The sequence below is a fragment of the Phyllobates terribilis genome, unplaced genomic scaffold (genome assembly GCF_046119375.1).
Source record: "Phyllobates terribilis strain yellow unplaced genomic scaffold, ASM4611937v1 Scaffold_9__5_contigs__length_417890890, whole genome shotgun sequence".
Classification (NCBI taxonomy): Eukaryota; Metazoa; Chordata; class Amphibia; order Anura; family Dendrobatidae; genus Phyllobates; species Phyllobates terribilis.
In genome coordinates, this window is record NW_027362769.1 from 299527612 (window position 1) to 299640550 (window position 112939).

Below are 112939 nucleotides of genomic sequence, written 5' to 3' on the forward strand. Positions count from 1 at the left end.
CCGTCGGAGTTGCACAGACCTGCTTGACCTTACTTGGATTGAAGTGAGGGTTTGGCTTCTGGCTATAGAAGTCCAGAAGCCTCCGGTTTTTCCAGCCGAGGCTTGAAGCTGCACGACTGGGCAAGGGGCCAGTCCCCTTCTTGTGGCCTAGATCCTCCTGACACTTGGCAGGTTCGGGGTGTACGGGTGCCGCCTGCACTCGCCGTACTCCCTTAGGATCCTTTCTACAGAACGGAGCTTACTCCCTGCTCCCCTCCTGGGCCTCTGTCCTAGGCCCTTGTAATAGAGCAGAGCTCCTACTGAGACTCTGCTCCTGGACTGTTCTCCAACTACTCGTCCACCACCCTAAGATGGCTTCCCTATTTTATACTCCTACCAAAGTGCTCCCATGAACTACTTCCTCCACCCACACCCACTACTGGTTCCCCCTAACTTTGGGTTCCCCCCACCCCAGCCAGGGTCAGGGCTCAGCAGAAAACTACATTGCGTCTTGCCCCTCCTGCTGGCCAGGGGTAGTGTAGGGTTGGATGCAGGTGTTGGGGCTCCGTGCAGCACTCCCTCCTTACCTGAGCGAAGGGAGACCCCACACCTCTGGTTGAGGTGCAGTACCCCTGTGGCGACCGAACCCTCAGGGGCGCCACACAGACATACTGATAAGGAATATAGATTGTGAGCCCCCATGGGGACAGTGCCAGTATTGTCTGAATTGTAAAGCACTGCAGAATGTGTTGGCGCTAACTAAATAAAAAGATTTTTATTATACAGTACAGACCAAAAGTTTGGACACACCTCATTTAAACATTTTTCTGTATTTTCATGACTATGAAAATTGTACATTCACACTGAAGGCATCAAAACTATGAACATGTGGAATTATATACTTAACAAAAAAGTGTGAAACAACTGAAAATATGTCTTATATTCTAGGTTCTTCAAAGTAGCCACCTTTTTCTTTGATGACTGCTTTGCACACTCTTGGCATTCTCTTGACGAGCTTCAAGAGGTAGTCACCGGAAATGGTCTTCCAACAATCTTGAAGGAGTTCCCAGAGATGCTTAGCACTTGTTGGCCCTTTTGCCTTCACTCTGCGGTCCAGCTCACCCCAAACCATCTCGATTGGGTTCAGGTCTGGTGACTGTGGAGGCCAGGTCATCTGGCGTAGCACCCCATCACTCTCCTTCTTGGTCAAATAGCCCTTACACAGCCTGGAGATGTGTTTGGGGTCATTGTCCTGTTGAAAAATAAATGCTGGTCCAACTAAACGCAAACCGGATGGAATAGCATACCGCTGCAAGATGCTGTGGTAGCCATGCTGGTTCAGTATGCCTTCAATTTTGAATAAATCCCCAACAGTGTCACCAGCAAAGCACCCCCACACCATTGCACCTCCTCCTCCATGCTTCATGGTTGGAACCAGGCATGTAGAGTCAATCCGTTCACCTTTTCTGCGTCGCACAAAGACACGGTGGTTGGAACCAAAGATCTCAAATTTGGACTCATCAGACCAAAGCACAGATTTCCACTGGTCTAATGTCCATTCCTTGTGTTCTTTAGCCAAAACAAGTCTCTTCTGCATGTTGCCTGTCCTTAGCAGTGGTTTCCTAGCAGCTATTTTACCATGAAGGCCTGCTGCACAAAGTCTCCTCTTAACAGTTGTTGAAGAGATGTGTCTGCTGCTAGAACTCTGTGTGGCATTGACCTGGTCTCTAATCTGAGCTGCTGTTAACCTGCGATTTCTTAGGCTGGTGACTCGGATAAACTTATCCTCAGAAGCAGAGGTGACTCTTGGTCTTCCTTTCCTGGGGCGGTCCTTATGTGAGCCAGTTTCTTTGTAGCGCTTGATGGTTTTTGCAACTGCACTTTTCCCAATTTTTCGGACTGACTGACCTTCATTTCTTAAAGTAATGATGGCCACTCGCTTTTCTTTACTTAGCTGCTTTTTTCTTGCCATAATACAAATTCTAACAGTCTATTCAGTAGGACTATCAGCTGTGTATCCACCTGACTTCTGCACAACACAACTGATGGTCCCAACCCCATTTATAAGGAAAGAAATCCCACTTAGTAAACCTGACAGGGCACATCTGTGAAGTGAAAACCATTTCCGGTGGTATAGTGGGGGGACCTGATCTGGGAGCAGCGCCCGGGGGCACTCGGCCTTGCGACCAGGCCGGGGGTCTTGTGGCTGCGCTAGGTGGCAGTCCCATCCGGGACAGGGGCGCAGGCTTGGCGATGGCGCCCGGGTCATCCAGGCCTTGCAACCGGGCCGATGATGCTTCCTGCTTTACGGCGCCCGGGGTCAAGGGGCGTGGCGCCGGGCGGGGCCGCGGCGCTCGCCGCTTGAGGCCTAGCTGGGAGCAGTAGCGGCGCGGCAACAGGTGCGTTGAGTGGGGCTTCTGGTGCTGCGACGGGAGGCTGGGGCAGGCCTGCGGGTGCTGGGCTTGGGGTGGTGACGTCCCCTTCACTTGCCTCAGTCCTCGTGGCTCCCTCCGCGGCGTCGCCTCCGGTCCTCTCTCCTCTTGCGCCGTCCTCAGAGGCAGGCAAACCCCGGGGTGCGGCTGAGGCCTGTCGCTGGTGGGTCTCGGCCTGCCGGGCCAGTTCCTCTCTCCACTCGGTGAGTGCACTCCGCTGCGCCCGGACCATCCTCCGCTCCAGGTCCTCCAGTGCAGCTTGCGCAAGCTCCGGGTCTCTGGGGAGCTGCGCTAGGACTTCTGCTAGGCTGCAGAGCGGTTCGGCCTGCAGCAGGCTTCGGGCCAGGAGGCTGGTGCTGCTCAGGGCGTCCATTCCCGGGTGCGGTCTGTCTGGACTGATCCAGACCACCCCCTGCCCCGCAGTTTTCTTTCCTATCCGCCCCCATGGGGGGTGGTCCTGGGGCATTTTGCTGACAATCACTCTCAGGGGCAGCCCCCCCATGTTGACGGACATTTCCACAGCAGTGCTCATCGTTGTTGGGGGCGGCCTTCCTCTTTGGCGCCATTCTGGGACCCGGCCCACGATGGGAGGCGGCCTCCTGTGGTCTTTTGGCGTGCACATTATGGCGCTCGTTCTTCTGGGGCGGGCGCCATCTTTAGTACCGTGAAACAGTCTCTTTTCAGGCGCGCAGTACCCGTGGTTAGCGGGCACGAAATCCTGCCGACTACGCCAAAGCTGACTCGCCCTCTGGGCCGTGGGGCACGCGGAACCGGGCAATAGGGAGATGCTGGGAGTAGTAGTGGCGGCCCGGTCCCGCGGCTCAGGGTGGTCAGACCAATGGTAGTCTGCTACTGTACTTTAGATAATGTCCGACTACGCCACCCGTGGATTGCGGTTATTAGGAACCGCCGCTGCATGCAGACCGCTGGGGCTGATGAGGTGTGCACCTATGGTAGTGTGACTCCCCACGGGAAGAGTGCGGCCCCAGGGCAGTATAGTGGATGGTGGGAGTGATGGTAGTGCTGGAGGCGCGAAGGAGCACACAGACAACAAGTTACAGTCCAGGGTCTTTACTCACAGTTCGTTTGTTCCGGGTCACTTCTGTCAGCAGTGACCGCCCGAGCCGTGCTGCGTCCACCAGGTGAGGGGCTCGGTCAACTCCCAGGCAGCTCAGGAGCATGGCACAGGACCCCCTTTAATCCTTTCTCTGGCCTGCCTCACCAGTGACCCACTTTTGTCCAGCTGCCGCGGACTTGTGCGGTTAAACGTGGGCCCCGTCCTCCGCTGTCCTATATGGTGCCTTCCTAGCAGGTTTGATGAGGTGTCGCACCAATAGATGATCACGACGACCGGTCTTTGGCTGAGGGTTGTTTCTCCTCCACCAACTTGGGATCCGGTACCCTTAATCTGCCTGACCCTGCACCCTGGATTCTCGTGGGTTCTTAGGATCACTTCCACCTTCTTGTTCCTGAGCCCTTCTGTTTCTCTGTCTCTCCTTCTCTTTCTTTCCTGTTCTGTTCCTTTCTGTTCCTTTCTCTTGGAGCTGAGATGAGCCAGAATCTCAGCTCCCCTTCACCTCCTCCTCGGCCTCTCACTAGGCCCTCCTGGAGTAGAGCTCCTACAGAGCCTCTACTCCCTGTCTTCTCCTCTGGCTGAACTGACCCAGAACTAAGATGGTGCCCACCTTTTATACCTCCCTCTGACCATGGGCCCAGGTGACCAGCAACCCATGGGCTCCTGCCTACGCTCAGGAACCAACCCCTATCTGCTCCTACAGCACTGGGTGTTCCACCCCCCTCCCCACTCCAGGCAGGGACATAGTTGGTCGTGCCTGCACTTCTGTCTAGTGGGAGCACCGTTGAGCTGTCCCTCGGAAATGGGGTGTGTGTGCTGTATGCAGCTAACTGAGCCCTGGTCCATACTCCATCCTTACCTGGGAGTGGACTATCACACCTCTGGTCTGAGGTGCAATACCCCTGTAGCGGCCGAACCCTCGGGGCGCTACATATACACATATATCTATCTAAGGGCTTTGTCACCATAAAAGGATGGGGGCCAGGACACATTTCTTGCACTTGGGCCCCAAGCTGTCAGTGTTCGCCCCTACTTTTTTCAACCTATGTAACTATGTAGAATGTACATGAGGAAAATGCTTGAAATGCAATTCCCTTTAATATTATTAACTATGTAGAATTTCCATGAGGAAAATGCTTGAAATGCAATTCCCTATAATATTATTTTACAAGAAATTTCATCTTAATTTTTTTCTTTGCTAATTATGAACCCAATCTCTGGATCTAAAAAGTGCAAAACACTCCTGAAAAATGTTTACGTTTAATCTGTTATCTGTATTTCTTATGGTGCCTAAGGGAAGCCATAATGATAATGCTCCTGCTTGGTAACAAGTGCAGTTATTTGCCTCTATAATGAAAGCAAATTACCAATGATGAAAGGGTTAATACTTGGACCCTGCATCAGTAATAGAACCTGTAGTAACCATGACAACTGTTATGAGGTCATAAACAAGTGTCATACAGAAGATTCCATAAAAGAAGTGCGCACTGTCATGATCAGTGCCATTACTGATGCACCTGAGGACCTTGAGCTTGACCACCCCACGTAATCTGCCGACCTTAGTGTAATTTGGAGGTTCTAGCAGGGAAAGGGGTTGTCTGCTTTAGACACCCCATGGCATGGGAAGGTAACAGAGGGGGGTCTCCAGACCAGGATCCCCTTCTGTTACCCTCATCATAGTGCAGCTCTCCTTTGGGAGGATGGATCTATTACTTTAATTGGTGATAAATTGGGAGGGGGGAGGAGATATTTATCCCATTAGGGGTTATCCATATCTAACTGTAACTGAGTGTCCAATTTCTTGTGAGGCGGACCTGGATCTGTAAGGCAGAAATGGTTCATCCACCTGGGCAATCAGATCAGCTAAATTTGTTCTATCAATCAATGTGGTGACAGATATCAAAGCCAGTTCTCTCCCACATCCGGCTTATCACATTTATAGTCTGTATTTGTTATGTTGTTATCTATAAATCTGGTAAAATGTACAAATTGTAAAATTCTGCAGTTACATCTATTATATATTGGCACAAACTCTCTAAGCCCAAGGGAGGGGCAGCCCTCCAGCCATGGTTCCCTAGAGGTTTCCTCCACAGGGGGTTTTCCTCTCCTGAGTGCTGGGGGGTTACTCTTCGTGAGTCGGTGGTTGTACAAAAATAAACCAAAAAAGTCCACATATTTGTTATCATCACGTCCACGGCCTATAAAAAGGTAACACTAGTTAACGCCTTCAGTGAACACTGTAAAAAAAAAATCTATTCTTTTTCATCTTACCGTCAAACAAAGAGTGGACTAAAACGTGATCACAAAGTCGAATGGAAATAAAAATGGTATAGCTGAAAACAACTTGTCCCGCAAAAAATAAACTGGAATACAGCTCCATCAACGGAGAAATAAAAGTTACAGCTCTCGGAATATAGCGATGCAAAAAAAAAAACCTTTTTCTATAAAATAATTTTTATTGTGTAAAAGCTGCAAAACATAAAAAAATTATATAAATGTTGTATTGCTGTAAATTGTACTGACCCGAAGAATAAAACGGTTATCACTTTTACGACACAGTGAACGTCATAAAAAAAAACAATTCCTAAATTGCTGTTTTTGTTCATTCTGCTTCCCAATAGAAAGCGATCAAAAAGTGTCACTTTCCCAAAAATAGTGTCAATAAAACTTCGCTTGACTCGGTCGGCAGAAATATAGAAAAATTATAGCCCTCAAAATCTGGCGATGCTATAACTTGTTTTTGCAAAAAAAAGCGTTTTTAGTGTGTGACAGCTGCCAAACATAAAAAAACGATATAAATCTAGTATCGCTGTAATCGCACCAAGCCGAAGAACAAATCCATCTAAACACTTATACCGCATGAGGAACGGCGTCAAAATAGATAAAAACAATTCGTGACCTGCTGTTTATTGGTTTATTCTGCCTCCCAAAGATCGCAGTATGGCTCGGCTCACTTTGAGACTGGTTTCACACATCCACAAATCTCCGATACTGGAAAGAACGGTACTGGAGATGTCCATGTCCCATGTGTCCAGTGTCACATGTGTGGCAACCGTTTGCCGCTCGTGTGCCGCATCAGGGTCACACTGACAGGCGCCTGGGAATCAGAGCTGCAGTTCAGTAGCTGTCCTGTCAGTCACTGAGTGCAGCTCCAGAGCCGCTCATTCTCCCCAGCTCCTCTGCAGCAGCGGTCGCATGGATTACAGTGGGAGACACCAAGGAGAAGTTAGTACATGGATTTTATTATTTTATTCTTATTTTTACACAGGTGGACACCGGGAGAAGACTACTACTACCCTCATCATTGTCCTTGCTGGTGCTAATCGCAACGCCGGCAGGGAACCATGATGAGGGCAGTGTTCAGCACCGGAGCTTGGGAACAGCACTAACTGTACACTGATTTCCAGGCACCGGTACCTGTCACACGGATGACACACGGATGTCATCTGCGTGGTACGTTTTGTGGACCGTGTATCCGCAAAATAACGGACTTGTTTCCGTGTACAGCACATGGACACACGGTCTGTGAAAACACACTGAGGTGTGCACAGACCCATTCATTTGAATGGGTCTGCGTATGTTAGTGTCTCCGGTATGAATGGAAACTGTCACCGCTCGTACCGGAGATACTTACGTGTGAAAGAGCCCTTATCCTGCGCTCTATGCTGAGCGCTTACACCGGGGTTTCCGTGCATATCTCTTAAGTACCTGATTCAGACGGAACCTCTGGTAGAATATTCCCTGTAATGAGGCAGATGGAGACACTGTGGATGCCGTCTGGCCTATGATCCGGTGGTGTCCATATTGTTAAGAATTAAAGTGAAGTCGGACACAGATTTGTACACCTTTGAAAAGTACACTGCTGAACAGAGGCAAGACTAAGTCCAGAGTAACTCTGCTGCCTCATTATAGTTTGCATTTGCATCACGTGATTTGGAGATTTAGATGGAAACTCTGATGTTAGTGCTCAGCGTAGAGCACGGGATAAATTTGATCCAACATATTATGAAAAAAGGTTCCAAATAAAAGCTTCAACTCCATCCACAAAAAGCCCTAATTCAGGTTCATCATCTGTCAATGAAAATATAGGGGCTTCCATGTTACTGGTAGCGCACAGGCTCTGGAAAAGTGCTATGGCTCCTTGCCCTCCAAAAGAAAGCCATCAAATTTGGCGCTCCCAAACCTAAATGTTCTTCTCCCTACTGAGACCCAGTGTGCCTAAACCACATTTAGTGTCCACATGTTTGGCATTTCTGTAGCAATGAGAGCCTATATAATTTATGGGGTCCATGTCTCCAGAAGCACGAGCAATGTATGTGCACTACAATGTATGGGCACTGCAACATACTAGTCACTGCAATGGAAAATTTGCAATTTTCACTCAGCGACATTCATTGCTGCTATATTCTGAAAAACTTCCATAGAGCCAAAATCATCACTGTACCTGTAGATAAATTCCCAAAGGGGTGCAATTTCTAAAATGGGGTCACTTGAGAAGGGATTCTGCTCTTTTGGCACTTAGGGTCTCTGTATATGGAATCTGAAAACTATTCTATGATAATTTGTTCTCCAAGAGTCAAATAGCGCTCCTTCAATACCGAGTCTCACCGTGTGGCTGAGCAGAACTGTACAGCCGCATATGGGGTATTTCCACGTTCAGCAGAAATTGATTGACAAATTTTGGTGCCATTTTTACCTATTTCCCCATCTGAAAATGTAAAATCTGGGGATAAAACTAAATTTTTGTGGTAAAAATGTAATAATTCTTTGTTCACCACCCAATGGTAAAAAATTCTGTGATACATCTGTCTTGTCAATATGATCTCTGCACCCCTAGATGAATTAATTGATAGATGTAGTTTGTACAATGAAGTCACTTATGGAGGGGTTCTGCTGTTCAGGCACCACAGGGGCTCTGCCAATGTGACACTGCACCCTCAAACCAATCCAGCAAAATGTGCACTATAATATGGCGCTTCATCCCTTCTGAGTTTTTCACTGTGCCTCAAAAGTATTTTTTGACCACATATGGTTTATTGGAGTACTCAGGAGAAAATTGCGTAACAAATTTACGGTCCTTTTTCTCCTATTATCCCTTATGAAAATTGAAAACTTGGGACCAAAGCAACATTTTAGTGGAAAATTTTTTTTTTTTCCAATGACTCAGCCAAATGTTATACAATTCTGTGAATCATCTGAGGGTTAAAATTCTCACTACACCCCTAGATGAATTCTACAAGTGTAGTTTTCAAAATGAGGTCACTTTGGGTTTTTTTCTGTTTTGGCAAGTTTGGGGCTCTTCAAATGTGACATGGCATCTGCAATCTATTCCAACCAAAATTGTGCTCCAGAATACAATTGGTGCTCCATCCTTTCTGAGCCCTACCGTATACCCAAACAGTAGTTTTCCACCACATATCGGGTATGAACGTACTTAGGAGAAATTGCACAATAGATTTTGGGGTTCATTTTCTCCTGTTACCCATGTGAAAAGGAAAAATTTTAGGCTAAAGCAACAATATTGTGGGAAAAATGTGTTTTTTATTTTTCACAGCTAAACGTTATAAAATTCTGTGAAGCACCTACGGGTTCAAGGTGCTCACCACACCTCTAGATAAGTTTCTCGAAGGGTGATGTTTCCAAAATGGGGTCACTTATGGGGGGTTTCCACTGTTCAGGCACATCAGAGGGGCTTTGCAAACGCAAAATGGCATCCATTATCTTTTCCAGACAATTTTGTGCTACAAAAGTCAAATGGTGCTCCTTCCCTTCCAACTCCTGCTATGCATACAAACAGTAGTTTTCCACCATATATGGGGTATTTGTGTACCCAGGAGAAATTGCAAAATAAATTGTACAGTCCATTTTCTCCTGTTACCCTTGTGAAAATGAAAAATTTGAGGCTAAAGCAACATTTTTGTAAAAAAAAATGTAATTTTTAATTTTAACATTTTAATGTTATAAAAGATCCTAGTTACTTACCGGTAACGGGATTTTACAGAGCCCATGACAGCACCACCTGAGAGAAGGTATCCGCCCACCAAGGACAGGAACCTACTGAATAAAAAGGCGGTACCTCTCTTCCGCATCAGTTTTTGTTTCAGAGCATGAGAGGGCCTCCGAAAACAGGTTAATACATAACCGCCACCTCAACATTTGTAATAAACACCTTAAAAAGTGCACACCATAGTGATAAAGGGGAGAGAATTAATAGGGTGCGGTCATGGGCTCTGTAAAATCCCGTTACCGGTAAGTAACTAGGATCTTTTCCCCTTCTCCCATGACAGCACCACCTGAGAGATTTATAGAGATCAGACACCAGAGGGAGGGATCACCGCTTGCAACACCTTCCTACCAAAGGACAGATCAGTAGAAGAGGAAAGGTCAAGACGGTAATGTTTGTAAAATGTAGCGGGGGATGACCAAGTTGCCGCCTTACATATGATGTCGATGGGCACATCCGTCTTCTCAGCCCAGGAAGCAGCTACCGATCTGGTGGAGTGGGCCTTCAGGTTCTCTGGAACCGGCAGATTGCTAGAAGAGTAGGCTAAGGTAATAGTATCCATGACCCATCTAGCTATGGTCCCTCTTGTAACCTTAAGTCCTTTCCTAGCCCCCTGAAAGGATATAAATAAGGCGTCACTCTTCCTCCAGGCTTTTGTCACCTCCAAATACTGGACTAACACCCTCCTAACATCTAAGGTGTGAAGCTTATGTTCCTCAGAATCCCTAGGATTAGGATAGAAGGAAGGGAGAGTGATTACTTGCGTCCTATGGAATTTGGAGGCTACCTTCGGAAGATAGGCTGGGTCTGGTCTTAAGATTACTCTATCCGTACATACTTGAGAGAATGGATGGTTAACAGATAGTGCGTGTAAGTCACTGACTCTACGAGCTGATGTCAGGGCTACCAGTAGGGCAGTCTTTAAAGTTAGAATTTTTTCTGAAACTTCCTCTAAGGGCTCGAAGGGAGGTTTGGTTAGTGCCTCCAGAACCAAATTAAGGTCCCAAGGAGGCATCCTTGGAGTAGGAATAGGCCTGGACCTATCACAAGCTTTAATAAATCTAATGATCCACCTATTCGCCGCCAAGTCACAATTATATAATGCCCCCAGAGCTGATACCTGTACCTTAAGAGTACTGGTGGCTAGTCCCATGCTTAACCCCTTCTGGAGGAATTCTAGTATGGCCTCAATAGGAATCCTCCCTTTGGTGGACTGACCCGAGGTAGACAGGAACTTAGCCCAGGTTCTACCATAGATCCTAGTTGTTACCAGCTTTCTACTTGCCAGTAGGGTAGTAACCAGATCCGGAGAAAACCCCCTTTGTGTCAATAGCGACCTTTCAAAATTCAGGCCCAATCTTTGGGGATGACAGACTGGGCCCTGCCTGAGGAGATCCGGGATGTTCGGAAGAACCCATGGATCTGCTTGGGACATTCTCTTCATCCAAGTGAACCATGGTCTCTTGGGCCAGAACGGGGCAATCAATATAACCCTCGCCCTTTCCTCTCGGATCTTCCTCAGGATAGTAGGGATCAGTATTAAAGGGGGAAAGGCATAGGCTAGAGTAAATTCCCAAGGAATCTGCAGCGCGTCCACCGCAAATGCCCCCTCGTTTGGATTCAGGGAGCAAAAGATTTCGGTCTTTCGATTGTGTCTGTTTGCAAACAGATCTATTTGGGGCTGTCCCCATCGGCCCACAATCTGCTGAAATATGGCTGGATTCAATTCCCACTCTCCTTGTTTTAAGATGTGACGACTCAGGAAATCGGCCTTTACGTTCTCTTCTCCTTTTATATGCAGCGCCGAGAGCGTGAGCAGCTGACTCTCGGCAAACCTGAAGATCTGATCCGCTACTAACATCAGAGGGAGAGACCTGGTACCCCCCTGATGATTGATGTAGGCGACTGACGATCTGTTGTCTGACATTATCCGGATGTGATGACCCCGAAGAACAGAACTGAACTTTATTAGAGCGTTTTTGGCTGCCAACAGCTCCTTCATGTTGGAAGAGAGACTTGTGTCGCTGTCCGACCAGAGGCCTTGTACAGAACGATCTCTTAAGTGAGCTCCCCAGCCTTCTGCACTTGCGTCCGTTGTAATTGTATCCGACACCTGGAAGGTCCAAGGAGCCCCCAAAGATAGATTGACTGGAGATCTCCACCAGTCCAGGGAGTTGATTACAACCTCTGGAAGAGATATTTTCCTATTCAGGCAACCTTTGAGCCGCCTGTCCGCTGCAAGGATCTCCTGTTGAAGACATCTGGAATGGTACTGGGCCCACTGAACCGCCGGGATGCAAGATGTCATTGTACCCAACAGAGACATTGCATTCCTCAGGGTCATGGTCGGATTGCTGATAACCAGAGATATTAGGGATCCGATCTTCAGCTTCTTTTCCTCTGGTAGAAGACAGATTTGGTTTTCTGAGTCCAGAATGAGACCCAGGAAAGACTGGACCCGCTTTGGTTCCAGCCTTGACTTCTCTAAATTTAACAGCCAACCCAGGCGTTTTAGACTGGCCATGACGTCCGCCAGGGCTAGAGCACAGAGTTGTCTTGATCTGCCCACTACTAAGAAGTCGTCCAGATAAGGGATGACCAGAATATCTCTTTACCTCAAATGTGCTGTGACCTCCAGGATAATTTTTGTGAAGACTCTCCGCGCCATGGAAATGCCAAAGGGAAGAGCTGCGAACTGAAAATGCCTTACGTGCTTGCCGAACTGTACAGCCACCCTCAGAAACTGTTGATGATCTGCCAAGATCGGGACGTGGTAGTAGGCGTCCTTCAGATCGAGGACGCACATATAACAGTCCGGAAATAGCATCCTTATGGCCGACTTTATTGTTTCCATTTTGAACGGCCTGTAGATTAAATGGTTGTTCAGCTTCTTCAAGTTGGCAATGGTCCTGAAGGAGCCGTCCGGCTTCTTTATTAGGAAGAGAGTTGAATAGAATCCTCTTCCTTGCTCGGGTGCAGGTGTTTCCACCAGAACCCCCTTCACGAGCAGAGAGAGAACTTCCTGCTGTAAGGCTATCTGCTCCGCTAGACTCTCTCATTAACCGGGAATGTGCTCTTGTAAAACAGGACTCTACCGATTCCTCTGATTCTAAGGAAACTAGCTTCTGCTTCTTCTTCCTGCGTGAGGTTAAGCTTTTTAAAGAATCCCTGACTTCTGTCTGGATCAGATTCTTTAATTCCATAGAAAACCTGGGGGACTTTTCTGCTATGGTTTTCTGAATACAGTCCGCACACAGGTTTTTGACGTAGGAGGTGGGAAGACTGATTTTACATAAAGCACACTCCTTGTTTTTACTCTTAGCACTACACTTCTTCGCCTCTTGACCCAAGAATTGAGAGAATAAGGAGAAAAAGAGAGGAAAACAGAGAAGAGCACATTACTCAAGGTGAGACTTTCACGAAGATCACTCACCACACTGCCGTTCAGACTAGGGTACCGGAGGCGGTGGTTGCCGTTCACATGAGGGCTCCCATCTGGCGGAGGTGGACTGACGATGTCTTTTCTGACCGGTTCTGCCGGAACTCGTACGCCCTCCACTGCTGTGGCTTTGGTGATGGGAAGATTCTCGATGTTCCAGTTGCTTAAGTTGCTTGCGCTGCTTTGGCGACTGTGGCTGCTGCTGTACCTCCTGCGGTGGTGACAGCTGCTGCCCAGGTGACTGCGGCTCCTCATTCATTATGGCAGGGATGCAGACACCGCTATCTTGATTGCTCCCCATCCTTAAAAAGCAGTAGGGCTCCACCTCCTTTAGGCTCCTCCCCTTCCGGCAGCGTGCTCATTCTCTTTCCTTAATTATTCCTTTTTTAAAACTTGGCCAGCTGGCGCGCTACACCGCAGATCCTCCTCCTTCTGCGCGTGCGCAGCCCAGCGGCACCCGGCGTGCCTGCAGCGGGATGTCGGCCTCCCACCCGCGCATGCGCAGACCTGGCTTCCGGCGCACTCCGTGATAGGGCGCATCACCACCCCGCGCGTGCGCAGCCCGGACTTCCGGCGCGCTCCGTCACAGGGTACGACGCGACCCCCACGTGCGCAGACCCGGAAGACCTGCCGGCCGGCGCGCTCAGTCTAGTCCATTGTGAGGCGCAGACCCAGCCGCAGGACCCAGCGCACGCGGGGAGGACTCCGGAAGGCAGTCCCCCTCCCACACGCAGACAAGGGCAGCAGCCAGATGGGCTGAGAACAGGGGCCATCTGCTGCTTCCATGGCCTCCAGGCCACACCGACCCCGCAATCCACGGTCCAGGTATGTGAGGTACCACCTGGCGAGGCTCCCATCAAGGACAGGAACCAAAACACTGATGCGGAAGAGAGGTACCGCCTTTTTATTCAGTAGGTTCCTGTCCTTGGTGGGCGGATACCCTCTCTCAGGTGGTGCTGTCATGGGAGAAGAGGAAAATTCTATGAAACACTTGTGGGTTCAATATGCTGTGCACATCCCTAGGTGAATTCCTTGAGGGATTTATATTGCAAAATGGGGACACTTGTCAGGGGGTTCCTGCTGTTTTGGCATTTCAGGGACACTTTAAAGGTGATATGGTATCTACAAACTATTCTAGACAAAATTGAGCTCCAAAATGAAGATGGAGCCTTTACCCTTCCTAGCCATGCCGTGTGACCTAATAGTAGTTTCTGACCACATATGGGATATTGTCATACTTAGGAGATATTGCACAACAAATTGTGGAATCAATTTTTTCCTGTCAATCTTTTGAAAATGTAAAATTTGAGGCTAAAACAACATTTTTGAGGTAAATACTAATTTTACATTTTTTGCTTCCAATTTGTGTTAATTCCTGTGAGTCACCTAAAGAGTTAAACTTTCTAAATGGGATTTTAAATACCTCGATGGGGGCAGTTTTTATAATGTGGTCACTTTTGGGCATTTTCTGACATAAAGGCCCCTAAAAGTACCTTCAAAATGAGAAGCGGTCCCTAATAAAATAAACTTTGTAAAAAATGTTGGAAAATTGAAAAATCTGTGCTAATATTTTAACACTTTTACATTTCTGACATAAAAATATGTTTAAAAAATGATGCTGATGTATAATAGACATGTGGCAAATTGAGTGGAATGACTGTTTTAAGGACATAAAAATTCTAAGTTCAGAAATTGCGAATTTTTCTACATTTTTGTCAAATTCTTGATATTTTCACAAATAAACACAAATTATATATTGTACGGCCAAATTGGTTCAGAGATTAAAACAAAAGTTGTAAAATATTTTCGCAACTACAAGTAGGGAACAATTCTGCAACATTTCAAACAGTTTAATGCCAGAATCCTGGCAAAAAAATAGTTTGATAAATTGGGTCTATATGTGCAAAATAATATTGTTGGAGTGCTTTTTTAAGTTGATCATACACCTGCCATTCCTCCAGACCCCCCACACATGCATGCTTTGCTCAGATAAGTGTATATTGGTTTCCAGTGGGGAGAAGGGAGTAAGCCGCTGAAAGACAACTCGTAGGCGCCTTAACTCCTGTAAAAACAAAAGGGTGGGGCATAAAAAATATTTTTGTGAAAGCTTTTATTCATGAAAAATATACACGGTTGTTGACCTACATTACAGTATATACAGATTCACACATGTAAAAATTGTTTGAACACTTAAATCATTAACTGGAATCAATCTGTGGTTTAGTGCGGTATTTCTGCCACGGATGCTGGGTTTCTTCAGCATTCATCCATTCCAGCCAGCGGTTGTAGTAGCCACGGAAGCCGTCTATCTTCTCTAAGAACACATTCTTTTTAAGGTACTAGAATGGAAACAACCAAAGATAACCAACAATCATCAATGGATACTGGATTGGTTGCAAAGCAGCTATGACCTGTCAATCAGTGTATCAGTGGAGGAGGCACCATGGCTTTCATTATGGATCCTGGCAGTCTACATACAGCAAATCACACCAGATCAAGATGGAGCATAAAAGATGGAGACGCATTAACACGGGGGAAAAAGCTCCCCTGAGGGTTCTGCAATCTGCGATTAGACCTCACAATCATATTTAATAAGAACAGAGACCTTTTTAAGAACACACTGTAAAATAAGAACAAAAACTGTAGAGATGTGTAATAATATGCAATATAATAACTTGCTCAGAAAAAAACCACCTTTGTGCCATGGGCCTCTCTTTTCTCTGCACAATATGAAATTTAAAGGGGTTGTCCGCTGGATGAAAATTCTTTTCAAAGGGCTCACACTGGTATAAAAGAATGAAACATTCAATGCTTCCACCCATGTACCATCAATGCTCAGCTCCCATTTCAACACTTACCTAGTACCCCCTGGTATCCTGTTGTAACAAACTCACAATGGCAGAAAATGGCTGCAGCAGTAATCTGCCCCTGGCATTGATTTGGCATCTGTGCATTTCGTGCCATTTGAGTCGGGACCGGACCTGGGAGCAGAAACCAGAAGGAACTGGGTAGGAGTCAGAATGGGAGCTGCAGCGGATTGCTGAGTATCATTATCTTTTTAAGTCTTGTTTTTGCGGATGTCTTGTAGTTTTGAATTAATTCAATTTACTATACATTTTATTAAAAAGTGGGGAAATACAGAGCCTTGTATTCATACCATGTGCCCTTTTCCATATTTTTTTCATGTTACACCCACCGATTTAAACATATTTTATTGGAATTTTATGTGATATACCAACACAAAGTAGCAAATATTTGTCAAGGCTAAAGGAAATGATACACGGTTTTCTAATTATTTTAAAAATATACATCTGAAAATTGTGACATAAACTTGTATTCAGCCCCCTGTAGTCTGATGCCACTAAATAAAATATTCAGTGACCAATTTCCTCCAGAAGTCACATAATTAGTAAACTGAGTCCCTCTGTGTGTAATGTATTCTCAGAATAGCTACAACTGTTCTGTGAAGACCTCTGTGTGTTTGAGAAAATTAGGGATAAAACAGATTCATGAAAACCAAGGACACACCAGACAGGTCAGGGACAGAGTTGTGAAGAAGAATAAACCAGGGTTAGGTAATAAAAAATCATCTCATGGAGCCCTGTTCAATCCATCATTCAAAAATGGAAGGAGTTTGGCACAACTGCAAATGTACCAAGATATGGCCGTCCAGTGAAAGTGACAACCCAAGCAAGGAGAGCACTACTTAAGGAAGCAGTCAAGAGGTCCATGGTCACTCTGAAGGAGCTGCAGGGATCCACAGCTCAGGTGTGCGATTCTGTCAACAGGACAACTATTAGTCATACACTCCACAAATCTGGCCTTTATGGAAGACTGGCAAGAAGAAAGCCATTTCTGAAAGCATGGCATAAGAAGTCACGTCTGCAGTTTACAAAAAGCCATGTAGGAGACACAGCTAGCACGTGGAAAAAAGTGTTCTGTTCAGATGAGACCAAAGTAGAAGTTTTTGGGCTAAATAGAAAACGTTATGTGTGGTGGAAACCTAACACTACACATCATCCTGAAAAAAACATCCCCACCGTCAAATATGGTGGTGACAACATCAAACTGTGGGGATGCTTTTCTTCAGCAGAGACAAGGAAGCTGGTCAGAGTTGATGGGAAGATGGAGGGAAATCCTGGAGGAAAACCTGTTAGAGGCTGCAAAAGACTTGAGACTGGGGTGTAGGTTCACTTTCCAGCAGAACAACAACCCTAAACATACTGCCAGAGCTACAGTGGAATGGTCTAGATTAGAGGTCCCCAACCTTTCTGACCTTGAGAGCCATATTCAGCTATGAAAGAGGGTTGCGAGCCACATCCAGCTCCTGCCCCACTCACAGTAGTGACACCCAGAACCCCTATTACCAATATAATGACAACCAAAGCTTTTCCACTGAAATCACACCAGGGCAATATGCCAAGCTCCAGAGTTTCCTATCTTACCCACATTCAGATCTGCTCTTCTGCACAAGGGATACACACAGAAGTCACCATCTAGAGATCTACTCTCAATACCTGGTGCTAATGCACTAAGCTGGCAGACAGCCACGAGCCACACATCACGGGCCCGCGAGCTACATGTGGCTCTCAAGCTACAGGATGAGGACCCCTGGTCTAAATAAAAGCATATACATGTGTGTGAATGGCCCAGTCACAGACCAGACCTAAATCTCTTTGAGAATCTGTAGCAAGACTTGAAAATTGCTGCTCACAGACGCCTCCATCCAATCTCACTGAGCTAGAGCGAGTGTGCAAGAAAGAATGGGCAAAAATTTCAGCCACTATTATTATTATTTATTGATATAGTGCCATTGATCCCATGGTGCTGTACATTAGAAGGGGTTACATACAAAATACAGATAGCACTTACAGTAAACAAACTAACAATGATAGACTGGCACAGAGGGAAGAGGATGCTGCCCTTGCAGGCTTACATTCTACAGGAATGGGGAAAGACAGTAGGTTGGGGGGTTGCAGTAGCTCTGGCGTTGTTCAGGTGGCAGCAAGCAAGGTCATGGCAGGCTGTAAGCTTGTTTGAAGAGATGAGTTTTCAGGTTCCGTCTGAAGGATCCACATGTGGAGGCTAATCAGACATGTTGGGACACAGATTTCCCTAGGACGGGGGATATTCGGGATAAATCTTGGAGGCGATTGAGTGAGGAACGAATAAGTGTGGAGGAGAGAAGGAGGTCTTGGGAGGACCGGAGTTTAAGTAAGGGAATATATATCGGGAGATTAGTTCAGAGATGTATGGAAGAGAAAGGTTATGGATAGCTTTGAAGGTCAGTGTTAGTAGTTTGAACTGGATATGCTGGGCAATTGGGAGCCAGTGAAGGGGCTTGCAAAGGAGGGTAGCAGAGGAGTAGCGAGGCGAGAGATGAACGAGTTGCGCAGCAGAGTTGAGGATGGACTGGAGGGGTGCGAGAGTGTTAGCAGGTAGGTCACAGTGGAGGATGTTGCAGTAGTCGAAGCGGGAGATGATGAGGGCATGCACAAGCAGTTTAGTAGATTGAGGGTTGAGGAAAGAACAGATTCTGGAAATATTTTTGAGCTGGAGGTGATAGGAGGTTGCAAGAGCCTGGATTTGGGGTTTGAAGGACAAGGCAGAGTCAAGGTTTACTCCGAGGCAGCGGATTGCCGTTACAGGGGAAAGTGTGATGTCATTTATTGTGATAGAAAGATCAGGTGGGGAAGATATGCGAGATGGGAGAAAGATGATGAGTTCAGTTTTGTCCACAATGAGCTTGAGGAAGCGAGAGGAGAAGAAGGAAGATAAGGCTGATAGTTATGCTGGAATTCTGGACAGCAGATAGGTGACATCTGGGCCAGAGAGGTAGATCTGGGTGTCATCAGCGTACAGATGGTACTGGAAGCCATGGGATTTTATGAGCTGTCCCAGGCCAAGGGTATAGATTGAGAAGAGTAGGGGTCCTAGAACAGAACCTTGAGGGACTCCAACAGAGAGGTGGCGGGATGAAGAGGTAGTGTGGGAGTGGGAGACGCTAAATGTGCGGTTGGAAAGGTATGAGGAGATCCAGGATAGGGCAAGGTCTTTGACTCCAAAGGAAGAGAGGATCTGCAGTAGGAGCAGGGGTCAACTGTGTCGAAGGCAGAGGACAGGTCAAGAAGAAGGAGTACAGTGAATTGTCTGTTAGCTTTGTCTGAAAGTAAGTCATTAGTAACTTTGGTAAGGGCAGTTTTGGTTGAATGGTGGGGACGGAAACCAGATTGTTGGTTATCGAAGAGAGAGATAGATGAGAAGTGAGAGGAAAGTTCGGCGTGAACGTGTTGCTCAAGGAGTTTGGAGGCAAATGGGAGCAGCGATATGGGGCGGTAGCTGGACAAGGCGGTTGGGTTGAGGGATGGCTTTTTGAGGATGGGAGTGATTGTGGCATGTTTGAAGGCAGAGGGGAAGGTACCAGAAGTTAGTGATAGGTTGAAAAGATGGGTTAGGGATGGGATGAGTGTGGGGGTGAGGTTGGGGGGATGGGATGGGGTCGAGTGCACAAGTGGTGAGGTGTGATTTGGAAAGGAGATGAGTGAGGTCTCCTTCCGTGATGTTGGAAAGGGAGGTTATGGGGGAAGGGCAATGGTCTGGGAAACAAAGGGGTTGTGGTGGTCGGACAGTAAAGATTTGCCGTGTTTGGTCAATCTTGTTTTTGAAGTGTGTGGCAAACTCCTCAGCAGAGATGACGGAGGTCGGAGGGGGCAGTGATGGGCAGAGAGAGTTAAAAGTGTTGAATAACTGTTTGGGGTTGTAGGATAAGGAAGATATGAGGATTGTGAAGTAGGCCTGCTTAACAGAGGCGAGGGTTGATTTGAATGCGAGTGTTGTTGTTTGAATGCAGTGAAGTCATCTTGCGAATGTGTTTTCTTCCAACGCCGTTCCGCAACCATGGACGCTTGCCGAAGCGGTTTAGTGAAGGTGTTGTGCCAGGGTTGCCTATTGACTCGTCTCGCTCTGCCATGCACAAGAGGGGCGACCGAGTCAATAGCTGATGCGAGAGTGGCATTGTAGAAAGCAGTGGTGCTGTCAGTGTTGTGGAGTAAAGATATGGATGTCGGTGGTAGAACAGAGTCAGAGAGTGTGTGAGTGTCTAGATATGCAAGGTTTCTGAGGGGGTGTGCTAGTTGCTGGACATGTGTGACAGGTGAGGACATGGATGAGAAAGTGAGTAGACGGTGGTCAGATAGGGGTAGGGGGGAGGTTGTGAGGTTAGATAGGGAGCAGAGTTAGGTGAAGAAGATGAGGTCTAGTGTGTGTCCGTCTGTGTGGGTGGCTGAGGAGGACCACTGAGTAAGTCCAAAGGATGAAGTAAGCGACAGGAATTTGGATGCTGTTGACTGGCGAGTGTCAGTGGGGATGTTGAAATCGCCCATGATGATTGTGCAATGTCAGCAGAGAGAAAGTAAAGAAGCCAGGTGGAGAATTGGTCAATAAAGGCAGTGACCGGGCCTGGAGGTCGGTATATGACAGCTACTAGGAAGGAGAGTAGATGCGGACAGAGTGGACTTCAAAAGAAGGGAGAGGAAGGGAGGGTAGAGGTTGGATAGGGCTAAAGGTGCAGTTGGTAGAAAAGAGAAGACCCACTCCTCCACCATGTCTGTTACCAGGGCGAGGATGGTGGGTGAAGTGGAGGCCACCGTAACACAGCGCAGCAGGGGAGGCAGTGTCGGAGGGTGTCAACCATGTCTCTGTGATGCCCAGGAAAAAGAGATGACAAGAGGTACAGAGGTCGTGGACAAAATGGAGCTTGTTGCAGACATAGCGGGTGTTCCAGAGTGCTCCAGAGAGAGGGAGCAGGGTGGGTGGGCATCAGGGGCACGGGTTTTACGTAGGAGAGGTTGCGGTAGTTTGCAGTTGGTTGGAAGAGATAGGAGGGGGTATTGGTGGGAGGTGTGAGATGTTTGGGTCCAGGATTGGGAGATATGTCGCCAGCAGTGAGGAGAAGCAGAGAGATGGAGAGCAGGTGGGAGAAGGAGAGTGTTCGGCTTGTTTTATGTTTTGGTAGGATAGATCTGAGTTTGAGGAGCAGGTCTGCAGATGAGGTCAGGTGGGGAGGTAAGAGGGAAGGAGAGATGATTATTTGGTTAGAGGGTGCTGGGGTTTGAGGACAGCGAAGGAGAGTAAGGTTTAGTGGTGCCAAGACAGTAAAGGCGTATGTAAGCATAATGAAGGTTTAAGTGTGAATGAGAAAGAGAAACTAAGCACAATTAGTAGATGGTCACTCGTACCTTCTGGTCACTTCTGGCCCATTTCTGGCATATTTCTGATAAAAACCCTTAAGAGCTAGATGTGCAAAGCTGGTAGAGGCAGACCCCAATAGACTTGCAGCAGTAATTGCTGCAAAAGGTGGTCCTACAAAGTATTGACTCAGGGGGGCTGAATACAAATGCACATCACTATATTCAGATTTATATTTTTAAAAGTAATTCTAAAACCATGTATCAATTCCTTTACATTTCACAAATACTTCCTACTTAGTGTTGGTAAATCACATAAAATCCCAATAAAATACTTTAAGTTCATGGGTGTAACATGAAATAATGTAGGAAGGTTGACGGAAAGGTTCAGTGGAAAGGCGCTGTAAATGTTGTGGGGTGAAACAGATGAAAAAAAAGAACACACACAATTTGCCATTAATGCTTTGGTTTTGTTGTTACGGCATTCACAGTGCAGTAGCAATGATATGTTAACTCCTTTCATGTCAGTACTAGCAGGTTTCATTAACTCTTTCTGTGAGCATGCTCGTGTGCTCGCCGAGTATTTTGGTGTGCTTAGCATTTCTTTTAATGTCGCTGCGCCTGCAAGTGTCACGGCTGTTAGACAGCTGTGATACATGCAGAGATTGCCTGTTTGACAGGCAATCTCTGCATTTGTCACAGCTGTGGGATAAATAACGTGATATTTTAACATTATTTAGTCACTCTTGGGGCCTTGAACATGTAACTGATCCATTCAGTGTGTGCGCAGGTGTCGAAATAAAGTCATCAGTTTCGGACAGCCCCTTTATTCCTCCATCCTGTTATATATTTTTTGTTATATACAAATTGCTAGTCATTTTAAAGGGAATCATAAAATGAAGATAATCCAGCTCAACGAACCGTGAATAGGCTCTTTTTCACACAAAGTGCGTAACAGAGGACAAGGTCAGCATTACAGCTAGAAGGAAAGCGACGTCAGCATTACAGCTAGAAGGAATGTGACGTCAACGCGTTTCAGGTGACAGATCACCCTTAGTCATGACTTATCTGCAGACATCGGGCTAATCTCCAGGTTAATAGCGTTAGGAAGGTGACTGGCTGCCATCCCGAGAATGAGCACAAGGGAGAAAATTAACTTTATTCCTCCTGTGAGCCGCCAGCTTTCAGTCATGCAGGTGTGCCCTTTGTCACCAATCTGTACACAGTAAGCAATGGTTGTAACCACGCCCCAGCCCTTTGACTGACAGCTAGCTCTACAGTGCATCAGTGCAGAGCCACCTGTCAGCCGAAGTTCCAGGGCGTGCTTACTGCCACTGCTCACATTGTATGGAGTGGTGAATAAAGGCACGCCCTGCATGACTGAAAGCCGGCGGCTCACGGGAGGAATAAAGTTCATTTACTCCCATTTGCTGCACATTCAGTATAGTGGCCAGGCACTTTCTAATGGTATTACCCTGCAGATTAACCCTACATCAGCAGGTTAATAGCGTTATCCAATGTGACAGGTTCCCTTTAACTTAAAGGATCATGTTCACAACAGGAAAAGTCTTCAAACGCTTGTTTCTAATCTATTACTAGTTATTGGCCTTCTTAGTTGATGGCGTACGGTGTGGAGTATTTTTACCAAATACAAGCTTCCATTTTGATAAAAAACAACACATTTTTACCTACATGGAGGCGAATTCACTCCTCTTCACCAGCCTCCATTATTGGTTTTATCAGATCGTATACTCACTTTGTCAAAGTTTGGTGGGTACTGTGCGGCAAACTCCAGCTGACGGACCACCACTTCATTAGGAGCCACGTTTCTGTTCCTCATGTCCCGCAGAATATTGGTCAAGTAGACGTAATCTAACCTCTTTATGGCCGCATTAATCAATGTGCTGTATACATTGATATTTGGATGGAATCCACAAATCTGTAAAACAAGTTACCGATCAGATATGCAAAAAGATCCTTGTCACTTGTTTTCTATAAAAAGACATTATTTTCTAGACTTTATCAAGTAGGAGTAAAAAAAAAGACACTAAATAAACTATGTAAACTAGCAATGTCATTACCGCCATGTCTTCCAGGAGCTGTAAACCATCTTTTTCTTTAAGGCATGCCCTAGCGAGATTGCAAAAGGTATGGATGTTTGGTGCAATGCCTCTCTGTGCCATCATAGGCAACAGCTCCTGTAAAGAAACCATTCAGACTATCAGTTTTTACACTGTACGTGTGGCATGAAGTGTGGAAGAATCTGCATTAAGTTTCAGAATGTGTCAGCCAACCAGATGCCACGTTTCATTTTACCAGGGCAATAAAAGAAGAGCTCTGATTGGTTGTTATGGGTATCACTGTCCGTTTCGACAAAAAGTTTGTTTCTGCATGAGGCCCGAAGCATTTTCAGAAAAAGGGAAATGCTAAAATCTGTATTAAATAGTATTCACACATAAAATATTGCTGCGTCCAACTGAATGTTGCATTTTGGCGGCAGCGCACAAAATGCCTTCATATAGGCTCAGTGCACAATTCCCTGCCGAAGCGCAAATTCACACAAGCACAATGCTTTGTGTTCAGGGGAAAAAAAGGCCATTTTTGATCCAAACAGCGTCCATTTGTCATCCATAACTAAAAAAAAAACTAATAGAAGGCCAGACACACTTTCCTATGTAATCTATGCAGTGCATCCGTTAAAACATACCTGCCACACGGATTGTGTCTGATTTTTGTGCAGCCTTTGAAATCTATGGTTATATCTCATTTAAAAAACGGATGGATGAGATAAGCGCCTGTAGCCATTATTTCCCCACAGTCTGGTGGTCAATCCATTCATGTGGAATATTACACTGGTGACATGGACATCACACAGACCAAAAACACTAATGGAGGAAATCTTTCTTGATGGTGCGGCCAGAAAAAAGCAAAAGGCCTCATTCACACATCATGTTGCACGTGGAGGTTTATCCCTTTTTTTCATGGATACAACACATACCCAATATAATCTATGGTGCTATTCACATGTCCGTCTGTCTGTCTTTTTCCGATATCACAGATGAAAAGAGCCAATACAAGTCTATGGGTCTGTGCAAAAACATTCAGCACACGGATGGCAAAGAATAGGAGAAGCTCTGTAATTCAAGGATTTATTTATCCATCCGTCAAAGATTGATGGGAAAAACGGACACACAGACCGAACACTGATGACACACGGAACAAACACTGGTGACACCAGTGCCATTCTTTCCATGTACGTGGTTAAATATGGACATGTAAATGAGAAAATTTGTCATACTTTAGACTCTTTTGCTGGCTTGCCTTGCATCACTTTTTTGCCCCCCCAATTTTCAAGCAACTTAGTGCATGCTGTTGTATTTAAAGCCATGCCCCTTCTGTCAAAGCCATGCCCCTTCTGTCAAAGCAATGCCCCTTCTGTCAAAGCAATGCCCCTTCTTCAAAGCCATGTCCCTTCTTTCAAAGTCATGCCCCTTCTTTCAAAGCAATGCCCCTTCTTTCAAAGCCATACCCCTTCTTTCAAAGCCATGCCCATTCTTTCAAAGCAATGCCCCTTCTTTCAAAGCCATGCCCCTTCTTTCAAAGCCATGCCCCTTCTTTCAAAGCCATGCCCCTTCCTCAAAGCAATGCCCCTTCTTTCAAAGCCATGCTTAGAAACAATTAGGCAGATATCTAAAAGTGTAGTTTCTATATGAATCGGTTGGAACCATTTGTTTTGGATCGTTATTAAGCATCATTCACCTACTGTACCTCAGCCTCTCTTTACTGTCAGATATCGTGGATCTTCTCACAAGCCGTGTTAATTATTTTATGATGGCTTTTTAACATTTAAATGATAAAATAAAAAACATTCCCTTACCAAAGCCGACTGCAGGTTCAGAGTTTTACTCCTCTTCAACACCAAAGTGTTAAAAAAGGTGAGATCTGGCTGTACTCCGTAGGCGTCCATAGTGGCCAGGACGGCAGATTCTGACCCCACTTCTGCTCTCATGACTTCCGCTAGGAGGGTGAAGGTCTTTATTGTAGGACAGACGTGGTCTTCTTTCATCTTCTGAAGAACGCCCCCTAAGTCGCCAATCAGTGCCAATCGGTCAGATGGGGTATTGACATTTTCAAGTGACACAATTTTTCCCGTATTTACAGACAGGTCCAGGAGGTTTGGCACATTACTGGCATCAAAAGAGGGCACGCTGGGAAAATGGTCAGCCGTACTCACCACGGCCAGTGCCTGTGAGCCTGCCGTGTCCCCAGCTGTGCCATAGTTGCCACTTGGAATTGAGGAATCCCCCAGGAGCACGGGCTGCCCCACCTCTTCAGGACTATCCTTTCTTTTCTTCACTTGCTGGCTTTTCCTGTCTTGCTTCTCTTTGCCTGCACTTAAAGTCAGGGCTGCCAGTTCCTTAGAGTGCGTGAGTAAATGTAGAGCGTCAGCTGTGTCTCCAATCCCACAGTCTCGGGTGGCACGAAGAAGCAGGTTATAGGTGATTACATCCGGCTTCACCCCCATGTGCCGCATCTGCCTCCAGACCTGAAGCACAAGATGGCGTACACAGTCATTATCCACATTAGATTCACGCAAATATGTACACCCCATCACAGAGAAAGCAGTAACTGGACACGGACTAGCTGGCATGTAATGGCAGTACCCTATTATAATGATGCTCCCATATGTCAGAGGGTCACATTGGTAAAGCCGGTGCCCTCCAGGATGAAAAGCTTTGTGGAGGGCTTGGGCCATCTACTTATATCATTTCCAAATGTGTGTTCACATAATAAATAGGCAACTTCTACTAGTAAATTCTGTGCTATTTTCTGTATCTGTGAAGCCTTGCCCACTGGTTTTACCATTGTCTCCGAACAGATCGCCTACCCGTGTAATAAGACCCTGATGCCAGCGCGCCTGCCCGTGTAATAAGACCCTGATGCCAGCGCGCCTGCCCGTGTAATAAGACCCCGATGCCAGTGCGCCTACCCATGTAATAAGACCCCGATGCCAGCGCACCTACCCATGTAATAAGACCCCGATGCAAGCGCGCCTACCCGTGTAATAAGACCCCGATGCAAGCGCGCCTACCCGTGTAATAAGACCCCGATGCCAGTGCGCCTACCAATGCAATAAGACCCCGATGCCAGCGCGGGTATCCCGACTGGCCATTACAGGTTGCAGATGGAAGTGCCTTTGGGGGGGGGGGGATATGCCAACCAAAGACAGCGAAAATCATGCAAAACGTCAAAAAATAACTTATCAGCATGCTGCCTACTGTAACAGTCCACCTAAAGTGGCCGACCGCTGTATTCCCTTTGTTACTAAAAATCTGGCACAAAATCCTTATCTACTAGCCAGTTTAATCACTAGCCAGTCTAATCACTAGCCTTGCGCCAAATTTCTAACAGAAATCTCCTATCAGCATCGCAAGAAAGGAATCAGCAGGCGATCTCTTAGACCAGTCTGAACTAGGACTAAGTAAAGGAGCTAATACAATATAAAGAGGGGAAACTGTTACCAAAGCCTTGTTATTCCGCTCACAGTAACGTCTGAGCCAGCGTCGCTGACACCTCTGCAGGCTGATTTATGCTTTTAGAAAAGTCACATGAGTATCACTACACATGAGACTTCTGCAGCCGGACACGAGTCCTGCCCCGGCTTCTGCCCTCCGCCACGCGTCATCTACAAATATGACAGGCGGGTGGGAGACGCCACATCTCTACTTAGATAAATGTCCGCTTTATCTCCTGTGCATTGGCACAAGGACGGGTATGTGCCTGCGGGCCGTCAGCATCTTCCCTGAGGAGAGCGGCTATATCAAATATGTGTATTTTTTTTGTTTTATTTTTAAAATTGTAAAATGCTGCAGAATATGTTGGCGCTATAAAAATAAAAATTATTATTATAATGGGGCAAAAGAGGGGTGATTTGAACTTTTAAGGACCTTTTTTTTTTTCTTCCATATTTTTAAAAACTTTTTATCTCACTTTTTACTGACTTCAATAGTCTTATTAGGAGACTTGAAGCGGCGATCGTCTGATCACTTGTGCTGTATATACACTGCTATCTATAGCAGAAATCCCGATCTTCTATGAACACTGGCCCATAGGAGGGTCATAATGACATGTATGGGAGGTCATCAGCAGACCCCCAGCTGTCATAAAAAACCCATCGGCGCCCCACAATCATGTGACAGAGGCGTTGATGGACAGGATGTATGACGCGCTTCCAGCCGACGTGCGTTAAATCCGGCTGTCAGTGATTGACAGCTGGATTTAACGGGTTAATAGCAGCAGGCGGTGCAACAATACATCAGCAGCTATTAAAGGCACATGATGGTTGATTAAATCAGTCATCATGTGCAGGGAATTATGTGGGCTCAGTGTGCGAGTCCACATCAAAGGCAGGGACACGACCTTTGACGTAAATATACGTCAAAGATCGTGAAGCGGTAAAGCAAAGCACAGGTTGCTGCCTCTTCTCTAATATTCAAAGACTGGCTAAAAATACTCCTGAAAAATACTATGAGGAGGATTATTACTCTTCTGTAAAAAATGTAGAGCGACCTCTGCAATGCGGTATACATTTCTTTACAATGGGTCCCAATAGTGGATGGATGCCTCATCATCCATCCTGACAGTGGCCACAAGAACCACACACCTTCTATGTGTATGCGCCCAACAAAGGCCACAAACGTAATGTGCACCTAGCCCAACAGAGTCATCAGAGTATCCAAGAGTCCCACCCTCAGCGAGCATGCCCCATCGTCACTTCAGCAGAAATACTGCAGCAAGAAATATGTGTATTAGTAAAATGAACAGTTGCTCCATGATTCCTCAATGTTTTTGCGTATCTCATCATGTCCGAAGTGTGAGACATAATTCACAGGTAAGTGTGCACTGTTCGGATATACGATGTAGGATGTGTGCAGCAAGCCATACCTGCAGAGCTTGTAGGAAGCCCAGCTCTTCATCCTTTATGCATCCCATAAACAGGACGTTGAATGTTTCAGGGCCAACGACACGGAATTTTTGTGCAATTTCCTATAAACCCAAGAAGACCATATTAGCTTGTTATTATCCAGCTCGCGACATCACTGCTTGAGTATTGCAAGAGAAATCTAACCAAAATCTTAGGAACAGCGTCACTTTGCCGTTCCCAGAACAGCTGGGTGGCCAGTGAAAAAAACAGTGAAGGGGGCGCAGTGCTACACCAGTGCCCAGGATCAGTGGGGTCCCTGTGCCCCCCTAACAGGTGACATACTAACTAGCTGAAAATTTACACCCCAGCACCATCTTCCTATCTCTTAAACTGACAGTGGATGTGTTGGTAGCAGATAGTACAAAGCTGTCCACCTTTCTCAGATTTAGTAAGTGACCCCCTGGTCCCCACAGAAGAACTGAACTCTGGTGGTGCCTCCTGATGGCTGCTAAGTCCCTGGCCAGACATGGCGCACTGGTGATTCCCCGTGGAATGATTACAATGATGCTGTTCCCTCCCGGTTAATATAAGATGCCCCTATCGTAGAAGGACTCCATTGTGGGTGACCAGGACTGTGAACTTGACTTACCTTAAACAGCTCACAGCTCCCCTGCAGTCCTGAGTTCAGCGTGCAGACCTTCAGCAAGCTCCGGTAAGTGATGGGATTAAGCGCAATGTTCTTGTCCATCAATTCTTTCCGCAGCTTCAGTGCGTGCTGCAGACCCGAGTCTTTCCATGGCGACTCCGCGCAGGCGTTGAACAGGGCAGTATATGTGGCATCTGTGGGAACCAGACCTCGCTTTTTCATCTAAATGACGTAACAAGAAATGAGTCTGTACTGTAAAAACTGTATATAATAATAGCAATAATAATGTAAGTACATAATATACAGGGCATTATCAGATAATGTACAGGTACTTTACTGCATTACGTACACTGATGGACAGCGTACACAATGAATGTTATATTGAGGGCATAACAGTCATGTCAGATGGCTACTGCTATGTGTATATTCTATTCTGGCCCCTGTGTGTCCTGCAATTGTCACCAGTTCTCCCCTCTGCAGGCTCTAGCGCTAAGCTTCAGTTATCTCTCAGCTAGTGGGTAGAGAATGCTGCACTGACTGCTCACGTACACATCGCACACAGGCGGGAGGGATTCCCGCTTTCCATTTAGCACATGTTCAGAAGCAGTGGCAGTGATATGGTTGTGTAGAAGTGCTCAGCACTGAAGTGAGATAAACTCCTTACTAGAATAAGCTGCAGCACGATCTGCCCGTGTCTCCCTCTGATTGTCCTATCACTGTGTTCCTGCTCCAGCCTAACCTGATTTCATTAATCAATAGTGCAAGTAAAGATAAGACACTTTGTAATATACATTATCAGATAAACCTGCTTCTTTTGTCACTTAAAAGACATTTTTTGCTCTCCTGCACTAATCATTCACTCTCAATATCTGCTAAATCTGTGGGAGAAGGGAAGGGAACCTGTCACGTGATCAACCTGTAGATATGGGGTTACTCTGCAGGTTAATAGCATTCTGAACCTGCCCGGTGCCGGCATTTAGACTCCCTCTGCCAGGAGGAAATGAACTTTATTGCACCTGGTAGCGTTTGGGTATCAGTCATGGGGGCGGCACTGGTTCAGTCACCGCTCTGTGTATAGAGAGTGACGGCTGTAACCGTGCCCCCAGCCCTGATTGACAGCCGGCCCTAATGCTGAGCTGCCGTCAGTCACTACAGGGGTCGCAGTTACAGGCGCCACTTTCTATACACAGAGTGTAACGGGTCTGGGAGGCGGAACCTCTGAGCTACTATACAAGGGGGCGGTCCTTGTAAGGGAGCGGGTGGCGACCAGGCAGGCAGTCACAGCAGGTGACCGGGACAGTCTCTGGAAGAACGGGCAGGAGATCACGACAAGTGACTGGGGCAGTCTCTGGGTGAACGGGCAGATGGTCACGGCAAGTGACCGGGACAGTCTCTGGAAGAACGGGCAGGAGATCACGGCAAGTGACTGGGGCAGTCTCTGGGTGAACGGGCAGATGGTCACGGCAAGTGACCGGGACAGTCTCTGGAAGAACGGGCAGATGGTCACGGCAAGTGACCGGGGCAGTCTCTGGGTAAAGGGTTGGTACGACCTGTGGCGGCTGATGGTAGACTTGAGCTCCCAGGTGAGCAGGCGAGAGTCTCTGGATAAACGGGTGGTCACAGCATGTGACGGCGGAGCCTCCAGGAAGACCAACAGACAGGCGGCAGATGAGCGCTCCCAGATGAGCAGGCGAGAGTCTCTGGATAAGCGGGTGGTCACAGCACGTGACGGCAGAGCCTCCAGGTAGGCTAACGGACAGGCAGCAGATGAGCGCTCCCAGGTGAGCGGACAGGAGTCACTGGACAGGCAGGTGGTCACAGCACGTGACGGCGTAGCCTCCAGGTAGGCTAGCAGACAGGTAGCAGATGTGCGCTCCCAGGTGAGCGGGCAAGCTGGTCCATAGACAGACTGACAGGAGTTGGAAGGCAGACCGTCGGACCTCAGGCAAGCAGGCAGGTAGCTGAAGTGCGCTCCCAGGTGAGCGGGCAAGCTGGTCCTTAGACAGACTGACAGGAGTTGTAAGGCAGACCGTCGGACCTCAGGCTAGCAGGCAGGTAGCGGAATATCAGGCAGGAATAAGACAGCAAGCTGGCAGGTAACTGGCAACGGGACCTGAGGGCTGAAGCAGAGTAGTGAACAGTGCAACAACATTGCTCGGGCACCTCCATTTTGGAGGAGGTGCCTTATATATGGTGAAGTCCTCCGGCCATTGGCCGGGGACTCCTTAGGACGCTGCGCGCAGCCCCTTTAAGAGGGAGGGAGAGCGCGTGCGCGCGCCCTAAGCACGGTAGCCGGGAAGGAGCGCGCGCTGCCAGCAGAGCGGGAGGAGGACGCCGGGCACGGAGCAGGGAGGTGAGAGGAACAGCGTCCCTGCCTACCAGAGGGCAGGGACGCCGACGCTACACAGAGCAGTGCCACCCCGGTGACTGGAAGTCGAACGCTACCGGGAGGAACGCGACAGGTTCATTTCAACAAAAATGTCTGCGATGCTCCTACAGTGGTGGCCAAAAGTATTGGCACCACTTAAATTCTGTCAGATAATACTCAGTTTCTTCCTGAAAATGATTGCAATCACAAATTCTTTGGTATTATTATCTTCATTTAATTTGCTTGCAAGGAAAAAACACAAAAGAGAATGAAGCAAAAATCAAATCATTGATCATTTCACACAAAACTCCAAAAAAGGGCCGGACAAAAGTATTGGCACCCTCAGGCTAATACTTGGTTGCACAACTTTTAGCCAAAATAACTGCGAACAACCGCTTCCGGTAACCATCAATGAGTTTCTTACAATGCTCTGCTGGAATTGTAGACCATTCTTCTTTGGCAAACTGCTCCAGGTCCCTGATATTTGAAGGGTGCCTTCTCCAAACTGCCATTTTGAGATCTCTCCACAGGTGTTCTATGGGATTCAGGTCTGGACTCATTGCTGGCCACCTTAGAAGTCTCCAGTGCTTTCTCTCAAACCATTTTATAGTGCTTTTGGAAGTGTGTTTTGGGTCATTGTCCTGCTGGAAGACCCATGACCTCTGAGGGAGACCCAGCTTTTTCACACTGGGCCCTACATTATGCTGCAAAATTTGTTGGTAGTCTTCAGACTTCATAATGCCATGCACACGGTCAAGCAGTCCAGTGCCAGAGGCAGCAAAGCAACCCTAAAACATCAGGGAACCTCCGCCATGTTTGACTGTAGGGACAGTGTTCTTTTCTTTGAATGCCTCTTTTTTTTTCCTGTACACTCTATGTTGATGCTTTTTCCCAAAAAGCTCTACTTTTGTCTCATCTGACCAGAGAACATTCTTCCAAAACGTTTTAGGCTTTCTCAGGTAAGTTTTGGCAAACTCCAGCCTGGCTTTTTTATGTCTCGGAGTAAGAAGTGGGGTCTTCCTGGGTATCCTACCATACAGTCCCTTTTCATTCAGACGCCGATGGATAGTACGGGTTGACACTGTTGTACCCTCGGACTGCAGGGCAGCTTGAACTTGTTTGGATGTTAGTCGAGGATCTTTATCCACCATCCGCACAATCTTGCGTTGAAATCTCTCGTCAATTTTTCAGTTCCGTCCACATCTAGGGAGGTTAGCCACAGTGCCATGGGCTTTAAACTTCTTGATGACACTGCGCACGGAAGACACAGGAACATTCAGGTCTTTGGAGATGGACTTGTAGCCTTGAGATTGCTCATGCTTCCTCACAATTTGGTCTCTCAAGTCCTCAGACAGTTCTTTGGTCTTCTTTCTTTTCTCCATGCTCAATGTGGTACACACAAGGACACAGGACAGAGGTTGAGTCAACTTTAATCCATGTTAACTGGCTGCAAGTGTGATTTAGTTATTGCCAACACCAGTTAGGTGCCACAGGTAAGTTACAGGTGCTCTTAATTACACGAATTAGAGAAGCATCACATGATTTTTCAAACAGTGCCAATACTTTTGTCCATCCCCTTTTTTAGGTTTGGTGTGGAATTATATCCAATTTGGCTTTAGGACAATTATTTTTGTGTTTTTTCATTGAAGACAAATTAAATGAAGATAATAATGCCAAAGAATTTGTGATTGCAATCATTTTCAGGAAGAAACTGAGTATTATCTGACAGAATTGCAGGGGTGCCAATACTTTTGGCCACCACTGTATAAACCTATGGAAGGGGGAGCTGGAGGGAGAAAAAGCAGAGCACAGAAAAGGTAAATGCTGAGGCTTATAATGCAGAGAAAAAAAGCAGGATACCCATCATATAATGTACACTCCCCATACATTCATGTACACTCAGGAGTGTATAATGAGTGGCAATTATTCCTTATATAGTACTCCTTATTCTACAAGTCATCTGAAAGTGCAGTTAAATTGTAAGGGAATCTGCCACCCGGTTTTAGATGCCCCATCTGAGAGCAGCAGGATATAAGGGGTGAGACCCTGATTACAGTGATATCTCAAGCTTTTTGCTGCTAACTGCTATTTTGATAAAAATCAGTGTTTTATCTGCTGCAGCTCTAGTAGTTCTCTGAATGCTGAGATTTGTATAACCCCGCCTACACCACTGATTGGCAGCTTTCCGCCAATCAGTGGTGGGGATGGGGTTATACAGAGCACATGAATATGGAGGACTACCTAGCAGCAGGCTTACTAGTCCTCTAGTGATAATCTCCTGCTGATAAAACTGTGATTTTATAAAAACTACAGCAAGCAGCCCAGTAAATGACACATCGCTGGAATCAGGGTCTCTGCCCATACATTATGTTGCTGTCAGATTAGATAGCAAAAACCTGGTGACAGATTCACTTTAAAGGGGTTATCCTGTTTCAGACAACCCCTATTCCAACACAGCATTTTGTTTTTTTTTAAGAAACAAACCGTGCTTCAAGCCACATATCCAAGCCCTTTCCACTTCCTGCCAATGTCAACTCAAAAACATCTCCCGGATCCGTGCATTCCTCAACCACGAATCTGCAAAAACACTAGTGCACACCCTCATCATCTCTCGCCTCAACTACTACAACCTCCTGCTCTGTGGCCTCCCCTCCAATCCATCCTAAACTCTGCTACCTGACTAATCCACCTGTCCCCCCGCTATTCCCCGGCCTCTCCTCTCTATCAATCCCTGCACTGGCTCCCATTTACCCAGAGACTCCAGTTCAAAACCCTAACCATGACCTACAAAGTCATTCACAACCTGTCTCCCCCATATATCTGTGTTTCAATGTTTTTTATTGAAATTTTTTATAAACCTTCATACCTAGTCTCCCAGTACTTACCTGCACGCAGCCTCCGATCCTCACAAGATCTCCTTCTCTACTCCCCTCTTATCTCCTCTTCCCACAATCGCATACAAGATTTCTCCCGTGCATCCCCCCTACTCTGGAACTCTCTACCCCAAAGCATCAGACTCTCGTCTACCATGGAAACCATCAAAAGGAACCTAAAGACCTACCTCTTCCGACAAGCCTACAACCTGCAACAACCACCGCTCCACCATACCGCTGCATGACCAGCTCTACCCTCACCTATCCCTTGTAGACTGTGAGCCCTCTCTCCTTCTGTACAAGTTTGCCATTGCGTTTTTGTTCAAGATTATTGTACTTGTTGTTTGTTATGTATATCCCCTTTTTCACATGTTAAACTCCATGGAATAAATGGTGCTATAATAATAAATAGTAATAATAATAATGCTTTGGTGTCAGTTATTGTCTGCAGCGCTGACGTGACGGTGAAAGCACTGCAGTCAGTAGTCTGCCCGAGTTAACGGCACGAGCCGCTGAGCGCAGCTACAGGCTGCAGAGCTGTAGATGTGTTGTCAGCGCTGCAGACAATAACAGACAGCGGGACAGCAGGAGAAACTTTGCGCTGGACCTGGGGAGGATGAATAGAGAACAGACTGTTTTTGTAATTTCTTTAAACAAACTGCAGCCAGGAACAGCGGTTTTGTGAAACAAGAAAGTCCCTTAAGGCTGAGTTCACACGATGCGTTTTTCATGCGTTTCCGCAGCGTTTTTGCAGTTGCGGAAACGCCGCGGAAACGCATGAAAAACGCATGGTAGAAGGGCAGCAATGTTCCCCAATTGAAATCCGCATGTGCTGTGCCCATGATGCGGATTTTTCAGCAGCGTAAACGCTGCGCTCAAAAATCCGCAGCATGTCAATTAATTTTGCGGAAACGCTGCTTTTTTGGCGCCATTGACTTGCATTAGACCGCATGGAATCCGCATCACTGTATATGTTGATGCGCTTTTCATGCGGTCTAATGTGCGGATGGTACCCGGGTGTGGATGAGAGGACTCTCATCCAGACCCAGGTACCATTAAAAAAAAAAGAATAAAATAAAAAATATATATATACTCACCTTCTGACGGCAGGCGCAGCGCTCCTGCTTGGTTCTCCGCACTTCGCGGTTGAATGAAGAAGGACCTTCGCTGACGTCAAAGTCATGTGACGGGTCACGTGACGCTGACGTCGGCAGGTCCTTCAGTCTTCACTGCCGGTAGCCGGGACCGTGCGAAGCAAGACACCGGGGGCCATCAGAGGGTAAAGTATATATATATATTTTTTTTTTGACATTCACACACTATATAAATCCATGCCGTTTGCATGGATTTATATAGTGTGAAGTTGACAAGCACTTTCCAAGTGATGCTAAAATCGCTTGGGAAGCGCTTGTCAACCCGCATGCGGAAATGAAAGTGAAGAACGCTTCATTTCCGCATGTCCCTGGCAGGAAACCGCATGTACAATCCGCATGCGTTTTTTCCTGCCAGGGAGATGCAGAAATGCTCAGGAAAAAATCCTGAGCATTTCTGCATCGTGTGCACATAGCCTTAAGGTTGTTTCACAGAGTAAATAAGATAATTTTGGCATTAAATCATTAAAAAGCTACAAACATGCCACAGTTAATGTGACCATTATCTGGGCTTTGTTATAAATATTTCAGAATAAGCTGCAACATGCTGTACAGATCTGACTAATCTGTCCAGGGCCTGTTGAGCACAGCCACCACGGCATGGACCTCAGCTAATCCCATCCATGTGAACACAGGCAGAAGGACTATACTGGCCACTCCTTGTATCTTACCCAATGCCGCTTTACCATGGCTCATTATCGAGGGGTCACAGATCAACCTTATAAAGCCCGCCACACACATTAGATGGCTCTTGGATGAAAGACGGCCCGCGCTGAACAGTTGTCTGGCAGCCATCTCTCCCATACACTCCTGTGTTCTCTATGTGAGTCACCACCAGACATGTCTACTGGCACCTTATCTCCAGAACATAATGATCAGCCAAATTAAATGATCAGTTATGCTTTGTCCGGGGGCCCCCATACATATTAGACTGTCAGACAGAGCCGTCAATACGTTATGTTAGTCTAATTCATATGGGGGTCGTCCATGTTTGGACAATGTCCCTAAAACTGTATATGGATAACAAGAGGGTCCCCCTATTACCTCGAGCAGACCACCAACAGATGAAGTGCGTCCTCTTCAGTAGTCTTATGCATTGCTTGGTGAGCCGTTCATTAAACACCATTTGATGCAACCTTTCCCTGCATTTGTGGGTGCCCGCAGGTTTAGGCCTCCTTCACACATCCGGATAAAACACATACTTAAAAAACACATATGTAAAAAGCAGTACCAGTGTCATCCATGTGTCTGTTTTTACCATCAGTCATCAGTGTTATTCCGGTATGGATAAACAAATGAATTACAAAGCATCTCCTATACTTTTCAACGTTAAAGGGGTTCTCTGGTGCAGATTGATAAGTCTGTAATCACTCTGTGTGACTGCAGACTTATGAATCCCTCCAGCGCAGGTGAGCTGCGGGAATTCACCGGTTTCTGAGCCAGGATCGGTGGGTACATAAGCATTATACATCCTCCAGGCCAGTGGGTGTGGCCTCGACCCATACAAGTGTATGGAGCAAGGCTGTGCCCACTGGCCGGGCTATGTATAAGGCATACATACCCTCATGTCCCAGGTCAGAAACGGCGAATGCACGCACCGCACAGTGCCTGCGCTGGAGGGATTCATAAGTCTGCAGTCACACTGCGTAACTGCAGACTTATTGATCTGGACTGGACAATCCCTTTAACCATGTGCAGGACATGGATGGCACACGAATGCCACCCGTGTGCTGTACATGTTTTTCACAGACCCACAGACTTGAACCCCGGTACATACATCTGAATACAGCTTGAAAGCCTTCTTCACATATCCAACTCTTCCGCAGCCTCCGATGAGAACAGTGTAGTTACTTTCCTCAGGCTGCAGCCGCTCCTCTTTCAGCATCTGTTCCTCGAAGAGCTCCAGGGCCTCGGCCAGCTGCACACAAGAGGGACATGTCTTCAGAGGAGAGCAATAGAAGAGCTATAAGCAGTGCAGGGTATACAAGCAATCAGGACCCAGCACTTCACACTTATGTCCTTACTCACCTCCTCCCTCTTTACCCTACTAAATAAACAGATGTGACCCCGAGCCAACTCTGACACATACAGACATGTGGATGATTTTTTAGGTGCATTTTCTAATGGTAAAATTTATAGAAAAGGCAAAGAAAGAAAAAAAATAAGTAAATCACGAAACTTAGAACATGCTGTGATTAGCAACAAAAGAAAAAACGTAAAAATGCACAGATGCAACAAAAGTAGCAAAAAGACAAATAATGCAAACATAAAAAAATAAATAAATAATCCAAGCAAAAAAAAACAGTAGCAATTTCTTAAAAACACTTGTGAATATTTTTCTTTATTGCTCTTGGACATGATTTCCTTAATCGTAGCAGAGCCGGGCTGTGTTGTGAAGACTGCAATAGTTTTGCTGTGATTACAGACATTGCTTGAAAAACAACATGGCACAAGGGCAAATGCTATAACAGTCATGGCTATGATCCTAAAAAATAATGCTTCTCATAAATGGCTATCTCCTCCGTCTGGACACTTACCAGGCTTCACTGTGCTTCTTAGGTGCTAGTGGTGACGCTACCATCGTACCGATAAGGTTACGATCAGCGAATACAATCATTTAGGACAATGTAATTGCATAATATTTGCCACAATCGGAAATTATATGAGGATATATTATAGAAGGACATATATTTTCTGGTATGCCTCATTGTAAACTAGCATTGTGATGTACGATCCCTCCCCTGCGGATCCCCAGTAGAGTAACAATATAGACATTCTTACCTTGCCCTCCTTTATTTTGGCCTTACACTGGAGGAAGTACCAGTACGGAGTGTTTCTTCTTCCCCTGGTCCTATTATGAGCAGGTCGTGTGCCCCCAGTAATGTCCTCATCCTCTTCATATCTCAAGTCCTGGAACTCTGGAGACGATTTTTTAAACACAGTTCTTGAGGAGTACGTCTTGGACAATGTCCCAAAGTTGTCCTCCTCTGGTACCGGTGAATTATGACCAGCATCGGCATGGTCGGAGATAGTCCTGAATCGCAGTACCCTCTGCTGGGATAACAGCCGATGTGATGCTGGAGTCCGGTAAGGAGTCAGACAAATCTGTCTGCACATGGGTTGTACTGTTATTAACCATCCCGATGCCAGGGAGTAAGATGGCAACTTAGCGAGGATCTGCAGCATGCCCATGGTAGATGGCGAGCAATGGTCTTCAGGCAGCTGAAACAATTCACAAAAATAAAAATACATCAGCTCTAAAGAGCACGGCTGCTCCGTGGTCAGAAATGTCGGCTTATTGCACTGAAGTGGAGCAGACATACACAGTATATGGTGGGTGTACATATCCAGGCACAACCTAGAAGGAGGTAGATACATACAATGTACATACAGTACAGACCAAAAGTTTGGACACACCTTCTCATTTAAAGAGTTTTCTGTATTTTCATGACTATGAAAATTGTACATTCACACTGAAGGCATCAAAACTATGAATTAACACATGTGGAATTATATACTTAACAAAAAAGTGTGAAACAACTGAAAATATGTCTTATATTCTAGGTTCTTCAAAGTAGCCACCTTTTGCTTTGATGACTGCTTTGCACACTCTTGGCATTCTCTTGATGAGCTTCAAGAGGTAGTCATCGGAAATGGTCTTACAACAATCTTGAAGGAGTTGCCAGAGATGCTTAGCACTTGTTGGCCCTTTTGCCTTCACTCTGCGGTCCAGCTCACCCCAAACCATCTCGATTGGGTTCAGGTCTGGTGACTGTGGAGGCCAGGTCATCTGGTGTAGCACCCCATCACTCTCCTTCATGGTCAAATAGCCCTTACACAGCCTGGAGGTGTGTTTGGGGTCATTGTCCTGTTGAAAAATAAATGATGGTCCAACTAAACGCAAACCAGATGGAATAGCATGCCGCTGCAAGATGCTGTGGTAGCCATGCTGGTTCAGTATGCCTTCAAATTTGAATAAATCCCCAACAGTGTCACCAGCAAAGCACCCCCACACCATCACACCTCCTCCTCCATGCTTCACGGTGGGAACCAGGCACGTAGAGTCCATCCGTTCACCTTTTCTGCGTCGCACAAAGACACGGTGGTTGGAACCAAAGATCTCAAATTTGGACTCATCAGACCAAAGCACAGATTTCCACTGGTCTAATGTCCATTCCTTGTGCTCTTTAGCCCAAACAAGTCTCTTCTGCTTGTTGCCTGTCCTTAGCAGTGGTTTCCTAGCAGCTATTTTACCATGAAGGCCTGCTGCACAGAGACTCCTCTTAACAGTTGTTGTAGAGATGTGTCTGCTGCTAGAACTCTGTGTGGCATTGACCTGGTCTCTAATCTGAGCTGCTGTTAACCTGCGATTTCTGAGGCTGGGGACTCGGATAAGCTTATCCTCAGAAGCAGAGGTGACTCTTGGTCTTCCTTTCCTGGGGCGGTCCTCATGTGAGCCAGTTTCTTTGTAGCGCTTGATTGATTTTGCAGCTGCACTTTGGGACACTTTCAAAGTTTGCCCAATTTTTCAGACTGACTGACCTTCATTTCTTAAAGTAATGATGGCCACTCGTTTTTCTTTACTTAGAATTTGTATTATGGCAAGAAAAAAGCAGCTAACAGTCTATTCAGTAGGACTATCAGCTGTGTATCCACCTGACTTCTGCATGTTATGCACACGCCCGGGCTGAGCGGCGTGTGCGTGTGATTGTAGTGATTCCACTGGACCATGAACCGGAGAGTGCCTGGAGCGGCGTGACTAAGTATCTGGCCGATCCGACCAAGATGGCACGACGGCATACGACGCCAGTGCACCAGGGAGAAACCGGGCAGAGGGACCAGGTGCTACTCCAGGTCAAACTCCGGACACGGGGGTTGACCCACACAGGGATTACTGGATCAGGCTGGTTAGGCTGGCGCACAGACTGGAGGGTATAGGCAGGCACGACTGGTATGCAGGCAGGCGGGTAAAGGCAAGCGCAGCTAGAGTGCAGACAGGGAGGCACTAGCAGGTAGGAACACAGGCGGGATAGGACCCAGTACACACTGGGACTCAGGAACAATACAGGTAGAGGGGTACAGGCAAGCACAGCTAGAGTGCAGACAGGGAGGCACTAGCAGGTAGGAACACAGGCGGGATAGGACCCAGTACACACTGGGACTCAGGAACAGGCAGGTTAGGCTGGCACAGACTGGTGGATATAAGCAAACACAGCAGGTATGCAGATTGGTGGATACAGGCGAGTATGCAGGCAGGGAGGTACTGGCCGAAAGGACGGGCTGGAGCACAGAAAGGTTAAGACCCAGTACAGACTGGGTCACAGAACCGCAGATGCGGTAGACAACCACAGCAGAGAGGGAACGCCCGAAGCGGTGGGCAAGAACAGAGCAGGACGGGGCTGCAGGAGCAGCGAGCACAAGCAGGGCAGGACAGGACTGCCGGAGCAGCGGGCAGAAGCAGGGCAGGACAGGACTGCCGGAGCAGCGGGCAGAAGCAGGGCAGGACAGGACTGCCGGAGCAACGGGCAGAAGCAGGGCAGGACAGGACTGCCGGAGCAGCGGGCAGAAGCAGGGCAGGACAGGACTGCCGGAGCAGCGGGCAGAAGCAGGGCAGGACTGCCGGAGCAGCGGGCAGAAGCAGGGCAGGACAGGACTGCCGGAGCAGCGGGCAGAAGCAGGGCAGGACAGGACTGCCGGAGCAGGGGGCAGAAGCAGGGCAGGACAGGACTGCCGGAGCAGCGGGCAGAAGCAGGGCAGGACAGGACTGCCGGAGCAGGGGGCAGAAGCAGGGCAGGACAGGACTGCCGGAGCAGTGGGCAGAAGCAGGGCAGGACAGGACTGCCGGAGCAGTGAGCAAGGAGTCAGAGCAGGCTAGAACCGCCGGAGCGGTAAGCAAAGGAGTAAGAGCAGACTAGAACCGCCGGAGCGGTGAGCAAAGGAGTCAGAGCAGGCTAGAACCGCCGGAGCGGTGAGCAAAGGAGTCAGAGCAGGCTAGAACCGCCGGAGCGGTGAGCAAAGGAGTCAGAGCAGGCTAGGCTGAGAAGGGGGGACAGGGCTCTGTTCACACGAAACAGACAGGAAGGGAAAGGCAGAGCCAGACACCCACAGGGTACTTCCAGTGAAGTAGCGAGTGGACCACAAACTCACAAACGGGAGTACAGAGACAACAAGCAGGAGTTAGGTACGAGTTCAGACTCTGCAGAAAAAGGAAGGGAACGGACATAGAGGCAAAACAGGTAAAGGATAGGAGAGAGTTCAGACTGGAACTGAGTGTACGGAGGAGACCGACACTGCAGCGGAATACAGGAGCGGGTCTGGGAATACGGCCCCCAGAGAGGCAGGACGAACAGGCAAGAGCGTGTTCAGACAGGACAGACAAGATACAGGAGCGGGTCTAGGTAATCAGCCCCTAGAAGGCGAGAGGAACAGGCTAGGAGCGTGTTCAGACAGGTCAGACAAGATACAGGAACAGGTCTAGGTAATCGGCCCCTAGAAGGCAGGAGGAACAGGCTAGGAGCGTGTTCAGACAGGCCTGGAAATACAGCCTCCAGGATAGGCAGACAAGAGAACACAGAACGGGACCTGGCACCTTCAGAGTGCAAGCACACACTGAATGAAACACTATGCTCAGGCAGGGATAGATGGGCGCAGCTGAGCTATATACCAGGTGACAGACAGCAATAGGCTGAGGACGCACAAGGGGTGTGACCCACAGCAGGTACAAAAAGCAGGAAGTGATCGGGCGCCGCCCTTAAGCAGCAGAAACAGACACAAACAGACAGCATGGAGGGAAGCCAGAGAGACATTCTGGACAGGAGATCAAGTGCGCGCTCTTGCACAGTGGGAGATGGACCACTATGCAAGGACGCCGCCAGGTATGTTACACTGCACAACACAACTGATGGTCCCAACCCCATTTATAAGGCAGGCACACCTGACAGGGCACACCTGTGAAGTGAAAACCATTTCCGGTGACTACCTCTTGAAGCTCATCAAGAGAATGCCAAGAGTGTGCAAAGCAGTCATCAAAGCAAAAGGTGGCTACTTTGAAGAACCTAGAATATAAGACATATTTTTAGTTCTTTCACACTTTTTTGTTAAGTATATAATTCCACATGTGTTAATTCATAGTTTTGATGCCTTCAGTGTGAATGTACAATTTTCATAGTCATGAAAATACAGAAAAATCTTTAAATGAGAAGGTGTGTCCAAACTTTTGGTCTGTACTATATATATATATATATATATATATATATATATATATATACACACATACTGAACATACATACACATACACAGTGGGGGAAATAATTATTTGATCCCTTGCTGTCATTGTTAGTTTGCCCACTGACAAAGACAGGAGCAGTCTATAATTTTAAGGGTAGGTTAATTTTAACATTGAGAGATAGAATACCCCAAAAAAATCAAGAAAATCACATTGTATAAATTAGATAATTTTTTTTTGCATTTTTCAGTGAGAAATAAGTATTTGATTCCCTCTGGAAAACCACATTTAATACCTGGTGGCAAACCCTTGCTGGCAAGCACAGTAGTCAGACGTTTTTTGTAGTTGATGATGAGGTTTGCGCACATGTCGGGAGGAATTTTGGTCCACTGCTCTTTGCAGATCATCTCTAAATCATTAAGATTTTGAGGCTGTCGCTTGGCAAATCGGAGCTTTAACTCCCTCCATAAGTTTTCTATGGGATTAAGGTCTGGAGACTGGCTAGGCCACTCCCTGACCTTACTGTGCTTCTTTTTGATCCACTCCTTTGTTGCTTTGGGTGTATGTTTTGGGTCATTGCCTTGCTGGAAGACCAAGCCACGACCCATCTTCAATGCTCTTACTGAGGAAAGGAGATTGTTGCCAAAATCTCGCGATACATGACGCCAGCCATCTTCCCTTCAATACGGTGCAGTCGTCATGTCCCTTTTGCAGAAAAGCGCCCCCAAAGTATGTTTCCCCCACCATGCTTCACGGTTGGAACGATGTTCTTAGGGTTGTACTTCCTTCTTCTTCCTCCAAACACGGCGAGTTGAGTTAATACCAAAGAACAGAATTTTTGTCTCATCTGACCACAGCACCTTCTCCCAATAACTCACAGAATCATCCAGGTGTTCATTGGCAAACTTCAGACGGGCCTGCACATATGCCTTCTTGAGCAGGAGGACCTGGCAGGCACTGCAGGATTTTAAACCTTTAAGGCGTAATGTGTTACCAATGGTTTCCTTGGTGACTGTGGTCCCAGCTGCCTGGAGATCATTAACAAGTTCCCCCCTTGTAGTTTTAGGCTGATCTCTCACCTTCCTCATGATCAAGGATAACCCACGAGGTGAGATTTTGCATGGTGCCCCAGATCGATGTCGATTGACAGTCATTTTGAATTTCTTTCATTTTCTTACAATTGCACCAACAGTTGTCTCCTTCTCACCCAGCGTCTTACTTATGGTTTTGTAGCCCATTCCAGCTTTGTGCAGGTCTATGATCTTGTCCCTGACATCCTTAGAAAGCTCTTTGGTCTTGCCCATGTTGTAGAGGTTAGAGTCTGACTGATTAATGGAGTCTGTGGACAAGAGTCTTTTATACAGGTGACTATGTAAGACGGCTGTCTTTAATGCAGGTAACGAGTTGATTAGGAGTGTCTAACTGGTCTGTAGCAGCCAGAACTCATAATGGTTTGTAGGGGATGAAATACTTATTTCTCACTGCAAAATGCAAAACAAATTATCTAATTTATACAATGTGATTTTCTTGATTTTTTTTTTTGGGGGGGGGTATTCTATCTCTCAATGTTAAAATTAACCTACCCTTAAAATTATAGACTGTTCATGTCTTTGTCAGTGGGCAAACTTACAAACACAGCAGGGCATCAAATACTGATTTCCCCCACTGTGTATATATATATATATATATTTATATATATATATATATATTTATTTATATATATCTGTAGCTTTGTCGCAATAAAAAGATGGGGGCTCGGACACATTTCTTGCACTTGGGCCCCAAGCTGTTAATGTTCACCCCTACTTTTTTCAACCTATGTAACTATGTAGAATTCACATTAGGAAAATGCTTGAAATGCAATTCCCAATAATATTATTTTACAAGAAATTTCCTCTTTTTTTTTCATTGTAAAGTGCTAGTTATAAACCCAATCTCTGGATCTAGAAAGTGCAAAACACTGATGACAAACTTGCACATTTAATTTGTAATCTGTATTTCTTATGGTGCCAAAGGGAAGCCATAATGATAAGGTCCTGCTTGGTAACAAGTGCAGTTATCTGCCTCTATAACAAAAGCAAATTACCAATGATGAAAGGGTTAATACTTGTGCCCTGCATCAGTAATAGACCCTGTAGTCACCATGACAACTTTTATGAGGTCATAAACAAGTGTCATAAAGAAGAGTCCATAAAAGAATGCAGCGCTGCCACGATCAGTGCCATTACTGATGCGCCTGAGGACCTTGAGCTTGTTCACCCCACGTAATGTGCCGACCTTGGTGTAATTTGGAGGTTCTAGCAGGGAAAGGGGTTGTCTGCTTTAGACACCCCTAGGGCATGGGAAGGTAACAAAGTGGGGTCCCTAGACCAGGATCCCCTTCTGTTACTCTCTATATAGAGCAGCTCTCCTTTGGGAGTTCATGGACTGATCTATGACTTTAATGGGTGATAAATTGGGAGGGATTATTTATCCTATTAGGGATTAGGCATAACGAACTGTAACCAAATGTCCAATTTTTTGAGAGACGGACCTGGATCTGTAAGGGAGAAATTATACATCCACCTGGCCAATGAGATCAACCAAATTCGCTCAATCAGATCAGCTTAATTCATTCTATCAATCAATGTGGTGACAGGTATCGCAGCCAGATCTCTCCCACATCCGGTTTATCACATTTATAGTCTGTATTAATGTTGTTCTCTATAAATCTGGTAAAATGTACAAATTGTAAAATTCTGCAGTTACATCTGTTATATATTGGCACTAACTCTCTAAGCCCAAGGGAAGGGCAGCCCTCCAGCCATGGTTCCCTAGAGGTTTCCTCCACAGGGGGTTTTCCTCTCCTGAGTGCTGGAGGGTGACTCTTCATGAGTCGGGGGTTGTGCTATTTTCGGTGTCATGTAAATTGAAATAAAATTTTGACCATTTGACACCTAATTGCAATGCTTCGTGTATTTATTTTGTGTGCTTCTGTCTGATCAGTATTGTTTGGGGGTCGGGGTCTATCACATACGGCTGGACATCTGCCAGCTGCACAGAACCCAGTAAGCACATTTTGCTCCAGGGGTCGCCCCTGCTCTGATGATGATGGTGAAGAGGAGACAAACATTACAGCACAACTCCTGGACGCATGCTCTCATCATTGGATAAAAGAATTGTATTACAGCAGTATAAACAGATTACTCATCTATTCCTGTAATTTCCTTTGTCTTCAATGGAGAAGGCTGCAAGCAAGATGGTCTATAGGAACAGAGGCTACACAGAATCTTCTTTATCCTGATAGGTGATGGTTCAATGTCATGTAAATTTAAATAAAGTTGAGAACGTTTGACACCTAATTGCAATGCTTCATGTGTTTATTTTGTATGCTTCTGTCTGATTTATTTTGTTTGGGAGTCGGGCTCCATCACATATCACTGAGTGACACGTCTGACATCTGCCGGCCGCAGTTTAGCCCCAGGGGTTGCCCCTGCTCTGGGGAGTATGATGGAGCAGAGAAGATAAGCATTACAGCACATCTCCCGCAATTGAGCGCTCATCCTCAGAATAAGGTCTTATATTACACTATTACAAGCAGCTTCCTCGCCTCATTCACACAGTGAGTATTTTGGGCAGTAATTTACTTTAGTATTTGTAAGCTAAAAACCAGAGGGGAACAAACACAGGGAAAAATAATAACTGAATCACTCTCACCTCTTCTGTGTTTTGGATCCACTCCTGGCATCTGTTAACAAATACTGATGCAAAATATCGCCATGTAAAAGGGCCATAAGTTTCTTTACTGACTGATTTGACAATTCTTTACAAAAAAACAATATATGCCTCACCATGCATTTAATCCATCCTGCTGCTCATATCTCCTGGGCTCAGACCCACAATGCCGTGACTCTCGGCCAGTGTACATAAGGAGAAAGTGGGAAAAGTCTCCAATAAAAAATAATTCTCACTTTAATGGTGCAAAATATTAAAATATATAAAAGTCCATGATAGCGGAGATGCAATCTCGACGTGTTTCTGGCTTACGCCCTTAGTCAGTGATCCTGTTGTCATGACAACCCACGCCTCCAGGTATCCCAGGGACGGAGGCCTGCTTAGACCGAGCTAGGAGCATGGTCTCAGAGGCTTCGATCACTGTAACACTGACAGGTATAATTCATTGCAATGCTGGTGCATTCCAATGCTTTATAACAGCGATTATGCTAATAAAAGCTAGTCCCATAGAGGGACTAAATGAAAAAGTTAAAAAAAAGAATGTGAAAAAATATTTTTAAAAAAAACCTAATCAAAAAATAAACAGAAAAAAAATTTAAATAATGTTATATCAATAAATGGGTATATTCATATAAAAACTAAAATAAACCAAAAAGGTCCACATATTTGTTATCATCACGTCCACGACCTATAAAACGGTCACACTAGTTAACGCCTTCAGTGAACACTGTAAAAAAAAAAACTATTCTTTTTCATCTTTCCACCAAACAAAGAGAGGAATAAAACACGATCAAAAAGTCGAAAGTAAATAAAAATGGTATAGCTGAAAACTAGTGACGAGCGAGCACTAAAATACTCGGGTGCTCGTTGCTCGAGTCGAGCAAATTGGAATACTCGGGTGCTCGGTCCAAGTAACGAGCCCAATGTAAGTCTATGGGCAACTCGAGCATTTTTCCGGTCGCTCCCCCCGGCGGTCTGCAGAGGGCCTAAAAATTGCCCAAATCGATGGGAACAGTACTCAAACGACATGGGAACAGCATGGGGAAGACTCCTGGAAGCATTTCTGACTCTCAGGTCAATGATGTCAACTATGTTGTCAGAGGTATTGCGCCACTTTTACGGACTCACAATAAAACATACAAAAACTAAACCAAAATGGATTTTCCTGGGAAATATGTTAAGGAACATCCTTTCCAGAGTAATGACTTGTATATAAGGCAAAATAAATAACCAAAAACAAACATGCTACTTCACACCTTGGGCTATGTTCACACAGTGTTTTTGATGCGTTTTTGCATTGCTTTCAACCGTGACAAATGCATTCACCAGAAAATGGCATTTTAACATTTTACAACCTTATCTGGCCATGTGGTATGTGAAACATCATCTGACACATCCTGTTTCATTTATGAAGGAGGGATTATGAAAGTCACAAAATCTTTTTACTGCCTTACTATTCTTAAAGGGCCAGCAGTCGGCTATGCTTTGTTGTTCCCATTATTAAAGAGTGAGTCTCCTATACTATATTGCGTATGCAGTGACTGCAAGGGCTGCCAAAAATTTGGACGCAACCCAATACTCCTTTGAAGAGACATAGAGGAGGGTCTCGGTAAAAAAAAGTTCCCATTATAAAGGATGGGTCTCCTATAGTGGTAATGCCCATGGTGTGACTGCAAGGGCTGCCAAAATTTAGGAAAACCCCCACTAACAATTTAAAGACACATAGAGCTGGGCACAGTAACGACATGTTCCCATTAGAAAGGAGAGGGTCTCCTATCCAGTTATAGGGTATGCAGTGAGTCCAACAGCTGCCAAAATTTAGGAAAAACCCTATTAACAATTTAAAGACACATGGAGCTGGGCTACAGTAATGAGTAAAACATGTTCCCATTAAAAAGGAGTGGGTCTCAAATACTATTTGCCTATGCAGTGAATTCAACAGCTGCCAAAAATTACGAGGCACTCCAATGCCCCTTGCAAGAGATGTAGAGGTTGGAGGGCTTCCTGAAAACAATGTTCCCATTATTAGGAAGTGGGTCTCCCATACTGTTTGCCTATGCAGTGAATGCAACGGCTGCCAAAAATTTGGAGGCACTCCAATGCCCCTTGCAAGAGACGTAGAGGTCGGAGGGCCTCCAGAAAACAATGTTCCCATTATTAGGAAGTGGGTCTCCCATACGGTTTGCCTATGCAGTGAATGCAACGGCTGCCAAAAATTTGGAGGAACTCCAATGCCCCTTGCAAGAGATGTAGATATGGTGATATGGTAGATATGGTAGTGATATGGAGGAGGATGTGAAGGATGAGGAGAAGGAGGAGGACAAGAGCAAATAGACAAAATCAGGAAGCGTATAACCATGTCTGGGTGTGAAGACAGAGGTGCATGGGAATACAGTTAGACCTCCCAAAAAAAAGGCACTGTATTTGAGTTTATGTTACGCTGCTATCATTCAGTGGTGTTGAGAAGTCTGGCCCAAACCAGCCTTTGATCATTTTTATAAGAGTCAGCCTGTCAGCATTTTCAGTTGACAGGCGGATGTGCCTATCGGTTATAATTCCACCGGCGGCACTAAAAACCCAGTCTGGCAAAAGGCTAGCGGCAGGGCAGGCCAGGACCTCCAAGGTGTAGAGAGCCAGTTCATGCCACGTGTCCAGCTTGGATACCCCCAATAATTATAAGGCACAGAGGAATCAAGGACTACGTTGGCACGGTCGGCGAGGTACTCCCTCACCATTTTCCGAAACTTTTCCCTCTTTGGGAGAGTACCCCGCGCCTCAGGACCTGTGCGATGGGAGGGTCTGAGAAAACTGTCCCAGAACTTTGACAGTGTTCCCCCATCTCTGCTGGATTGAATTTGTGTTTCTCTCGCCTGTACTCCTTGGTTGTCCAACGAACTGTGACCTCTGCCGCCAGCGTTTTTAGATGGGAATTTTTTAAATAATTCCGCAACAAGAGCCTTCTCGTACTGCACCATTTTATTAGGCCTGTCCTGAAAGGGAATAAGAGACAGAAAGTTCTCCTTGTAGCGTGGGTCTAGAAGTGTCACCAACCAGTAAGGACTGTCACCCAAAATTTGGACAACGCAAGGATCACAGGAAAGGCAGAGTAACATAAACTCATGTGTGCCAGATTGCCAACAGGCAAGACTTCCGTGTCCTCACCAAGAGGACGACTGACCATGTTTTCCTCCTCATCCTCCTCCTCCTCTGCCCTGTCCTCAGGCCATTCACGCTGAACAGACGGTTTGACAATTGTGCAGGTAGTACCATCTATAGCGCAGGAAACTAGCTCCTGTTCTTCCTCCTCCTCTTCCTCATTGTCACCCAGGTTGGGCTGTATGGAATCACCCTGTATGGTTCCTTGCTCCATCTCATCGTGCTCTGCCTGCAATGCATCCTCTTTAATTGTGAGCAGAGAAAATTTCAGAAAACAGAGAATCGGGATGGTGACGCTAATTATGGCTTCATCACCGCTCACCATCTTGGTGGAGTCCTCAAAGTTTTGGAGGATGGTACATATGTCTGACATCCATGTCCACTCCTGAGGTCTTATGTGTGGAGTCTGAACTGAATGCCAATGGCCTTGGGAACTCTTTCAAGATTGTTGGAAGACCAATTCCGGAGACTACCTCTTGAAGCTTTTGGTCTGTACTGTATGTAGAGACGATGATGTATACATATGTAGGGATGATGATGATGTATACATATGTAGGGATGATGATGATGTACAGTATAGACCAAAAGTTTGGACACACCTTCTCATTTAAAGAATTTTCTGTATTTTCATGACTATGAAAATTGTACATTCACACTGAAGGCATCAAAACTATGAATTAACACATGTGGAGTTATATACTTAACAAAAAAGTGTGAAACAACTGAAAATATGTCTTATATTCTAGGTTCTTCAAAGTAGCCACCTTTTGCTTTGATGACTTCTTTGCACACTCTTGGCATTCTCTTGATGAGCTTCAAGAGGTAGTCACCGGAAATGGTCTTACAACAATCTTGAAGGAGTTTCCAGAGATGCTTAGCACTTGTTGGCCCTTTTGCCTTCACTCTGCGGTCCAGTACACCCCAAACCATCTCGTTTGGGTTCAGGTCTGGTGACTGAGGAGGCCAGGTCATCTGGCATAGCACCCCATCACTCTCTTTCTCCGTCAAATAGCCCTTAAACAGCCTGGAGGTGTGTTTGGGGTCATTGTCCTGTTGTAAAATAAATGATGGTCCAACTAAAAAAAAAAACGGATGGGATAGCATGCCGCTGCAAGATGCTGTGGTAGCCATGCTGGTTCAGTATGCCTTCAATTTTGAATAAATCCCCAACATTGTCACCAGCAAAGCACCCCCACACCATCACACCTCCTCCTCCATGCTTCACGATGGGAACCAGGCATGTAGAGTTCATCCGTTCACCATTTCTGCGTCGCACAAAGACACGGTGGTTGGAACCAAAGATCTCAAATTTGGACTCATCAGACCAAAGCACAGATTTCCACTGGTCTAATGTCCATTCCTTGTGTTCTTTAGCCCAAACAAGTCTCTTCTGCTTGTTGCCTGTCCTTAGCAGTGGTTTCCTAGCAGCTATTTTACCATGAAGGCCTGCTGCACAAAGTCTCCTCTTAACAGTTGTTGAAGAGATGTGTCTGCTGCTAGAACTCTGTGTGGCATTGACCTGGTCTCTAATCTGAGCTGCTGTTAACCTGCGATTTCTGAGGCTGGTGACTCGGATAAACTTATCCTCAGAAGCAGAGGTGACTCTTGGTCTTCCTTTCCTGGGGCGGTCCTCATGTGAGCTAGTTTCTTTGTAGCGCATGATGGTTTTTGCAACTGCACTTGGGGACACTTTCAAAGTTTTCCCAATTTTTCTTTCTGACTGACCTTCATTTCTTAAAGTAATAATGGCCACTCATTTTTCGTTACTTAGCTGCTTTTTTCTTGCCATAATACAAATTTTAACAGTCTGTTCAGTGGGACTATCAGCTGTGTATCCACCTGACTTCTGCACAACACAACTGATGGTCCCAACCCCATTTATAAGGCAAGAAATCCCACTTATTAAACCTGACAGGGCACACCTGTGAAGTGAAAACCATTTCCGGTGACTACCTCTTGAAGCTCATCAAGAGAATGCCAAGAGTGCGCAAAGCAGTCATCAAAGCAAAAGGTGGCTACTTTGAAGAACCTAGAATATAAGACATATTTTCAGTTGTTTCACACTTTTTGATGCCTTCAGTGTGAATGTACAATTTTCAAAGTCATGAAAATACAGAAAAATCTTTAAATGAGAAGGTGTGTCCATACTTTTGGTCTGTACTGTACACATATATAGGGTTGATGATGATGTACACATATATAGGGGCGATGATAATGTACACATATGTAGGGATGATGATGCACACATATGTAGGGATGATGATGATGTACACCTATGTAGGGATGATGATGATGTACACATATGTAGGGATGATGATAATGATGTACACATATGTAGGGATAATGATGATGTACACATATGTAGGGATGATGATGATGTACACATATGTAGGGATGATGATGATGTACACATACAGTTATATGAAAAAGTTTGGGCACCCCTATTAATCTTAAGCTTAATGTTTTATAAAAATTGGTGTTTTTGCAACAGCTATTTCAGTTTGATATATGTAATAACTGTTGGACACAGTAATGTTTCTGCCTTGAAATGAGGTTTATTGTACTAACAGAAAATGTGCAATCTGCATTCAAACAAAATTTGACAGGTGCGTAAGTATGGGCACCTCACCAGAAAAGTGACATTAATATTTAGTAGATCCTCCTTTTGCAAAAATAACAGCCTCTAGTCGCTTCCTGTAGCTTTTAATGAGTTCCTGGATCCTGGATGAAGGTATTTTTGACCATTCCTCTTTACAAAACAATTCCAGTTCAGTTAAGTTTGATGGTCGCCGAGCATGGACAGCCCTCTTCATATGATCCCACAGATGTTCAATGATATTCAGGTCTGGGGACTGGGATGGCCATTCCAGAACATTGTAATTGTTCCTCTGCATGAATGCCTGAGTAGATTTGGAGCGGTGTTTTGGATCATTGTCTTGCTGAAAGATCCATCCCCTGCGTAACTTCAACTTTATCACTGATTCTGGAACATTATTGTCAAGAATCTGCAGATACTGAGTGGAATCCATGCGTCCCTCAACTTTAACAAGATTCCCGGTGCCGGCATTGGCCACACAGCCCCAAAGCATGATGGAACCTCCACCAAATTTTACTGTGGGTAGCAAGTGTTTTTCTTGGAATGCTGTGTTTTTTTGCCGCCATGCATAACGCCTTTTTGTATGACCAAACAACTCAATCTTGGTTTCATCAGTCCACAGGACCTTCTTCCAAAAAGAAATTGGCTTCTCCAAATGTGCTTTTGCATACCTCAGCCGACTCTGTTTGTGGCGTTCTTGCAGAAACGGCTTCTTTCGCATCACTCTCCCATACAGCTTCTCCTTGTGCAAACTGCGTTGTGTAGTTGACCGATGCACAGTGACACCATCTGCAGCAAGTTGATGCTGCAGCTCTCTGGAGGTGGTCTGAGGATTGTCCTTGACTGATGTCACCATTCTTCTTCTCTGCCTTTCTGATGTTTTTCTTGGCCTGCCACTTCTGGCCTTAACAAGAACTGTCCCTGTGTTCTTCCATTTCCTTACTATGTTTCTCACAGTGGAAACTGACAGGTTAAATCTCTGAGACAGCTTTTTGTATCCTTCCCCTGAACAACTATGTTGAATAATCTTTGTTTTCAGATCATTTGACAGTTGTTTTGAGGAGCCCATGATGCCACTCTTCAGAGGAGATTCAAACAGGAGAACAACTTGCAAGTGGCCACTTTAAGTACCTTTTCTCATGATTGCATACACCTGGCTATGAAGTTCAAAGCTCAATGAGGTTACAAAACCAAAAAAAGTGCTTTAGTAAGTCAGTAAAAAGTAGGTAGGAGTATTTAAAACAAGAATATGATAAGGGTGCCCATACTTATGCACCTGTCAAATTTTGTTTGAATGCAGATTGCACATTTTCTGTTAGTACAATAAACCTCATTTCAAGGCAGAAACATTACTGTGTCCAACAGTTATTACATATATCAAACTGAAATAGCTGTTGCAAAAACACCAATTTTTATAAAACATTAAGCTTAAGATTAATAGGGGTGCCCAAACTTTTTCATATAACTGTATATAGGGATGATGGTGATGTACACATATATAGGGATGATGATGATGTACACATATGTAGGGATGATGATGTACACATATGCAGGGATGATGATGATGTACACATATGTAGGGATGATGATGTACACCTATGTAGGGATGATGATGTATACATATATGGGGTGATGATGATGTATACATATATAGGGATGATGTACACATATGTAGGGATGATGATGATGATGATGTACACATATGTAGGGATGATGATGTATACATATATGGGGTGATGATGATGTACACATACATAGGGGTGTTGATGATGTATAAATATAAAGGGATGATGTATACTTATGTAGGGATGATGATGTATACATATGTAGGGATGATGATGTATACATATGTAGGGATGATGATGATGTACACATTTATAGGGGTGATGATGATGTATACATATATAGGGATGATGTACACATATGTAGGGATGATCATGTACACATATGTAGGGATGATGATGATGTACACATATGTAGGGATGATGATGATGTACACTTATGTAGGGATGATGATGATGATGTACACATATGTAGGGATGGTGATGATGTACACATATGTAGGGATGATGATGATGTATACATATGTAGGGATGATGATGTATACATATGTAGGGATGATGATGTATACATATGTAGGGATGATGATGTACACATATGTAGGGATGATGATGTATACATATATAGGGGTGATGATGATGTATACATATATAGGGGTGATGATGATGTACACATATGTAGGGGTGATGATGATGATGTATGCATATGTAGGGATGATGATGATGTATACATATGCAGGGGTGATGATGTTGTATACATATGTAGGGGTGATGATGATGTATGCATATGTAGGGATGATGATGATGTATACATATGTAGGGGTGATGATGTTGTATACATATGCAGGGGTGATGATGTATACATATGCAGGGGTGATGATGATGTACACATATGTAGGGGTGATGATGTTGTATACATATGCAGGGGTGATGATGTTGTATACATATGTAGGGGTGATGATGATGTATACATATGCAGGGGTGATGATGTTGTATACATATGTAGGGGTGATGATGTTGTATACATATGCAGGGGTGATGATGTTGTATACATATGTAGGGGTGATGATGTTGTATACATATGCAGGGGTGATGATGTTGTATACATATGCAGGGGTGATGACGTACACATATGTAGTAATCCCCATGCACAGTGCACACATACAGTATGTGGCCTCCTCCATGGCGGAGCTGTAGGTGCAGACCCGGCTGCAGGTTACAGTGCTGTGCTGCAGCTCCACGTTTAGGCTCCATTACACCCCTATGTGCCGATGTAGGGGGCTTCTATGACAGACAGTGATTTTTTTGCACTTCCTATCATTAATGCTAATACAAAACTCAATAGTCTGAGGCTGATAACAGCGAGCAATAGACTGAGATAGGAGAAACGTTGGCACCTACCTGCGGCCGCTACTGCCAGCCGTGCTCCCCGGCACACACCGCCATGTACCGGCAGCCCCTCTGTGCCATGCCGTCCTCTGTCACAGGTCACGTTACCCAGCATGCACTGCCGCGGCCCCAGCGCTTCCCTCTTCCCACAGTGCCTTGCGACAGCTCGTTCATTCTCTGCACGGGCCGGGCCGGGGCTGATGCTGGTTCCCGGTGTGTGTGCGGCCCCGCGCTCCGGTCACCATGCAGGAGCTAATCGCGTGTGTGGATCATATCCGCTTCGACCTGGAGCTGGCTGTGGAGCAGCAGCTGGGGGCGCAGCCTCTGCCCTTCCCGGGCATGGACAGTAAGTGATGGGGCATGGTGGCGGGAGCCGCACTCACCCTGCTCTCCGGCCCCGAATAACCCTGGCTCCAAACTTTGAGGGCTTCTCCCCCAATAGATCCGCCGGGTGTCCTCTACTGTGCGATGTGCCTGGGACATCTAGGGGGGGGGGACAGGGGCTACCTGTGTGCTTCATGGGGGCTACCTGTGTTCTTCATGGGGGCTACTGGCGAGTGTCGCAGGGGCTACCTGTGTTCTTCATGGGGGCTACTGGCGAGTGTCGCAGGGGCTACCTGTGTTCTTCATGGGGGCTACTGGCGAGTGTCGCAGGGGCTAGCTGTGTGCTTCATGGGGGGCTACCCGTGTGTGTCGCAGGGGCTACCTGTGTTCTTCATGGGGGCTACTGGCGAGTGTCGCAGGGGCTACCTGTGTTCTTCATGGGGGCTACCGGCGAGTGTCACAGGGGCTACCTGTGTTCTTCATGGGGGCTACTGGCGAGTGTCTCAGGGGCTAGCTGTGTGCTTCATGGGGGGCTACCCGTGTGTGTCGCAGGGGCTACCTGTGTTCTTCATGGGGGCTACTGGCGAGTGTTGCAGGGGCTAGCTGTGTGCTTCATGGGGGCTACAGGTGTGTGTCGCAGGGGCTAGCTGTGTGTCGCAGGGTCTACCGGCATGTGTCGCAGGGGCTACCGGCATGTGTCGCAGGGGCTACCTGTGTTCTTCATGGGGGCTACTGGCGAGTGTTGCAGGGGCTACCTGTGTGCGTCGCGGGGGTTACCTGTTACCTGTGTGCGGCACAGGGGCTACCTGTAGTTACCCCCGTGGGCCATGGTGTACACTGTGGAGTGGCGACTACCGGCATGTCTGTCACATCTGCCAGTATGGTGGCCACCCAGCTGTCCTGGACGCATGCGCAGCATCTGCCTGGGAACCATAACACAGGGAGGTCTGCCTGCTGAGACCCCAAAAACTGCTCGGCTCCTTCCTGTCAGGTGATGGAGCCGGGTTCTGGGCTGTGTTCACACCTGCATTTCCTCCGCTCTCAGGTTCTGTCACCATACATCACTATTATTCTGATATAATGGCAATACATTGTGGCATCTGATCAGCAGTCTCATCTGTCTCTTCTTGTGTCTTCAAAAAGGAGGGCGCTGCGGGGAACCAAAGGATCAGGTGTCGTAATTCACTGTGCCTGATTCGTCTCCCCCAACATCATCTGTCAGTGAGAGTCGGACCCTCATATGTCAGATGGTCAGAACGTTCAGCTTATTGAATCTAGTGTTTATGGAGGCCTATACCTTGGTATATAGTGTACACCAGACATATATGGTCCGGACTCCTGTATGGGCCAAGTGACCTTACAGCGGGGCGCTCACTGAGTCACCTAATGGCCTGTTCACAGAGTAGGTTGTGGGTCCTAACACCCGACACCAACACTGCCCTACACATCATGGCGGATAGTCACACTATAAGCTTTTATGAGAAGAACTCCCAGCTCGTCCTATTCTGCTCTGTGTTTGTAGATCTGATTTGGTTATTCAAATCTTGGGCTGTGGAGTCAGTAACCTCCGACTCCTCACTTTCCCGGACTCCTGACTCCACAGCCCGGCCTCACTACTGAGCTTGTACATAAAGTGCAGCCCGGCCTCACTACTGAGCGTGTGCATAAAGTGCAGCCCGGCCTCACTACTGAGCGTGTACATAAAGTGCAGCCCGGCCTCACTACTGAGCGTGTACATAAAGTGCAGCCCGGCCTCACTACTGAGCGTGTACATAAAGTGCAGCCCGGCCTCACTACTGAGCGTGTACATAAAGTGCAGCCCGGCCTCACTACTGAGCGTGTACATAAAGTGCAGCCCGGCCTCACTACTGAGCGTGTACATAAAGTGCAGCCCGGCCTCACTACTGAGCGTGTACATAAAGTGCAGCCCGGCCTCACTACTGAGCGTGTACATAAAGTGCAGCACAGATTCAGCTCAACTAAAAGCCGAGATCCTGAGATCAGGAACAGAACAGACATTTACAGGACATTTCATAACTTTCCCAAATTCTTCTGAAAACATTTACAGCACATCCTGCACTGAACTACTGTGCCCAATTTATTATATATTTTAGGAGTCAATCCATTTTATACCGACTCCACCAAAATGGAGCAGTGTATACTGCAGCTGCCTATCTAACCAGGACTTGTACTGCTGAGGACAGTGGCAGCCTATGTGCACGGAGCGATCTATCACCTCTATACAGCTCGCTCAGTGTACAGTGTATACCGCAGGTTGCCTATGTAATCAGCTTTCATGCTGCCGAGGACAGTGGCAGCCTATGTGCACGGAGCCATTACCTCTATACAGCTTGCTCAATGTGCAGTGTATTCCGCGGCCTCCTGTGTGAACAGACCCTTACTCTCCCTCGCACTGCTCCCCTATCCTGTGGTCTGCGTATGTGATTGAATAATGAGTGACGTTGATAATTTTGTGGATGATGATATTTTCTGCTTCTCTCTTTTCCAGAGTCCGGGGCGGCTGTGTGTGAATTCTTCCTGAAGTCGGCCTGCAGCAAAGGTGAATAAGTGATAATTGAGGACACTTGGACACGTCTTCTGGACACCTCTGCTCAGTAACCATACACCTTGTAGCCGGATTGCTGTATACTGTGCTGTAGACTGTGTAGCTGGAGTTTCTTCATTCTAGGCACAATGCTAGTTTGTATAGAAGTTAGAAGCACAGTACCAGTGTAATGTTGTTTCATCTTCATTGTACTCTTTGGATGTAACATCCTGTTTGTCTGACTTTAGGGGGTATGTGCCCGTTTCGGCATATTAGTGGGGAGAAGACGGTGGTCTGTAAGCACTGGTTACGAGGACTGTGTAAGAAAGGAGACCAGTGTGAGTTCCTGCATGAGTACGACATGACCAAAATGCCTGAGTGTTACTTCTACTCCAAGTTTGGTAAGTTGTGTCCCCCCTGTGTGAGCCTGCTCCTGTGTAACATGAAGCGCTGGCTATTCCCTGCAGATCCAGGGGTCTATAGGATCAGCTTTGTGTGCACCAGCCTACCCTGTATAAGAAGAGCAACCTGTGCACTGCTGACCTACCACTGTAACGGCACTGACTAATCTGTGGTCAAAGGCTGCAGTGGTGGCGTCACAGCTACAGTATGCCACCACTGCAGCCAATCACTAGGCTCAGCGGTGATTTTGTTGTACTTGGCAACAGAAATCTGAGCCAGGCGATTGGCTGCAGCAGTCACGTACTGTAGCTGTGATGTCACTACTGGAGCAGCATTGGATAATGGAAACTCAGTCTGTTATTTTAACACTGAACAAGCCTGTGGGCATAATAAGTTAATAATAAATAATAAACCAAGGTCATTATCATATTTAATCTGCAGCAACCATGAAGGTGTTTTGGATCAGAGTTTACTCAGTTTGTTAGTTTTTCCCCTGCGTGTTTCATCAGTTTTTCTCATATGCAAAGAAAACCTGATGGATGCTTCTCAAGCTTCTCTGAAATAAACCTGGGAATTGGCCGGCACTAGGATGTAACGAGCATCCAAAGCAGAGGCCGCACTCCCAGGCTGTAAATGAAGTATATTAAAATCCAATATGCCTCATCAGGCTTACAACCGAGCCGCTTCAAACCTATGGAATAATACTGTACACATAGAAATACCATATAGAGACGTTGTCATCAGTACAAGCCATAATTGCCAACTCTGACATTACGCCGATCCCAGTCTGCCCATTTTATACAGCTGTGAGGGGGGTTATAATACATCCTATTCAGGAACTTAGAGGTTGTCCAGGACTTTAACATTGATGGCCTATCCTTAGCTCCGTCATCGGAATATTGGCTGCTGCCGGGTACATCTACCCCCTATTGATTGGAATATGTGGCGGTGTGCAGTACCCGGCCGCGACCACTGTGCTGTGCAGCTGCGTAACTGAGCAGTTCTGTCCGACACCGGGAACAGCTAATCGACTGGGAGTGTTGGGTGTCACACCCCGGCCGATCAGACATTGATGACCTATCCTAAGGATAAGCCATGAATTTTAAAGTCCCGAACAACCCCTTGAACTTGCATGGAGATGTCACTTATTGGATTATAAGATACTCTTCTTGTCTCCTTGCAGTAGAAGCTTGGGGGTGGCTGCCTCTTTGCTTTGGATCACTTTGCTCGGTGGTTTGGTTAGATAACCGTGTGGCGTGCACCCTGTGTGTAAGGGTAGGGTCACACAACCACATAAAAAATTGTTCAGAGCTTCATCCACGAGCGTGGGACCATTGTTTCTCACTTGACATCCGTGTGCAATCTGTTTTTACTCAGCAGCTACTAATACTAATACAGTTACTTATATTACAGAATTGTAATGTATCTGTAAATTGCATGCTGTACTGTGGCTCCGCATGGCATCTGATTTTTTTCCTGCACCCATAGACTTAAATGGGCGAGTACCATGCAATTTACAAAAGAAACTAGTGCATGCTGCCAATTTTTTTTTTCGTCTTACAGCCCCATAGACTATATTGGGTACATGTCCTATCCGTGAAAAATACAGATGGTGTGCCAGAAGTATGCCAGTGTCTTTACGAAAAGGGCAGAAATGTTGGCCGCGGGGCCACTTTATGACTGTTATTACAGAATGATCTGATCTGCAATTCAGTAATGTGCATATAACTTTAAAAATGTAAATTGAGTTTTCAGACTTTAACCCGTTCACGCCATGGCCATTTTCAGTTTTTCCTCCCCTTCTTCCCAAAGCTATAACTTTTTTATATGTCCATCAATATAGCCATGTGAGGGCTTGTTCTTTGCGGGAAGAGTTGTACTTATGAATGACACTATTCATTCTCCCATGCAGTGTACTGGAAAATGGGGGAAAAAAATCCCAAGTGCGTTGAAATTGCAAAAAAAGTTCAATTCCACAATTGTTTTTTGGATTTTTAATTTACCTTGTTCACTATAATATTATTATTATTTATTATTATAGCGCCATTTATTCCATGGCGCTTTACATGTGAAAAAGGGGTATACATAACAAACAACAAGTACAATAATCTTGGAACAAAACAAGTCAATGACTGGTACAGGAGAGTGAGGACCCTGCCCGCGAGGGTTCACAGTCTACTATATGGTAAAAGTGACCTGGCAATATGATTCTCCAGGTCAGTACGAGTAACGTGCCAAACATCTATAGGATTTTTTTTATATTTAAGTGGTGAAAATTGGAAATTTGTAAGAAAAAAGAGATTTTGCTTTTGTCGCCATTTTCTAAGACCTGTAACAATTTCATTTTTCGGGATATGGTGCAGTGTGAGGTCTTTATTATTTGGGTGTATTTTTAATTATACCATTTTGGCGGTGTCCAAAAATTCGTAATTCTGGCTTTTTGATTTTTTTTCTCGTTACGCCGTTTACCGATCAGATTAATTTTTTTTATATTTTGATAAATTGGACATTAATGAACTCAGTGATACCAAATGTGTATTTTTTTCTGTTTTATTTTTAATGGCGTATAAGGGGTGATGTGAACTTTTGTGGGTTTTCTTTTTTTTTCACCATACTTAAAAATGCTTTACTGTATTTAATAGTCCCCTTTGGGGACTGATCGCTTGTACTATATATAGCAGTGCTTCAACAATGCTATGTGTAGAGAGAATGACGATCTCCCATGAACGCTGGCCTCGGGCTGGCTGTCACAGGAGCATTGTAATGACAGTACTGCCACATGAAGTAGATTTGCATTGCTTGAAGTCTGTCTCTGTTTGCAGGCGAGTGCAGTAACAAGGAGTGCCCGTTTTTACATATTGACCCAGAATCAAAGATAAAAGACTGTCCTTGGTATGATCGAGGCTTCTGTAAACATGGTAAGGGGCGCATAGTGAATTCTGCTCACCACACATCACTTTACTGTCTGCTGTAGATGGAGATGTCCTTGTCTAACAGCTTGCTTGTCTCGTAGGCCCTCTCTGCAGGCACCGGCATACACGGAGAGTCATTTGTGTCAACTATCTAGTAGGATTTTGTCTGGATGGTCCTGGCTGTAAATTCATGCAGTGAGTATATAATATCTCAGTATTTAGTGCTCAATATTGGTAAGTATATGGATGCTACATCGGAAAGGCTCATTACTGCAGTCAGGAGTCCACAGGTAAATCATCCGCCAGTACAGCGGGTATGTGTGTCACCAGGGTGTATACTGTTAGTGTATATGCAGTGATATCTACAAAGCAGAATCCCAGCTGGGGTCATAGTTCACACTAAATATTTATTTTTAGAACAAAGTAAAGATACTTCACTTAGCATGTTTAAGAAGTATTTTATAAAGGAGGAGTATTTAATTCTCAGTAATGAGCCCGGCGTATGGGGTGGTCCCGCCTGTGGCCGGCGTACGGGGTGCTCCCGCCTGTGGCCGGCGTACGGGGTGCTCCCTCCTGTGGCCGGCGTACGGGGTGCTCCTGCCTGTGGCCGGCGTACGGGGTGCTCCCGCCTGTGGCCGGCGTACGGGGTGCTCCCGCCTGTGGCCGGCGTACGGGGTGCTCCCGCCTGTGGCCGGCGTACGGGGTGCTCCCGCCTGTGGCCGGCGTACGGGGTGCTCCCGCCTGTGGCCGGCGTACGGGGTGCTCCCGCCTGTGGCCGGCGTACGGGGTGCTCCCGCCTGTGGCCGGCGTACGGGGTGCTCCCGCCTGTGGCCGGCGTACGGGGTGCTCCCGCCTGTGGCCGGCGTACGGGGTGCTCCCGCCTGTGGCCGGCGTACGGGGTGCTCCCGCCTGTGGCCGGCATATGAGTCTGTCATAGTTTAAGCTACATTTGCAACATGAATTGTGATGAATTTTGGTTAGGTTTCCCCCAGATAACTCCATCCAAAAGGGAAGGAAAATTGGACTAGTGTAAAAATGCCAGAAGTTGCAAACATTTGGCAACATTTCAGACAGTTTAATGAAAGTCTCTAGTGAATCGTCAGTATGTGGCTGGGTCTGTGTGTACAAAGCTATGGACTGTGGACTAACCGCAGCATATAGAGTACATCATAGGTAGGGGATCCGAACCCCTCTTATGTACGATGCTCAAAAAAATAAAGGGAACACTCAAATAACACATCCTAGATCTGAATGAATGAAATATTCTCATTGAATACTTTGTTCTGTATAAAGTTGAATGTGCTGACAACAAAATCACACAAAAATCACCACTGGAAATCAAATTTATTAACCAATGGAGGTCTGGATTTGGAGTCACCCCCAAAATTAAAGTGGAAAAACACACTACAGGCTGATCCAACTTTGATGTAATGTTCTAAAACAAGTCAAAATGAGGCTCAGTATTGTGTGTGACCTCCACGTGCCTGTATGACCTCCCTACAACGCCTGGGCATGCTCCTGATGAGGTTGCGGATGGTCTCCTGTGGGATCTCCTCCCAGACCTGGACTAAAGCATCCGCCAACTCCTGGACAGTCCGTGGTGCAACATGACGTTGGTGGATGGAGCGAGACATGATGTCCCAGATATGCTCAATGGGATTCAGGCCTGGGGAACAGGCGGGCCAGTCCATAGCTTCAATGCCTTCATTTTGCAGGAACCGCTGACACACTCCAGCCACATGAGGTCTGGCATTGTCCTGCATTAGGAGGAACCCAGGGCCAACCGCACCAGCATATGGTCGCACAAGGGGTCTGAGGATCTCATCTCGGTACCTAATGGCAGTCAGGCTACCTCTGGCGAGCACATGGAGGGCTGTGCGGCCCTCTAAAGAAATGCCACCCCACACCATTACTGACCCACTGCCAAACCGGTCATGCTGAAGGATGTTGCAGGCAGCAGATCGTTCTCCACGGCGTCTCCAGACTCGGTCACGTCTGTTACATGTGCTCAGTGTGAACCTGCTTTCATCTGTGAAGAGCACAGGGCGCCAGTGGCGACTATATAAATCTTGGTGTTCTGTGGCAAATGTCAAGCGTCCTGTGCGGTGTTGGGCTGTGAGCACAACCCCCATCTGTGGACGTCGGGCCCTCATACCACCCGCATGGAGTCGGTTTCTAACCGTTTGTGCAGACACATGCACATTTGTGGCCTGCTGGAGGTCATTTTGCAGGGCTCTGGCAGTGCTCCTCCTGTTCCTCATGCCATGTGACCTGCCATCAGCTTCTTCTACCACTGAATATCTGACACAAAAAGGGGGGACATACCATTAACAAAAAACTGCCTTATACTCATTGAATGACTGTGTGTGTGTGTGTGTGTGTGTGTGTGTGTGTGTGTGTGTGTGTGTGTGTGTGTGTGTGTGTGTGTGTGTACAATACACACATATATATTATATGCGCATGTATGTATGTGTTTGTATATGTGTTTTTTTTTTTTTAATATATATATATATATATATATATATATATATATATATATATATATATATATATATATATATATATATATATATACGTTTATATGTATCTGTGTGTGTGTGTATACAAACATACATATGGGAATGACCAGTGATTTCACTGAATAAAATGCCAGTTTTATTGACACTTTTACCACAAAAAATGGAAATGTTATATTGCAGGAGGAGCGGAGTAGATTGATATACAGTTTTGTGAGAATTGATTCATTATAACCGGTGTCTTAATAATTTAATCCTCTGCTTTCTGGGATTTTCAGTCCAGTGGGCGGTCCTACCAGTGACTGACAGCTTTCTATGTATTAGGGTTCATGTAGAGAAAGCTGTCAGTCACTGGTAGCCCCGCCCACTGGACTGAAAATCCCAGAAAGCAGAGGATTAAGACACCAGTTATACTGAATCATTTTTCACAAAACTATCAATCTCCTCCTCTCCCCTGCTCTATAACATGGTGCCTGCAGATTAGATGGCATTTTCATGGTGACAGGTTCCCTTTTTATTTTTTTTTATCCAAATTAGGGATCTGCTTTCTCTACTAAGTATCTCTTTATAAAGTAGAGAAGCTAAATGGCATGGTAGCCATGGTGGCTGGAACAGAAAAAGGCACCTGACAGATTGCTCATGTAGAATATTCCAGGAGCAGCCCACAATGCTGACATTATATTTTCTACTCTTACTTTTACCCCGAGGAGTCTACGAGTTGTATCTGTGGATTGAGACTGTAAGATCGCTGTGTCGCTCAGTGCCAGAAGCCTTCCCTTCCCTCTGTGCTAATGGATGCTCATTACTGCACGTGCCCATGAATCTGTACTGAACAATGCTTGTGTATTTTTTTACTTGAGGGTAGTTGTTCTTGTGCTCGCTCACACCACTACCAGTCTGAAGAGTGCTATCCCATTATTTATCAGATGGCTCTCGGACCAATGATATGTAATGGGGCACTGCAATTTGACTCGTAAATCAGAAGAGACTTGCCCATTCATGTGTATGGGTGCATGTAAATCATCAGACTGCACTCGGATGACATTCAAGTGCAGTCCGATTACCGTGGACTCACAGAAAGGAGAAGATCCAGAAACTTTGTTCTCATCTTCTCTTCACAGTGTGCTCCGTTTCTCACATCCAAGATTATCGGGTCACTATGCTGACATCGGATTAAACTCTGATCAGTGGCATTAGCATAACTCACCCGATTCTCCCGAATGAGAGACCCTATAGGCGTCTGACCCTCGTCTTAGTAAAAAAAATATTGTATTTGGATTGATAGGCAAGTCTGTCACATTTTGCTTCTGGTACAGGCATAGGTCACAGCTGATGTTTTTGTGTTTTACATTGTAGAATAAAATCTGTTATTTTGCAGCCCCCGCTTTGAATTGCCTATGGGAGCTACAGAACAACCTCCTCTACCTCAGCAGAACCAGAGCCAGCAAAAGGTAACAGGAGACGCTGTGACCTGGAAAATGTCATGTCACCAGCTAGTGTTTATGTATATAATATGAAGATCGGCACCAAAATATTTGTATTATGGGTGCTGGACCTCTTAGACATAAACCCCAATTATGCAAAAAAAGATAAGGAGGCAGCACTCCAGCAAGCTGTGCAAAAAAACATCACCAACCGCTAGCGAAAAGTCCACTTTGTTACCCAGCATGTTGGAGTGCTGCCTTCTTTTATATGTACAGTTGTGCTCAAAAGTTGACATACCCCGACAGAATTTTTCCTTTCTTTGCCTTGTTTCAGAGAATATGAATGATAACAAAAAAACTTTCTCTACTCCTGGTTATTGGTTGGGTGAAGCCATTTATTATCAAACTACTGTGTTTTCTCTTATTAAATCTTAATGACAACCAAAAACATCCAAATGACCGTGATCAAAAGTTCACATACCCTGGTGATTTTGGCCTGATAACATGCACAAAATTTGACACAAATGGGTTTGAATGGCTACTAAAGGTAAAATCCTCACCTATGACCTGTTTGCTTGTAATCAGTGTGTGTGCATAAAAGCTGAGTGATTTTCTGGGATCCAGACACTCTTGCATCTTTCATCCAGCCACTGACATCTGGATTGTGAGTCATGGGGAAAGCAAAAGAATTGTCAACGGATCTATGGGAAAAGGTAGTTGAACTGTATAACACAGGAAAGGGATACAAAAAGAAGGAATTTTTTTTATTATCATTCATATTCTCTGAAACAAGGCAAAGAAAGCAAAAATTCTGCCGGGGTATGTAAACTTTTGAGTCCAACTGTATATATGTGTGTGCATTTATAATAAATATGTGATATATATGACTTAATCTTCCATTCTTGCCTGCAGCAGAATAACAACCAGCCTTCACAGCGATCATCCTCCCTCATCCAGTTAACAAGCCAGAGTTCACCCATCAGTCAGCAGCGGTCTCCACAGACTATTGGGGTCATGCAATCACAGAACAATAATGTAGGAAATCGGGGGCCCAGACCCCTGGATCAGGTTACCTGTTATAAGGTAAGACACTGCATATTTCTATCACATAATTGGTATCTCTGCATTAGGAACAACCCAATCTATAAAACTGGCACATTATTTATTATATACGCGGAACAACGTAAACTTTTTTTTTTTAAATGCCAAAAATGAAATTTTTTCATCATATTGACACACAAAAAAATCTATAAAATGTCTTTTTGATTGCTTACGCAAAAAAAAAATTAGTTGCTGCAGATAAATGCATTGAGAGGTGCAATTTCTACAATGGGGTCACTTTTGGGGTTTTCTGCTGTTCTGGCATTTTAGGAGCTCCGCAAATGTCACCCACAAACTATTCTAGGGCTCCAAATGGCGCCTCTTCCTTCTCAGCCCTGACGTGTGGCCTAACAGTAATTTTTGACGACATATGGGGCATCACCGTGTTCGAGAGAAATTGCACAATAAATTATGGGCTCCAGTTTCACTTATTAACCCTTGTATAACTGACTCATTTCTGCTGTTCTGGCACCTCAGGGGCTCAGCTAATAAAGCCCACACTCAAGCAGAATCTGCGTTGTAAAAGCCAAGTAGCGCTCCTTCCCATCCCTGCCGTGTGCCCACACAGTAGTGTACAACCACATATGGGTACCGCCACATTCAGGAGAAATTGCATAACAAATGATGTGGCCCATTTTCTCCTATTAATCCTTGTGGAAATTGTAATTTTGATGCTAAATCAGTATTTTAGTGGAAAAAAAATGTAATTTTTGTTTTCACATCTAAATGTTATAAAGTTTCGTGAATCACCTATATGTTAAAAATGCTCAGTACACCCCTAGATTAATTACTTCAGGAGTCTAATTTCCAAAATGGGGTCATTTGTGGGGATTTCTGCTTTTTTGGTACCTCAAGGGCTATTCTATTCCAGATAAGTTTACATTCCAAATACCAAATGTCGCTTTTTCCCTTTCGAGCCATGCCACATACCCAAATTTTTTGATGACATGTGGGGTATTGCGGCACTCAGAAGAAAGTGTGTAACAAACTGTGCCATCCACATTTTCATGTTACCGTTTGCAAAAGTAAAAAAATTGGACTAAAACACTTTTTCGTGAGGAAAAAAAATGAACATTTGCAATATGACGACCTAATGTTATCAAATTCTGTGTACCTGTGAGTTCAAAATGCTCAATATACCCCTGGATAAAATCCTTGAGGGGTGCAGTTTCCAAAATGTTCAATATTAAGGCCCTGCAAAGTCCATTGAAATCTGAATAGGTCCCTAAAGAAACAGGTTTTGCAAATCTCTTGAAAAAATGAGAAATTGCTGCTAAATTTAACCCCTCTAACATCCTAACAGAATAAAATGGTGTTTGAAAGACTATGTAGATGTAAAGTAGACATATGGAAAATGTTATTTAATTATTTTGTACAGCATGCCTAACTGGTTTAAGGATATAAAGATTGAAAGTTTTAGAATTGTGAATTTTTCAAAACTTTTTGCCAAAATTTTAATATTTTCACAAATAAGGCTGAGTTCACATGATGCGTATTTAATGCGTTTCCGCGGCGTTTTTGCAGTTGCGGAAACGCATTAAAAACGCATTGTAGAAGGGCAGCAATGTTCCCCAATAGAAATCCGCATGTGCTGTGCCCATGATGCGGATTTTTCCGCAGCGTTTATGCTGCGCTCAAAAATCCGCAGCATGTCAATTAATTTTGCGTAAATGCGGCGTTTTCGCCGCCATTGACTTGCATTAGAACGCGCCAATTCCGCAAGACTGCATCTGTACTTGCGGTATTGGCGCATTCTAATGTGCGGATGGTACCCGGGTGTAGAGGAGAGGAGAGTCTCATCCACACCCAGGTACCATTAAAAAAGCTGTAAAACAAGAATAAAATAAAAAATAAATGTATTCTTACCTTCTGTCGGCCCGCGCACCGCTCCTGCTTGGTTCCCGGCACTTGCAGTGAGTTGTAGGACCTGCGGTGACGTCAGAGTCATGTGACGGGTCACGTGACGCTGACGTCGGCAGGTCTTTCAATTCAAAGTTGCCGGCGAGGGAGAACGGATTGAGCAGGACAGCGCGGGCCATCGGAGGTAAGTATATACACTCTCTCGGGTCACACTATATAAATCCATGCTGTTTCCATGGATTTATATAGTGTGACCTAGTTGTCAAGCACTTTCCAGGTGATGCTAAAATCGCCTGGAAAGCGCTTGTCAATCCACATGTGGAAACGCATGTGAATCCGCATGTATTCCGCAGGAAAAACGCATGTACAATCTGCATGCGTTTTTTCTGCCAGGGAGATGCAGAAATGATGCAGAAATTTTCTGCTTCATTTCTGCATCGTGTGCACATAGCCTAAATGTAAACCATATTGACCTAAAATTCACCACTAACATAAAGTACAACATGTCACGCTGAAACAATCTCCGAATCACCAGGATATATAGAAGCGTTCCAGAGTTATTACCATAGAAAGTGACACTGGTCAGATTTCAAAAATTTTGCCTAGTCATTAAGGTTCAAATTGGCTTGGTCACTAGGGGGTTAAAGGGTACCCCTGTAGATCACTCGTTAGACTGCATACAAGTGCTTGCTTCCTGCACGTATGAAATGTACAGGCCCATAGTGTCAGTATTTAAGGAAGCACTCCCGTTTAACATTTTATTGGCTGTACCTGTGTATATAGTGTAGGTGGGTAAATATAGTCACTGATCGCCGAGAAGACCCTGTGCGCAGTCCAGCCCCTGTGCGCAGTCCGGCCCCTGTGCGCCGAAATTGGCAAAAATCTTCAAATGGTGATTAAAGAAGCACCGCAAAGCGGATTTCTTCACCAAAGCTATCAATTTAATCAGTATTACAGTGCCATGTCTTTAATTTACATTGCAAAATTGTGCTGACAAGTTCTCTTTAAAACAAGGCAAAAAAACAAAGTGAAAAATGGTGCACATATCAGATTAATATTGCCAGCCCCACGTGGGGCAGTGTTTTCGAACGCCTCTCTTTAAGTGACACCATGCTCATTTTTCAGCTATAAGATCTCCATTAATGTACAACTTTTTGCCTTTGCAGTGCGGTGAGAAGGGACATTACGCCAACAGATGTACCAAGGGTCATTTGGCGTTCCTGAGCGGTCAGTGACTGAAGACCATGAGTGGAGAATCCGCTCGTATAAGTAGTGAAGGCATTTTGCTAGGTGGAAAAGGCAAAGGACCCTGGGCTTTATTTTTTTTTTTATATATATCATTTTAAAACTTCTCAAATGTCAGGGTTTTTCTCTCCTGTTTTCTAAGAAAATTTCCCTTGTTCAGTCACTTTCCAAAATTATATTTTGGCAATTCAGTTTTTTTTTTTCTATTTTTTTTCTTTTTTTTTTTAAATAAAATGTACATTTTTTTGTACTGATCTACTGCATTTATATTTGTATGAGTGCGTCCCATCACCACAGTCAGCTATGTCTAATCATGGTAAACAAACAAATTCTGTGTTTCCTTCAAAGATCGAGAAGCAAAAAAAATATCCATGAGGAAGATTTAACAAAAGTAGCATAGCGGTCATAGTGGCCAATCCAGCAGCAGCTTTCATTTAAATAAGGTTCTCTGAAAAATAAAAGCTGGAATCTGATTGGTTGCTATAGACAGCTGTTTCATTATTACATTTTTTAATGTATGAGGAGATAAGACAACAATTTATTTTAATACTAGAAGACCCAGAAACACAATTATAGCTGACACATCAACATGACAATGCGGGTGTGTGTCACGGCTAGAGAAACCACTCCAAGAAAGATGAAAACACTAAGGAAACAGAGTTTTAGGGGTTTAACAATAAAATGATAACTTTATTGAATACATACAAATTCATAAAAAGGTACAAATTGCAAACAACAGACATGTGCAAAAGGACAAGGATAAATAATATGAATAGCAGCAAGGGCGCAGGTAAGCCAGGGGGCCTATTGGGCCAGAAGTTACAAAAGTAAATAAATGGCCATAAAGAAGGGAATGAATGCAGAGAATGCTAGGTGGCTACAAAATACCCTATTAACCAAGTGATAAGGCGGATGCTAAGGGCAAAGTAGCCCACAAGTTTCTAAGTAAAGATCTGAAAGGGTATATGGCTCAAAAATAAATATCCAAGACACAGGCACAAAGGCTTACCCTGGATGGTAAAAGGACCAGTGCCGCTTCCCGACGCGCATGGAGCGTATCCGGCTTTTTCAAGGGAAACCAACATGTCTGTTGTTTACAATTTGTACCTTTTTAATGAATTTGTATGTATTCAATAAAGTTATCATATTTCATTGTTAAACCCTTAAAACTCCGTTTCCTTAATGTTTTCAAAGAACAATATACAGCTCTGGCAAAAATTAAGAGACCACTGCACAGTTTTCTAAAAATCCCTATCTCTACATGTCTGACAGCCATTCCATCCCAGTGTCAGCTGAATTCCAACCAAAGTCCACCTCATTCTACTTAATGTGCTTCTGATTAGGTGATCACCTGAACCAAATCTTATGTAACGAGGGAAAGTATAAAAACCACTGCTGTGGTCTTCACAATCCTCTTGCAATAGGACAAGCTGGATGGCAAAACAAGTGCTAGGAATAGCCCAAAAGTAATTTGAATGAAAAAATAGCTTTTAACCATGCCAAAGGAGTTGAAAAGAAGGGCTCAATTCTGGCTTTACTAGCAGAGGGATACAGTGCGCGTCATGTTGCCTCCATCCTTAAAATTTCGAAGACGGCAGTCCATTACAACAAGGTCAAGCAGCAGACATTGGGGACAACAAAGCTACAGACCGGCAGAGGGCAAAAGCGACTCTACTGACCGGGATGACAGTCATCTTATTTGAATGTCACTCAGCAACCGCAGAATGACATCAAGTGACCTACAAAAGGAATGGCAAATGGCAGCTGGGGTGAAGTGCACGGCAAGAACAGTTCGTAACAGGCTCCTAGAGGCCTCAAGTCATGTAAAGCTAGAAAAAAGCCTTTCATCAATGAGAAGCAAAGGAGAGCCAGGCTGAAGTTTGCCAAAGACCATAAGGATTGGACCATAGAGGACTGGAGTAAGGTAATCTTCTCTGATGAGTCTAGTTTTCTTGCCTCTCCTGATCATCTAATGGTTAGACGGGGAGCTGGAGAGGCATACAAGCCAGTGTCTTGCACCCACTGTGAAATTTGGTGGCGGATCGGTGATGATCTGGGGATGCTTCAGCAAGGCTGGAATTGGGCAGGTTAATCTTTGCGAAGGACGTATGAATCAAGCCGCATACAAGGTTATCCTTGAAAAACACTTGCTTCCTTCTGCTCAGTTCCCCAACTCTGAGGACTGGTTTTTCCAGCAGGACAATGCCCCATGCCACACAGCTAGGTCAATCAATGTGTGGATGAAGGAGCACCACATCAAGACCTGTCATGGCCAGCCCAATCTCCAGACCTGAACCCCATTGAAAACCTCTGGAATGTAATCTAGAGGAAGATGGATGGTCACAAGCCATCAAAGAAGAACTGCTTACATTTTTGTGCCCGGAGTGGCTTAAGGTCACCCAAAAGCAGTGTGAAAGACTGGTGGAAAGCATTGCAAGACACATGAAAGCTGTGATTAAAAATCATGGTTATTCCACCAAATATTGATTTCTGAACTCTTCCTGAGATAAAACATGAGTATTGTTGTTTCTAAATGAATAAGAACTTGTTTTCTTTGCATTATTTGAGGTCTGAAAGCACGGTTTCTTTTTTATTATTTTGGCGATTTCTCATTTGCTGCAAATAAATACAAAATGTTTAGCTTTGAATTTTGGAGACATGTTGTCAGTAGTTTATAGAATAAAACAACAATGTACATTTTACTCAAAAATATACCTATAAAGAGAAAAATCAGAGAAAATGAAAATTTTGCAGTGGTCTCTTAATTTTTGCCAGAGCTGTATGTCTGCATTTGATTTCACTAATATTACACATCAAGCGCATTCATATTGTCACAAGTAATCACTATGGAATAATTGCTTAAATAACCTTTCAGCGACCAAGCCTGTTTGGGTCTTAGCCTTAAAGGGTTTTTCTACATCTGCATTTTTTTTTCAATTCTTTATTTTTAATTTTGCAATAAAGAAGAAATACTATGCAACACAGAGACACATATCGGTTCCGTTAGTAAAGAAGACAACATCACTGCGTTACACAGTCTTAATACAGTAGATTTAACAATTTTCTTTTAACAAGCAGAGAAATAATAAACCGTTAAACAATTCAAAACAAAACATTCCCAATTATAGGAGAGTATCAATAAAGCATTAGTTTATCCCCAGAATTGAAGCAATTCTTGAGATATACCGATGTTAAGTATACATTAGAGAAATTTGCAATATCCATCCCTTATCAAACCAGTGCCCACAGGGCAGCATAACCTCAAGTCTTCTTGTGAAATTTGGCAACATATGTGAAGGGTTAACATTGTTGTACACAACACTTAACGGTGATTTGATACTCAGCTGATCACTGTGGCGCCCCCCAGACACTCATGGACTAAGATGCGATGCCCCCCGTATATTGTATCCACGGGGCCCAGATCTTCCTAAACTTCTCATGTGTCAGGGAGTCCCAACTCGTCAGTTCCTCCAACCTAAAAAGGTCTCTCATTTTACATTTCCATTCATCCAAAGTTGGTGGGGTTCGCTGCTTCCACTTAAAGGCTATCAGTTGTTTTGCAGCCCCTAACATCAGTGGGGCCAACGCATGCTTTTTAGGATGGAAGTTGTTTGCGGGAAGGGACAAAAGCACCTCTACTGCCGTCAAATCTGAAACCAGTAGTTTGAGAGAACACATAACTCCCATAACCTCAGACCAAAACTGTCGAAGGACCGGGCAGTACCAGAAGACATGGGACAAAGTACCTCGCGACCCCTCACACCTCCAGCATTGAGGAGAGCTAGTTAGCCCCAAATGATAAAGTTTATCTGGTGTGTAGTACCATCGCGAGAGCAATTTGTACGCCATTTCCTGGGACACTACACATCGTGAAAAACCATGTGAATTGAGGCATATCATTTGCTTATTTTTTGGGGAGAGGTGGATATTCAGTTCAGATTCCCAAGAGTGTAAGAATAACGGTGGGGCATTGTCTACCATGTTTGCAAGATTAGAGTACAGTTTAGAAACAATTTTCTGAACAAGATGATTGACTTTTGTTAGAATCTCAAGCCAAAGCCATTTGGTGTGGGGTTGAGGTAATTCTGTGATCAAGTTCATATAATGGGCAACATGTAGGTGTTGTAGAAAATTGAGAGGGCGTTTTCCCGCCGCCAGTGGCCAACCGTTAACACACAGAATTCTCCCCTGAAGTAAATGTGAAATGGGTTTAAGTGGTAAGGAGGACCATAGATCGTAAGGGTCTTTAAAATCCGGAGAGAAGAGGTAGGGGAGAAGTCCTATTGGTATTTTATCTAGAAAATTACAAGTTGGGGCTTGGATTGGAATCCGTGCACGTCTGGTTTGTAGAGTAGCTAGGAGAATATCTCCCAGTCCCTCTTCTACATCTGCATTTTTGTGGCATTCACTGATTGGCTGCAGTGGTCGTGTACACTGTAGTTGCTTTAGCCATTCAACAAAGACTGAGAGCTAGCAAAGGATGAGGAACACTAATGCTGATTTTACATAGAGCGAGCTGAGGGGCATAAACGGGTTTATAAACCAGAGCCGGATAATCCCTTAACACCCCCTGATGGACATTTCAATCATGGTGCGTGTCTGGAACTTTGGAGCAGGCTCAGAAACAGACCCACCCCACACAGCATATACCAGCTATAATATATACAGTTAGGGCCAGAAATATTTGGACAGTGACACAAGCTTTGGCATTTTAGCGGTTTACCAAAACATATTCAAGATGTAGTTATATTATCAATATGGGCTTACAGCAGACTCTCAGCTTTAATTTGAGGGGGGATTCACATCCTAATTGGAGTAAGGTTTTAGGAATTAAAGCTCTATAATATGTAGCTGCCTCTTTTTAAGGGGAACAAAAGTAATTGGACATTTATCTCTAAATCTCTTTAATGGGCTATTCCCTCATTAATCCATCATCAATTAAGCAAGTAAAAGGTCTGGAGCTGATTCCAGGTGTGACATTTGCATTTGAAGGTTGTTTCAGTGATTCCCACAACATGCGATCAAAGAAGCCCTCAATGGAAGAGAAACAGACCATCATTATGCTGAAAAAAGAAGAAATCCATCAGATAGATAACAGAACTATTAGGAATAGCCAAATCAACAGTTTGGTATATTCTGCGAAAAAAATAAGCACTGGTGAGCTTGGGAACTCAAAAAGGCCTGGATGTCCAGGGAAGACAACAGTTGTGAATGATCACATAATCCTTTCCATGGTGAAGAAAAAACCCTTAAAACATCCACCCAAGTGAAGAACACTCTACAGGAAGGAGGTGTTTCAGTATCTAAGTTTACGATAAAGAGGGGGCTACATGAGAGCAAATACAGAGGGTACACCACAAGGTGCAAACCATTAATCAGCCTTAAAAATAGGCCAGATTAGACTTTGCCCTTAAAAATCCAAATAAGTCAGCCAAGTTGTGGAAAAGCATTCTTTGGACAGATGAAACTAAGATCAACTTGTACCAGAATGATGGGAAGAAGAAAGTATGGAGAAGGCTTTGAATGGCTCATGATTAGTGTTGAGCGAGTATGTTCTGTTCCGAGTATGCTCGGGCCGAGCTCCGAGTATTTACAGCTGCTCGGTGATATGCTTGAATCGCTCCCTGTGCATGATTTGCAACTGTTTGACAGCTTTATTACATGTGAGGAATGTGTAAGAAATAGACATTCCTCACATGTAGTAAAGCTGTCAAACAGTCGCAAATCATGCACACGGTAGCGATTCAACCATATCACCGAGCAGCTGTAAATACTTGGAGCTCGGCCCGAGCATACTCGGCGAAAGGGTTAATAGAACATACTCGCTCAACACTACTCATGATGCAAAGTACACCACATCCTCTGTAAAACATGGTGGAGGCAGTGTGATGGTGGCATGCATGGCTTCCAATGGTGCTGGGTCACTAGTGTTTATTGATGATGTGACTGAAGACAAGCAACCGGGTGAATTCTGAAGTGTACAGGGTGATACTGCTCAGATTCAACCAAATGCAGCAAGGTTGATTGGGCGGCGCTTCATTGTACAGATAGACAATGACCCAGAACACTACAAAAGTAACCCAGGAGTTTAACCCCTTTACAGCCTGTGACGTATTAGTACGCACAGGCTGTAATCCCCCGGTTCAGTGAGGGCTCCGGCGGTGAGCCCGCACTGAACCGAGCACGTCAGCTGATTATTACAGCTGACATGTGCCCGCAACAGCCGCGGGTGGAATCGCGATCCACCAGCGGCTGTTAACATGTTAAATGCCGCTGTCAATCTCTGACAGCGGCATTTAACGCTCGCTTCCGGGAAGCCGATCCTAAGCCCCGCCCATCGGTGACCCCCGTCACGTGATCGCAGGTCACCGATGGGTGGGCATGACAACCCAGGGTCTGCAGCAGACGCAGCATTTCACATGCTTAAGACTAAACTTATGGCAGAAAGACCCACAAACAAGCAACAACTGAAGTCAGGTTGGCAAAGCATCACAAAGGAGGAAACTCAGCGTTTGGGGAGATCCATGGTTTCCAGACCTCAGGCAGTCATTGCCTGCAAAGGATTCTCTACACAGCATTAGAAATGAACATTTTATTTATAACAAAGTTAATTTCTCTTTACTTTTGAGTCCATGAAATGTGGAGACTTTGGAGAAAAATGATTGCAATTCCTTAACATTTTACAAGATATTTTTGTTCAATCCCGGTAATTATACCTGTAAGTTTACACTTCAATTGTATCTCAGTTGTTTCATTTTAAATAAAAAATAGTGGCATGCAGAGCCCAAATCACGAAGATTCGGTCACTATCCAACTAGATCTGGACCTAACTCTAGCCGGCATCTTAAATGGCGATATCCCTGGCTGACAGCGATATTTAAGCACTGCGAACCGGCCCAGACATTAGTTTGGGTGGCCATCAGCTTCCCTGTGAAGCGATTACAGGGAACTGATAGGTTGCTATAAGAGCTGAGGGCGGCCTACGCAGTCTCAGTGCCATCGCTCCCCTTCAGCGTTCTGCCCTCCTATGGACATTGGCTTCACGTTGCTTCTGTGCAGACGTGTTCCAGTGACTTGCCTGAGCAGAAGCAACGTGAAGCCAATGCTCAAAAACGGGTGGAACATTTAAGAGGAGCGATATTACAGGATAAAATCCAGATATCACAGGGACACTGACGATATGGGAGGCGATACATATGATAACTCTGCCTCCGTACTCCCATTATCTTTCATACAACAACCTCAACCGAGCCTGGAAGAGGTCATTTATATAAAGTGATAAAAGCGGATTTCTCAAAAACAAGGCATCTGATATGAGGCATACAGGTAGGACTTTTTCAGCAGTCTATAACCTGTATGCCCCTGTTAATAGGTTACACACAAAAGTGGTGACAGATTCCCTTTAAATGAAAAAAAAAATGTAAGTTTGAGATGATCATAGTGACCTGGACAATCATATTTTCAGGTCATTTTTACTGCAGACTGAAAGCCTGAAAAAAAACCTCTAACAATTGTTGAATTGCGGCTTCTTTTCCTGCAACTTCACTTAAGATTTTTTGCCCATTTTCCACTAAATTGTGTGATAAAATGGATGGCGTCATTCACAAGTGCAATTAGTCCCACAGAAAACAAGCCGTCATATGGCTTTGTGAGCAGGAAAATAAAGTTATGGCTCTTGGAAGAAGGGGAGGGAAAAATGAAAACGCAAAAACTAAATATTGCTTTGTCATTAAGGTGGTAAACGCCACCTTTTCTTTAATTCTATTTTGATGCATTACAAGTACAATTTAAGTCTATATAGAAATGTAATGCCTCAACCAGGACTCTTCCCTCTTCTCACTGTCCAGTGTTTGCATTAGATCAAAATATTGAAGACATTTTATTTGGCCACAAACTGAAAATGATCAGTTCCCCGCAGGATTTCTGCAAGACTCAAATCATGCTGAAAATGCCGCAGACTATCAAACAGTGAAGAAAACTATATTTCTTGTTTAACCCCGTAAACTGACAAATTTTGGGGTGTATCGTGCTCAACACCAGCAGATGCCAACTTTGTTCTGGTATATTCACACAAAGTCTTTTTCAGTTTTGAACAGACCCACTACTAAACAATACTCAAAAGGATAGGTTCCCTTTAAAGTGTGTTTTAAAGTCACGCTGAGGTTTTTCAGTTCAAACCGCCCGAGGTCTATGCTGCAGGCTGCACTAAAGTAGACAGATCCTGGGGCATGGCTTGGCCGAGCATGTGAGCAGCCGCACTGCTGGAGAGCTCCAGGGACATCCGCCTGCAAATTACTCCACTTGGTCCACTGGAAACCGAAAACCAGGTCTCAATACCCGAATGTCCCCTGCATCTACCGATACCGGAGAGCGGTGTCTTCATGGTCGGGGGAATCAGGAGGAGACATTGGGAAGTTCCGAGAAAATCCAAGATGGTGCCGGTGCGGATTCAGCAGCAAGTAAAAGAGCAGTGGCTGCCAGCGCAGTGGTGAAACTGGCCAGCTTTGCCACAATGGCACCATGCAGGAAAGTCTCCCCCAATAGAGCCACCCACACCACCTTGAAAAAAACGCTGATCACCTTATAGGACCTTTGGGGGAGTCTAAAACATGAGTTAAGCACAAAATCTTTATACTAGTTTTTATTTACATGCATTGGGAACATTGCACACTGTTTTCTAATTCAAAACATGAAGAGAAATGTACACTGCTCAAAAAAATAAAGGGAACACTTAAACAACAGAATATAACTCCAAGTAAATTAAACTTCTGTGAAATCAAACTGTCCACTTAGGAAGCAACACTGATTGACAGTCAATTTCACATGCTGTTGTGCAAATGGAATAGACAATAGATGGAAATTATTGCCAATTATCAAGACACCCTCAATAAAGGAGTGGTTCTGCAGGTGGGGACCACAGACCACATCTCAGTACCAATGCTTTGTGGCTGATGTTTTGGTCACTTTTGAATGTTGGTTGTGCTTTCACACTCGTGGTAGCATGAGACGAACTCTATAACCCACAGAAGTTGCTCAGGTAGTGCAACTCATCCAGGATGGCACATCAATGCGAGCTGTGGCAAGAAGGTTTGCTGTGTTTGTCAGCATAGTGTCCAGAGGCTGGAGGCGCTACCAGGAGACAGGCCAGTACACAGGAGACATGGATAGGGCCGTAGGAGGGCAACAACCCAACAGCAGGACCGCTACCTCTGCCTTTGTGCAAGGAGGAACAGGAGGAGCACTGTCAGAGCCCTGCAAAATGACCTCCAGCAGGCCACAAATGTGCATGTGTCTGCACAAACTGTTAGAAACCGACTCCATGACGGTGGTATGAGGGCCCAACGTCCACAGATGAAGGTTGTGCTCACAGCCCAACACCGTGCATGACACTTGGCATTTGCCACAGAACACCAGGATTGACAAAGTCACCACTGGCGCCCTGTGCTCTTCACAGATGAAAGCAGGTTCACACTCAGCACATGTGACAGAGTCTGGAGATGCCGTGGAGAGCGATCTGCTGCCTGCAACATCCTTCAGCATGACCGGTTTGGCAGTGGGTCAGTAATGGTGTGGGGTGGCATTTCTTTGGAGGGACAACAGCCCTCCATGCGCTCGCCCGAGGTAGCCTGACTGCCATTAGGTACCGAGATGAGATCCTCAGACCCCTTGTGAGACCATATGCTGGTGCGGTTGGCCCTAGGTTCCTCCTAATGCAGGACAATGTCAGACCTCATGTGGCTGGAGTGTGTCAGCAATTCCTGCAAGATGAAGGCATTGAAGCTATGGACTGGCCCACCTGTTCCCCAGACCTGAATCTGATTGAGCACATCTGGGACATCATGTCTCGCTCCATCCACCAACGTCACGTTGCACCAGACTGTCCAGGAGTTGGCGGATGCTTTAGTCCAGGTCTGGGAGGAGATCACACAGGAGACCATCCGCAACCTCATCAGGAGCATGCCCAGGCATTGTAGGGAGGTCATACAGGCACGTGGAGGCTACACACAATACTAAGCCTCATCACTTGTTTTAAGGACATTACATCAAAGTTGGATCAGCCTGTAGTGTGTTTTTCCACTTTAATTTTGGGGATGACTCCAAATCCAGGCCTCCATTGGTTAATAAATTTGATTTCCATTGATGATTTTTGTGTGAATTTGTTGTCAGCACATTCAACTTTATACAGAACAAAGTATTCAATGAGAATATTTCATTCATTCAGATCTAGGATGTGTTATTTGAGTGTTCCCTTTATTTTTTTGAGCAGTGTATGTTAGAACACCTAAGATCCTGTTTGATATTGGGCTTAGACCACATTCATATTTGTGCTAGCTGAGAGACAAACTCAGAAGACTTTTTACATATGCTTTGCCTTAACCTAGAATCCTTTTGGAAGGGCATTCTGGACATCATACAGTGCTGGCCAAAAGTATTGGCACCCCTGCAATTCTGTCAGATAATACTCAGTTTCTTCCTGAAAATGATTGCAATCACAAATTCTTTGGTATTATTATCTTAATTGAATTTGTCTTCAATGAAAAAACACAAAAAGAATTGTCCTAAAGCAAAATTGGATATAATTCCACACCAAGCCTAAAAAAGGGGGTGGACAAAAATATTGGCACTGTTTGAAAAATCATGTGATGCTTCTCTAATTTGTGTAATTAACAGCACCTGTAACTTACCTGTGGCACCTAACAGGTGTTGGCAATAACTATATCACACTTGCAACCAGTTAACATGGATTAAAGTTGACTCAACCTCTGTCCTGTGTCCTTGTGTGTACCACATTGAGCATGGAGAAAAGAAAGAAGACCAAAGAACTGTCTGAGGACTTGAGAAACCAAATTGTGAGGAAGCATGTGCAATCTCAAGGCTACAAGTCCATCTCCAAAGACCTGAATGTTCCTGTGCCTTCCGTGCGCAGTGTCATCAAGAAGTTTAAAGCCCATGGCACAGTGGCTAATCTCCCTAGATGTGGACGGAAAAGAAAAATTGACGAGAGATTTCAACGCAAGATTGTGCGGATGGTGGATCAAGAACCTCGACTAACATCCAAACAAGTTCAAGCTGCCCTGCAGTCCGAGGGTACAACAGTGTCAACCCGTACTATCAGTCAGCGTCTGAATGAAAAGGGACTGTATGGTAGGATACCCAAGAAGACCCCACTTCTTAACCCGAGACATAAAAAAGTCAGGCTGGAGTTTGCCAAAACTTGCCTGAGAAAGCCTAAAACGTTTTGGAAGAATGTTCTCTGGTCAGATTAGACAAAAGTAGAGCTTTTTGGCAAAAAGCATCAACATAGAGTGTACAGGAAAAAGAAAAAGGCATTCAAAGAAAAGAACACGGTCCCTACAGTCAAACATGGCGGAGGTTCCCTGATGTTTTGTGGTTGCTTTGCTCCCTCTGGCACTGGACTGCTTGACCGTGTGCATGGCATTGTGAAGTCTGAAGACTACCAACAAATTTTGCAGCATAATGTAGGGCCCAGTGTGAGAAAGCTGGGTCTCCCTCAGAGGTCATGGGTCTTCCAGCAGGACAATGACCCAAAACACACTTCCAAAAGCACTATAAAATGGTTTGAGAGAAAGCACTGGAGACTTCTAAGGTGGCCAGCAATGAGTCCAGACCTGAATCCCATAGAACACCTGTGGAGAGATCTCAAAATGGCAGTTTGGAGAAGGCACCCTTTAAATATCAGGGACCTGGAGCAGTTTGCCAAAGAAGAATGGTCTACAATTCCAGCAGAGCATTGTAAGAAACTCATTGATGGTTACCGTAAGCGGTTTTTCGCAGTTATTTTGGCTAAAGGTTGTGCAACCAAGTATTAGGCTGAGGGTGCCAATACTTTTGTCCGGCCCTTTTTTGGAGTTTTGTGTGAAATGATCAATGATTTGATTTTTGCTTCATTCTCTTTTGTGTTTTTTCCTTGCAAGCAAATTAAATGAAGAGAATAATACCAAAGAATTTGTGATTGCAATCATTTTCAGGAAGAAACTGAGTATTATCTGACAGAATTGCAGGGGTGCCAATACTTTTGGCCAGCACTGTACATAGAGGCTACTTAATACAAATGGACATTATTTTAGTATGCATATTGGGGTACATTAAAGATTTGGCTATTAATAAATATTGTAAAACTGCTGACTCAAATGCTGTATATATGGAAATTAATAGCTCAATATTGGATCACTAATCCAATTCCCACAATCTCTGAATTCAAACAATTAACTGGCTGTTGAATTTGGAAAGGAGTATTTATTTAAAAAGAGAAGTGCCATTAACAAGTTTGAAAAACTTTGGGCCTGTTGGATTGACAGATCCGCTTCAGCATCGCAACAACTGCAGAGATGTCACTTGGGTCGGTTTTAAACACCTACATTCTGAAACATAAAATGTTTGTGGTTCTGTATGCAATGGTAACATTCACCATATGATACTAACACCTGTCAAAATTAATTACAGTTATATGAAAAAGTTTGGGCACCCCTATTAATCTTAAGCTTAATGTTTTATAAAAATTGGTGTTTTTGCAACAGCTATTTCAGTTTGATATATGTAATAACTGTTGGAAACAGTAATGTTTATGCCTTGAAATGAGGTTTATTGTACTAACAGAAAATGTGCAATCTGCATTCAAACTAAATTTGACAGGTGCATAAGTATGGGCACCTCACCAGAAAAGTGACATTAATATTTAGTAGATCCTCCTTTTGCAAAAATAACAGCCTCTAATCGCTTCCTGTAGCTTTTAATGATTTCCTGGATCCTGGATGAAGGTATTTTTGACCATTCCTCTTTACAAAACAATTCCAGTTCAGTTAAGTTTGATGGTCGCCGCGCATGGACCGCCCTCTTCAAATGATCCCACAGATGTTCAATGATATTCAGGTCTGGGGACTGGGATGGCCATTTCAGAACATTGTAATTGTTCCTCTGCATGAATGCCTGAGTAGATTTGGAGCGGTGTTTTGGATCATTGTCTTGCTGAAAGATCCATCCCCTGCGTAACTTCAACTTTGTCACTGATTCTTGAACATTATTGTCAAGAATCTGCTGATACTGAGTGGAATCCATGCGTCCCTCAACTTTAACAAGATTCCCGGTGCCGGCATTGGCCACACAGCCCCAAAGCATGATGGAACCTCCACCAAATTTTACTGAGGGTAGCAAGTGTTTTTCTTGGAATGCTGTGATTTTTTGCCGCCATGCATAACGCCTTTTTGTATGACCAAACAACTCAATCTTTGTTTCATCAGTCCACAGGACCTTCTTCCAAAAAGAAATTGGCTTCTCCAAATGTGCTTTTGCATACCTCAGCCGACTCTGTTTGTGGCATGCTTGCAGAAACGGCATCTTTCGCATCACTCTCCCTTACAGCTTCTCCTTGTGCAAAGTGCGTTGTATAGTTGACCGATGCACAGTGACACCATCTGCAGCAAATTGATGCTGCAGCTCTCTGGAGGTGGTCTGAGGATTGTCCTTGACTGATCTCACCATTCTTCTTCTCCACCTTTCTGATGTTTTTCTTGGCCTGCCACTTCTGGCCTTAACAAGAACTGTCCCTGTGTTCTTCCATTTCCTTACTATGTTCCTCACAGTGGAAACTGACAGGTTAAATCTCTGAGACAGCTTTTTGCATCCCTCCCCTGAACAACTATGTTGAATAATCTTTGTTTTCAGATCATTTGACAGTTGTTTTGAGGAGCCCATGATGCCACTCTTCAGAGGAGATTCAAATAGGAGAACAACTTGCAAGTGGCCACTTTAAGTAGCATTTCTCATGATTGCATACACCTGGCTATGAAGTTCAAAGCTCAATGAGGTTACAAAACCAAAAAAAGTGCTTTAGTAAGTCAGTAAAAAGTAGGTAGAAGTATTTAAAACAAGAAATTGATAAGGGTGTCCATACTTATGCACCTGTCAAATTTAGTTTGAATGCAGATTGCACATTTTCTGTTAGTACAATAAACCTCATTTCAAGGCAGAAACATTACTGTGTCGAACGGTTATTACATATATCAAACTGAAATAGCTGTTGCACAAACACCAATTTTTATAAAACATTAAGCTTAAGATTAATAGGGGTGCCCAAACTTTTTCATATAACTGTATATACTATGCTAAGCTGAATATTATTAATTTCTTCCTTCACAGAACCGTGATTTTATTTTACAGTTGATGTTGCACTTTGTTATGTCTCCTTGTACTTTGTCGGGGTGGGGGGTATATTCTTGCTTCGTATTGTTTCTATACAAGAAAAAAATTCCTCAATAAAAATCATTGGATTAAAAAAAAAAAAATAAAAAAAGACAGATCGTGCTAGCTGTTCTCTGCAATCTTTAGTGCAGGAGTGAGCACTACAAGTCTGAGTACGCGCTCATAGTAGTCACTACCGAATGCTGAGATGTGTGCAGTGAAAGATTACGTCATGATACCAGTGCCAGGTCGTACTTTGTGGACCGAGTTGGCGCACAATTTGTACAGCCGCCGCAGGATGGTGTATATATCCAAATGGCCCTTGGCAGAAGAAAAAAAAAAAAAAATTTCCCCACCCCTGCTTTACAGCAATACTATGGAGATGATATACGGAAGGTAATATGAAATGTAGGTTATACTCCAGAATAACCAAGATTAGGCCTGATGTCCAGAAAGGACCACACATCCAGAACGGTTTTAATAGATTTAATACAGAAGAGATACAGAAGCGTCTTGTCTAGTATGCGAGGACTCCTGTGATCAGTGGTACTTTCTCCAGCGGTCATGCTCTATAAAAGAAGAAAGAAAAATATTAGCAAGAAATTTTGTAGTGTTAGAATTAAAAGGGGTTTCTAGGATTTTGGGTAGGCTATAAAAACCAGATCATTGTGGATGCCTGCAGTCAGACCACCACCAATCACTTGACTTAGGGACTCCATCAGGAACTTCCATCCCACCACTTTTTGTCAGGCACAGAACCATAGTGACCCTTTGTGGTAAGACAGCTTAGTCCAGTGTAGAGGGCACAGGGGCTATAGTCCGCTGTTCAGTAGTGGTGCAGGAGACGGACAGCCCATCATGAAAGATAAATCGCTGAAATTCCCTTTAGGCCACGGACGCACTATCAGTTTTTCCTCAGGAGTGGGAGCCAAAACCAGGTGAGGAACAATCAGAGAAAAGGTATAATAGAAACAAGTCACCACTTCTGCATTTATCACCCATTCCTGGTTTTGGCTTACAAATACTGATGTAAAATACTGACCAAATACTGAACGTGGACTAAGGGATTATTATACACTTTAGGATTGAGTCAAGGCAGCTGAACTCCAGCTCAGTATTTACTTGGTAAGGGTGCATTATCAGAAGAAACAGCCCATAGCTCAGCACATGAATACACAAAAAAAGCCAGCACGCCATTCTGTACAGGTTTCCATAGACAAAACACCACGCGTCGTGTTTTTTAAGCAACACTTCAGGTTGAAGACCCTTCATCAGGCAAGACAACTAAGAAGACATTTCTTAGAGGACACAGGTCTCAGTGCAGAAGTGCCAAGTTTTGTATTTTCTGAGGTAGACACGGCAGCAAGGAGGAGTGTGTGTAGGAGCTCTGCGGCCCCCGGGTCTACCACACAGGGGGTACAACCCTTAGCACTCCTTTGTTAGGTGCGGAGTCTTTTTCTAAAGTGTATTCGACTGTAAATTTCACTTAAAAACAATACTGACATGTGGCAGAATATCAGAAATGTTTTTCCTGTCACCTAAAATTCTATACAAATTTGCAACATTTTCATGTAGTAAACGCATGTCATAACGTTTTACACCAGTCAATACACCTGTTTTAGTACCTGCACTGACACTTAAGAAAATGATGGGGGAAGGGGAATGCAGCATGGGTAAAGGGGTTGTCCAGTCTAAATTGGTAAGTCTGCAGTCACTTTGTGTGACTCCAGACTTCTGGATCCCCTCAGCGCATGCGTTGCGAGGATTCACCGGTTTCTGAGCCTCACTCCATACACTTGTATTGAGTGGAGCCGCACCCACTGGCAGGGCGCAGCCTCGCTCCATACAAGTGTATGGGGTAAGGCATGTGCACAAAATTCAAAGGTAACTTTTTTTTTTTTACTTTTGTCACATTAGTGTCCCACTCTTAACCCTTTCACTCCCCAGCCTGTTTTCACCTTCACAACCAGGTCACTTTTTTCAATTCTGACCGCTGTCACTTCATGAGGTCATAATTTTGGAGCGCTTCAATATATCCCAGTGATTTTCTTATGTTTTACTTCACACGTCAGTGGCAAATTTTCGTTGACATGATTTGCGTTTATGAAGATATTGAAAATTTTACAAATGTTTTAAAAATTTTGCAATTTACAACCCCTGGCAAAAATTATGGAATCACCAAGCTCGGAGGATGTTCATTCAGTTGTTTACTGTTGGTGAAAAAAAGATGACAGACATGGCACAAAACTAAAGTCATTTCAAATGGCAACTTTAGGGCTTTAAAAAACACTAAACGAAATCAAGATTAAGCATGTGGTACTCAGTAAGGGTAATTTTTTTTCAGACCAAGCAGAAGGAAAAATTTATGGAATCACCTTGTAAATTTTAATTTCCAAAACTAACACCTGCATCAAATTAGATCTGCATCTAAAAAGGAGTGATCACACCTTGGAGAGCTGTTGCACCAAGTGGACTGACATGAATCATGGCTCCAACACGAGAGATGTCAATTGAAACAAAGGAGAGGAATATCAAACGCTTAAAAGAAGGTAAATCATCATGCAATGTTGCAAAAGATGTTGGTTGTTCACAGTCAGCTGGGTCTAAAATCTGGACCAAATACAAACATGGGAAGGTTGTTAAAGGCAAACATACTGGTAGACCAAGGAAGACATCAAAGCGTCAAGGCCGGAAACTTAAAGCAATATGTCTCCAAAACAGGAAATGCACCACAAAACAAATGAGGAATGAATGGGAGGAAACTGGAGTCAGGCTGTGTGCCCACGATGCATTTTTTTAAGCGTTTCCACAGCAGCAAAAACGCTGCAGAAACGCTTAAAAAACGCATGGTGGAAAGCCTGCCATGTTCCCCAATGATAATCCGCATGTGCTGTGCACATGCTGCGGAAATTTCCGCTGCGGGTTATCATTGCGGAAAAAAAAGAAGCACTACCAATTATTTTGCAGAAGTGCTGCGTTTTCGCCGCCATTGACTTGCATTGAAACTCATGGATTACGCATCACTGCATATTTAGATGCGCATTCCAAGCGTTTCAATCTTCGGATGGTACCCGGGTGTAGAGGACAGGAGACTCTCCTCCGGACCTAGGTACCATAGAACCTCTGCAAAAAAAGAATAAAATAAAAGTTATATTTACCTTCTGATGGCCCCCCACTGCGCTGGTCCTCCGATGCTGGCAGATCACGATGGACTGAAGGACCTGCGCTGACGTCCTAGTCATGTGATGGCAGGTCCTTCAGTGCAGTGTACCGCGATCTGCCGGCAGCCAGGACTGAGCGAAGCAAGACTGTGGGGGCCATCGGAAGGTAAGTATAGATTTTTTTTTTTTTTTTTTTTTTTATTTACCACCATTCTTTAAGGTCACAGTATATAAATCCATGCCGTTTGCATGGATTTATATAGTGTGACCAAGTTGACAAGCACTTTCCAAGTGATGCTAAAATCGCTTGGAAAGCGCTTGTCAACCAGCATGCGGAAATACATGTGAAGAACGCTTCACTTCCGCATGTCCCTGGCAGGAAAAACGCAGGAAAAATCCGGAGCATTTCTGCATCGTGGGCACATAGCCTCAATGTCTGTGACCGAACTGTAAGAAACCGCCTAAAGGAAATGGGATTTACATACAGAAAAGTTAAACATAAGCCATCATTAACACCTAAACAGAAAAAAACAAGGTTACAATGGGCTAAGGAAAAGCAATCGTGGACTGTGGATGACTGGATGAAAGTTGTATTCAGTGATGAATCGCGAATCTGCATTGGGCAAGGTGATGATGCTGGAACTTTTGTTTAGTGCCGTTCCAATGAGATTTATAAAGATGACTGCATGAAGAGAACATGCAAATTTCCACAGTCATTGATGATATGGGGCTGCATGTCAGGTAAAGGCACTGGGGAGATGGCTGTCATTACATCTTCAATAAATGCCCAAGTTTACATTGATATTTTGGACAGTTTTCTTATCCCATCGATTGAAAGGATGTATGGGGACAATGACATAATTTTTCAAGATGATACTGCATCCTGCCATAGAGCAAAAACTGTGAAAACATTCCTTGAAAGAAGACACATAAGGTCAATGTCATGGCCTGCAAATAGTCCGGATCTCAATCCAATTGAAAATCTTTGGTGGAAGTTGAAGAAAATGGTCCATGACAAGGCTCCAACCTGCAAAGCTGATCTGGCAACAGCAATCAGAGAAAGTTAGAGCCAGATTGATGAAGAGTACTGTTTGTCACTCATTAAGTCCATGTCCCAGAGACTGCAAGCTGTTATTAAAGCCAGAGGTGGTGCAACAAAATACTAGTGATGTATTGGAGTGTTCTTTTGTGTGTTTGTTTTATATGATTCTAGAATTTTTTCCCTCTGCTTGGTCTGAAAAAAATTACCCTTACTGAGTACCACATTTTTAATCTTGATTTCTTTTAGTGTTTCTTAAAGCCCTAAAGTTGCCATTTGAAATGACTTTAGTTTTGTGCCATGTCTGTGATCTGCTTTTTTTCAAAAACATTAAACAACTGAATGAACATCCTCTGAGCCCGGTGATTCCATAATTTTTGCCAGGGGTTGTATATAGGTACATCAAAGGTAGTGAAGGTGTTAACATTGGAAAGTGTACTAAATATGCTGAAAAGTTGCAGTGTTGCCAAACTTCTCAATAAGGTGTGACATTTGCTAAATATGGCGTTAAAGTAAATATACTAAATATGACACAAATTATACCATATGTGATCAATGTGTCCATCCATGTTTTTGCTGGTATGCAGTTATTCCTCCAAAAAAAGGGGTAAATTGGCAACTAGGTGTTACCAGTTGGGGGTGTGTCCCTATTACCCAATCATCACAGATATGGGCAGACTAAGAAACTGCCCTTTTGAAATAGGAATAGTCACACCTAGTAAATCTTTATAAATGGTCAGAAAGCGTAAAGAAAGGCACAAGGCAAAGGTATGACATTGCAAGCTGCAGAGTTATGTGTTGGGGGGGTGGTGGGGAGTGTAAAAAAAATGGTAAAGGAAAAAAGGTTAAGGGAAAGTACACCCCATTGGCAAACCAGAGACTGGGTTTTTTAACCCCTTAAGCCCCGGAGCATTTTCCGTATTTGCGTTTTCGTTTTTTGCTCCCCTTGTTCCCAGAGCCATAGCGTTTTTATTTTTTGTTCAATATGGCCGTGTGAGGGCTTATTTTTTGCGGGACGAGTTGTACTTTTCAATGCCATTACTAGTTTTACCATATCGCGTACGGGAAAAAAATTCCAAGCGCCGTGAAATTGCAAAAAAAGTGCAATACCATAGATGTTTTTTTTTTTTGTTTTTTTTACCACGTTCACTGAATGCTAAAACTGACTGGCCATCCTTATTCTCCAGGTCATTACGAGTTCGTAGATACCAAACATGTATAGGTTCTTTTTTATTTAAGTGGTGAAAAAAAATTCCAAAGTTTGGTTAAAAAAAAAAAAAAAAAAAAAGTGCCATTTTCCAAGACCCATAGTGTCTCCATTTTTTGGGATCTGGGGCTGGTTGAGGGCTTATTTTTTGCGCACCGAAATGAAGTTTTTATTGATGCTATTTTGGGGTAGATCCGATGTTTTGATCGCCCGTTATTGCATTTTATTGCAATTTTGCGGCGACAAAAAAAACGTAATTCTGGCGTTTAGAATTTTTTTTATCGTTACGCCGTTTACCGATCGGATTAATTCTTTTTTTATATTGATAGATCGGGCGATTCTGAATGCGGCGATACCAAATATGTGTATGTCGGTTTTTTTTATTATTATTTTATTTTGAATGGGGTGATTTAAACTTTTATATTTTTTAAAACTTTTTTTTCACTTTTTGCTTGCTTCTATAGTCTCCATAGGAGACTAGAAGCAGCACTCATTTGATCGGCGCTGCTGTATACAGGGGACGAGCAGATCCCCCTGCATGCAGCAGAAATGGTCCTGTGCTATGAACGCCGACCACTAGGTGGCGCTCATAGCGACCAGCTCATGACAACCACTGGTGTCTGCTGCAGACCCAGGGTTGTCATGACCACCCATCGGCGACCCGCGATCATGTGACGGGGTCGCCGATGGGCGGGGCTTAGGACGCGCTTCCCCGAAGCGCGAGTTAGATGCCGCTGTCGGAGATTGACAGCGGCATTTAACATGTTAACAGCCGCGGGTGGAACGCGATTCCAACCGCGGCTGTTGCGGGCACATGTCAGCTGTAAGAATCAGCTGACATGTGCTCGGTTCAGTGCGGGCTCAGCGCCGGAGCCCTCACTGAACCGGGGGTGATGGCACAAGGCGTACTAATACGCCCTATGTCGTAAAGGGGTTATTAACATGGTCTATGTCACACTCCACGAAGGAGACAGACAGCGCACGATGAGACAGTCAGGAAGTGAAGCACTGCCACTAGGGAAAGGTTAGAGGGGCAACCCTTGAAACTCGCCCTGCGCAACCCTGACGTTCCTAGACAGGTTCCTTCACCCCGTGCAATTACATGTCTCATGCGTTCCAATGCAAGTCAATGGCGGCAAAAACGCCGAGCTTCCGCAAAATAATTGGCAGTGCTGCGTTTTTTTCCGCAATGATAATCCGCAGTGGAAATTTCCGCAGCATGTGCACAGCACATGTGGATTATCATTGGGGAACACTGCAGACCTTCTACCAAGCGTTTTTTAAGCGTTTCTGCAGCGGAATTGCCGCTGCGGAAGCGCTTAAAAAACGCACTGTGGGCACACAGCCTAACGCTTCTTTTTACCAGCATGGAACATGAGATGGACTTTCTGGAATTAAATCAAAGCAACACTAGAGGGCACCAATAACGAGTAAATAGAAATTTGGGTAATCTAATAATAGTACAAAAGAATTTAAAGGGAATCTGTCAGTAGGATGAACCCTCCTAAGTCGCCTATATCGGCATGCAGGGCATAGGAAGCTGAATACAATGATACCTTGATATCTGTGATCTGATGTCTAATTCCAGAGAAATCCAGGTTTTTTATATGTAAATGAGCTGTTCAGGACTATGGGCCGGACACTGATCTGTATGAGAATCTGCCTCCAGAGATTGTTACATGAAGGAAGAGTTCCCAGTGTGATGGCTGCTGTCCTGATCTCACTGCAGAGCTGTGTGTGATTATAACTAATACAGTACAGCAGAATTGAACTTTAATTACAAACACATCTTCTGATGGTGCTGTTCCTGATTAGTTAACACTTTAGCTTCCATCTCACAAGCAGTCAGAGTGAGTGTGTGTGAGTGTGTGTACAGCTGAACTGACAGCACTACGACAGGTGTCTGCATCTTAATGAATTTGGCGTATCTTATTCCTGTGTGTGCCTCATTAATAAGGGAGTACAAAATGCAATGAATCGGAGCCATAGTATTTAATACAAAATGGTATTCCTGAATTGCCAGCTTGCAACCTAAAAGAATAAGCCCTAAACCAACTCCATTGAAAAATGAAATTATGGGCCTTGGAAAATAGCCACACAAACCAAATTTCTTTGTTTTTTAATTAAAAAGTTCAAAGTAAAAAAAAGATATATATAAATCTACAAGCTTGGAATAGCAGTAATTGAACTGACCTGGAGAATCATACTGACAGGTCATTGTTACTGCAAAATTGATACCCAGAATACTATGGCAGAATTGCATATTACATCACCTCATTTGGAATTTTTGACCCCTCATTTTCCTGTATGGTAAATGAACGCTGTTTTACAAGACAATTAGTCCCGCAAAAAAACAAGCCTATACAATCATATCGATAGAAAAAATAAAAAGTTATGGATCTTTGAAAAAGAAGGAGAAAAAAACAAAACAAAGCACAAAGACAAAAGTTGGCTGCGTCCTTATGAGTTCAAGGCAGGCTCAGTAAGGGGAGCATGAAGGGATGCTGTAATTGTTGGAGCTTTATAGAGATAACTATGCATAACATATATATAAAAAAGGTGGTGTAAACTACAGTGTAAAGATGTGCCAGATTTATCCACCAGCCCTGCTATAAGCACTTACTAATGTGATCATATTCCCAGGTGTAGCTCATCACTATATACGCCACAAGCACCATGGCAACTCCTCCGATTCCGCCCTTCTTCACATTGACATACTTGTTATAATATCGGTCGTGACCTACGGAATAAAAAAACTGTTGGGTGAAGTTTGTAACAGGTTTTCTTTGTTCTCTAGTATTGATGTGCATGACACTCCATACAGCATCTTTTATTCTTGTATTGATCAAACATTATTGCATTTTTTAATCTGCTTCATTTTATAGGTGTTGTCAAATATAGAAAAAATAATATAATTTGTACAAGCGATGCTACCTGAAGTCAGAAGACCACTGCAGTAATCAGGCGGCCGTATAAATCAGGCTGAGATTGGAACACAGTGCGCGGACTGGCCGGCGGCTCTGCCGACCCAAGCATGACAGCTGGATAGAAATACATGAAGCCGTCACACTCAGGTCGTGAGAGCAGATAGGAAGTTCCGTATGTTCCGATCTTGGTCCGATTTATATGGCCATCTGACTGCACCCTAAGAGTATGCCATCTGATGATGTGCTGTTTTAGTCATCTGACCGCTGCACCCAGTAACAGGCTGCAGCAGTCCTGGTAACTGCCAAATGGAACATGAGGGCTCTCCAGTCATACATGGCTGATATGTCCTTAGTCTTCATTATAAGATTAACAAGTCTGACACCTGTCACCCCCACTAATCAGCTGCAGATGGATGCAAACATTGTACAGACTAGAGCGCAGCAGCGCTGCACACTTTAGTGGCTGCGGCCAGGTACTGCACATCAGCTACTCACACTATGTTGCCTCTGAAATTCTGGAGCGTTTGGAGAAAATCAATGGCTCCCAGTTTGATTCACATTGCTTGTGGTATGGGCAGCATGAAATAATTGACAAGTTCCCTTTATTTATAATAATAAAGAAAGGGGGGGGGGGGGGGGGTCAGGGTCATACAAAATTGGCACTAGGATTGGGTGATCGACTGCGGCAGTCAGATGCCTAATGGACAAGATGTCATCATCACTTATGTTAGTGGTGGAGAAACCGACGATAGCAAATTGATGGTATAGGGGGGACTGGCATGTTGTTACTATAACATTCTCAAATTTAGGTCCAACTGCAAATCATCCTGAAAAAAAACCTTTACTTGCTGATGCCATGTTGCCAAGAACCTTTTCTCTCACTTTCTACATTTATAACATATCCTGTTAATATGGCATGAATGTCTGGTGGGTGGGGGTCCTAGAGGCGGCATCCTCAGCTTCCCAAACCCCCATTCTGCATCTACACTCCTCCTCCACCTGTATGAGATCCAGGCTGGTCAGGTCCCAGACCGAGACCTCCATCTATCAGACATTTATGCCCCTCAGATTGGTGAGGCTCAGATGGGGAGACAGGTTGGTCCCTAAGGGATCATGAGCACAAGGAGCGAAGTGGCAGCTGAACATTCATGGTTACTCTCCAAGGAGATAAATGAGAGGCAGAAGTCTCTGCAGCCATTGCAGCCCCATTCTCACCTCTGCGGAGGGAAGCAAAGATCCCATTTGGAGTGAAGTTACAGGTGGAGAGCCAGGTGGGCAGCTGCCCGAGCTTCACGTCCAGGAGGCGCTTCTCTGCCAGGGGAACTGGAACAAAATGGGTTAAAAGTGTTTAGTGACATCATAGCAAGTACATACATAGGCCAGAGGAATATAATGGAGACCCCCAGCCAAAAGTGAATGGTCACAGCTGGCCGTGCAGCCCAGAACCTCTTACGTGAGGCACAGGTGACTCCCATGTGCAGCCCCCCACACCCCACCATGTCACATATGTCAGCCCAGGCCCCGGACAGCTCCTGTACAGCTATACACAGAGGTGACCCCGATGTGCAGCCCCCACACACACACACATCCATGTCACATATGGCAGCCAGGGCCCTGCACAGCCATACACAGGGGTGAGGTCTCTGCTGTAGTAATAGAGAACCACACAGGAGATGCATCAGTGCTGCCCCTGCAGGGTAGGACAAGGTGACCCCGTGCTATGGCCGCTCCTGCCTGGTGCAGGATAACCCTGAACCCCAGAATACCGTCACTACCACGTTATACAGTGAGGGAGAGGGCACCTGGGCTGCGGCGCTATTGTATGCAGGGTTAGGAGAGCTCTGACCCTCCCCGGCCTCCGTTACTGTCAGCCTGCAGTCACCGAACTCCACCATGATTATACCGCCGGGCAGCGATGCACCAGGGGCCACAGATACAGACTCCGCGCTCACTTACCCAGCTTGTCCGCCATTTTGTCCTCCGGAATGACACTGACGCTCAGGAGCGGAAACAGAACTCTACTGCTCAATGACTGCCGGAGAGGGCGGGACAGGAAGCTCGCCGTGACGTCACTTCCTGATGTAGCATTAAAGCAGCCATATTGCAGGTGGCAACTGAAGTCTCATACAAACATAAGCACATATACTGTATATCTATCATATACACACTAACACACTTATATCTACACACATATATATATCATATGTACACACATACTAGCACATATATATACACACCCACCTGTATATGTATATATATATATATATATATATATATATATATATACACATACATATATACACACTCTGACACAGTGATTCACACATATATACACACATACATATATACACACACTGACACATATAGTGATTCACACACACATATATACACACATACATATATACACACACTGACACATAGTGATTCACACATATATACACACATACATATATACACACACAGACACATAGTGATTCACACATATATACACACATACATATATACACACACTGACACATATAGTGATTCACACCCACATATATACACACATACATATATACACACACTGACACATAGTGATTCACACACACATATATACACACATACATATATACACACACTGACACATAGTGATTCACACATATATACACACATACATATATACACACACTGACACATAGTGATTCACACACACATATATACACACATACATATATACACACACTGACACATAGTGATTCACACACACATATATACACACATACATATATACACACACTGACACATAGTGATTCACACACACATATATACACACATACATATATACACACACTGACACATAGTGATTCACACACACATATATACACACATACATATATACACACACTGACACATGTAGCGATTCACACACATATATATATACACACATACATATATACACACACTGACACATAGTGATTCACACACACATATATCCACACATACATATATACACACACTGACACATAGTGATTCACACACACATATATACACACATACATATATACACACACTGACACATAGTGATTCACACACACATATATACACACATACATATATACACACACTGACACATAGTGATTCACACACACATATATACACACATACATATATACACACACTGACACATAGTGATTCACACACACATATATACACACATACATATATACACACACTGACACATAGTGATTCACACACACATATATACACACATACATATATACACACACTGACACATAGTGATTCACACACACATATATATACACACATACATATATACACATACTGACACATGTAGCGATTCACACACATATATATATACACACATACATATATACACACACTGACACATAGTGATTCACACACACATATATACACACATACATATATACACACACTGACACATAGTGATTCACACACACATATATACACACATACATATATACACACACTGACACATAGTGATTCACACATATATACACACATACATATATACACATACTGACACATGTAGCGATTCACACACATATATATATACACACATACATATATACACACACTGACACATAGTGATTCACACACACATATATACACACATACATATATACACACACTGACACATAGTGATTCACACACACATATATACACACATACATATATACACACACTGACACATAGTGATTCACACACACATATATACACACATACATATATACACACACTGACACATAGTGATTCACACATATATACACACATACATATATACACACATACATATATACACACACTGACACATAGTGATTCACACACACATATATACACACATGCATATATACACACACTGACACATGTAGCGATTCACACACACATATATACACACATACATATATACACACACTGACACATAGTGATTCACACACACATATATACACACATACATATATACACACACTGACACATGTAGCGATTCACACACACATATATACACACATACATATATACACACACTGACACATAGTGATTCACACACATATATATATACACACATACATATATACACACACTGACACATAGTGATTCACACACACATATATACACACATACATATATACACACACTGACACATATAGTGATTCACACAAACATATATACACACATACATATATACACACACTGACACATAGTGATTCACACACACATATATACACACATACATATATACACACACTGACACATAGTGATTCACACACACATATATACACACATACATATATACACACACTGACACATAGTGATTCACACACACATATATACACACATACATATATACACACACTGACACATAGTGATTCACACACACATATATACACACATACATATATACACACACTGACACATAGTGATTCACACATATATACACACATACATATATACACACACTGACACATAGTGATTCACACACACATATATACACACATACATATATACACACACTGACACATAGTGATTCACACACACATATATACACACATACATATATACACACACTGACACATAGTGATTCACACACACATATATACACACATACATATATACACACACTGACACATAGTGATTCACACACACATATATACACACATACATATATACACACACTGACACATGTAGCGATTCACACACATATATATATCCACACATACATATATACACACACTGACACATAGTGATTCACACACACATATATCCACACATACATATATACACACACTGACACATAGTGATTCACACACACATATATACACACATACATATATACACACACTGACACATAGTGATTCACACACACATATATACACACATACATATATACACACACTGACACATAGTGATTCACACACACATATATACACACATACATATATACACACACTGACACAGTGATTCACACACACATATATACACACATACATATATACACACACTGACACATAGTGATTCACACACACATATATACACACATACATATATACACACACTGACACATAGTGATTCACACACACATATATATACACACATACATATATACACATACTGACACATGTAGCGATTCACACACATATATATATACACACATACATATATACACACACTGACACATAGTGATTCACACACACATATATACACACATACATATATACACACACTGACACATAGTGATTCACACACACATATATACACACATACATATATACACACACTGACACATAGTGATTCACACATATATACACACATACATATATACACATACTGACACATGTAGCGATTCACACACATATATATATACACACATACATATATACACACACTGACACATAGTGATTCACACACACATATATACACACATACATATATACACACACTGACACATAGTGATTCACACACACATATATACACACATACATATATACACACACTGACACATAGTGATTCACACACACATATATACACACATACATATATACACACACTGACACATAGTGATTCACACATATATACACACATACATATATACACACATACATATATACACACACTGACACATAGTGATTCACACACACATATATACACACATGCATATATACACACACTGACACATGTAGCGATTCACACACACATATATACACACATACATATATACACACACTGACACATAGTGATTCACACACACATATATACACACATACATATATACACACACTGACACATAGTGATTCACACACACATATATACACACATACATATATACACACACTGACACATGTAGCGATTCACACACACATATATACACACATACATATATACACACACTGACACATAGTGATTCACACACATATATATATACACACATACATATATACACACACTGACACATAGTGATTCACACACACATATATACACACATACATATATACACACACTGACACATATAGTGATTCACACAAACATATATACACACATACATATATACACACACTGACACATAGTGATTCACACACACATATATACACACATACATATATACACACACTGACACATAGTGATTCACACACACATATATACACACATACATATATACACACACTGACACATAGTGATTCACACACACATATATACACACATACATATATACACACACTGACACATAGTGATTCACACACACATATATACACACATACATATATACACACACTGACACATAGTGATTCACACATATATACACACATACATATATACACACACTGACACATAGTGATTCACACACACATATATACACACATACATATATACACACACTGACACATAGTGATTCACACACACATATATACACACATACATATATACACACACTGACACATAGTGATTCACACACACATATATACACACATACATATATACACACACTGACACATAGTGATTCACACACACATATATACACACATACATATATACACACACTGACACATGTAGCGATTCACACACATATATATATCCACACATACATATATACACACACTGACACATAGTGATTCACACACACATATATCCACACATACATATATACACACACTGACACATAGTGATTCACACACACATATATACACACATACATATATACACACACTGACACATAGTGATTCACACACACATATATACACACATACATATATACACACACTGACACATAGTGATTCACACACACATATATACACACATACATATATACACACACTGACACATAGTGATTCACACACACATATATACACACATACATATATACACACACTGACACATAGTGATTCACACACACATATATACACACATACATATATACACACACTGACACATAGTGATTCACACACACATATATATACACACATACATATATACACATACTGACACATGTAGCGATTCACACACATATATATATACACACATACATATATACACACACTGACACATAGTGATTCACACACACATATATACACACATACATATATACACACACTGACACATAGTGATTCACACACACATATATACACACATACATATATACACACACTGACACATAGTGATTCACACATATATACACACATACATATATACACATACTGACACATGTAGCGATTCACACACATATATATATACACACATACATATATACACACACTGACACATAGTGATTCACACACACATATATACACACATACATATATACACACACTGACACATAGTGATTCACACACACATATATACACACATACATATATACACACACTGACACATAGTGATTCACACACACATATATACACACATACATATATACACACACTGACACATAGTGATTCACACATATATACACACATACATATATACACACATACATATATACACACACTGACACATAGTGATTCACACACACATATATACACACATGCATATATACACACACTGACACATGTAGCGATTCACACACACATATATACACACATACATATATACACACACTGACACATAGTGATTCACACACACATATATACACACATACATATATACACACACTGACACATAGTGATTCACACACACATATATACACACATACATATATACACACACTGACACATGTAGCGATTCACACACACATATATACACACATACATATATACACACACTGACACATAGTGATTCACACACATATATATATACACACATACATATATACACACACTGACACATAGTGATTCACACACACATATATACACACATACATATATACACACACTGACACATATAGTGATTCACACAAACATATATACACACATACATATATACACACACTGACACATAGTGATTCACACACACATATATACACACATACATATATACACACACTGACACATAGTGATTCACACACACATATATACACACATACATATATACACACACTGACACATAGTGATTCACACACACATATATACACACATACATATATACACACACTGACACATAGTGATTCACACACACATATATACACACATACATATATACACACACTGACACATAGTGATTCACACATATATACACACATACATATATACACACACTGACACATAGTGATTCACACACACATATATACACACATACATATATACACACACTGACACATAGTGATTCACACACACATATATACACACATACATATATACACACACTGACACATAGTGATTCACACACACATATATACACACATACATATATACACACACTGACACATAGTGATTCACACACACATATATACACACATACATATATACACACACTGACACATGTAGCGATTCACACACATATATATATACACACATACATATATACACACACTGACACATAGTGATTCACACACACATATATCCACACATACATATATACACACACTGACACATAGTGATTCACACACACATATATACACACATACATATATACACACACTGACACATAGTGATTCACACACACATATATACACACATACATATATACACACACTGACACATAGTGATTCACACACACATATATACACACATACATATATACACACACTGACACATAGTGATTCACACACACATATATACACACATACATATATACACACACTGACACATAGTGATTCACACACACATATATACACACATACATATATACACACACTGACACATAGTGATTCACACACACATATATATACACACATACATATATACACATACTGACACATGTAGCGATTCACACACATATATATATACACACATACATATATACACACACTGACACATAGTGATTCACACACACATATATACACACATACATATATACACACACTGACACATAGTGATTCACACACACATATATACACACATACATATATACACACACTGACACATAGTGATTCACACATATATACACACATACATATATACACATACTGACACATGTAGCGATTCACACACATATATATATACACACATACATATATACACACACTGACACATAGTGATTCACACACACATATATACACACATACATATATACACACACTGACACATAGTGATTCACACACACATATATACACACATACATATATACACACACTGACACATAGTGATTCACACACACATATATACACACATACATATATACACACACTGACACATAGTGATTCACACATATATACACACATACATATATACACACATACATATATACACACACTGACACATAGTGATTCACACACACATATATACACACATGCATATATACACACACTGACACATGTAGCGATTCACACACACATATATACACACACTGACACATAGTGATTCACACACACATATATACACACATACATATATACACACACTGACACATAGTGATTCACACACACATATATACACACATACATATATACACACACTGACACATGTAGCGATTCACACACACATATATACACACATACATATATACACACACTGACACATAGTGATTCACACACATATATATATACACACATACATATATACACACACTGACACATAGTGATTCACACACACATATATACACACATACATATATACACACACTGACACATATAGTGATTCACACAAACATATATACACACATACATATATACACACACTGACACATAGTGATTCACACACACATATATACACACATACATATATACACACACTGACACATAGTGATTCACACACACATATATACACACATACATATATACACACACTGACACATAGTGATTCACACACACATATATACACACATACATATATACACACACTGACACATAGTGATTCACACACACATATATACACACATACATATATACACACACTGACACATGTAGCGATTCACACACATATATATACACACATACATATATACACACACTGACACATAGTGATTCACACACACATATATCCACACATACATATATACACACACTGACACATAGTGATTCACACACACATATATACACACATACATATATACACACACTGACACATAGTGATTCACACACACATATATATACACACATACATATATACACATACTGACACATGTAGCAATTCACACACATATATATATACACACATACATATATACACACACTGACACATATAGTGATTCACACACACATATATACACACATACATATATACACATACTGACACATGTAGCAATTCACACACATATATATATACACACATACATATATACACACACTGACACATAGTGATTCACACACACATATATACACACATACATATATACACACACTGACACATAGTGATTCACACACACATATATCCACACATACATATATACACACACTGACACATAGTGATTCACACATATATACACACATACATATATACACACACTGACACATAGTGATTCACACACACATATATATACACACATACATATATACACATACTGACACATGTAGCAATTCACACACATATATATATACACACATACATATATACACACACTGACACATATAGTGATTCACACACACATATATACACACATACATATATACACATACTGACACATGTAGCAATTCACACACATATATATATACACACATACATATATACACACACTGACACATAGTGATTCACACACACATACAGTACAGACCAAAAGTTTGGACACACCTTCTCATTTAAAGATTTTTCTGTATTTTGATGACTATGAAAATTGTACATTCACACTGAAGGCATCAAAACTATGAATTAACACATGTGGAATTATATACTTAACAAAAAAGTGTGAAACAACTGAAAATATGTCTTAAATTCTAGGTTCTTCAAAGAAGCCACCTTTTGCTTTGATGACTTCTTTGCACACTCTTGGCATTCTCTTGATGAGCTTCAAGAGGTAGTCACCGGAAATGATTTTCACTTCACAGGTGTGCCCTGTCAGGTTTAATAAGTGGGATTTCTTGCCTTATAAATGGGGTTGGGACCATCAGTTGTGTTGTGCAGAAGTCTGGTGGATACACAGCTGATAGTCCAACTGAATAGACTGTTAGAATTTATATTATGGCAAGAAAAAAGCAGCTAAGTAAAGAAAAACGAGTGGCCATCATTACTTTAAGAAATTAAGGTCAGTCAGTGCGAAAAATTGGGAAAACTTTGAAAGTGTCTGCAAGTGCAGTTGCAAAAACCATCAAGCCCTACAAAGAAACTGTCTCACATGAGGACCGCCCCAGGAAAGGAAGACCAAGAGTCACCTCTGCTTCTGAGGATAAGTTTATCCGAGTCACCAGCCTCAGAAATCGCAGGTTAACAGCAGCTCAGATTAGAGACCAGGTCAATCCCACACAGAGTTCTAGCAGCAGACAAATCTCTATAACAACTGTTAAGAGGAGACTTTGTGTAGCAGGTCTTCATGGTAAAATAGCTACTAGGAAACCAGGACAGGCAACAAGCAGAAGAGACTTGTTTGGGCTGAAGAACACAAGCAATGGACATTAGACCAGTGGAAATCTGTGCTTTGGTCTGATGAGTCCAAATTTGAGATCTTTGGTTCCAAGCACCGTGTCTTTGTGCGACGCAGAAAAGGTGAACGGATGGACTCTACATGCCTGGTTCCCACCGTGAAGCATGGAGGAGGAGTTGTGATGGTGTGGGGGTGCTTTGCTGGTGAAACTGTTGGGGATTTATTCAAAATTGAAGGCTTACTGAACCAGCATGGCTACCACAGCATCTTGCAGCGGCATGCTATTCCATCCGGTTTGCGTTTAGTTGGACCATCATTTATTTTTCAACAGGACAATGACCCCAAACACACCTCCAGGCTGTGTAAGGGCTATTTGACCAAGAAGGAGAGTGATGGGGTGCTACGCCAGGTGACCTGGCCTCCACAGTCACCAGACCTGAACCCAATCGAGATGGTTTGGGGTGAGCTGGACCGCAGAGTGAAGGCAAAAGGGCCAACAAGTGCTAAGCATCTCTGGGAACTCCTTCAAGATTGTTGGAAGACCATTTCCGGCGACTACCTCTTGAAGCTCATCAAGAGAATGCCAAGAGTGTGCAAAGCAGTCATCAAAGCAAAAGGTGGCTACTTTGAAGAACCTAGAATATAAGACATATTTTCAGTTGTTTCACACTTTTTTGTTAAGTATATAATTCCACATGTGGTAATTCATAGTTTTGATGCCTTCAGTGTGAATGTACAATTTTCATAGTCATGAAAATACAGAAAAATCTTTAAATGAGAAGGTGTGTCCAAACTTTTGGTCTGTACTGTATATACACACATACATATATACACACACTGACACATATAGTGATTCACACACACATATATACACACATACATATATACACATACTGACACATGTAGCGATTCACACACACATATATATATACACCACCGTTCAAAAGTTTGGGGTCATTTAGAAATTTCATTATTTTTGAAAGAAAAGCACATTTTTTTTCAATGAACCGAACATTAAATGAATCAGAAATACACTCTATACATTGTTAATGTGGTAAATGACTATTCTAGCTGCAAACGTCTTGTTTTTATTGCAATATCTACATAGGTGTATAGAGGCCCATTTCCAACAACCACCACTCCAGTGTTTTAATGGTACATTGTGTTTGCTAACTGTGTAAGAAGGCTCATGGATGTTTAGAAAACCCTTGCACAAGTATGTTAGCCCAGCGGAAAAGGTTTGGCTGATTTGAGAAGCTATAAAATTTACCTTCCTTTGAGCTAGTTGAGAATCTGGAGCATTACATTTGTTTGTTCTATGAAACTGTCAAAATGGCCAGAAAAAGAGAACTTCCATGTGAAACTCGACAGTCTATTCTTGTTCTTAGAAATGAAGGCTATTCCATGCGAGAAATTGCCAAGAAACTGAAGAGTTCCTACAACGGTGTGTACTACTCCCTTCAGAGGAGAGCACAAACAGGCTCTAACCAGAGTAGAAAGAGAAGTGGGAGGCCCCACTGCACAACTGAGCAACAAGACAAGTACATTAGAGTCTCTAGTTTGAGAAATCGACGCCTCACAGCTCCTCAACTGGCAGCTTCATTAAATAGTACAAGCAAAACGCCAGTGTCAACGTCTACAGTGAAGAGGCAACTCCAGGATGCTGGCCTTCAGGGCAAAGTGGCAAAGAAAAAGCCATATCTGAGACTGGCTAATAAAAGGAAAAGATTAATATGGGCAAAACAACACAGACATTGGACAGAGGAAGATTGGAAAAAAGTTTTATGGACAGATGTGTAGTATCGGCGTCTCTGCCCCCTGACAGGCAAAGACGCCGTCCCACTCACCGCCGCGCTCCCTGCCTGCCGTCCTCCGGCGCTCCTACCTCTGTTGCTGCCGGCACGCGCAGCTCCCCGGACACTGTGCATAGGGCACGCGCGCGCGCGCTCCCTCCCTCTTAAAGGGGCCACGCGCCTTCCTAAGGAGTCCCCGGCCAATGGCCTGAGGACCTCTCATTTAAAAGGCACCTCCTCCAAAATGGAGGTGCCCGTGCAAGGTTGTAGCTTTGTGTGCTATTCTCTGCTTCAGCCCTCAGGTCCCGCTGCCAGCCTGACTACAAGTCCAGTCCGCCAGCCTGACTACAAGTCCAGTCCGCCAGCCTGACTACAAGTCCAGTCCGCCAGCCTGACTACAAGTCCAGTCCGCCAGCCTGACTACTAGTCCCGTCCGCCAGCCTGACTACAATTCTCGTCCGCCTGCCTGACTTCCAGTCCTGTCTGCCAGCTTGTCTACTCTACAGCCCGACAGTCTGTCTACAGTCCAGTCCGCCAGTCTGTCTATGGGCTCTGCCTGCCTGCTTACCTGGAAGCACCTGCCCGTTGCCTGCCGTGCCTGCCAGCCTGCTTATCCAGAAGCACCTGCCTGTTACCTGCCGTGCCTACCAGCCAGCCTACCTGGAGGCTCCTGTCCGTTACCTGCCGTGCCTACCAGCCAGGGCTACCTAGAAGCACCTGTCTGTTACCTGCCGTGCCTGCCAGCCCACTTACCTAGAAGCACCTGCCTGTTACCTGCCATGCCTACCAGTCCGTCTGCCCGGATCACCCGTCAGCCTGCCTGCTGTGCTCATCTGCTGTACCGGTCAGTCCCTGCCTTCTGACCCATGGGAGTCACCTGCTCTCATACAAGGTCGGTCCCAGAGTAGCACCTGGTCCCTCTGCTCTTTCCCTCCCTGGTCAAGGAGTTGATTGAGCCGCCGTACGACCTTGGTCGGTCCGAGTTGATACCTAGTTACGCTCCTCTGGTCCCTCCTTGCACCGCAGCACAGAGGTTCCACCACCCGGATCCGTAACAAGATGAATCAAAGTTTGAGGTGTTTGGATCACACAGAAAAACATTTGTAAGATGCAGAACAACTGAAAAGATGCTGGAAGAGTGCCTGACGCCATCTGTCAAGCATGGTGGAGGTAATGTGATGGTGTGGGGTTGCTTTGGTGCTGGTAAAGTGGGAGATTTATACAAGGTAAATGGGATTTTGAATAAGGAAGGCGATCACTCCATTTTGCAACGCCATGCCATACCCTGTGGACAGCGCTTGATTGGAGCCAATTTCATCCTACAACAGGACAATGACCCAAATCACACCTCCAAATTATGCATGAACTATTTAGGGAAGAAGCAGGCTGCTGGTATTCTATCTGTAATGGAGTGGCCTGCGCAGTCACCAGATCTCAACCCCATTGAGCTGTTGTGGGAGCAGCTTGACCGTATGGTACGCAAAAAGTGCTCATCAAGCCAATCCAACTTGTGAGAGGGTCTTCAGGAAGCATGGGTGACATTTCTCAAGATTACCTCAGCAAATTAACAGCTAGAATGCCAAAGGTCTGCAATGCTGTAACTGCTGCAAAGGGAGCATTCTGTGATGAAAGCAAAGTTTGAAGAAGAAAATTATTCTTTCTAATAAAAATCATTATTTCTAACCTTGTCAATGTCTGGACTACTTTTTCTAATCATTTTGCAACTCATTTGATAAATAAAAGTATGAGTTTTCATGGAAAACACAAAATTGTCTGGGTGACCCCAAACTTTTGAACGGTAGTGTATATACACATACTGACACATACAGTACAGACCAAAAGTTTGTACACACCTTCTCATTTAAAGATTTTTCTATATTTTCATGACTATGAAAATTGTACATTCATACTGAAGGCATCAAAACTATGAATTAACACATGTGGAATTATATACTTAACAAAAAAGTGTGAAACAACTGAAAATATGTCTTATATTCTAGGTTCTTCAAAGTAGCCACCTTTTGCTTTGATGACTGCTTTGCACACTCTTGGCATTCTCTTGATGAGCTTCAAGAGGTAGTCACCGGAAATGGTCTTCCAACAATCTTAAAGGAGTTCCCAGAGATGCTTAGCACTTGTTGGCCCTTTTGCCTTTACTCTGCAGTCCAGCTCACCCCAAACCATCTCTATTGGGTTCAGGTCTGGTGACTGTGGAGGCCAGGTTATCTGGTGTAGCACCCCATCACTCTCCTTCTTGGTCAAATAGCCCTTACACAGCCTGGAGGTGTGTTTGGGGTCATTGTCCTGTTGAAAAATAAATGATGGTCCAACTAAAGGCAAACCGGATGGAATAGCATGCCGCTGAAAGATGCTATGGTAGCCATGCTGGTTCAGTATGCCTTCAATTTTGAATAAATCCCCAACAGTGTCACCAGCAAAGCACCCCCACACCATCACACCTCCTCCTCCATGCTTCACGGTGGGAACCAGGCATGTAGAGTCCATCCGTTCACCTTTTCTGCGTCGCACAAAGACACGGTGGTTGAAACCAAAGATCTCAAATTTGGACTCATCAGACCAAAGCACAGATTTCCACTGGTCTAATGTCCATTCCTTGTGTTCTTTAGCCCAAACAAGTCTCTTCTGCTTGTTGCCTGTCCTTAGCAGTGGTTTCCTAGCAGCTATTTTACCATGAAGGCCTGCTGCACAAAGTCTCCTCTTAACAGTTGTTGTAGAGATGTGTCTGCTGCTAGAACTCTGTGTGGCATTGACCTGGTCTCTAATCTGAGCTGCTGTTAACCTGCGATTTCTGAGGCTGGTGACGCGGATAAACTTATCCTCAGAAGCAGAGGTGACTCTTGGTCTTCCTTTCCTGGGGCGGTCCTCATGTGAGCCAGTTTCTTTGTAGCGCTTGATGGTTTTTGCAACTGCACTTGGGGACACTTTCAAAGTTTGCCCAATTTTTCGCACTGACTGATCTTCATTTCTTAAAGTAATGATGGACACTTGTTTTTCTTTACTTAGCTGCTTTTTTCTTGCCAGAATACAAATTCTAACAGTCTATTCAGTAGGACTATCAGCTGTGTATCCACCAGACTTCTGCACAACACAACTGATGGTCCCAACCCCATTTATAAGGTAAGAAATCCCACTTATTAAACCTGACAGGGCACACCTGTGAAGTGAAAACCATTTCCGGTGACTACCTCTTGAAGCTCATCAAGAGAATGCCAAGAGTGTGCAAAGCAGTCATCAAAGCAAAAGGTGGCTACTTTGAAGAACCTAGAATATAAGACATATTTTCAGTTGTTTCACACTTTTTTGTTAAGTATATAATTCCACATGTGTTAATTCATAGTTTTGATGCCTTCAGCGTGAATGTACAATTTTCAAAGTCATGAAAATACAGAAAAATCTTTAAATGAGAAGGTGTGTCCAAACTTTTGGTCTGAACTGTATATATACACACATACATATATACACATACTGACACACATATAGCATTGTGAGTGAACACATCTCTCTTGCTCTGGGTTTAACAGTATAAACCAGTATAAAAAGTCCTGAAACAATAAGTCTTGTTATATTTGAATTATGTGAATGTAATCCTCTTGTGTAAGGTCCGGGTCCAGTGAGGCGCTGGGGTGCGGTGCCTCAGTAGTGAGCGCACTATCTTTTTTCTATAGGTCCTCCACTCCTGAGCCAACCAAACAAAACGACCATTTCCTATGAACAATCAAGAGCACAACCTCTATATCTATTTTTATATATATTCTACTGGAGATTTGTAAATTGTGGTTTTAAACAGGGTGTTTTATACGAAAGAAATATTTTTAACCAAGAACCAAAAACATTTTATAATCCTAAATAAAGAATAACCTTCTTTTACCTAAGGTCCTGAGTCCGTCTCACTACTGTCTAAGCGCGAATTAAAACGAAAACTGTCTATTTACACATACCTACGGACACATAGTGGTTCTCTGTCTATAAATTCGCAGCTACTGTAAGTGTACAGCCTACCAGCACCTCCTCTATTTAATCAGCATTAGAAACTCACTATAAATACTCATCATGGGATTGTAGCCTTAGGGGATACAGAAGTCAGTGTGGGGATCAAAGGTGTTTTCCCATAAACAAAAGTTTTAAGCAATAGATTTTAGAACAATAATAATTTCCACAATTGGATGTGATTATGAATAAAATGTTCCTGTGCTGAGATAATCTTATAAATGTTCCCCTGCTGTGTACTGTGTAATGGCTGTGTCTGACCGTACAGGAACATGGTCTGATCATAGCACAGCTCCTGGGCAGTAGAGGAAACAAGAGTATACAGACATTACAGCACAGGATCACAGCTACTGCTTATTGTGAGGTAAAACATTCCCCTGCCTGTTTAAAAACTTGTTTTACCTCACAGAAAACAGCAGCTGTGATCCGTGCACATTTATAAGATTATCTCGGCACAGGAACATTTTATTCATAATCACATCCAATTGTGTAAATTATTATTATTCCAAGATCCATTGATTAAAATCAACTTTGCTCGAAGGACAACTCCTTTAACTGTTGATTTAAGGGACTATACATTTAGTAACATTATAATGGCAGGACGAGCAGGACATGCTGAATTATTATTTCAGGAAATAATACTGGGACCTAACAAACCTTCCGTAAACTACAGGACAACAGAAATATGGAATATGGATCCCTGTACAAACAGAACAAAGCCTTATGGTTTCTCCGGAGGATATATCTGGATTCTTCTACCCTCCAAAGGTCCACATGATGCAGTTAGAGCACATTGTCCTTGAATCACTTTCACACTAGTAATTTGGGCAACACTTGGCATCAGTAACTGTAAGCCAAAACCAGGAGAGTCTAAACCTGAAAGATCTTAGTGATGGGCTATCTGGCTCTTTTTGGTGATCAGGATCATTTGGCTCTGTTTACTAAAAAGAGCTGTCTCTTTTAGATCCCTATTTAATATGTGTTCCCTGCTCCCCTGATTCAACTCACTGGTAGAATTCTCTGCTTGATATTTCTGCTTTATCTGTCCCACTCCACTCAATATTCACATATGTCTGTCATTTCCCCACTGTAGATTTTATCTAACGTTTAGAGGTGCCAAACTGCAGAGCCTACAGAGTCCTAGCTCTGTCATTGATCACCCAGCCATCTCCTGGTGAGATGACCAGCTGCTAATTTAGCCACAAGCAGCTCCCACAATGCCCCTCATATGATGGTTTAGTGTGCCCTATATATTTAGAAGCTCTGTAAGGGGTGTACGCGTGCTGGGTTGTGCACGCGTCTTCTTGTGCAAAGTGGCTTCGGAGATTAGTGGCAGTTATTTCAGAGGCAGTTAGTCAGGGCAGGAGTCAGGTAACCAACACTTTGGCCACTCACTCTCTTTTAACTATGTTTCTGTTAACTCTCACTTTTTCCTCTATAGTCCTCCACTTTCTAGTAACCCCTCAAATCCCTACACCTAGTAAGAAACTCTTCATCTCTCCCTCCATCCTCCCCATTCATCTCACCTCCTCCTCTGAATTATTCCTCAACATTCAATCCTGGATCTCCAAACACAGACAGCCACCTCATGCGCTCTCTTGCTCCCACCTGCTAACACTTTCTCTGCTCCTCCTCACTGCTGGAGATATCTCTCCAAATCCTGGTCCTCCTCGCCATATCCCCATAGTTATTTCTACCTCCTATCCACGACCTTCCACAAACTGTTGCAACCCTTCTAACCTCACACCCATCCAACTTCACTGTGTGCAGAATTATTAGGCAAATGAGTATTTTGATAACATGATACTTTTTATACATGTTGTCCTACTCCAAGCTGCATAGGCTTGAGAGGCAACTACCAATTAAGTAAATCTGGTGATGTGCATCTCTGTAATGAGGAGGGGTGTTGACTAATGACATCAACACCCTATATAAGGTGTGCTTAATTATTAGGCAACTTCCTTTCCTTTGGCAAAATGGGTTAGAAGAGAGATTTGACGGACTCTGAAAAGTCCAAAATTGTGAGATATCTTGCAGAGGGATGCACCAGTCTTGAAATTTCCAAACTTTTGAAGCGTGATCACCGAACAATCAAGCGTTTCATGGCAAATAGCCAACAGGGTCGCAAGAAAAAGGCGCAAAATAACTGCCCATGAATTGAGGAAAATCAAGCGTGAAGCTGCCAAGATGTCATTCGCCACCAGTTTTGCCATATTTCAGAGCTGCAAAATTACTGGAGTATCAAAAAGCACAAGGTGTGCGATACTCAGGGACATGGCCAAGGTAAGGAAGGCTGAAAAACGACCACCTTTGAACAAGAAACATAAGATAAAACGTCAAGAATGGGCCAAGAAATATCTTAAGACTGATTTTTCAAAGGTTTTATGGATTGATGAAATGAGAGTGACTCTTGATGGGCCAGATGGATGGGCCAGAGGCTGGATCAGTAAAGGGCAGAGAGCTCCACTCCGACTCAGACGCCAGCAAGGTATAGGTGGGGTACTGGTATGGGCTGGTATCATCAAAGATGAACTTGTGGGACTTTTTCGGCTTGAGGATGGAGTGAAACTCAACTCCCAGATCTACTGCCAGTTTCTGGAAGACAACTTCTTCAAGCAGTGGTACAGGAAGAAGTCGGTATCGTTCAAGAAAAACATGATTTTCATGCAGGACAATGCTCCATCACATGCATCCAACTACTCCACAGCGTGGCTGGCCAGTAAAGGTCTAAAAGAAGAAAAAATAATGACATGGCCCCCTTGTTTACCTGATCTGAATCCCATAGAGGAACCTGTGGTCCATCATAAAATGTGAGATCTACAGGGAGGGAAAAAAGTACACCTCTCGGAACAGTGTCTGGTAGGCTGTGGTGGCTGCTGCACGCAATGTTGATCGAAAGCAGATGAAGCAACTGACAGAATCTATGGATGGAAGACTGTTGAGTGTCATCATAAAGAAATGTAGCTAATGTAGCTATATTGATCACGAATTTTTTTGTTTTTGCATGTCAGAAATGTTTATTTCTAAATTTTGTGTACTGATATTGGTTTACCTGGTGAAAATAAACAAGTGAGATGGGATTATATTTGGTTTTTATTAAGTTGCCTAATAATTCTGCACAGTAATAGTTACCTGCACAAACAGATATCCTCCTAAGATAGCCAAATCTAAGAAAAAAAAACACTCCAACTTCCTAAAATATTAAGCTTGGATATTTATGAGTCTTTTGGGTTGATTGAGAACATAGTTGTTGATCAATAATAAAAATAATCCTCTAAAATACAACTTGCCTAATAATTCTGCACTCAGTGTAATCCCCACTTCCTCAGTTGCACTAACTGGTGCTCTATGGAACGCTCGCTCCGTTTGCAACAAACTTTCCTACATCCACGACCTCTTCATTACTAACAAACTTTCCTTCATCGCCATCACCGAAACATGGCTCACCCCCTCTGACACAGCCTCCCCAGCTGCACTTTCATATGGCGGATTCCACCTTTCCCACACCCCCCGCCCCAACGGCAAACATGGCAGAGGCGTAGGTTTTCTCCTGTCAGATACCTGCGCTTTCACCCAAATATCACTGCCACCCTCTGTTACACTCCCCTCTTTTGAGGTGCACTGTGTGCGCATCTATTCACCCTCTGACCTCCAATTGGCCGTCATTTACCGACCCCCAGGGCTAGCCACCACTTTCTTAGACCACTTCACCGCATGGCTGCTTCACTTCCTTTCCACTGACATCCCCACTATCATAATGGGTGACTTCAACATCCCCATTGACACTTCCCACTCGTCTGTCTCTAAGTTCCTATCCCTCACTTCCTCCTTCGACCTTGCTCAATGGTCTTCGGCAGCTACTTATAAAGATGGCCACACACTGGACCTCATCATCACCCGCCTCTGTTCCCTATCTAACCTCTCTAACTCACCCCTCCCTCTC

At 43.9% G+C, this 112939-nt stretch overlaps 3 protein-coding genes across 4 annotated transcripts; 1 reads left to right on the forward strand and 2 right to left on the reverse strand.

Annotated features, from left to right (window-relative positions):
* Nucleotides 1-15022: 15022 nt before the first annotated feature.
* Nucleotides 15023-54886, reverse strand: PTCD1 (pentatricopeptide repeat domain 1). Its single transcript, XM_073647886.1, has 9 exons — nt 54730-54886; nt 37860-38300; nt 36856-36996; nt 28690-28908; nt 28061-28162; nt 24993-25661; nt 23197-23313; nt 22872-23054; nt 15023-15268 (listed from the first exon to the last, which is right to left on the reverse strand). Exons 2-9 carry the CDS (start codon nt 38268-38270, stop codon nt 15128-15130), a joined length of 1983 nt encoding a protein of 660 aa, XP_073503987.1. The 5' UTR covers nt 38271-38300; nt 54730-54886; the 3' UTR covers nt 15023-15127.
* Nucleotides 54830-69719, forward strand: CPSF4 (cleavage and polyadenylation specific factor 4). Of its 2 annotated transcripts, none has more exons than XM_073647888.1 (8): nt 54830-55063; nt 57551-57601; nt 57835-57987; nt 60811-60906; nt 61002-61095; nt 64795-64867; nt 65756-65923; nt 68968-69719. In XM_073647888.1, the coding sequence occupies exons 1-8, from the start codon at nt 54961-54963 to the stop codon at nt 69034-69036; spliced, it is 807 nt and encodes a 268-aa protein (XP_073503989.1). In that variant the 5' UTR covers nt 54830-54960; the 3' UTR covers nt 69037-69719. The 2 variants fall into 2 exon arrangements, with proteins under 2 accessions (XP_073503989.1, XP_073503988.1); XM_073647887.1 differs by having other exon boundaries at nt 65753-65923; nt 68968-69712.
* A 13996-nt stretch (nt 69720-83715) lies between these two features.
* On the reverse strand, nt 83716-93654 carry ATP5MF (ATP synthase membrane subunit f). Its single transcript, XM_073647890.1, has 4 exons — nt 93536-93654; nt 92795-92902; nt 91276-91392; nt 83716-83814 (listed from the first exon to the last, which is right to left on the reverse strand). Exons 1-4 carry the CDS (start codon nt 93549-93551, stop codon nt 83786-83788), a joined length of 270 nt encoding a protein of 89 aa, XP_073503991.1. The 5' UTR covers nt 93552-93654; the 3' UTR covers nt 83716-83785.
* Between the last annotated feature and the right edge of the window lie 19285 nt (nt 93655-112939).

Excerpts from the sequence above, each read along its gene's own strand:
- PTCD1 (XM_073647886.1), bottom strand. The coding sequence starts at position 38,270 with ATGGGCATGCTGCAGATCCTCGCTAAGTTGCCATCTTACTCCCTGGCA. Across the intron at positions 28,909-36,855 it reads CTTTCAAGCTGTATTCAGAT|ATGAAAAAGCGAGGTCTGGT; the intron begins GTATGTACCGGG and ends TACGTCATTTAG. Across the intron at positions 23,314-24,992 it reads TGAACCTGCAGTCGGCTTTG|GAGCTGTTGCCTATGATGGC; the intron begins GTAAGGGAATGT and ends GTTTCTTTACAG.
- CPSF4 (XM_073647887.1), top strand. The coding sequence starts at position 54,961 with ATGCAGGAGCTAATCGCGTGTGTGGATCATATCCGCTTCGACCTGGAG. Across the intron at positions 57,988-60,810 it reads TTACTTCTACTCCAAGTTTG|GCGAGTGCAGTAACAAGGAG; the intron begins GTAAGTTGTGTC and ends CTCTGTTTGCAG. Across the intron at positions 64,868-65,752 it reads AGAACCAGAGCCAGCAAAAG|CAGAATAACAACCAGCCTTC; the intron begins GTAACAGGAGAC and ends TCTTGCCTGCAG.
- ATP5MF (XM_073647890.1), bottom strand. Across the intron at positions 91,393-92,794 it reads CTTTGCTTCCCTCCGCAGAG|GTCACGACCGATATTATAAC; the intron begins GTGAGAATGGGG and ends TTTATTCCGTAG. Across the intron at positions 83,815-91,275 it reads CTGGGAATATGATCACATTA|AGCATGACCGCTGGAGAAAG; the intron begins GTAAGTGCTTAT and ends CTTCTTTTATAG.